Raw genomic sequence first — 143,686 nt, 5'->3', positions numbered from 1 at the left:
CCATCACTGCTATTCACCATGAGTCATCTCTCCCTCCAGCCCTGCTTTCTGCATCAAATGCAAACCCTCTGGGGTAGAATTGCTTCCCCCCTCCATGTTTCTGGACTCTGCTTGCCAACTTATTTTACCAGCCCTGGACAAGTGCCTAACAGCAACTTGAAACTGTTATCCAAGGAAAGGGGTCTTGTTGAATTTCACCAGTCTTACTGAAATTACTGAGTGCTCAGATGCTCCTCCTGAGAAAGAATCTGCAAATTTGCCTTGAAGAAACATTAATTTCAGGCGTAATACAATAGCAGCTCTAGAAGGTTTCCTGTTCACTTTAGGTCCATGGCAAAACAAACAAAGAAAAAAGGATCGGCTGCAAAAAAATTTGCAGGAAGTGCTGCTCTCAGAATCAAAAGCACGGCCAATAAAAAGTTGACAGCTCTGTACCACTGAGCACATGCCTGGTAGTGCCTGTGTTAAATTGTGATAGTGGCCTGAGCTAGAATGAAGGAGAGTAGCAGAAATAAAGCGACTGAATGGTCTGAAACAACTCAAGGGTCGCAGGATAAGGCATTCATGAAATCGGACTTCTCACCTTATCAATGAAGGATGCAAATTTGTTGTTGAGCGTCTTGATCTGCTCCCCCTCCTCTTTGCGGACTCTCTGTATGTTGGGGTCAATCTCCAAGTTGAGAGGTGCCAGCAGCTGCTGATTGATGGTCACTTCTTGGATCCCGCCAGGTGGGCAAACAGGGAAGCCGGGACCGCCTCTCCCACCGCCAAAGCCAGCTCCAACCAGCCCATAGCTGCCACCTGCTCCACCACCAAGCCCAAATCCACTGCCAAGGCCACCACCGTAACCACAACCGTAACCAATGCTGGAAGCACCACCAGCCACTGCGACCCTATTAAATCCACCAAGATTGCAGAGGCTTCGGCTACCAAAGCCGCCGCCGCCACTGACCCTACCAAAACCAGCACCACCAACACCACAGCTTCCACCTCTGGTCACAGTGCGTGAAGTGAAGCTGGTGCGGCCGCAGCCAGGCACGATGGCAGAGGAGTTGCTGAAGCCTCTCCTCTGGATCTTTACTGAAGTTTGGTGAGACATTTTGACTGGCGTGGAGAGAGCAAGAGAGAGCACAGATAGGTGATGAGACGGAGGCGGGTGCACTTGCTTTCTCTGGGACTTAAGGGCTCTTCTTTTTATTTATATTCTGAAGGAAGTGGGATTGGTTGCATGATTTAAGATGGATCATCTTTCTGATTAATGGGGCTGGGCATGCCCTGCGGCTTTCCTGGGTGGTGACATCACCCTGCCATGCCACACACACCCATACACAAAAGGATGAATGGAAGTACAAGAGTCTCAGCAAGGCTTGCTTGTCATTTGAAGATAATAATCACCTTCCCTGGCCTCCGTTGGAGAGTGGCAGTGCTAATGAGTTCAATTTGTACTTGAGCTGGGGAACGAGAAAAAAGCAGGCCGGTGCCATATCTCATGGCAAAACCACTTACTCAATTCTGTGAAGGTGACGGCCTATTCTTCACTGTCCTCCCTAAATTGAAGGCAGGGATGGGCACACCTAAGCGTCAGAAAGTGTGGCCAAGAGCTGGTAACTTTCTCAAGCACCGGCAAATTCTGCAGAGCTTGAATGCATGAATTTGTGCAGGCTGGCAGGGTTAGATAAACTGACCATTGTAAGTTGTTGTTTAGTTGTTTAGTCGTGACTGACTCTTCATGACCCCATGGACCAGAGCATGCCAGGCACTCCTGTCTTCTACTGCCTCCCGCAGTTTGGTCAAACGCATGCTGGTAGCTTCGAGAACACTGTCCCACCATCTTGTCCTCTGTCGTCCCCTTCTCCTTGTGCCCTCCATCTTTCCCAACATCAGGGTCTTTTCCAGGGTCTTTTCTCATCTCATGTGGTGGCCAAAGTACTGGAGCCTCAGCTTCAGGGTCTGTCCTTCCAGTGAGCACTCAGGGCCGGTTTCCTTCAGAATGGATAGGTTTGATCTTCCTGCAGTCCATGGGACTCTCAAGAGTCTCCTCCAGCACCATAATTCAAAAGCATTCATTACTAAAAGAGAACTGGTAAGGAGAGCTGCATCCACAAGACTGATATTATTTCCAGTTGCTCTCCTGGAAACTCAAGATGCTGGTGTTCTGGGGGATGAGTAGTCTCTTAAATGGTAGATGAGGGAAAGCTTTGCTAAAGCCTTATGGACAGCTGTTCCTTGCTCTGTTCTCCACATATACAAAGCTGAGGAATTTACTTCTTCATTTTAAACCTTTTAAATTGCAGCTTTGGGTCCAGGCCCCACAATATCTGTGGCCCCTCAGGTAACTTTCCCCAGAATCAGTCCACAAGCAAAATGTTGTTCGTGGTAATGTTCTGGCAATATGCCAGTTAGCTAAATCCTGAACTGCATCTGGCTGACTTGTGGTGGAGATCGGGCTTGGCCTGAGTCAGGGGGATTCAGTTGCAGGTGGTCTTGGGTTGGTTCTGGCCACCCATAGCAATCTGGGACTGTTGGGGGGCGGGAAGTTAGTTGGGCAGGAAGCTGGAACAAAGGTTGGTTGGGGAAGAAGGGCAGGATGGTCAGGCAGGAAGGAGAAGCTGCGCTGCAGAGATCTGCTTCACAAGGGTCTTCCCTGAAGCTTATGCCATAATAAATGTGAAACTAACTTGGCTTGATCAAGGCCAGGACTGATTTCTTTTTTTTTGCTGGGATTTGTAGACAGCTTAGACTGTTAAATGATAAAGTGGTATATAAATTAATTAAAAAAATAGGTAAAGCAAATACTATAACTTGATAGTTATTAATGATAATGGGGTGGGGTTTTTTTGCGAGAGGGGGAAGGTGGAATCCAACAAGGCATGATTGGCACACCAAATCATGTGCTAGAGTTGGAGTCATTGACAGTGTGTTTCAGCAATGAATCCTGGTACAGAGCAATGGTGGGACCAGCAATCAGGGAGCAGAAGGGACAAGCGATATGAAACGACCTATTCTGCCACAAAACATGCTAGCCATGTACAGCCCTGGTTTGCAGTTACCCACATTTCAATCTCAAGACTCACCAGGAAGATAATTCCTCCCCAGTTTTTTTTAGTGTTTGTTTGTTTAAAGCAGGTTTGATCACAAGTTCCAGCATGCAGTTCCTTAGAACTCTCCAGAATGGAAGAACAATATACAAAAGGAAAAGAAATGACCACAGTGAGAATGTTCAATTATGCAATTCTTATTTGAAAGAAGAAAAGTGTGTGGTAGGGAGGCCCTAGCAGAAGGGTGGGAACCCCAGATCCTCTATGCCTAGGGAAAGCTCATTTCACCACAAAGGCATGCATGTGCAAGAAAGGACTCTAGTTTTTTATGGTATGGAAAAACAACACCGCCATCACTGATCCTTAGAAAGCTCAGAGTGGCTTATATGGAGCACCCAGTGGTTTCTCATCCTCGCCCCAATCAATTCCACACCTAGGTAGTTTCGACAAAGTTATAGCATTCTCTGCTCCCTCACAAGCACAGTTGAGAGACATTTCACGAGACTCATGTCGTCTCAGAACTGGGCCATACACAAAAAAGTGGAAATGGTCCAGTAGAGCCCCAAAGGGCCATTGGACGCTTCATGAAATGAGAGTTTCTGGTTTCCCACTATTCTCTCCACTGTGTGGGGTAAGCACCACTGCAGCAGTGCCAAAATCATGAATATGTCTTCTTATACCATTAATAGGGAAACTGTGCCCTCCTTGTGTTGTTGGACCAAAACGCCTGTCAGTCTCAGCCAGCATGGCTGATGGTCAGAAATGATGAGGACTGCTGTCCAGTGCAGTGCAAAGTCCACTACCATATGATGCCAGTTCAGAACATTGACTTGGCCAGTGCTGTGATCTCTGATTAATGACTCTCTTATATCTTAGGCAAAGGTCTTCCTCCAGTCCTACTCTCTTGAGACCATTTAACTGGAAATGCTGGAGACTGAACTTGTGTTCTTATATATACATACCCTCCAACATTTATCCGATGAAAATAGGGACATCACATTCCATAATGGTAATTTTACTATTTACACCCCAAACATCTTACTGGTTTGCTGCAGCTGCTCTGGGAAGCTTCCAACACATATAAAAGTACAATAAAACATTAAACATTAAAAAAACCTTCCCTATACCTGCCTTCAGACAGCTTGGGGGGGGTCAGATAACGCCATACCCTCCAACATTTCTCCAATGAAAATAGGGACATCCTAAGGAAAAGTGGGACATTCCAGGATCAAATCAGAAACTTGTACAGCTTCTCTAAATCAGGGACATCCCTGGAGAAAAGGGACACTTGGAGGGTCTGCATATATAGCCAAATATGTGTGATACCACTAAGAGTGAAGATCTGGTGGATAGGTAGGATCAGGGTGCTAGGAAACCGCCTTATGGAAGCCTATTGGTCCATCAGTACAGGTTCTGACAATGTGGTGATATTGTTGGACCCCAACTCCCACCAGCGCCAGTCAACATGGCCAATAGTTAGGGAGTTGCAGTTCATCAACATCTGAAGGGCATCACTTTGCCTACTCTTGGTCTGTGATTCATTCACAGCCCCACCTGGAGATGCCAGGGATTCAGGGGCGTCTTACCCATGGACGTTAGTGGCGCAGGGTGCCAGATTTTGGAGGGCACCACAGGCTGAGTGTCTGGGAAGGAGAGTCAGGGCGCGCTCCCTTCCCCGCTCTGGGGCAACCCGCTCCTCTCCTCTCAGCTGCCCATTGGAGTGCACTGTGTCCGGCTCAGAGAAGCTGCTTTGTGTCCCCTCCAGCTGGGGCTGCCTGGGTGCCTGGCAGGTGCAATCGGGGGCGGTTGTGGGGCGGGGCGGGTGTGTCTCTCCCAGTGGCGTAGCGTGGGGGGTGCAGGGGGGCCGGCCGCACCGGGCGCAACATCTGGGGTTAGGGCAAATCCACAGGTTAGGGGGTGCAAATCCACGGGTTAGGGGGCGCAAATTACTTGCCTTGCCCCGGATGCTGACAACCCACGCTACGCCACTGGTCTCTCCCACCCCTCTCTGGCCACGGCGCTGTCTGCGCACCTCCCTACGGAGTCTGAGAGTGGAGCAGGGAAGTGCCCTGTGCAATCCCGGTGCCGAGTGAGGATGGGACAGCAGGCGAGTCACCTGATCTGCTTGCTGGCCCTCTTGTCGCGCGGACTTCCCCAGATGGGAGCAGGTAAGGGGCGCCAGGCGCTTAGAAGGGAGGCTTCGCAGGAGGCCATCTGGGCTGTGATCCGGGCGCTTCTTACTTATGTACAGCGCCGAGTGCGCATCGGACCACGCGATGTAAATGAGCCAGACTGAAGCCCCCCCCCCCTTAGAAAAAGGTTGACAACTCTGGGAAATGGAGAGGGGGCAGCGCCGGAGAGATATTTGCACCACGGCACTGGATATGCTTAAGACGGCCCTGCAGGGGTTGAACCTTTTTTCATGCAAGGCATGTGCTCTTCCACTGAACTCTGATAGGACAAGATACACATGCGCACATCATACAGCCAAATACCGTAAAGGTCTAGTGAATAAGATTGGAACTACCTATTACAGCTACAGTGATGCACGGCACATTCTGAAAGCAGAAGCCACTTATTTTCTCTCACTCTCTATCCTGGTCAGACTAAGTAAGGAACAGTGTGTGACATATCAAAGAAAAGCATCTTTAAAATGCATATGTTAGTGAAAATAGCACACCAAAGTGCATTATACTACTGAAAATTGTGAATGTGTATACCTGGGCTTCTTTGGGCTCATTTCTTTACTGCAAAAAGTCTGGTTATCATTTTTTTAAAAATTGGAATTGTTGTTGTGCCAGGGCACTTTAATCCACTCTTAATTGTGTAAACCTAAATTTTCTGGTTTGTGATCTAATCACTCCCAGAAAATAGAGTCTGGAGGGCACCGAGGTGAATTTATGGTCCTGATCTAGGCGTAACATGAAACTATGGCATGGCATTACATGAGTGCCAAGCCATAGAATGCAGACTCCCCCTTCTCCCTCAGCCCTCGCAAGAGCAATTAAAGTTGCACTGAGTTTGGCCTTGAGATTGCGTACTTTTTATAACTGTTCCCTGAATAACAGTAAGGGAGCATTCTTTTTTTCTTAATTGGCATATTCTCAATCCATTGAAATTTACAGCCAAGTAAGTTTAGCTCTAGTCCTTAGACTCTTTGTCTCTAGGTGCAGGAAATACAAACCGTACATATAACCTCGGTTGCTTGACTTCCTTTTATCCTTAGTCCTTAAAAGGTTTCTACTTTTACATCTGGATTCTAGGCAATCTGGAAACTGAAATACCTAAAGAACAGATAATTCAGGATATATTTAGAGGGTGGGTCTTCTTTTAGCTTGCATCTACCGCTCTACATCTTCCCACCCTATTCAGGGAAGAGGTGATTCATGCCAAAATCTGTTTATACAAGCCGTCTCTCAGACGCATACCACACTGCAATCCCCATTGTTCAAATATCTTAGTGTCTGCAGGTTGCAAGAATGGGATGGCGTAATGTTGAGGGTGATTTCTTATGTTCCTTTGTCTGCTGTTGCCTGAAGACTTTGGCCTAACCCTTTAGCCCTCCCCATCCCCAGCTGAAACAAAGCTTAGGTACCTGTGATTCTGCTCATATCCATCTACCCTTCCCTTGTTACCCTTCCCTCTGCTGCTGTCTCTTAATTGTGAGCTCATCAAGAACCCCTTTTTTTCCTGTACCCAGTGTGTGAAATGAACTTTTTTGGTTTAATCAAGTTTACTGCATTAGTTCAAAAGTCCGAACCACACCTGAAAGCAAGTCCCATAATTGCTGGGTGAACTGAACATGAATCACCGTATTTTTTGCTCTATAAGACTCAATTTTCTCTCCTAAAAAGTAAGGGGAAATGTGTGTGCGTCTTATGGAGCGAATGCAGGCTGTGCAGCTATCACAGAAGCCAGAACAGCAAGAAGGATTGCTGCTTTCACTGCGCAGCGATCCCTCTTGCTGTTCTGGCTTCTGAGATTCAAAATATTCTTTTTCTTGTTTTCCTCCTCCAAAAACTAGGTGCATCTTGTGGTCTGGTGCGTCTTATAGAGCGAAAAATACGGTAAGTTTGTTATGCAGTAGGGACTTTGAACACTTTCTAGTTCATCATCAAGTCCATTCTCTTAAATGTATGTGTGTTGGGGATTCCCTCCCACCATTTTTCTGACAACAGAGCTGAGCTCGAAGAAGCTCAGAATAAGAGCAATTACGTTCAGTACCATTTTTCTAGAAAAAGAGATGCTGGAACAGAGTTCTGGTGAGTTCTGGCTGAAAAAAAGCTCTGCTTATGTTAAAAATTAGCAGACGTTAGCAAAATTAGCAAGCATCATGATAATTGTAATCATACCGAAAGCACGATTGCATAGGAGGAAATTCAACAACTGGTTAATGCAATTCAAGACAAACTCATAGTGACTCAAAATAACTAAGATGGGTGCACCAGCCCTGTATCAGTGGGCATGAACTCTCTGCTAAGGGGCTTCCTCTCTTAGCACAGCACCAGAAGACTCATAGGCAAAAAGATCACCCCCAAGTTGTTTGTCTTGAGAGTTCTTCTGTACCTCAAAGAGGAAAAAAAACGACGATCATTTCTATGTTGCATTTGGAGTGGTGGGGTACAGGTTTAATAGAAGATCCATATTGTCTGTGATGAAAGGGACGCGGGTGGCGCTGTGGGTAAAAGCCTCAGTGCCTAGGGCTTGCCGATCGAAAGGTTGGCGGTTCGAATCCCCGCGGCGGGGTGCGCTCCCGTTGCTCGGTCCCAGCGCCTGCCAACCTAGCAGTTTGAAAGCACCTTCGAGTGCAAGTAGATAAATAGGGACCGCTTACTAGCGGGAAGGTAAACGGCGTTTCCGTGTGCGGCTCTGGCTCGCCAGAGCAGCGATGTCACGCTGGCCACGTGACCCGGAAGTGTCTCCGGACAGCGCTGGCCCCCGGCCTCTTGAGTGAGATGGGCGCACAACCCTAGAGTCTGTCAAGACTGGCCCGTATGGGCAGGGGTACCTTTACCTTTATTGTCTGTGACATCTTTTCTCCACGTGGATACGATAATTCCTTTTCATGGTCCCTTTGCGGGAGTGCAATGGCCTCTTTCTCTCTCTGTGTGTGCAGAGACATGAACCCCAGAACAAGACTCCTGGAGCTTTTGCCCTTTGGCTCATGCCTCTGGCAAGGCATGAGATTTTGAAGCTACCTGGAAGGAAGGAGAACATACAGCCCCCCAGGTACTTTACAGCCCCCCAGGTGAAAACACACCTCTGCAAGCCCCCAACAATCTCCTTTGTAATTGTTGAAGAAAAGAATCTACATTCCACTCTGTGTGTGCTTCAATACTTTCTTAAGTGTATTTCATACTTCAGCACAGCAGCTTGTAACATTCAGAATTTGGTTAGGGGTATTGTTGAGGATCGTTCGGATGAATTGTGAAGTAGGGTTGGCTCAAGACATTTTGCTACCTGAGGTGAAGGACAAGATGGTGCCCTCGCCCAAGGAACACACAGAAGCCAACTGGATTGGTAGCTGAATCTTACTCCACTTCTGGTGAAAGGACAATGTCTTCCACAGCACTTGAGGGCAGCAGGCTAATGTAAGGGGCACAGAGAAGTCCACATGGTACTCATAGCTCTGCTGCTTGAGGCAGCTGCCTCATCCTGCCTCATTGCAGGGCTGGCCCTGCTGTGAACTGAGCTCATTCATTTTGTAAAGGGATAGATGCAATGCAAAATAAGTTCCTTTGAGGACATGTTGAACATAAACTAGTTTCCCTTTAAAATGTACTTTCCAAGTTCTGGAATGTAGTGGAATACCCTGGCAGAGACTGACTGACTGGCACTGGATTGGAACATCTGACAGTGTACATTTTTGCCACAGGGGCCATTTGTCAATGCACTATTGCAAAAATCTCCCGTTCACACCAAAATTGTCTGGCCTCATTACTCAAAAGTATCACTTGGCTCAATAATAAGGGAGTAAAATTTCAGAAACTACAGAAACTGATTCTAAAAAATATTATAGGATTAAAAAACCACAACCCAGGAACTCTCAAAAATGGACTTTTTATATTATGTGCAGGTTAGACATTTTTATCATAAGCATGAAATATTGAATATGTATGTGTGTGTGTGTGTGTGTGTATTTCTGCAAGCTATAAATGTGATAATGAAGAAACTATAGTGAAGAATTTGTTTTTGAAGAAAGAAAGCAGACTCTTCATTCAGCACTTCACGGAGGGCGGGCAGGCGGGCATGGAGCAGGTCTTATTCATCAGAAAGGAAAATGTAATGACACAAGGCAAAACTATGCATAAGGAGATGTACTTACAGGTTTGGGAGTGACTGATGATGAGAGCAGAGCTCCCACCCTCAATTTCCTTTTAGAGACAATTGAGTTCTTAACACTATGCCCTTTTCCTATATAAACACAGGTGTGTGTGTGTGTGTGTGTGTGTGTGTGTGTGTGTTTGGGTGGTCAGATTCACTAGGCACTATAAGCAGTGATCAACATCTCCTGGTACCCTCACAGCTCCTCAGCAGTTTTGCATTTAATACTGAAAAGAGAACACAATTCAACTCCTTTACGTTCTGCCATTGTGCATGGTATTTGTGACTAATGCTTCGCCTAGTGGTTTAGGCTAGTATTTGCAGTTGATGGACTCAGAATTTTACACCCACATACTCATCGAAGTCTCTCTCATCCTAACCTGCCCTGTCACAATTCCCTCATGAACTTCCTAGGATTTGGAAGTTTCTGATGGCTGCTGGGACTTCCGAAGAGCTTACCTGAGTAACTTTTGAATCATAATGAAACCATGCAGGTAAGGCTGCACTTAGCAGTTCTGCAGAGGTCAGAGTGTTGGAGAAACTTGGGTTCAAATCCCCCAATCAGCCACGAGACTTATGGGGACGGTAGCTGCCACCTCTCAGCCTAACCTACCCCTGTCAGGAAATCAGCCCTGAGTGCTCACTGGAAGGACAGTACTGAAGCTGAGGCTCCAATACTTTGGCCACCTCATGAGAAGAGAAGACTCCCTGGAAAAGACCCTGATGTTGGGAAAGATGGAGGGCACAAGGAGAAGGGGACGACAGAGGACGAGATGGTTGGATAGTGTTCTGGAAGCTACCAGCATGAGTTTGACCAAACTGCGGGAGGCAGTGGAAGGCAGGAGTGCCTGGCGTGCTCTGGTCCATGGGGTCACGAAGAGTCGGACACGACTAAATGACTAAACAACAACAACAAGGGCCATATAACTTTCATCTCATGAAATAGCCCATCACTGATAACCAAGCTCAGTGTGTCACAATAAACCAAGCTAATGTCTTTTATGTTCCCACAACGTTGCTCATGTTCTGCTGCTCCTCTGCAAAAATGTCCCTCTCTGACACATTTCCTATTGCTTTCCCAGGACCTGGGCGGTGAAGAAGATCTTGTTAGCCTGGGGGCCTGTCAGTCAGTGTCACACACACACACACACACACACACACACACACACACACACACACAGCGCTTTGAACTGAAGGCGAGACTAGCTTTGAACCATGGGGCACTTTAGGAGTTCTTTCTGCTCTGCCAGGTAAACACACTTCTCCTGAATGCATATTGTATACTGCTCTATGTGGAATCACAGATGTCTCCCTGGGCTGCTCAGAAAACAACCACAGGCAGCTCTGCTGTCAGTCTCAACTGTCTGCACTGACAGCTGCCCTTTGTGGCACTTGTAATTTTTAAATCTTGTTTCATTATCACATTACTTCCACCACCACCAAGTCAACTCTTCCTTTGAACTCGTGAAGGAGTGGCCCTAATGCTCTCATTAAGCTTTCCATGTCAGATTAAACTGTCTGGTTCCCTTAAGGCTGTGAAATGCAAATGGGATGCCATTCTGTGTCTCAAGAGATTTCAGTAACATTTCAGTGCCTGCAACTGAAGCTCCAGGTCCCTCTGCAAAAAGATACGTCACTCCTTTCAGGCAGCTACAAGTTTATCAAGGTTATTATGGGGGTTCCTGGACCCAAAACCTCTTTCAGAGTGAGTTCTTTGACTTGTTCCAAGAAAGACAGCTATAAGGTTATCTTGTTTTAAAGTTGTATTTATTCAACTTGTTTTTATTATTGGTTGTTAGCCTCCCTGAGCCCGGCCTATAATATTATATTATTATTACAGTGGTGCCTCGCAAGACGAAATTAATTCGTTCTGCGAGTTTTGTCGTCTTGCGATTTTTTTCGTCTTGCGAAGCACGGTGTCGGGAAAGTTTTGGAAAAGCTTCAAAAATCACCAAAGTCTTTAAAAACCTCAAAAAGGGCTACCACACCGTGTTCTATGAGTTGCTCCTCGAAGTCAAGTCGCAACTGTATTAACGGTGTTAAGAAAAAGGAAACAAACTTGCAAGACGTTTCTGTCTTGCGAAGCAAGCCCATAGGGAAAATCGTCTTGCGAAGCAGCTCAAAAAAACAAAAAACCCTTTCGTCTAGCGAGTTTTTTGTCTTGCGAGGCATTCGTCTTGCGAGGTACCACTGTATTATTAAGGTTCTGACTAGTTCCTTTATTTTCAGGTGTCCAGCCATAACATGCTACGACAGAAGCATGCAAGGAAGGGGGAACGATATAAACTGAGAACTCAGGAAGGCCCCCATAAACATTAATCCATTATTTCCTTTTTCTTCTCAATAGTGGTTATTGAATAAAGACTGCTGCTGCATATTCCAACAGGGGAGGGTTGTTGCACTGAGGTTCTGCTTGTTGGTTTCTCACAGGCATCGGGTTGGCCACTGATATTATCTTACAATATCACAAATTATTAGGGCTGTATGCAATGAGTTATATGTGGTTATACTAGGTGTGAGGAACCTTTGGCCATCCAGTTGTTGCTGAACTACAACTCCCATCACCCCCAGCAAGCATGGTCCTGTCAGGCTTCGGGGAAGTGGCTTGTTCCCTCCCTTTGGCCATGGATAAGCAGAACAAAGATAAAAGAGTGTCTTACCATTTAAAGAGATTTTAATCATCACTGCAGCAGAACAAAGAGTCCATCCTCAGAGTAAAGGTGCTCCCAATTAAGGCTTCCACCCACTTCCCCCCGAATCACCCTTGTCACTTCCTTGTCTTGCAACCTGATCTTGCAACCACTGGCCTTCTGTGCAGCCACCTTATCTAATCACCTTGACTTTGGACTGAGCAGCTGGACACTTTCCAGAGAAAAGGAGTTTGTTAACTCTCTCTCTCTCTCTCTCTCTCTCTCTCTCTCTCTCTCTCTCTCTCTCTTGGTTCTTCTTCTCCTAGCTGTTCCCCACTCAACTCTACCCAGCTTTTGTCTTCCGAACTATGTCCCTCTGCAAACCACTGCTCCAAATCTATACTGCTCCACTGCTCCTGGGAAGCTTCAGGATCCAGGTCTGGAGCAGGGGGAGAGGGAGAGGGAGGCTCTCACCATTCCTCATCAGAGCAGCACTCCTCAGCCTGTTCTCTGACAGGTCCAGATTTTCCTTATTCAAATTCTCCCCTCATGTTCTAAGCATCATATGGACAATGGAGAAGTAACAGAGATACAGGAAGCTTAAACAATGGAACCTTCAGCATTCTGTGTGCACTATTCCATGTTCCCAAAAGTGCTGAGGTATGAGTAACAAGCTTTGTGATTAGGTACGTTTTGTTAAAAAAAAGATACCCTCTCCCAAAACTGTGCCACTAACCAGCACCCGTGCCACTCTCCTTTTTAACCACCGAACAATGAGTAAATTTCTGTTTATAGAAAAAAACATTACAGGGGTATAATGCTACCTAAATACTGTTTTTAAAACAGATAAAGTTCAACTTTTCCACTGTCTTGGGACTATTTTGGGAATATGTCCCACCTTCTCTGCAAATGCTGTCACCTATATACCATAGAACCAATGTGCAGCAATTGTTGTAGCCCCGTGCTGCTCAGCCATGGCAGAGTTGAGTGACAGGCAAGGCCAGCTAAGTCTCAGGGGGGTACTTGCCTGGGGGCAGAGTCCAAATGCAAGGCTCAGTCCAGGAGTCAAGAAAGCCGAGACGAAGGTCACGGAAAGCAAGAAGCAGCAAGGTATGGCCAGGAACGACAAATGTTCCAGCAACTGACTGAGGCTGGAACCCCTGCATAAGAAAGCTGGAGGCAGCTGGTTCTTGTCAGGAGAAAGAAGGCTGATCAGCAGCAGAATGGAGTCACTTCTCCTTCTGGTCCTCCAGGCTGCTGCTCAGCAGGTGAAGCTGACTCCTGACTCCACTCCCATCGTTCTGCCTGGAAACTGAGGTCCAGCGCTGAGGGCCTTATGGTGGTTCCCTCACTGCGAGAAGCCAAGTTACAGGGTACCAGGCAGAGGGCCTTCTCGGTAGCGGCACCCGCCCTTTGGAACGCCCTCCTACCAGATGTCAAAGAGAACAACTACTATCAGACTTTTAGAAGACATCTGAAGGCCTTATGGCCGTCCCTGTTTAGGGAAGCTTTTAATGTTTAACAGACCACTGTATTTTAATACTTTGTTGGAAGCCGCCCAGAGTGGCTGGGGAAACCCAGCCAGATGGGTGGGGTATAAATAAATTATTATTATTATTATTATTATTATTATTATTATTATTATTATTACAGTGGCAGACCTTGGGGTCCCAAGTTTCAGCGGTGCTCTGTGTGATGGCAAAATTCAGCACGCTCCCACCTCTTGCCTTGCATTCTGCATTATAGTTGTGGCACCCCCTGCAGCGCCCCCGAGGCTCGACAATTTAATTTAACAATTTAACAGAGTTGCACTCCCCTTAATCCGCCTCTGCAATGTGCTTGAACAGGTGTGTACTTCTGCACCTGTACGGTTTTGCAAAGCAGGTTAATTTCTCAAATGCTCAAGATGTCTTTTCAGTCACACTGCTATGAAAATAGTTTTCTTCCTTCTTCATAAAATCCAACACTTTGGCCTCCAAAGGTTTCTTGGTTTGTTTTCCTTGTTACTGAGCAGTCAGATTGGCTTTCATATTTTTACCCTCACCTTTTCTCGAAGCTTATCCGAATAATCTGGGCCCTCATAGTGTCAAGCAGGATGTACATGTGGGAGTGAGAGAGATGATGGGAGAGGTCTATAAACTCTGCTCTTTAGCCACGCTTTTGTGGTTCAGCTCCATTTGTTCTGTAAAGTCTGTCATCGTTTGGTAAAATTGGGCAGTTTTTATGCCTGTATCACAGGTGTGGGCCTGAGACAGGGAGTGAACAGTAGCCATCTAGTGGAGTTCATGGGATGTAACTTAATCATTAAAATCCTCTTCATGATTCTCTTGTTTCACCCCAAGGTACAAAGTATATGCTTATATGACCTAGCCACTGTGATCCATGCGACGGTCACCTCCAGACTGGATTATTGTAACTCACTCTATGTGGGGCTGTCCTTGAGACTGACCCAGAAACTCCAGCGGGTGCAGAATGCCACGGCGAGACTCGTTATGGGGTCTTCACTGCAGGATCACATTCACCCAGTGCTATACCAGCTGCACTGGCTCCCAGTGGAGTACGGGGTCAGGTTTAAGGTGCTGATTTTAACCTTTAAAGCCCTATATGGCATAGGACCCTCATACCTACGGGACCGCCTCTCCTGGTATGTCCCACGGAGGACCTTACAGTCTTCAAACAAAAACATCTTGGAGGTCCCGGGCCACAGAGAGGTTAGGCTGGCCTCAACCAGAGCCAGGGCTTTTTTCGGCCGTGTTCCCGATCTGGTGGAACGCTCTCTCACAAGAGACTAGGGCCCTGCAGGACCTGACATCTTTCCGCAGGGCCTGCAAGACAGAGCTGTTCCACCAAGCCTTTGGCCAGGGCACAGTCTGACCCCCTCCTTTGGTAATTCTTCACAGAACTCTAGCCCAATGGTTGCCATCAATTTGATTTGAACTGATTTTATAATGAATTGATTTTAGAATGCTGTATTATTTTATTGTTGTTAGCCGCTCTGAGCCCGGCTTCGGCTGGGGAGGGCGGGATATAAATAAAATTTTATTATTATCATTATTACAAACAACAACTGTTTTGCCTGAAGTTGTGGAATGGCTTTGAGGAGAGCAGAGTCTTGGCTCTTTATGAAGCCATGGTTTGACTAGTCTGCATGTTCAGACTAAGGTATTAAAATGTGGTGACAGTGTTACCTTGGTGTAAAAACACAAATTGAATTGATAGTATCCAAGGAAGTTTTACTCAGAGTGCAGCCTTTGGGATCACTGTTAGTCCTGTCCATTAATTTCAATGGGTCTATTCTGAGTATTGGATATGACCCAAGCTCTCTGAAATCCTACATTACAAACAAGGTGGAAATGAAGGGTCTTTTCAGTAGTGGTGCCCTCCGTGTGGAACGCCCTCCCATCAGATGTCAAGGAAATAAACAACGATCTGACTTTTAGGAGACATCTGAAGGCAGCCCTGTTTAGGGAAGTTTTTAATGGCTGAAGTTTTATTTTGTTTTTAGTGTTCTGTTGGGAGCCGCCCAGAGTGGCTGGGGAAACCTAGCCAATGGGCGGGGTATAAATAATAAAATTATTATTAATATTATTAATATTATTATTATTATCAGATCCCTCTCTGTGTGTTGGCAAAGTGGGAGGAGGTAACCAAATGGGAGAAGGAAACAAAGATTTCCAGGAGAGGTGATGTGGCTACAATTTTATACCTCAGAATAACTAAAGCAAGGTCATCAACTTGGTGCAGTTACCCTTCTAAAAACCAAATCCAAGAGTGTTTGCATTTTGCTATGAACACCTCATATGTAAGTTCCATTATGCTCTACAGTGATGCATATGGCAATGTGCATTGGTGCTTTCAGAAACAAATTACAGTGGTACCTCGGGTTAAGAACTTAATTCGTTCTGGAGGTCTGTTCTTAACCAGAATGACCACTCCCCGCATAAATGGGGGGTGCCCTTTGCATGGACGCGCGCAGCCCCTGGATCTGGAGCGGCTCCATCGACACAGGCTTGGCTTCGCCTTCCCCCAGGAGGTCTCCGCCTACCTCAGTCAGTTGTCTAATCCCACCTGGGGGAAGCGTTGCCAAGGAGACCAGGCCAGGTAGGGGAGGGATTAACTGACCACACAATAGAGGGAGGATCTTACCTGGGAATCCTCACTTGGCTCCAGAGCTTCTCCCACCCTACCCACCCTCAGTTAAGTCTTATTTTGCAGGTTAACTTTTCTTCACAGGTATGCGGGTGCTGCTGCATCAAGGTTGCTGTTAAAGGGCCGGAAAGGAATTCCCCTGCATTGGCAGGTTTTCGCTTTCCCATAGCAAAACGTCACAACTTTGGCGGTATCAGGCCTTGGGCGGAATCCTTAGTCTATCTTCCTCTTTGCAGCGGCGATACCAGGGTTCCCCGTTAAAGGGGTTTCTGAAGGGAGGCTTTGACCGTACGCCGAAAGGTCGTCATTGCTCTCCCCTGCGGCGGTGGCGTAACGGGGGCGGCTATCTCTGCTTGAACATATGTTCTCCAGAGCCGGCCCATCCCCCCCCCACACACTGGATAACCCTGATGCTCCCTAGGTCCCCGGCTGGGGACTGGGAGGGATAACGCCCAATGCCTGAGCCAAGGTCTACCCACATCTGAAATATAATAAAGTTGTGGCCAATTTAATCCCATAGCCCGTTGTCTTGAGTCGTTATTCCACATGATGGGGGGGGGGGGCGCCCGGGATCTGAGGGACTCCACCTGTCCACGCAAGCGCCACTTTAGCTAATGGGGCCTCCTGATGCCACTGTGCTGCCGGCGTGCGATTTCTGTTCTCATCCTGAAGCAAAGTTCTTAACCCAAGGTAATATTTCTGGGTTAGCAGAGTCTGTAACCTGAAGCATATGTAATCCAAGGTGGTCTGAAGTCACTTTTTTTTAAAGAGCATGGCTTTCCCCAAGTAGTCTTGGAGAGTGTAGTTTAGCCTCTACACAGTTACAACTCCCAGCACCCTTAATAAACTACAGTTCCCATGATTTTGGGGGGAAAGCTGTGTGCCTTAAATATGCACTGAATGCACTTTAAATGTATGGTGTGGTCCTGAGACATGAAGGCGAGAGGTGAGATGCTCCCTTTGCTACTCTTAAATTATACCTGTGGCTCCATGACTGAGCATCTCAGATTAAACCCACAATCATGTAGGGAGCACGGAGCACATGCTTTTCATGCAGAAGGCCTTAGGTTCATTCACTGGCATTTCCAACTAGAAGCCACCTGCTTCTCAAGACTCCAGAGAGCTGCTGCCAGCCAGAGCCGACAAAGCGTGTTCTCCATTAAATGAGAGCACGGGTTGCGGTGTGGGCCGCCGGGCCAGCCTTGTGTTGCCAGGCAGGTTAATGGCTATTTGCCTGGTGCATCGATTGGCTGACCAGGTTGCTAGGGCAAATTGCATGTAGCAAATTGGTGGGTGGGACCATAGTCTTTAAATATTGGGGCACTCTGGCTTTTGCTTTCTCTTTTGCAGACTGCATCGGATCACCCGCCCGCCCGCCCTGTGTTCCGGTTGACCTTGCTTTGCCTGTCATGGGGTCGTCTGCCTTGGCGCAGGGGCCTAGTAGGAATTTTGCCATTTGGCTGATTGGCTGGTGCCATTTGGTTTTTGCCTACTACTTAGCAATTTGTCACAACTTGTAAGGTTGCGGTTAGGCATTGGTTATAATATGCTAGTGGTGGAGGGGTCAGGATAGGCTGTGCCTGCCCCCCCCCAATGGTGCTGAAGGGAATTCCGTTAAAGGAATCCTGGGGCTTGCCACGATTTCGTCCAATCCCTGAAATGGGACCAGGGCCGGCAAGCTTTGGGGAGCTGGTTGGGTGAGCGGTGAGGGACTGACGCTCAGCTCAACTGATCCCCAACATTGACTTTCCCTTCAACTGCTTCCGATTGGAGCTTGAAATGTCAGTTCTGTCCCAGGCCGGGGGGACAGATAGTCATAACCAATGTCTAAACAACCACTCACAGATTTTGTATTTTAATAAAGTTGTGGCCAAAATAGTGCCCAAAAACCTAAAACTAAAATTACGTGTGATGTGTGGATTATTTTGAGGGGTGGCTTGGGGACCTACACACGCAATACTACGCTGGATGCTCCAATGGTCTAATTAAGAACAAGGCAAGTTCATATGATCATGCCCTCATCCAGCCTGGGGACTAGTGACATGACTCAAAAAGACTGAAAAAGGATGCCTGAATTCCAGGAAAAGACCAGTGTGAATTGTGGAAACAGTTTTAGCAGATTGGCAATGCACATAAAACCTGGGGGGGGGGGGGGGAGAGAGAGAGGTTGGAGGAAAAGAAGACAAGGAGAACAGCAGGCTTAAAAATGACAGTTGCTCTTTATTTGTCACGCAGCCTTGCATGGGTCCATAGCCATTAGAATCAAGCGTTAGAATTCAGTGTTACAGTTCATAAAACAGCAGCAGCAGAATAAGCAATCACCTTTTCCAATTTTTGCTTTCACTTCAAAGAAGCAATCAAATACGATTTTGCTGTTAAAAAATAAGCGCCGTGCATGTTACAACAGAAGGGTGAGAGCAAGATCTTATCACTGGTGTCTCAAAACTATTTCCTTTTGGCAAGATCTGATGACTTTACGGGTCTACAGCTTTACACTGTCTCCATTTGAAATTACAAAGAACATGCTTGAACAGGAGAGAGATTTCAGAAAGTGTGTGTGCAGGCGGATTTGTGCTGCCTGTCTACCTGGAAGTTCCCATAAGCTTTGATGTTAGCTGTCTATTAAGCATAGCACTGAAAGCTGTTAATTCAACCAAGAACTTAACTTTAAGTGCAAGCTTAAATCTGATTGCTGTCCAAAGGACCTAAGGGTGTATTTAAGGTTAACCATCTACTACATGAACTTTTCTAAAATGGGACCCCCTTTTTACCACACACCTAGGAGCAATCATGCAATCACTGAACAGTGAGACCCTGTAGCTTAGTAGATAATTTTGAGACCTTTGTTTAAAGAGCTCTATGGATGGCTCACGATTTGTCAGCACAGGAGCTCACTGCGCACTGGCTGCAGCTGATCCCAGCGCAAAAACCTGCGATCCGAGTCAGCAGTGCTGGATCAGGGTGCAAAGGTCTGGATCCATATTGCAGGCAAACTCAAATGGAAAAGGTGACAGTATCAGAGGGGAAGAGCTTTGCTGAGCTATTTACACAGTGGGCTGAAGAGCTTCGATTTGCAGGTGGCAACGCTCATTGCTATTTCAGAAGTGGTGGTGGTAGTGGCAAGTTAACCCTTTCTAATAGACACTTTTCTTGCTCGAAGTGGTTTTTGATACAATTTTCACACTGGAGCTTCCTCCTCCTCCACTTGAGGAGACACGGCCCCCGCCAGAACTGTAACTGCTACCACCTCCCATACTGACTCCGCCGCCGTAGCCACTGCCGCCGCCGAATCCACTGCCGCCGCCGAAGCCGCTGCCACCGCCGAAGCCGCTTCCACCTCCAACCGCATAGCCGCCGCCGCCTCCTCCGAGTCCGAAACCTCCTCCCATGCCGCCACCATGTCCTCCTCCTAACGCAAGGCCACTTCCGCCACCGTAGCCAGAGGTGGTGGTGCTGCTGACCACAGCTGGAAAATATTAACAATGGAAAGTTAAGTTCCTTGTGTCTCTTGGGAAGAGCCATGATTTCAACAGAATCTCTGTTGGAGCCAGTGTGGTGTAGTGGTTAGGAGCGGTGGACTCGTAATCTGGAGAACCGGGTTCGCATCTCCGCTCCTCCACATGCAGCTGCTGGGTGACCTTGGGCCAGTCACACTTCTCTGAAGTCTCTCAGCCCCACTCACCTCACAGAGTGTTTGTTGTGGGGGAGGAGGGGAAAGGAGAATGTTAGCCGCTTTGAGACTCCTTCGGGTAGTGATAAAGCGGGATATCAAATCCAAACTCCTTTGAACCAATGTTTCTCAAACTTGGGTCCCCATCATCCCTAGTGGTCAGGGATGATGGGAGTTGTAGTCCAACAATGGCTGGGGACCCAAGTTTGAGAAACACTGCCTTAAGCAAACAAAAACCAGCAGCTCACTTTTATTTTCAGAAAGGTAACCAATTTATACTAGCTGCTATTCAAATTTTTCAAGCTAAAGTGTCGTCCCAGCTACTTTTTGGGATCCCAATATGGATACAAGCATATAATAGTGATTTAGATAAGTTTCTTGAGACGTATCCTGTTTAGGGAAGTTAAATGACTGAAGTTTTAATGTATTTTTAATATTTTGTTGGAAGCCGCCCAGAGTGGCTGGGGAAACCCAGCCAGATAGGTGGGGTATAAATAATAAATTAATCATCATCATCATCCTGGGGCTCCCAAGTTCAATCAAGTATGAGACAATGTGTGCAGCACTAAGTATACACATGATGGAATATTGGTTGTGGGCTAGCACTATAAAATACTGGCTGCATTGCTGTCGCCAACCTTTGAGTCTGCTTTCTGACTTATTTAAGAACTCTTAGAAATCCAGATGGTTCCAACTCTTACACAGCAAAATCAGATCTATTGGTATTGACTTGGAACTCTTGTGTAATTCAAGTGAGCAATGTATTTATCGCAATATTCAAATCAGATTAAGGGACATCAGAAAACAAAACATCAAGTCAGCTGTAAATAAAATTTGCTCCCCCAAGTTCTATGGTTTAAATACAACAGATAACAGGGTCACTTATATTTCAAAATTAAGAATTCCAGTCCAATGCAGGGCCTTTATGTTAGCCCAACTGAACTGTTTCCCCCTCAGCTTTTGTCAAGGGCAGATATTTAAACATCCCCAGAAATGACAGACGTTGCAGATGTTCTTTGAACATGCCAAATAGAACACAGTTTTTTCTACTGTCCATTGTACAACCAGCTATGCAAACGTGTGCTATTTTGGGTGTCTAACATCACGGCACAAGGAAAATATCAGATTCTATCTTTCTGATATTAACTGGAAGAAACTGCAAGGGTGGCTTAGTTTTTATCAATAGTATCTCATAGAGTGGTGAATGGCACTATTTTGCAGAAAGAATCTCCAATGAAAATCCTCATTGTTACATATTTTTAAAGTTCAAGTATATAAATAGGTACCGCTCCGGCAGGAAGGTAAACGGCATTTCCGTGCGCTGCTCTGGTTTCGCCAGAAGCGGCTTAGTCATGCTGACCACATGACCCGGAAATACTGTCTGCGGACAAACGCCGGCTCCCTCGGTCAGTAAATCGAGATGAGCGCCGCAACCCCAGAGTCATCCACAACTGGACCTAACCGTCAGGAGTCATTTGCCTTTTTTTACATGGCTGTTTATTTGTATATATTTTAAAATTTTATATATGGATGTTTTATGATGGCCTATATTTGTAATGCCTAATAAAGGTTTGGCGAAGTAAGTAAGCAAACAAAAACGGAAAGCAAATCCAGAAACAGAGATGGTACTTACAGTAGCTCACATTTCCAGGGCCTTCTGACAACCTAGGAAGATGAAAGAAGAACATAATTGGTATAATTAATTCAGTGGATGCCTCAGTTTGTAGTAAATTACCGTAGGTCCCACATTTTAATCTAATCAAGGAGCTATTGTGAAGGTAGAACTCTTGAGGAGTCATCTGTTCCTTAGCCAAGTAAAAGTTGCATATTCACACAACATTTTTTTATAAAAAAAAAAAACCTGCAAAGAAAAGTCAGATCATTCTCCTTTTTTGGTCATAATGTTGCTAATTGCTTTAGGAATGCATATGTGCATGATTCTGTATGTTTAATTGATTGATTGATTATGCAGTTATTTGCTTTTCCTCTATTTAAGCAGCTAAAGACAGGTAATTTAAAGCAAGCAATTATCAGTTTTGTATGTGTGTGTGTAACAATAAAATAGGCAACAGGAGTGTAATCCCCACAAAATTCACAGTAAGAGAAAGTCACCCGCCAACATTCTCAAAAGACCTTTCCAAAGAGCTACAGTTAAACCAAACAGTGGTTATTGCATATATAATGATAGGACCAGATGGAAAAGGCAAAGGGAATCTGTAGCTCTTCAGATGTTACTGAACTCCAATTCCCACCCTCCCCAGTTAGCATGATGAATGATCAGGGGTGATGAGAACTACAGTCCAAAAACTTCCAAAGGACCATAGGCTGTTATACTTCCTTGCTATACTGTAGAAGTATTCTTTTCCCCTCACATTTCAACGAATGCTGAGGGTAGCCCCATACCTTGGCATCTGCCTAAACCCATCTGCACAAGAACATGATATTGTGGTTGGATTACCAGGAACCTTACTGGCACCTCAGGCACATCCATCAATACCTTCTATTAGCTTCAAGGTGTGATTTTTGCCTGGATTTAAGGTGAGTTTGGAATGTTCTCTTTGGGGGAAATTTAAAAGGAATGTTGACGGTATCTATTTAAAGGGGAGATGACCGATTGGTTTAGTAAACCACCAAGGGCATTTTTGCTAGAGTATGGTTGCTGCTGCCAGCCGACCTGATTTCCTCTCCTTCTAGCAGCTTCCTGTAGGTGGCGATTTCAATGTCCAGGGCCAGTTTGACGTTCATCAGCTCCTGGTACTCCTTGAGCTGGCGAGCCAGGTCCTGCTTCGTTCTTTGCAAGGCTTCCTCCAACTCATTCAGCTTGTGCCTGGCATCCTTGAGGGCAAGCTCTCCACGGTCCTCAGCCTCAGCAATGGCAGCTTGTAGATTGGCACACTGCACACAAGGAGATTTATTTATTAATGGTACTAATAAGAAGTGCAATATCTGGACAGTTTTTGGGACCATCACCAATAAATAATAACTGTGATTTCTGGACATTTTTTTGGGGGGGGGGGTTATTACTATGGTCCAATCTTCCCCCTTCCCTACACCAGAAAAAACCCAGTTAGCGTCTAAAGTTTTTGTTTCTCCTGCATCAATCAGGACAAAGCAGAAACAGTGGCTCCAGATATTCCAGCCAATAGCCAACATTGTCCGAGGATTAAAGCAGAGGATTGGTGCTCTCAAAGATCTGGATGTTTTCTTTCACCAAATCTGCCAATGGCATTAATGGAATCCATGGAGTGCTTTTCAAATAAAGTTTGATTGCAACTCCTGGAGAGCACTTTTGGAATGGTTGCTGTGGTGGGATGGGACTTCTGCATGAAAACTGTTACAATGGGGAAAATTAGGGGAAATGCTCCTTCCATCCTTTAATGATTCATGAGTAATCCCAGGAAAGTCCAATGGACAATGAATTCTGATGCAAGCCCTGAAATGGCCATGCTCACATGCAGCAAGATGCTGTGTACAGCTTGTGCTATCTGCAGAGGTGACCCAAGAGGTATGGACACTGCATGCACAATTCATCTCCTACCAAGATACTGGTAAGAAGGTGTAGATATAAAACCATAATAATAACTAGATTGACTCATTGTAGATACATGCTAGGGGTGCATTATCATGCACCAGAGCATGTGTGTGGGTTGTTCATTTTGCCCATTTTCTGCAGTGCTGGAAATAACCTACATTTGATGAGGGCAGATCTGTCCCCAAGCAGTGAGGCTGAGTGCAACTTTTTGCATGTAAAAAATATTATGCTTCAGCAGGGCCTCCACTGTACACTGCATTAATTCCCTGCTCCCCACAGGTATGCCTCCATGTGCATACCTGCGGTGATTCCAAAAGCAATGCTCAGATTGTAAGCATTTTCCAGTGTCTATACCCCATGTCTTCTGTGCATTTATATATACAGTATTTACATATGGGTTTTTTTTGTTTTTGTTTTTTGCTTTGCGGTGCCCATTCCCTAAGAGTGGGTTAAAAGGCAAATGATCAATATGAATAAGAATTAGGTTTGCTTTGCTTTTCTTGGCAATAAGGGAAAGATATCAGCACACTCCTATTGTGAACTTTGTAGGGTGTGGACTCTTTCAGTACACTGTCTACCTGTGTGGTACCTAGGGAAATGTGGAGGAGGAGATTCCTCCTCGCCTTTGCAATGCCTGGGAGATACTGTAAAACAACTAATTTATGGTTTGTTCAACTCTCTTGCATAGACACCCTGTAGCACTTGTGCAATGAGAGCTGTATTATTATCCGTGATATTTATCAGCACCGTGAAACAGACTGATAGTGATGATTAAACTTTGTTACTAACAGCATCAACCATAGCAACCAACACCATTTCTAAAGCCAGTTTCAGAGGAGGAGGAGAAAGAGCCGGGCAAATTAGTACTCCCAAACCCTATTTCCATGCATCTCCTACTGCTTCTGTACCCACTTTGCTTGCCTTTCTCGTTTTGCCACTGCTAGTGCAGCAGAAGCATCCCTCCCCATCCTTCCCCTCTCAACTGCACTCTGAGGAAGGGAAGGAGCGTCTTTCTCAGAGCAAGGCATTCTGGGAGAGGTGGCCTGGGACAGTGCCTGCACTGCCACATTGGGCTGACCTTGGCTAGTGCCCTGTCTTGTGCTTGCCCTGGTATGACCTTGTTGAGGGCGACTTGGTTTGCCGAAAGTGAGTTAGCAGCCACACAATTACTATTCTATGAAACAGAAGCTGCCACTGGTCTGCCCTGCATGCCAAACATAAAAAGATTGTACCTGTTTCTTCACGGCATCAATTTCACTTCGCAGCCTCTGGATTATCCGGTTAAGCTCAGAAATTTCTGTCTTGGTGTTGCGAAGGTCATCACCGTGGCGTCCGGCAGAGACCTGTAGCTCTTCATACTAATATTCAGAGGAAAAGGAGGAAGGATTAGAATCTGATCCATTATATATGGTTGTCACCCCCACAACAGAGCTGGGAAATCAGGTGGGAGTGAGAACTAAATGTAGCCCCAAAGGAGCACCAGATTGAGGGAGGCTGGGACACTGACTTTCAGATGATAGATAAATAAGTGTTGTAAGGTTTCAGTGTGATCAATTGTCATTGCATATGTCTTTTGCTGGGATGTGGGTGGCACTATGGTCTAAACCACAGAGCCTAAGGCTTGCCGATCAGAAGGTCAGCAGTTCGAATCCCTGCGACAGAGTGAGCTCCCGTTGCTCGGTCCCAGCTCCTGCCCACCTAGCAGTTTGAAAGCACACAGTGCAAGTGCATAAATAGGTACCACTCCAGCGGGAAGGTAAATGGCATTTCTGTGTGCTGCTCTGGTTCGCCAGAAGTGGCTTAGTCATGCTGGCCACATGACCCAGAAGCTGTCTGCAGACAAATGCTGGCTCCCTTGGCCAGTAAAGCAAGATGAGTGCTGCAACCCCAGAGTCGTCCATAACTGGACCTAACGGTCAAGGGTCCCTTTCCCTTTCCCTATGACTTTTGCTAACACTTTGAGGCAGCCACAACTGAGACAGGGAATTAGCTAGCAATCTCAGGGTGTTCCATACATCTCTGTCTTGCATCGAATGACACGGTTTTGAAAAGCAAATCTGAGAAGTGAGGGCTCAGCTATTGCTGGAGGCCTGCAGGATCACTAGGCCAGATGTATCTGTCAAGCATTATTTCTGGATGAAGCTACACCTATGATGGGGCTGATGGGTGAACTTCAGCCTGCTCTCTCCAAACAGGAGATCTGCTTGCCATCCAGGACCAGGGCTGGCCGGAGATATTTTGGATCCTGAAGTGGAAAATCTAAATGGTTCTTCTCCTCTTCCAGTTTTTTAAAAAAAAGTTATAATAAAAGAAGTTACTTGCTCCACTTCAATGACACTAAGAATCTGCTGCCTGAGGCAGCTGCCTACTTAATAGCAGGGCCAGCTCAACCACAGAGGAAGAAAGCTGCCAAGATGGTACGGGCGAGGATTTGCTAAGTTTTATTTGCTAAGCCACTCTTCATTCAGGTCCTCTTTCCATTAATACTTTAGGAATTGAATCTCATTGCCACACCTTTTAGTTTGCTCTGCCTAGACAGTCAAGATCAATTCAAGTTCCTGTTTGCTTTCCGTATCTGTGTTGCCGCAGTTTATAATTCCAGCTATTTATTTCTAGAATGGCTTGCTGAGCAGCAGGACACCAAAGGGGGCACATTTCCACCCCAATCTCAGCCGTTTCACTCTCTTAACTTTTCACACTTTTCTTAAGTGTTGTGAATACAATCCTTATACACTACACATGTTGCAAATCTTTTGAAGTTCCTTAGAGAGTCTGGCTGATGTATCTCCTGAGGAAGACCCTTCATATTTGCTTCAAATTTGACGTTAAGTTGAACCCAAGAGTATCTCTGAGTATTTCCAGTTTGCCTTGTCTACACACATCAATGAGTTAGGAGGTAAAATCTGGCTGAGGTAGCAGACCAAGGGTCACCAGTGTGGTGTCCTCTAGATGTTGTGGTCTCCAACTCCCACCATCCCTGATCATTGACCATGCCACTGAGGCTGATGAGAGCCCAACAACAGCAACATTGACTATCCCTGTACTGCTTTAGGTTGCAGGTGGAGGATGCCATTTTGGAATGTTCCCTTATCAAAAACTTTCTTAGCTTAGAGGTAACTCCTAGGCCTTGAGCTGCCACTCACCTTGCTTTGATACCAGCTTTCAGCCTCGGTTCGGCTCCTGTTGGCGATGTCTTCGTACTGCGCCTTGACTTCAGCAATGATGCTGTTCAGGTCCAGGCTTCTGTTGTTGTCCATTGACAACACAACAGAGGTATCTGATACCTGCTGCTGCATGTTAGCCAGTTCCTGCAAAGATAAAAAAAAATGTGTCTGATTGTATGAAGCAATGGAACATGGCAGTTTTGAATGTAGAAAATAACAACCTTCTGTAAATTCTCCAAACCTGAATTTATTTATTTATTTATTTATTTATTTATTTATTTATTTATTTTTGAAACATGTTCATTTATATTCTGATTTGGCTTCTACTTTTCACCCTTCACTGTTCCCTATGATGGATTTTGTTGCATTCTGGAATGCATTGAAAGAAGGCAGTATAAATGTATTTAGGGAGTTGCTTACTTAACATGGTTGTTATCTAGGTAATTGTACTGACTGAGCAAGGAGATCCCCACGTGGAACCCATTTTTTTTTATGTGAATAGCCAGTGCAGAGATATATATGCATCACATTGTGATGCTCATCAGAGCCCAATGAACTAACTGCTTTTTGATTGGCATCCCCAGCTGGTACCACCACTGCTTAAACATAACAAATTGTCTGTGATTCAAACTGCATCAGGGCCAAAACATTTTCACATTCTTTCAGATTCGGGTGCAAACTGAACAGGACAATGTGCCAGTTCTACTAACACAGTATTATGAAAACAGTCAGGATTCTTCGGTTTTGGCCTCCAAAAAGGAAGCTGTTGATTTGACGATGACCAAAGTGCACAAGAAAAACTGGAAACTCTGGAGGATTATTTTTCCCAATGGCATAGTCAGCGCAGGGACAGATATCTGGGGTCCCACTCATCAGAATGTGCAGGAGGATCCCAAACACAGCAAGACTATCTTACACATCACTATCTAGAAGACTCACTCCCAATAACACCATTCAGTCCAGAAAGTCTAAAATTACCAAACTGCATCACTGCCCGCACTTTGCTTGAGTTTTGACACTTTGCAGCATGAATGAAATAACTGCGCAGTTAACAAATCTTCCCCTTTTGAGACATGAACCTTACATATATGTTTTGAAAATTGTAGTCTGATCCTCAGCTCAGCTATACATTGACACACACAGAATAGGCAAGATAAGCCAGAGTACTATTTTTGTTTGCTCTTTCTAAAGGCTAAGAACAAAAGAAGAGCCCTGCTGGATCAGGCCCAATTTAAAGGCCCACTTAGTCCAGCATCCTGTTTTCACAGTGGCCAACCAGATGTGTGTAGGAAGCCTGCAAAAAGCCCCTGAGTACAACATCACACTTAACCACCCATAATTCCCAGAAACTAGTAATAAATAATAATAATGGGGACAGGGGCATTGCTTTTGTTTGTCACTGTGCTGTGTATTTCTGCGTTTTTATATTGTAAACTGTGATCCTGAGATGAAGGGCAGTATGGAAATTTAATAAAGAAGAATATAAAGAATGCTCTCCAGAGGAATGCAACTTCTGACAATGGAGGTTAAACGGGGGTAGAAAAAACTTGTGGTTTTGTATCACCACTGCTGAATTCTAATGTGTGGCTTCACTTATTAGTTTATTATAACCGCCCATTATCATTCTCATCTTTCTTCCCAACTGCCGGGAGCTAAACTCAAATTGCATTGAATAAGCTTCAGTTACCAAAAAAAAAAAAAAAAAAAAAGTTTCCTAATCAAAGTGATTAATATGACTTGGATCCTGAGCCAAGAGCGGAGGTGGATTTTCCAAGGCTTGCAAGCATCAAGCCCGGACTAGACACTTTCCCCAAGGGAGAAGTGTTATTCAAATACAGCTCCCTGTCTTCTTCCAGTAATAGCTGGAGGAAAGTATTCATACATTGCACAAGATGTGATAATTGATGCCAGTAAGTCTCTGCTCGCTTTAAAATCTATTCAAATGCATCAGCAAAGGTAGGTGGGGACAGAAATAATAATCCCCAAAACCTCCTTGAGAAATGTAACGTTCCCAGCGGAAAACACAACATGAAATTTTCCACAGTGGAGTATCTAAATGAGTGATGCATTTATACATGCTTCAACAAACCCATGTGATTTGCATGTCTCAGGAGCTCCTCCCATACCCTCCTTTGCATTTCCATTAGCATTTTGCTTTTTAGATGGCCCTCTTTATGTTGTGTAAAGAGGTAATGTTAACTTAGAATGGTTTTGTTGCTGTTGTTGAAAGGGAAATGTATTTTCAAGATGAAGGTCCAAATCGGAATTCATTTTCCCTCTAAAATGTTCTGCTGCCACTAGTGGAACAGCTTTCCTAGCCCTATGATCATATCTATATCTATATATCTATATCTATATCTATATCTATATCATCTATATCTATATCTATATCTATATCTATATCTATATCTATATCTATATCTATATCTATATCTATATCTATATCTATATCTATACCTTCGTTTGCCTGAACTACAATAAAACATGCCTACACACACACACACACAGTTTGAAAATGTGTATGTTTCCAGAGAACTTTTATGTAATTCCAGCTTTCCAATATAGTTCCTGCCTACTTGAGGATGCATACAAATTAGAGAAGCCAGGATTCTGCTTTAAGTTCCCAGCACCTACTGGGCTCAGTGCTTCTATGTTTTCTGGAGGGAGGATAGCACATGTCTTGCATGCAGAAGGTCCCCAGTTCAGTTCTTGGTATCTCCAACTGGCAGGGCTTGGAAAGGCACCTGGCAGAGATAATGCCAGTTGGAGTAGCAAGTATTGGACAAGATGCTGCAATGGCTTGGACTGGCTAGGATGTTCATTTCAATTCTAAAGTGAAATTTTCAGGTGCCTAAGGGAGGACGCTTACCATTTCAAACAGGTTTTTCAGGAACAGAATTTCATCATTCAGAGAATCTGCTTTGCTACCGAGCTCAATCTTGTTCATATAGGCACCATCAACATCCTGCAAAAAACATGAGAAACGTCAGTAAATTTTGAGGGGTGGGGAGAATTAGAGCTATTTAGAAGGACCATCTTTTGAAACAATGCAGCAAATCAGGCAGGTTTTGTTTAATCTCAAAAGAATCCAATATTGCAGACATTGAATGTCGCCCCTCCATTTAAAAAAAACCCTTAAGGACAACATGGGCATTGAGCAGTTGTTAAAGGCCACAGCAGAATAGCATTATTAAATGTAGAAACTGTCCAAGGTCTGTCACTATCAACCTCTGCAGCTGAAGACTCTTTGGTACTATGCTATATCAAAGATCTGTCAACCAAGCCTGGTAGTTGTGTGCTAGAAGAGAACCAGCACAGAGCAGCTGGTCATTGTTCAGGACCAGGGATGGTGAACTTGTGGCCCTCCAGATGTTGTTGGAACCCAACTCCCTCCAGTTCCAGCCAATGGCCAAGGATGTTGACTACAACATTTGGAGAACCATAGGTTTCCTGTCCTTGCACCATGTTACTTAAGATATTGTAATGATAAAATAAAATGTACCTTCTTCAGCACCACGAATTCATTCTCTGCACCGGTACGCTTGTTGATTTCATCTTCATATCTGTTGGGGCAACAGAGAGCAAAGGTAGCACCAGTACTTTTCAGGATGAGAACTTAGCATAGCTACCAGAAAGAAAGCATGAGGAGGTCAAGAGCAGCCCATTCTATTCAGAATTCACACTTCGCCAAGGCATTTGGTTCAAAGTGATTGGCTGCAAAATTATCTCCTTGAAGCTCAACACAACCAGGTTATTAACCCTTGCAGAAGCACTATCTGCACAGTGCATGGGCTTCTCCTTGGAGGACTTCCAGAGCATGTTGATAGATTACCAGGATCATGCTTTTAATGGCCAGCTGCAATTGTCTCCTGATGGCCTCTCTCATGCTTTTCTTATTGTGCTCTTATCTACACCACTGCAGAGAGCTAGTGGAAGAAATGTGTGTCTGCAATGGATGTGTTACATTCAGGCTGTCAGAATCCACCCTCCTGCTTTAACTGCTAAATACACATTGACCCTTCTTGCTGGATGGATTAGCAACAGCGTTTAAATGTCAAGCCAGATATGAAAACAGAAAATTCTGCATGCATTTTAAGGGAAAGCATGCGCTATAGATTTAAGTTGGTTTAGCAATCCTCCCACAGGGAAACCCGGGAACTGTAGTTCAATGTGCAGGAGGAGACAAGTATGACAGTACTCAATTCTCTGAGCAATTTCAACCCACAATATTATACGGGAGAAGCCATTATTGGTAGACAAGCATGAAATAGATGTTCTTGCAGCATAGGTAAGCTGTCTTGCTACTTGCCCCACCCAGTTACACAGAGGGGTGGGTGAATTAGTCAAATTCTGTTCTAAAGGTTTCTCATTTTTCCAATCTTAAATACAGTATTCCATATCTTCTACAGCAATTTGCATTAAAAATAACCGTCATGAAAATTTGTATGCACTTTAAAGCACATTTTAATGAACACATTTTTGTATTCGGTTTTAACGTACACGTTTTAGCCAGCAACTTTCCAGAATGCAATGCATCTTTGTATGCTATTTTCGTGAATACTTCTGTCATTATGCACATTAATTCCTAATATATGCACAATTTGGTAGAAAACTGCATTGTGAAATTCAGAGAAGTGCAAAATTTGACAGACGGCTGGGTACAGTTTGCATGTTGGTTCTAGAAATGTGAATTAAGTAGGTTTCCCATGCAAATGCAAGAATGTCTCAACCCTCCCGAGTTTTGGCTTGGCTAGACTACTTAGGAGATACAAAGCGATTTGTTCTACAAATGCTTTTCTGAGGAGGCACATATTCCCTCCTTAAGCAATACTGAAAGGCTGTTTCATGCACCTTACATGTTTTTGGCATACATCTAATTTTCCCCTTTAGAAATGCTTTTAAAAATTGCAATATGTGAATAAAACAGCCACATGTCTGGAAACACGTGTCTCATATCACTGAGAGCCAGGGATTGGCTGGTGACCCCAGCTGAGCATATATACCGACTAGTTCCCATTAAATTTGTAAAATGGCTCTGAAAGGCAGTAGATGCCCGTGCTGTAAGAAATGACCTCTGTGCCATGGCATCAATGATGTAATGCTAATTCACTGTACAGTTTAATGGAATCTCTGATTGCTTAACTAGGTGTGGCAAGAGGAACTGTGGTTGTGTGTTAGAGGCATCCCTTTTATGAAACTTCATGACTTAGGGCCAAGTGAACCCTTTTGCTGGGCAGGGTGGAGCTGACTTCAACAAGAGAAAGGCAGGAAGGATTTGCATCTCGCAGGTTCATCCTTAGAAAGCTCTGCTGACAGATCTTTGGTAATTTAGTTTGCCTTCCAGCAAAAGGATTTCAAAAAGGGGGATTTTTTTTGGTATAGATAGAGAAATTATTCTTACCACCATTTCATCTATCTCCTTTTTGCCTCGTCAGTCATTTTGAGCAATTTGATGGAGAGGCACTGCCAACAGAGTATTAGGCAGCAATCCTAGCCAAGTTTACTCAGAAGTAATTCCTACTGAATTCAGTGGACTTATGGCTAGGTAAATGGGAGTTGGGAATGCAGCCTTAGCTTCACCCATGAATTCTGCGAAGCCTTAGCCAACAAAAGCTTATATAGATTCAAGAACAGTTGTTTCGTTAAACAAAAGGAAGCATGTGAAAATAACTTACAGAGCCATATAATACTCAGTCAACCTGAATAAACATGTTCATGATATACAGTAAGCGCGCCCTGGCACTTCTGTTTGGATCCTTTCAAGGAAGGTAAAGTTTAGTTCTCCAAGACTCCCAGAAAGAAAAAGAGTGACTTTGTTTGCCACAAAACAGGTTACTCCAGATCAAAGGACACAGTGGACGTGCACAGGGATTTTCACCAGTGTATACCGTTAGATATTTTGGGACCAATAGAAGGTGCTAGCCTATAAGAGCATTCAGATTCTTACCATATCTAAGGCTGCAGCCCTATCCACACTTACTTGAGAGTTAGACCCATTGAACTTAATGGGATCAACTTCAGGGTTAACATATGCACATGCCTGGGCCAAACCCCTAGCAGTAAATGTTACCCTTATCTCTCTGTATGGAGGTTAGACGGAGTATTCCTATTTATGTGAATTGGAACAGACAGGTTCTTACTTGTTCTTGTAGTCTTCGACCATGTCTTGCATGTTCCTCAGTTCTGAGTCCAGTCTTCCCCGTTCATTCAAAATAGAATCAAGCTGCCTCCTGAGGTTGTTGATGTAAGTCTCAAACATGGGTTCAATTCTGTTTTGTCGGACAGTTGTCCCTTGCTGTTGTAAGAGGTCCCATTTGGTTTCAAGGACTTTATTTTGCTGTTCCAGGAATCGGACCTGCAAGGTGGAATGGTAAAGGCATTGGTGGTGCTGTATACAGGCAATCCACAAATCTGCTGGACAGAAAAGGATGAGCTGTCCAGTGAGACAGATTGAGATAATAAGTGAAGAGCCACACTTGCTCAATGAAGATGTTGCCTTAACCCCTTAGTCCTTGTCCCCCAGCTGAAACGGAACCTAAATGCATCTTCTCACATCTGTCTCTCCTCTCCTCATTTGTCTCTTTCACCTCAGTGTTTAGATGGTAAGCTCCTTTGGCCAGGGAGCTATCTTTTGCTTATATTACTCCCTAATGTGCCAGAATGGTACAACAGAGAACAGAAGGAATTATGAGGGATAAAAAAGGAGAAAGAGCAAGGAGAGGAAAAGGGGTCAAGAAAATCAGGTAAGAATGATGAAAACTGGCAGGAATGACTGGCAGCCTCTGCTTAGACACTTTGCTACTACTACCAGATTCTCAGCAAGTGCACACTAATATCAACCAACCAAACAAGAGTCACTCCAAAGATTATAGACCTAGAATCATAAGGGAGGAGTTGATGCTCTGAGTAAAGTTAAAAATCATGTACTTTTTATATGCATATTTATTGGCATGCCTTTAAATACTACTACTACTACTACTACTACTAATAATAATAATAATAATAGGGTGTTAGATTTCCTTTATCACATTTAGATCTTGTTATACACCCGAGAAACTCTGACCAGCTGCACTCTTGCAAAAGAGATTTGTCACTTTGTTCTAAGTATTAACAGAACCATACATGGAGATCATGCTCAGCTCCAACAACTGAGGAGCTGACTGTGAAACGGATGCCAAAAGCGAGCCTCTGTGACAGAGGGTTCAGAAGCAATCAAAGGCTTCCAGAGTTAGACTACTTCACTCATGCTGCATTTTCCCTCTACTGGTTTTGGAGACTAGAGATGCCCAGCTTCTCCATGACTGGGGACCTCTCTATTTTCCTTGGAGAGGGTTTTTTTTTTCACTCAGCCAGCCTCCGCACAGACAGTATGCCAGGAAATGACGTGGCCATCCCAGCCATTAACAATGAATCTACTCAACAATTGCATGCACACAATGTCTCTGGAAATTGGAATGCTTAATCACTCTTAAACATACTCCTACTTATAACACGGCCTCATGCAACAGCAAACTTTCTTTTCTTTCTCTTTTTCAGGTTTTAGATCTGAGCCAAGGAATCAGTGGCCCTTCGTTTTGCTGTTAGACTGCCACTTCCATCAACCCTGACCATTGGCCATTCTGGCTGAGGCTGATGGGATTTGGAGTCCAACAAAGCCTAGAGGCTAACACATTGACTACCCTGGTCTAGACCATCTTAAAGAGCCGTTGTGGTGTTGGCCTGATTTGGTGACAAGTCACCTGCAACTTAGTGCCTTAGTGGTTAAGAATGATCACAAAGGTATTAATTCTGGTACTTACCTTGTCAATAAAGGAGGCAAACTTGTTGTTGAGTGTCTTGATCTGTTCCCTCTCATGTGTGCGGACTCTTTGGATCTCTGGGTCAATCTCAAGGTTGAGGGGTTGTAGGAGGTGCTGGTTGACGGTCACCTCTTGGATGCCACCGGGTGGGCAAACTGGAAACCCTGGGCCACCTCTTCCACCAAACCCTGGAGAACCTACCATAAAGCCACCGGCACCTCCCATCCCAGGCCCGCCAAAACCAAAGCCACCACCGCCACCGGCACCAAGACCATAACCAAACCCAGCTCCTCCACCAGCGCCATATCCAGCACTAACGAAACCGGGTTGGAAGCCCCCCATGCCGGCACCGTAAGAGATGCGTTTGCTTCCACCCATGTTGTACAGACTTCGGCTGCCGAATCCACCGACTCCAATGCCGCCGCCACCTCCTCCAGCTCTTGCTCCTCCAACCCGAGCAACGGAATAGGAGCTGAAACTCGATCTTCCACCACCGCCACCACCACCGCCACCAACTATTGCGGAGCCAGAGCTGAAGCCTCTTCTTGCCCCTCCGGAGGATGATCGAAAGGATGTGAAACTCATGGTGGTTTCTTTCAGAGAGAAAATGTGAGGAAAGGGTTTTGACTAGAAGCGGAGCTGCAGGGAAAGAGCAGAGGATGGAGAAGACGGAACCCCTCTGATATAGAGGAGCCAGAGACCTCCCCTTTTATCTGCTTGGGAAATAACCTGGCACGGGATCTCAGGCAACCTGATCTACTCATCATCTTGATATGCCTTGCAGCAACTTGTCTCATTAAAACACACCTACTTGAGGCGGTAGTATGGAATTGGGAGGAGGCATTTGTTTGCAATGAAGCGATAGACGTTTCCCCCTTTTTATTTTTAGTTAGGCGTCTCGTTAAAAGAAAAGAGAAAAGAAGAGGGAAATAGGAATAATTGTGGAAATTACTAACCACAATTGCCACCCGCCTCCTTCTCCAACAGAGCCTGTTTACAGAAGGGCAGATAAAGACCATGCTGTAAGATACAGATCTCCACAAAGTGTAGCCATCGTGAATTTCATGACACCATCAGGAGTCGTCTTATGGTTTCCAGTGAGATGGGAGCAAACTTTAAGCAACTGTCTGCCTGCAAAGGTGGTCTCCTGTTCCCTCTTCTGGCTTTTTTTGGAGGTGGAGGTGTTGATGTGCATAAATGATTTGTCATTTCCAACAACATTGTACTGACAACAGAGCTTTGATGTTCCTATGTAGTTTTTCTGCACCGTGAACTCTGTGAAGTAGATTGCAGCTGTCTGACAGTTGAATTACAGCTGTGGTTTGTTTAGCCCAATCCTGACTTCTCTGACTGGCACCCTCTCTCTGGAGTCTTCCCCAACCCTGTCAAATGAGATCCTTTCCTAGAGATCCAAGGACTAAACTGGAGATGTCCTGCAGGCAATGCATAAGCCCTGCCAGTGAGCTTTGCTCCTTAGACAAAGATAAACTACCCAAACGCCAAGACTAAACAGATGCTTGAATGAGGCTATCCTTTCTCTGAAGCCATCTCTGATTGCCCCTTGTTTAACAGTGCAATTCTATGCATGGTCACATAGAAGTAAGACCCTTGTGAGTATATTTAGGATTGCAGCCTTAAAGCCTCAACCGTCGGACTCTAACGGCAGAGGAACTTTCACATGCGGCTATAGATCTTTGCATTATAATTCAAAAACGTTTGCAAGCTGACCAGCTCCTTATCGCTGGTCTGGAAGATTTCTGGAGAGCAGAAGACCAAGAGGGTCAAGTGAATTCTAACATTGCTTTTTGCTCAGGAATACAGCATTTTAAGACAGGAAGGGGACTTAAGAGCAGAGTCAGTGGAAACCATTTGTGTAAGACTGGATTGTCTACAGAGCATGGCATTAGACTACCACCGAGACAACACCCCATCACTGGAGGCAGCAACCAAGATATGCTGATACAAATGGATCCTACTATTCTGTCTTTCCTCTTGTTAAAGCATCAGTTCTTCACTGACTTTAGGTAGGGAAACAAGCAGAGAGGGAGGGGAAGAATTAAAAGCAAAATGAGACCACCAACATCTGCTTTCCCAAAGTGCCTTACTTTATGTCATTATGGTTTCTTGTATTTTGTAACATTTCTATATCTTATTTTTCCTCCAAGGAGCTTAAGGTGGCATATGTAGCTCTCACAGATTCTCCATTTCATCCCCACCACACTTGTCTCTAGGTTAGGCAGAGAAACAGTGAGTTGCCCAAAGTCATGCAGTGAGCTTCGCAGCTGTGTGGCGATTTGAAACCTGGTTCCCCAGGTCCTAATCCAACACTCTAACCACCATCCAACACTGTCTCTTATTTTTTAGAAGAAAGGCAGCTCTTATTAACAACAACAACAACAAAACGACCTGCACAAAAACGTTCAGTTTGAAATCTCCCACCGCCAATTTCAGGTCAACGCATTAAATACAGTTGTATTTGTTATTCCATTTTCTTGCATTTTAGAAATGATGGTTCCAAAATATTTGTAACGGTCTGAGATCAGTGGAAAATCTTAATTTTATTTTTAAGTATGTTTTCAGAATTAAGCATCAGAGCAAATGGCAGGGTTGGGTTCTTAAATCTATACATGCAATTCTTAAACCAATTACTCCAAAGTCGCCTTAGCGGCAAGGTTTCAGAATCAGTGGTTAGGAAATTGCAGTGTAGAGGTCACTAAGTGCAAGCTATGAACTGTGAGAAAGCACTTCATGTGCATCCTTGCTCAAGGGGAATTTTTGACTTTGGCTTTCTCATCCTTTAAGAGAGTAGAATACCGTATTTTTCGCTCTATAGGACGCACCAGACCACAAGACGCACCTAGTTTTTGGAGGAGGAAAACAAGAAAAAAAAATCCTGAATCTCAGAAGCCAGAACAGCAAGAGGGATCGCTGCTCAGTGAAAGCAGCAATCCCTCTTGCTGTTCTGGCTTCTGTGATAGCTGCGCAGCCTGCATTCGCTCCATAAGAGGCACACACATTTCCCCTTACTTTTTAGGAGGGAAAAACTGAGTCTTATAGAGCAAAAAATACGGTATTTGAAAGTGGGGGAAATCCACCTATGGATGTATACCAATAACCGAGCGACCTGACAGCTTGATCCTGTGTTAGCTGAACTTAATGCTTCCTTTTTTATTCTGTTCAGCCGGGCTTCATTGTGGTTTATGTGGCCACAAGAATGCTAAGCAAGTCTCTACCTGGTCAGTATCTGGATGGGGAACCACCATGGAGTCCAATGGAAGCAATTCTGCTCTATGCAAGAGGCAGAGGAGCTTGTAACTCACAGGATCAGCATGTTTCTCTCAAGCAGGCAATCCTTGCTCTCACTGTCGCTACATACAGAGCTGACGACTGCACAGCATGACTAGAATTGGCAAAGTCACAGCATGAGAGTAGGAGTTTGCACAGTCAGACCTGTAAGGTACAAGCCCAGAGATCGTATCCAGACTGAATGGCTGAAGGGCACCAAGCATTGTCCCATTGCTGGAAATCTTTCCAAGATGAGGGTGGTGTTTTCGGTTCAGCTCCTCCCCGCCTCCTTTTCTTTTTTCCAGACTATCAAGAGACTTGATGGAACCTGAATCAAGGGCCAATTCCATTTTGCACAGCAATCAGAAAAATCTGATGTTTGCACAATTCGTTCTGTTTCCAGGCATTCCTGTCCCTGAACACCACCAATAACGTGAGTCATTCACACCCGAGGCTCATTGAAGGAGGATATGATTGCTGTTTGTATTATTTAGCATAAATCTGTTTCAGCTGCATGGGCAAGCCTGTACTGTAATCCTGGAAGTGTACAAGTTTGGGAGAGCATTACTCCTTGGGTGATCCTGGCAAACTCCCACCCCTCTGAGCCATTCCTTAGTCCTTGTGGAAGATGTCAACGCAAAAGTTGTAAACATTATTTAAAGTTGGATTTGTTTTGGACCCATGCATGCATTCACTGTACATTTGAATCTGCTTTTTTTAAAATAAAAAAACTACATTTTGGCACGTCCTCCCCACTACCCTGAAAGAGAGAGAAAATACATTGATATTTGATAAGTTGTTTTATTGTTTCCAAGTGTTATTCCTGTTTCTGATTTTCATGGCATCAGAATAGGTTTAGACGAATCCCTTTGCAAATTTGATACATTGCCATAGCTGAAAACTTCATGCACATACATTCATTTGCATTCACGAGGACCCAGACATGTACAGTGTTTGTTACAGTGCAAGTTCCCTAACATTAGACAGTTTTTCAAATACACACATCTGACCTTTTAAACAACATTCTGCATTTTTATTCTTCTTATATAACAGTTTAGCTCAAAATGGAACTTCTGGGCGAGTTTGTGTGAGTTGGGGTGCTGGTGGATCAGATTCAGGGCTGCTCTTTTAGAACAATTCATTCATGGTGATTGGTGAGACTTACACCAATTCTGGCAGGAAAAGGGGGGAAGTACAGTGGTACCTTGGTTTGCAACTGTCTTGGATTACAACCGTTTTGGATTACAACCGTTTTGGATTACAACCGTTTTGGATTACAACCGTTTTGGATTACAACCATGTCAAACCCATCAAAAACCCCTTTTTTGGATTACAACCCAATTTTGGGGGGGGAGGCCCCATTGGCGAAAGCGCGCCTTGGCTTACAACCTGTTTTGGTTTACAACTGGACCTCTAGAACGGATTATGGTTGCAAACCAAGGTACCACTGTATGTGTTCATTTTCTTGTCTTGCTCAGGTTGTTGGGGATTCTTTAGCCTTTAGCTCTTGATGCTCTTTTGACTGGTGGAAGTTTTAGATATAATTTTCACACCAGAGCTGCTTCCTCCCCCAGTGCCTTTTCCACTCCCAGAGCTGAAATTGCCCCCTCCTGAGCTAAACCCGCCACCTCCTCCTCCAAAGCTAAGACCACCAAATCCCCCTCCTCCTCCTCCAAGACCAAGACCAAGACCACCAAATCCGCCGCCTCCTCCTCCTCCAAAACCAAGACCACCAAATCCGCCTCCTCCAAGACCAAGACCGCCAAATCCGCCTCCTCCTCCTCCAAGACCAAGACCGCCAAATCCTCCTCCAAGGCCGCCACCTCCTCCACCGCCGCCACCGCCTGCACTGGAGCTGACAACAGCTGTGGGGGAAAAGGGGAAAGTTTATTAGGTCCCATGGGGTTGACAAACTAGACAATTCCATCTCCCCGCCCCAGTTATTCATGTTTCTAATATTAAGTTCAATTTCTATAGCAGTTTGCATATACAGTCGTACCTCGGAAGTCAAACAGAATCCGTTCCGGAAGCCCATTCGACTTCCAAAACGTTTGGAAACCAAGGCGCGGCTTCCTAATGTCTGCAGGAAGCTCCTGCAGCCAATCAGAAGCCACAATGGACATTCGGATTCCAAAGAAGGTTTGCAAACCAGAACAATCACTTCTGGGTTTGCGGCATTCGGGAGCCAAAACATTCGACTCGCAAGGCATTCGACCTCCGAGGTACGACTATTTTTAAAAGTTCTGAAAATTCACCAGCATTTTAGTGCACGTTATACACATTTTTGCAAACAGTTTCCATATGCATTTTGGTATATAATTCTCCCTCATTGCATTTAAATGGAAGTTTCCCCCTAACATACGTAATTGCACACATTGCTTTTGGAGAACTTAGTTCCAAAATTCAGTGTGAATTTTGAAGGATGGCTGTGTTTCAAGCTTGCACATTGTTTCAGGAAATTATATTGGTTCCCATCAAATTGAGAACTGAAGCAACTTTCTTCTCCATTCCTAGGTATCAGGTACAATCATCAACTCATAGTCTGGGGTGGGGTGGGGGGAGAGAATTGCCAAAATTTACTGTTTTTCTTTTGCTATTTTAGCCCCACTGGTCTTCACCTCTGATGGATGCAACTATGGATCAGTGAAGGAGGACATGTAAAAAATAAGGTAAAGGACCCCTGGATGGTTAAGTCCATTCAAAGGTGTCTATGGGGTTGAAGTGCTCATCTCGCTTTCAGGCCAAGGGAGCCAGCATTTGTCCACAGACTGGTCATGTGGCCAGCATGACTAAACTACTTCTGGTGCAACGGGACACCGTGATGGAAGCCAGAGTGCATGGAAATGGAGTATGTATGGGTAGACAGCAGGAGTTGAGCACATGATCCAATGGTGGGTAGGAGTGAATGGGGAATTCCCACAGCAACAGTGCTCATCACTCTCATGAGCTACCTGACTGGGATTTTGATCTGGACATCTCACCATAGGTGGAAGGCCAGAAGAGGGGAAAGATACTCCATCCTATTTGAAAGCAAGAAGAGAGCTGGTTTGCTGGTGATAAAAGGAGAGGGCACGGCTGAGGAAGAAGCCCCTTGGAGGAGACTGGTAGAAGGAGGAGGAGGAAGACTGGGCTGAAGCAGCGGGCTTTCCTCCTGTGTTATGGGACTTGGGGGGGCAGTGGTGTAGCGTGGGGGTGCAGGGGGGGCCAGCCGCACCGGGCGCAACATCTGGGGTTAGGGCAAATCCACGGGTTAGGGGGCGCAAATCCACGGGTTAGGGGCGCAAATTACTTGCCTTGCCCCGGGTGCTGACAACCCACGCTACGCCACTGGGGGGGGGGAACGGTGCAGTCCTGTGATCCTCAGCAGAGTGGATGTCCACTGGACAAACCAACTTGCTGCTTTCATGCCACCCCTCCTGGTCCAAGGCAGTCAATGGGAACTTGCCACTAAGAGCCTTGCTTGCTTACAACACTGTGCAGCTCCCTTCCCATGGTGACTGTGGGAATCTCCCTGGGAAAAAGGGACAAGCCTTTTCCTTGGAACAGCCCCAGCTGTGTGCCATTGTTCCCAGCTGGTAGCGCTGGAAGAAGCTGCTGCCTGGAATGCAATACCAAGGAAGGAATCCGATCAGGTGCCTAGCTGGGATGGCAGCCCTTCAAGATCTTCTCCAGGGTTTCCAAAACATTTGGCAGCTGGGGCATAGCCTCTCCCCAGATTAAAACTGCAAGCTCCTTCCACTCTCACACACCAAGAGATGCGTCTCCCGCCTTGCAACTCTGGGACAGCCTGTTTAATCTTGTCTCCTGGCATCCCTCTCTCCTGTCCGTTTGCCCAGTCATTTGGGCCCCAGGGATGGGATGCTGCTTTCTGAATTATAGGGACTCCCCCACACCTATGCCTATAATCTGTAGTGCAGGAATTCCCTGTGCATCATTACTCCTTTGTAATGATGCCAGTGTCCAAATATTGGCAGAGGGAGAGAGAGAGAAAGAGCAATGATGAATGCTGCATGGAAAGAGTCGTGGAAATGTCTAACATGGCAGCTTAGTTCATCAAGGCACACCAGCTGGGGCCGGAGATCTGAAATATTCAGTTTCTCCCAGCTTCTAAATTTTCCAGTGTTAAGTTCAGTCCACATTAGTTTGGGTGGAATTCAACATGGTGTTAAGTGGGGTGTGCATGTGTTGAATGAGGTCTAATTGCAGAGCAGGGCTGTCCTCTCTCCTCCCCCTCTGTACCCCATGTGCCCCCTAGAACTGTTCTGGGGATTTAGGGGGTACAGGGGCACGGGGGGTGGGTGAAAGGGGCAAAGTACCATTGCATGAGCAGACCTCATTCCATGCATGCAACAACTTAGCTAAATCTGCCCTTTGCTGTTGTCATTCTGCATGGAAATATGTATGCATTTGTGCATGCTTATTCTAATATAAGCATTTTTATTTGCAAATGTTCTCTTTTGCATGTAATTTTTATATTGTAATATATTATATTTGCTAATATTTCATGCATATTTCCCTCTAATAATGGACTTTTTATATCCAGCTCTTGGCTGGATATATAACTGCTTTGAAAAATTTGGAGGTGCAAATTTGGAAGTATAGTTGTGCTTCAGTAGGCGTATCAGTTTTAATGGATGCACTGGTTCAAGAAGCGTAAATTGCTGAATGAATTTCTTCACCATTCCTAACACTTGCCCTTCTTGTGGTGCACAGTGTACTCCATGCACCATTTGGGAATAAATAAACTAATAATCATCACATTATTAATAACTTATTCTGGACCAGGCAAATAAAATAAAATGTTCATGATACTTACAGATGCTTACAGGATTGACTCCTTCTCCAGTTAGCCTGTTGAAGAAGAAATAGCAAAATGAAAAATGGCTCATCTATTACAATGAATATGGTCTGTTGTATATATAAGGGACAATGTTATCTGTTAAATAGAGTTTCCAACAGCTACAACAATATATTTCCCTATTTGGCTTCCTGTGTGATATATACAGTATCAACAAAAAATCTACTGAAGATGCACTTAAGATCTGCAAGAATTTGGAAAAATAATTGATGCACAGTGGAAGCAAATATATTGATGCTTAAGATCTGAGCTGTAAACTTAGAGCAATACCTCAAAGACTCTCAAAGTCCATGCCACCACAAGGAGCACTGCTTTTCCTACTGCAACAAACACTCCATCACAATTCACAAGATTAGCGAAATGATTTGTGTACTAAAACATTTTATTTTGTGTTTGAAGAAGATAATCAAATGTTCTATTACTTATTCTTGCAATTTATAATAATAATAATTTGATTATTTATACCCTGCCCATCTGGCTGGGTTTCCCCAGTCACTCTGGGCAGTTTACAACATATCTAAAAACATAATAAAACATAAATCCTTAAAAAACTTCCCTAAACAGTGCTGCCCTCAGATGTCTTCTGAAAGTCAGATAGCTGTTTATTTCCTTGACATCTGATGGGAGGACGTTCCACAAGGAAGGCACCACTACTGAGAAGGCCCTCTGCCTGGTTCCATGTAACCTCACTTCTCACAGTGAGATAACCACCAGAAGGCCCTTGGAGCTGGACCTCAGCTGAGCGACGGGGGTAGAGACTTCAGGTATACTGGGCCGAGGCCGTTTAGAGCTTTAAAGGTCAGCACCAACACTTTGAATTGTGCTCGGAAACGTACTGGGAGCCAGACAAAGCAAACTTAACAGGCATCCGTTGATAGAGTTGTGCCATTGTAGATATTGTTTCATCTCCACATAGAGTCCCCTGCAAAAATAAACTGAAGCAGCTCGTAAAGTTATGATCATTTATCCAGCTCACCTGTTCTCCTCCCCTTCCAGCAGCTTCCTGTAGGTGGCAATTTCAATATCCAGTGCCAGTTTGACATTCATGAGCTCCTGGTACTCCCGCAGTAGGCGGGTCATTTCTTCCTTAGCTTTCTGTAGAGCATCTTCCAAGTCAATGAGCTTGGCTCTGGCATCTTTGAGAGCTAATTCACCTCGCTCCTCAGAATCTGCAATAGCTGTCTGCAGATTTGCACACTGTAAGAAGGAAGGTGTTATTAAATTCCCTGTCCTCTTTAGTCATTTGTATTTGTACATTCATTATTATTGCTATTATTGCAATCATGATTATTACTGTAAATATTCCTGCTATCATCATGCATTCATTTATTTCTTAGTCTTTGAATAAATGAGGCTGCAATTCTATTTTGTAAGGCGTGAACTTGCTTTTAGGTCAATGTACACAGGGCTGCTCATTTTGGGACATAAATTTTATTTCCGCCCTTCCCAGATTCTATTGTCAGTTTTCATTTTGATGAATTCCCACACTTTACAAAGTTCCAGCCAAAAACAGGACTTCCTCTCCCTGCTACCCCACAAAGTATTGGCAAGGCTATCCAATGCAGATTGCCTCTGTCATGTGACCCTTAACCAACCCTTGCCTTTTAAAGCATTGCTACGTTACCTACTGAGAGAGAACATTGCATCAATTGCAGATTTTCTTACCTGGTTCCTGGCGTTTTCAATTTCTGACCGTATCCTTTGAATCATCCGGTTGAGCTCTGAAATTTCTCCTTTAGTATTACGCAGATCATCGCCATGCTTCCCTGCACTGGCTTGGAGCTCCTCAAACTATTACAGTAGGGAAGGGAAGGGAAGGGAAGGCAGAGATGCGTTGAAGGAAAGACACAATTACACAGCCCTGGTCAGCAATGAATGCCCCCGATCTGAGAAAGCCTGTTTTCAAAGATTCTGCTCATCCACACTCCTCATTTCTGGCATTCACTGTTGGGAGGTCCAAATGGCATCACCAAGAGGACTGGATTAAAGAAGCTAAGAAGAGCTCTGCTGGATCTAGCTAGCATCCTGTTTTCCCAGTGTGGCCAACTAGATACTTATGGAGGAAACCTACAGGCAAATCCAGCAAAAAAAATAAATCACTGTTTTTCCTCACTGACTGGTATTAAAAAGTACCGTATTTTTTGTTCTATAAGACTCACTTTTTCCCTCCTAAAAAGTAAGGGGAAATGTGTGTGCATCTTATGGAGCGAATGCAGGCTGCGCAGCTATCGCTGAAGCCAGAACAGCAAGAAGGATTGCTGCTTTCACTGCGCAGCGATCCCTCTTGCTGTTCTGGCTTCTGAGATTCAGAATATTTTTTTTCTTGTTTTCCTCCTCCAAAAACTATAATAATAATAATAATAATAATAATAATAATAATAATAATAATAATAATTTATTATTTATACCCCGCCCATCTGGCTGGGCCTCCCCAGCCACTCTGGGCGGCTTCCATAAAAACCAAAAATACAGTAAAATATCACACGTTAAAAACTTCCCTGAACAGGGCTGCCTTAAGATGTCTTCTGAATGTCAGGTAGTTGTTTATCGCTTTGACATCTGCTGGAAGGGCGTTCCACAGGGTGGGCGCCACTACCGAGAAGGCCCTCTGCCTGGTTCCCTGTAGCTTTGCTTCTCGCAATGAGGGAACCGCCAGAAGGCCCTCGGCGTTGGAATGATGGGGGTGGAGACGCTCCTTCAGGTATACTGGACCGAGGCCGTTTAGGGCTTTAAAGGTCAGCACCAACACTTTGAATTGTGCTCGGAAACGTACTGGGAGCCAATGTAGGTCTTTCAAGAACTAGGTGCGTCTTGTGGTCTGGTGCGTCTTATAGAGCGAAAAATACGGTAATGGTGCCTCTCATCCTTCAGGCAGCTAACTGGTTAATGACCAGTTAATTTAGGGACTGCCAATTGCTGGCACCTAACACTCAATTCAGTCACATCTCAGCTGAAAGGCCATGCCACATGGCTGAACTTTGCAAATTTGATATCTGAATTAGTCTCTCATGTTTCGAATGTGTTTTGGCTCAAGATATTAGACTACTTAGAAAGTTAGAGTAGCCCATGTGGACTTTCTCTATTTCTCATCAGGAAGCAGGATTCAAACTGTTGTGCAAGTGGATTTCTGGGACTATCCTGGCCACAATCCAATATGGAGATAAGATTTATAACAGGAATCTTGAGACTAGATTGTGACATCTTGTAGACCAAACTAGATGTGACATGTTAAATGCACCCTTGCATTTTGTAGACACATTCTTTAAAATGGAAATAGCAGCCACAGTGGCAGAGGAGAGATTGATAATTACTGGGATCACAGCAGTTGGGGAACTGGCATTTAATTCTTTCCTTCCCTGCTTAGCTATGACAGCCCCCCCCAATTGCTTCATATTTACTCCATTTCAACCTCCCCACCAAGGTTAAAAGATCTTAAGCATCTCCAGACCCATGTTTTATCAGAAGTGTCCCTTGGGCGTACCAGGGCCCAAGGCCACCTTCCATGCTAGAACTGCTCACCTTAGTTTGGTACCATGCCTCGGCTTCAGCTCGGCTCCTGTTGGCAATGTCTTCATATTGTGCTTTCACCTCAGAAACAATGCCATTCAGGTCCAAGTCTCGATTGTTATCCATCGAGAGGATGACAGCAGTATCAGACATGGAGGCCTGCAACTGAGCTAGCTCCTGAAAACACAGAAGACAAAATTTGGTTAGAAAACATTTCATGTTTTGGAGGTTATTGGGGTGGGACAGGATCAGATCGGTAGGTGACACACTTCTGTAAAATGGTCAGCTTTCTAGGGAGCAGGGTCACACGGGGGAGACCTTGACATTCATAACAAACAACAACAATAATAATAACAACTGAAGATTCCGAATCTTCAGTGGCAGATGAATTTTGGATCTCTACTATGAAACATCAAATCTTTCTTCTATACATCATTAATAGCATCTAAAATTAGGACCATTGTTTGTGAGAAATCACATTAGGACAATGTAAATCCAAATATTTAGGAGGGAATGCAAAATGTAAAAGAAAGGATGGTATTTAGAAATGTCATGCTTATTCACATTGGCGCCTTAACATTTATCATCCTGACTTTTAGGTCTATGTTTTGAAGGTAAGAGGAAGACTGAATACCGATTCATAGAGGGCCCTCAGGAAGTTGAGTTCATCGGTCAGGGAATCCACCTTGGCCTCCAGCTCCACCTTGTTCATGTAGGCAGCATCTACATCCTAAAAAGACAGTAAGAAACCAATTTTTTGTGGTTTTATATTTTGATTTTGTTCCGTGAACTTCCCTGAGACCTTTGGGTATATGGCAGTATATCAATTCAATACATAAATAAACTTTGCTTAGATTTCATTCGAGAGAAAACAGTGAATGGGCACAATAAAAAAAGATGTAAATGTCCACTCTTAAGGAGATTCATTATGGAGTTATAAAGGCAGTGTTCTTTAGAAGCTTTTGTTATTATTTTTCGCTCCCTTTTTATCTCAGAAAGAGCACAGACACTATTTTGTCAGCACAGACACTATTTTGCTCAGCAACTAGTCTTCCTGAAGGGTGATTTGTGGAATAGTGGATGGTGCCTTGGTCCAGAAAATGGCCTAAGAGCAAATTAAGGGTTTTAGGGAATAGTATTAGGAACAGAAATGGGAGTAGAAGTAGACACAATTTGCATACTCACCTGAGGTCAGGAACCCAAACCACACAAGCAGATGTAAGTAGTATCCACTATACTTCCTTTTTTTAAATCCACAAATGTTATATTAACAGTTACATTATTTTCTGCATTTTTAAAAATGTTTCCCTTCCATTGAAATGTATGGAAGTTAATTATGTAATTAATTACATATTTAATTGCATTAGTTTTGGCCATAGTGGATAGCAAGATGAATAATGTAGGTCATAGCAGAAGTTGAAGTGCAGTGGAATAGAAGCAGGAATGATTGTGATGAACACAGGATAGGATGGAAATCACTGCCTCCTGACACTCATAAAACAAGTTCACCTCCTCCTGACACCAGTTTCTCAACTCTTTTGCCCCTAAGTTTGTAAGTGGGAGGCTAGTAGAAGATTTAGCTCCAGATGCTGACCCTTTGCTTACTTCAAAAGTCACTCAGAATATAGAACCAGTGAGATGCTTGCTACAGATGGTCCTGGAGAATAATCACATGTGGAGAGGGAGAGCTGCCACCTTCCTTAAATAGTGCCCCTGCATATTCTCTTTTAAAGCTGGCTCAGAATTCATGCCTTATGTGCACATTTCCCTCCAGCTTAGTACAAAATGCACCAAGAGAAGTCACACCAAGCCAACAAGTCCTTTTCTTGATGCATGAAACATAATTTGGTCAGATATAATATTGGGTCCCTCTTAATTAACCCAGCTGGTCATCAACCTTCGGAGCACGAAGCCTCACCTTCTTGAGCATGACAAACTCATTTTCGGCAGATGTGCGCCGGTTGATTTCCTCTTCGTATCTATCAGTACAAGAAGCAAAAAGTTTCAGTTTGTAACTATTTCATCTATTCAATGTGCCTTTAGGCATTTCAAAATGAACCACAATGATATTGCCGTACATAGCACATACTGCACTTATTGCCATAAATCACCTCTGAAAACTTATCTACTTCCAGTGTGTTCCCAGTGTGTAGATATGATGTTGGGATAAGGGCCCTGATTGCAGAGCCTTTGACATTGAACTCTGCTCATCCTATATATCTGCAGAAAAATACCCCCCAAATTAGGGTGTTTTTAAGAGTGTGCCTGCAGAACATGTACCCCAGATTTTTTTTTTGTATGTGCCCTGAGTGTTTCTGATTGGTACATGAATTCAGGAGGAAATGAATGGGTGAGTTTGTGATTTGATTTACTCACTAAGCTATTGATTTGTAGGAATAACTTAAGGTGGTTTTATATAGTGATGTTTTTGGTATAATGGATGGGGTTAATTGAAAGGGAATCTGATTTGGTATGGAGTGGTATCTTTGAGATATCAACTGAAGTACAAATTAATTTAAGAGTTTATCTGGGATCATTTGGATGGAAAATTAGTTGGCTCAGCTTCTGTGACATTTAAATTCAACAGTCGCACCCGTATATCAAAGTAGCATATGAAAATATTATGCAAACATACGTCTGTGAGCCTTTGGCCTGAATTTCCTCCAAATTTCAAAAACATTCTCAAAATATTCAATTGCCATTGAAGCTGCCATTAGTCAACTGGTTAGTACCCCTTATAGCCATTTCCTTTAGGGATGGAGGCAATCTCTGTGCTGGATGGGGGTGATCTCATAGGACCTAGCTGTACAGTCCACAGGTGATCATTAGATATCAGCAGATCATTAGACATTAGAAAACAAAACAAAACCTGAGAAATTTTATCTTTGGCAATTTGCTTCCCAAATTCTTTGGATGCATCACTCAAGGTGTATCCATATTCCCCACCCCCGACCCCGAGGCATCCTTTGGTTTCAGTTGCAAGGACCACCAGCTCTCACAGGAATCTGTCTGTCAAAAGTCCTTCTTAGGGAGCCTTCATCATGAAGGTGCATGGCAACTTGGAAAAGGGACTTTCCTGTGTTGGCACCCCAACTCAAAAATGCTTTCCTCCAACCTGCTCACTTTGCTTGCTGAGTTTTATGCAGCAGGCTATGACTTTTTTTCCTTTTCAGGCTTCTAATGTTTCATTATAGGGACGCGGGTGGCGCTGTGAGTTAAACCACAGAGCCTAGGACTTGCTGATCAGAAGGTCGGCGGTTCGAATCCCCACGACGGGGTGAGCTCCCATTGCTCAGTCCCTGCTCCTCCCAACCTAGCAGTTCGAGAGCATGTCAAAGTGCAAGTAGATAAATAGGTACCACTCCAGCGGGAAGGTAAACGGCGTTTCCGTGCGCTGCTCTGGTTCGCCAGAAGCGGCTTAGTCATGCTAGCCACATGACCCGGAAGCTGTACGCCAGCTCCTTCGGCCAATAAAGCGAGATGAGCGCCGCAACCCCAAGAGTCGGTCACGACTGGACCTAATGGTCAGGGGTCCCTTTACCTTTACCTTTAATGTTTCATTGAGTTGTGCTGTTTTACATGCCTTTATTGCTGCTTTGTATTTAATGGGTGTGCTTTTGGAATTGCTATTTTAATAGTTTTGTTTTTAAACTCTGGAAGCCACCTCAATTAAAATAATCACAATGACCAAACAAGTAAACTATTGGGTGTCAGTTTTGCCTTTCAGGAGTTAAGAAAGCATGTAAAGCTGAAGCCAAAGGTTCCAACTTCCATCTGTTAACCTTAATAGTCAAGGAAGATGCTGTGGGACTTGGCTGGAGAGGTTGTGGCACTCCTTTCACCCACTGTGACAGGGTCCATTGGTTTTCAGGCTTGGAGCTGAATGACAGCCTTGGTAATTGAATTTGGGCTCTAGAGGTATTCCTCTTTCTCTTGATTTCTCTGCTCCAGAACAAATGGCTGCTTAATCTTGGGGGGGGGGGGGGGCTGCTTGAGGCATTGTACATGCCAATGAAAAATAAAGTCATACCAGAAATAATGTTCATGTTAGTAGCATAGCTGCCAACTTTTCCCTTTTCTTGCGAGGAATCCTATCCAGAATAAGGGAATTTCTCTTAAAAAAAGGGAAACGTTGACAGCTATGTAGCATAGCACAAAACCAGTAGCCCATACCTAGCAGCCTGCACATTGCAGAGGTGCATAGAAGCACAGATGCGCTTGCAAAGCAAATTCCCTCCATGGATGACTCAAGCAGGTGAGGCAATCCACAAGCTCCAGACGAAAGCAATTAAATCCCCAATTCTCATTAGCCAATCTGATCTGGAGGCAAACTCTCACATTAATTCCACCTTTGACTGACAGGTCTCATTGTGTCATCGTGGTGTGGTCTGAGATAGTAGCCCTCATTGTGTCATCTGGGTTTTGGGAGTTTCCCCTGCGCAAACTGGTTTCGTGCCAATTGAAACCTTTACGAGTTACTTTATCTTTGCACTAGCTATGAGAACCAGGACTGGCCCTACCATTAAGCAGTGAGGCCACCTGCCTCAAGGAGGGATGGGGGAGAAATCTAGTTTTATTTGCATCTTGATGAGAAACCAGCTAATTCACACTTGTCAAACCAATACGCAAACCAAAATTGTCCTTGAAAGTTCTCTGAAATTTGATGCAGTTCTCCAGCCAGTGTGCTAAAATATGCATATGTTAAGTGTGCAACAGAATGCATACAGCCGTAAAAGTAACATGCAAGATAATAGGTTATACAGTCACAGAATGCATTATATTAGGTGAAATTGCTTGCAGAAATCAGTTTATTAGTAAAACTGCATCCAAAATAAGTGTATTAGGAGAAATTCAAATTAAATTCTGTTTTTTAAAAAAATCAAATTGCTATGGAAATGTGGAGAACTGAATTTAATATTTAAAAAAATGAGAAAGTGAGAGAGACCAAAATTGACAGATTTGACCACTCCTAACCTCTGCTGACAGATTTCGACACACACATGCACACCCCATTTTTCTAAAGCATTAAACCCTTCCGTTCAGATCATTTCAGTCCCCAGGGTAGCTCCAACTGTTAAAGAGTAATAATCATAGTAACATCAAGAGGGTAATCAAAGTGGGCATATCTGGCCTGCGTAGTTCAACCAAGTCTTGGTGGTACATTGCCAATTAGTACCCTAATCCAGGCCATTGTTTGAGTATGCACCAACTTGGCACTCAACCTCAATGCCTTAACACCCAATAGGAACCAGCAAAGCTTCTTCATGGCTGAGGCAAATTCCATAACACGCTTAACCCAGGTGTGAGGGACAGTTGACTTGTCATCAGTCCCATCCTTCATGGCCAATTGCTGGGGATGATGAGGATTCAAAAACATCAGGAGGGCCAAAGGCTCCTCACACTTGGCCTAACCCTTCGTTTCCTCTACTTGGCCTGCCCCTCTCCCTTCACCACTTGTGGCCATGCCTATCCTACATGCAAATCCCCTTCCTTAAGCTCTATGGGACAAACAAAAGAAAAAACAAAGAAATCAAATATATCTGAACCAAGAAAAGAACCGTCAAGCAAAGTAGTCCTCAAAGCCTAACTACTGGCTCACTTCAATTGTCAGGACTAGCAGATGTTAAGGTAAAGGTAAAGGATCCCTGACAGTTAAGTCCAGTCGCGAACGACTCTGGGGTTGAGGCGCTCATCTCGCTTTATTGGCTGAGGGAGCCAACGTTTGTCCGCAGACAGTTTTTCTGGGTCATGTGACCAGCATGACTAAGCCGCTTCTGGCGAAACCAGAGCAGCGCACAGGAAATGCTGTTTACCTTCCTGCCAGAGAGGTACCTATTTATCTACTTGCACTTTGACGTGCTTTCGAACTGCTAGGTTGGCAGGAGCAGGGACCGAGTAACGGGAGCTCACCCCGTCGCGGGGATTCAAACCACCAACCTTCCAATCGGCAAGCCCAAGGCTCAGTGGTTTACACCACAGTGCCACCCGCGTCCCTTTAGCAGATGTTACAATCCCCCTAAATTGGATCTTCTCTCCCTCTCACTGAGGCCTAGTCAGTGTACTTAATTTGTCTCATATGGTAGGTTTGCCCTGGCCTTGCTCTTGCAAGCGGAGCAACAAAACAAAGTCCCAGTGATACAGAGAAGACCGGCTACCCGAGAGTAATGCTCCTGTCTTTATTCCGCAGGGTGTAACCTGCCTTGGAGTATTTTGGAAGTAATAGTGCCACTGTATTCTGCTCTGGTCAGACCTCACCTGGAGTACTGTGTCCAGTTCTGGGCACCACAGTTCAAGAAGGGTTCTGACAAACTGGAACGTGTCCAGAGGAGGGCAACCAAAATGGTCAAAGGCCTGGAAACGATGCCTTATGAGGAACGGCTAAGGGAGCTGGGCATGTTTAGCCTGGAGAAAAGGAGGTTAAGGGGTGATATGATAGCCATGTTCAAATATATAAAAGGATGTCATATAGAGGAGGGAGAAAGGTTGTTTTCTGCTGCTCCAGAGAAGCGGACACGGAGCAATGGATCCAAACTACAAGAAAGAAGATTCCACCTAAACATTAGGAAGAACTTCCTGACAGTAAGAGCTGTTCGACAGTGGAATTTGCTGCCAAGGAGTGTGGTGGAGTCTCCTTCTTTGGAGGTCTTTAAGCAGAGGCTTGACAGCCATATGTCAGGAGTGCTCTGATGGTGTTTCCTGCTTGGCAGGGGGTTGGACTCGATGGCCCTTGTGGTCTATTCCAACTCTATGATTCTATGATTCTATGATTCTATCTCTGGTGTTTAGGTGGAGCTGCTGCACAGATATGTGTGATCATGGCAGACCAAGAGAAGCATCTCTAAGTGAAGGCGGTCTGGCTGGACACAGCTTCTATGTGTTCATATGTGTGTCCCACAAGCAGCTTTTGTATGTCCCACAAGCAGCTTTTCCATATTAATGTCTTCCCAGTTACTTGAAAAGTTGGCTTTCTCAGCCAGTAGCTTAAAGAGGGCTGAACCAAGCCTCGAGGCAAAATGTCCAGATTCTGATTCACCATATCCTGGTTTGACTCACTTTGAAATGATTTGCCACTCTGCAGTCTGAGCTATTGTTGTGGCATTTGCAAAGTTGGCCCAACATGCCAAGAAGCTCCGAAAAGGCCCATTTCTCTTGATTTCAACCACATCAAAAATGAATGACTGAATGATTCAGTCTTGAGTCAGTAGCCAGTTTCCACTGCTCCCTGGTATTATTAGTAATTGCTTCTATAAAATGTTTTATCAGCATACGCTGATATTAGTCAGGTTGCCTTTGACATTTATTTATTTGCCATGTTGCTGCAGTTATGGTAAGAGAGTGGCTTATTTTCATATATTGGAGATATTCAAGAAAGGTCCTATTTATATAACTTGTCTGAGACAATATAACTCTACATTTGGAGCAAGAGAAAAGCGTTGATGTATCACGACTGCAAAGTTATTTTTCAGAAATGCCAGTATGAATCCAATATACACAACAGGAATAATTTTATACCACTAATATACTCTTTTAACATCTAGGGAATTGTGATTAATACAATGTATATGACACAGTGCAATATAAACAAAATATTTCCGTTTCACTTTTATCAGGGAGTTTTAAATGTTTGACATTAAGTTTAAGTTGTTAAGTTTGATGGTTTATTATGTTTTTATGTGCTGGAAGCTGCCCAGAGTGGCTGGAGGAACCCAGCCGGGTGGGCAGGGTATAAATAATGAAATTATTTATGACAAAATGTATTATGTGTATACAGGAGTACATAGTGCATATAGGAATGGGTGCTTGCATATGTCTATGACAATTGCATTTGACACTGTATAAAGCATGCACCCCATTGTATGTAGAGTCTACACACCAGAGGGAATCTGAAGAGCCTCTGTGTTTAGCCAACTAGGGTACATTAAAGAGGGCATTATCACAGCTACTCAGCCACTTTCTATCTCTGCCTAGGAAGATGGTTCGAAAGCCTCAGCCAGTACAGAATTCAGCAGCCAGGTTAATCACCAGGGCAAGATGATTTGAGCATATTACACTGACCCTGGCCCAACAATAGAGGCCACCAGTTAGTTTCCAGGACCAATTCAAAGTGCTGGTTTTGACCTATAAAGTCTTAAACGTTTCAGGACCACAATACCTCAAGGACCATCTCTCTCCATATGATCCTGGCTAGACCATGAGATCATCCTGAGGCCCTTCTTTATGTGTCTCCTCCATATGAGGTCCAGAGTGTGTCAACACAAGAATGGGCCTTTTCTGCAGGGGCTCCCTGTTTGTGAGATGCCTCAGGGAGGCTCACCTGACGCCTTCATTATACACCTTTATGTACCAGGTAAAAATGTTTCTCTTCTCCCAAGCCTTTGGCTGATTAACATTCTATGTCCATTTAAATGTGTTTTGTGGGATGGTGAAGCTATTGGTGGCTTTTGTTTTTATCTTGGTTGTTTTATTATTTTGTGACCCACCCTGAGATCTAGGTAAGGTAAAGGACCACTGAATGGTTAAGTCCATTCAAAGGCCACTATGGGGTTGCAGCACTCGTTTCGCTTTCAGGCCAAGGGAGCCGGCATTTGTCCACAGACAGCTTTCCAGGTCATGTGGCCAGCATGACTAAACCACTTCTGGCACAACGGGACACCTTGATAGAAACCAGAGCACATGGAAATGCCGCTTACTTTCCCGCTGCAGCGGTACCTATTTATCTACGCGCACTGGTGTGCTTTCAAACTGCTAGGTTGGCAGGAGCTGGGACAGAGCGATGGGAGCTCACCCTGTCGCGGGGATTCGAACCACCGACCTTCTGATCGGCAAGCCCAAGAAGCTCAGTGGTTTAGACCACAGCACCACCCGCATCCCCTTAACCCTGAGATCTACGGATGAAGGGCGGGATACATAATAATAATAATAATAATAATAATAATAATAATAATAATAATAATACTTTCTAACTCTGCACTCTCAAGTCTGCTGGAATAGCAGATAAATATCTGCCCCCCCCAATCAGATATTCACTTACTTGGTCTTGAAGTCTTCAACAAGATCCTGCATGCTCTTCAGCTCCCCATCCAGCCGCCCCCTCTCATTCATCAGGCTGCCCAGCTGTTTCCTTAGGTTATTAATGTAAGCCTCAAAGAATGGATCAAGGTTGCTCTTGCTGGCACCAGATTTCAAGCCTTGATCCTGCAAGAGGGTCCACTTGGTCTCCAGAACCTTGTTCTGTTGCTCCAGAAAACGGACCTGAAACAAAGGAACACATGAAGCTCTTTCTACTGAATCAGAATCCCACTTCAACTAGCCCAGTATTAAGAAGAGACCCTTTGGATCAGGCCTAAAGCCCAGAATCTTCTTCTCACAGTGGCCAACCTGTGGGAAGTTCGAAAGCAGGACCTGAATGCAACAACACTCTCGCCACCTGTGATTCACAGCAACTGGTATTCAAAAGCATGCCACCTCCAACAGAAAATTGTTTTCATGGCTAGTAGCCATTGATCTTTCTCAACATTGCTATAATAATAATAATAATAATAATAATAATAATAATAATAATAATAATAATTTTATTTATACCCCACCCTCCCCAGCCAAGACCGGGCTCAGGGCGGCTAACAACCAATAATAAAAACAAGTTGATTAAAATACAATTTAAAAGATTAAGATACAACAGTAAAACAATTAGGGAGCAATCTCATCATAGGAGGAGAAAGGAAAAAGAAAAAGGGGGAGGGAATCAAACTGATTCTGAGCCAAAGGCCAGGTGGAACAACTCTGCCTTACAGGCCCTGCGGAAAGAAATCAGATCCCGCAGGGCCCTGGTCTCATGAGACAGAGCGCTCCACCAGGCCAGAGCCAGTGTTGAGAAGGCCCTGGCTCTGGTTGAGGCTAATCTAACTTCCTTAGGGCCCGGGACCTCTAGGGTGTTGCTATATATGGATCTTAAGGTCCTCCATGGGGCATACCAGGAGAGGCGATCCCGTAGGTACGAGGGTCCTAGGCCGTGAAGGGCTTTAAAAGTCAAAACCAGCACCTTAAATCTGACCCTGTACTCCACCGGGAGCCAATGCAGCTTGAAAAGCACTGGGTGAATATGCTCCCATGGCAGAGACCCCGTGAGGAGCCTCGCTGCAGCATTCTGCACCCGCTGGAGTTTCTGGGACAGCTTCAAGGGCAGCCCCGCGTAGAGCGAATTACAGTAGTCAAGCCTGGAGGTGACCATCGCATGGATCACTGTGGCCAGGTCGGGGCCACATATGAGAGCCTCTTAACTGGAGGTGCCAGAGGTAGACCTACTGCAGGTTGACTACCACTGAGCTACGGCCCCTTCACAGTTGAAACAGCTTGTGTGGGTTTCTTTTTCCAGGCAACCCTCGTGAAAAATGTTGATAACTTGATTTACAATAACATGTGGCTTTGACATTGGTATGGTGATCCCATCCCAGCTTAGCCTCGCTATTTTATATGGTTCTTACTGTGTGGTTTTATGTATTTTGCTGTAAACCGCTTTGATATTTTAAAATGAAATAGCAGTATATAAACATTTTTATAAATAAAAGCAGTAAACGGGGCAGTGTGATTGCCTCATCGCATCTTCAAACTGAAACGCATCAGACCCTGAAGAAAATCTTGGAAATGTGCAAGCAGGGATTTGGGGAGTTGTGGTCTGGAGAGAGGCATGTTGGAGCAGACCTCACAAGGAGCAGAACACAGGGAGCCGTCTTAAACCTGATCAGGGTATTTGTAAATTTAACCTAATATTGGTTACTCTGACTGGCAGTATCCAGGGACTCAGGGAGAGCGTTGCCATCACCTGAAATCCTTTTAGATGCAGATGCCAGAAACTAAAACTGAGGGCTTCATTAGGCAGAACATGCTAAGGTAAAGGTAAAGGGACCCCTGACCATTAGGTCCAGTCGTAGCCGACTCTGGGGTTGCGGCGCTCATCTCACTTTATTGGCTGAGGGAGCTGGTGTACAGCTTTCGGGTCATGTGGCCAGCATGACTGAGCCATTTCTGGCAAACCAGAGCAGCGCACGGAAATGCTGTTTACCTTCCCGCTGGAGAGGTACCTATTTATCTGCTTGCACTTGATGTGCTTTTGAACTGCTAGGTTGGCAGGAGCAGGGACCGAGCAATGGGAGTTCACCCCGTTACGGGGATTTGAACCGCCGACCTTCTGATCGGCAAGTCCTAGGCTCTGTGGTTTAACCCACAGTGCCACCCACGTCCCATAGAACATGCTAAGCTAAGTAGTAAAGGGCGTAGAAATTGTGCAATTATTCAGTTAAATGGTAGCTCCTTGAAAAATAGTCTAAATCCTCCTTTTCCTTTCCCAGATAAAAGGAACAGAGCCAAAATGAATTTTGAGTGAACAGAAAGCTCAACCAAATCCTCCCCTAGTTTAAATTTGCTCACAAAAATGTTGAATTTATATTCTCCCACTTGAGTCCTTCCTCCACAATATTTCCAGTTATGGTTGGTGGGTTTTAGTTTAGAATGAAGAAACAAGACTTTTAACTATTCAGTTAGAGTACTTATTGGGGGAGGAAATATCCTAACTCTTGAACTTAGAAAGTGAAATTCAAATTCACATTCTGATGATTTGACAAACACTCTGAATGGGTTTTTTTGTGTATCTCTAGTAAGATTGTTATAACACACGTACACCTGAATTCATAAGCCAGCCAGCCACCCAAACTCAACTTGTCTGTATGCTTACATGTTAAGACATATGCCTTTGTCTTGAGTCTACCTCCTTATCCTCACATAAAGCATAAACATGGTTTTCTTCTCTTCCTGTACTATCCTACCACAGCTGAACGAAGTCTCACCTTGTCAATGAAAGAAGCAAACTTGTTGTTCAGAGTCTTGATCTGCTCCTTCTCCTCTTTCCGCACCTCTTGGATGGAAGGGTCAATTTCCAAATTGAGCGGCGCCAGGAGACTTTGGTTAATGGTTACTTCTTGGATGGTGCCACCAGCTCCAGGTCCACCGCCACCAAAGCCCAAGGAACTTTTGGGTCCGCCAAGTCCGCCACCAAAACCAAATCCACCACCACCACCACCCAAACCAAAACCACCACCTCCAGCTCCCCCGCCAAAGCCATACCCACCACCAGATCCACCACCCAAACCAAATCCACTGCCGGACCCTCCAGCAAAGCCTAGTCCGCCACCGCCACCAAATCCACTGCGGAGGTTGCTTGCTCTGCTGCTGGAAATTCTCCTATTGCCACCAAGATTATAAAGACTCCTGCTGCCAAAGCCACCGCCACCTCCACCGCCACCAATACTGATCCTTCCAAAACTGCTGCCGCCACCGCCACCACCGAAGCCAACTCCGCCAGCTCTGGCAAGAGAAAGTGAGCTGAAACCAGATCTATTGCTACTTGGGACAATGGCAGAGGTGGCGGTGAAAGCCCTGCCACCACCGCCGCCTCCTCCTCCAGCCCTGATACTATAGGACTGCCGGTTCATCTTTGTGGATTGCCTCTGAGAGACGTTGCTACGGAGGAGGAAGCCTAAAGAGTGGTGCTCTGGTGGGAGAGCCCTTGAACATGGCTTCTTTTATCCTCCGGGGGCCCTGGGTTTGGCCGCTTTGGAAGTCAGGAGATCAATTTAGCGCATTCATGATTTTGACACACCTGGAACGCAGGTGTCCAATTGGACTTGTTCAATGCTAATTGAAGAGAACACACACACACCCCTATGTAGTGATAGGTGTTGCATCGCCTGAGGCCTTATGATCAAATTACCAATTATTCAGAAACCAACCATGTGTTAAGGGTTAATCTAGCCAGAAGTTGTCAAATATTTAAAGGAAGTTCTGCCTGCTTGCTTGCTTGCCTTCTTTTTGAAGAAAATGCTGCACAGCATCATAAATTATATGCAACTGAAACACTGAGTTTGAAAGGGGAGCGATCAGCTTTGGCTGTCACCATTAATTTGTGTGCATTATGTTTTGTCATTTCATAATGCATGATCTTGTAGTGTAACTTTGTGTGCCTTGCTGAGATTATGCTAATACAGGCACATCTCGTTTTATTGCACTTTGCGCTTCACAGGTATTGCTCTTTGTGAGGAGGAAGGTGCAGCTGCAGGCAGCCTGGCCACTTTCAGGGGACGGAAGACCCTGCCCCCCTCCCTTCAGGCCCTGGAAGTGGAGCTGGCTAGGGCTGGAGATGGTTTTTTGCCTTCCTGCCCTGGCAGTGGCGGTGGGGGTTGCGGAGCAGAGCAGACTTAATAGACTGCAGTGTAGTGTAAGCATAATTTTTTTTTTTAAAAAAAGATATTTATTAAAGTTTTCAAATTTAATACAAAAAGAAAAAAGCAAAAAAGTTTAAAAACACATAAAGTTCACAATATCCATTTTTCAATAACATATTTCACTGACTTCCTCATACCTCCCCTTCTTGTATTCCAATTCAAGTTGTTAATTCAGCAAATCCTTAAATTTAACCTATTTCCATACCCTATATTTTTTCCCCTTATCACATTACAGCTATGAACCCCTTAATTTCTATCCAACATCATTCAACACTCATTAATTTTGCAATATTTCCGTAAATAGTCCTTAAATTTCTCCCAATCTTCTTCCACCGACTCTTCTCCCTGGTCTCGGATCCTGCCAGTCATTTCTACTAGTCCCATACAGTCGATCATCTTCATCTGCCAAGCATAATTTTTATGTGCACTGGGAAACAACATAAATGGTGTGGCTTGCTTATTGCAATATTCACTTTATTGCAGTGGTCCGGAACCGAACATGCAATACAGTGGTACCTCGGGTTACAGACACTTCAGGTTACAGATACTTCAGGTTACAGACTCTGCTAACCCAGAAATAGTACCTTGGGTTAAGAACTTTGCTTCAGGATGAGAACAGAAATCGTGCTCCGGCGGCGCGGCAGCAGCAGGAGGCCCCATTAGCTAAAGTGGTGCTTCAGGTTAAGAACAGTTTCAGGTTAAGAACGGACCTCCAGAACGAATTAAGTTCTTAACCCAAGGTACCACTGTATCTCTGAGGTTTGCCTGTACATCCATATTACAGAGCTGCAAAATGTATAGAAAAAGGCACTCCCACATTGTTGGGTTACCAGGCACATACCACACATACCATTTAATCATAACTGAATCATAGACCTGGAAAAGCCACTACTTTTAAGCATGCTTTCTTTAAAGTTAATTCCCTTACCATCAATAGGAGTTCGAAGAAGTATGCTTAAGGTGGGAGTGTTGAAATAGAATGTTACCCCCTCCCGTCAGGTATGTACTTTGATCATTCTGTGCTAATCCCTCCCCTTTTTTCTTTCTAGTGCCACCATTGCAACTGAGATGTTCAGGAGTTGGATACCTTTCTCTATCAGCATGGACTAAAATGTTTGAGATGTTTGAGATTGTAAGTAGTGGTGGGGACCATGATTAAGGAGTGAGCATGCTAGAGGTTCATAAAATTATGAATTATGAACTGTGGGAGATGGATACAGAGTAAATTACATAAATAGGAAGACTTCAGGTTGCCATTTTAGCTAATTTGTGGGAGGTTCAAGAGACAAACACTCGCAAAAGTTTGACACTTCTTGTCCTCTCTCTTCATACATTTCTGACCACATCAAATGCCAAAATATTAACAAGTGTCTTAATCTTTTGATCTTGAGGCCCTTGACAAATGTCCTTTCTTCCTGCCGCCACCCTCAATTGGCCCTGCAGGTGATTGATAATACAGTATTATGCTGTTTTTTCCTCATGCTCTTACGTTTTAGTTAATTAGTCTTGTGATATGTATCGCACATTATGTGACGTGTTGCTTTTTTCTTTCTAACCTTGGCCTTTGGGAGATGTAATTATTCAACAAATCTAAAATCTAATTCGCCCATTCCACAATTGCTTAGATTTGCTGTTGCTTCAGTAAGAAAAGAAAGTTGTTGTCGTCAATACTATTTGTTCCAGGGAAGTCCTCAAGCTACACAGTTTAAATGCACAATTTAAACACCGAAATAAATCACTAATTACCGGTATGCTAGCCATAGACAAGGTTCTACTCATTTCCATTCATTTTATTCCAGAACAGTAGGCATGCATGATTCATTATACACATCAGTTAGTGGCTATGAATGGCAATGTATATTTCTTAATAAAAATATTCCATGGTCCAGACAAGCATCAGAATGCAGGTGAAACCTACATATGTATCCACTCAACAGCTGCAAAGGAAATGTTTTGAGTATTCAGATCTCCCTTCCTGGATGTTTGTGTGTGTGTGTGTGTGTGTGTGTGTGTGCCAAACTGGGGGATATCAGAATTTTCAGTTGCAAATAAATACTTGTAAATAAATAGACTGCAGGAAAGTAACTGTTGGTTAAATAAATTCCAGAAGTGCATTAATAAGCAGCTGTTTGAAAAGAGAAGGGTGGCTGCACATTGGTTTGACTTGACTTCATGTAATCAGATCCGTTTAGGAGCAAAAGAGCTGGAAGGCAGAGCATGTCAGCTTCCAAGTTTTGATGGTTGATTTCTCAACCCTCTCTTGTAGTGCAGAGGAGGAGCCATTTCAAGTCCATCAAACTTCCTGTGCACTGAGGGGAAACCTTCTTGGGCCTACTGAAAGGTCTAGTTGTGTTTTGAGGGGAAGGTGATACAAGCTAGAGGAGGAGTAAATGGAGGTGAGTTTTGCAGGAATTTTGTAGGAAACGTGGTATGTTTGAATTCTTAGCTAAATGTTTTAAAATTGTGTTGGTTTTCATAGTATTTAGTTGACATTTACATTATTTTTAATCAGTTTCATAAGCTTCCTCAGATATCCTGGTGCCCTCCAAATATTCTCCCTGATTCCCATTAGCCCTAACGAGCATGGCCAGTGGTCAAACGTCATAGGAGATGCAGTCCAACAGCATATGGAGGGCACCAAACTGGGGAAGGTTACTCTTGTGCTATTGGACTCATCTAAATAGTAAGCATCAACCAGGCAGAGGGCCTTCTCGGTAGTGGTGCCCGCCTGTGGAATGCCCTCCCATCAGATGTCAAGGAAATAAACAACTATCCGACTTTGAGAAGACATCTGAAGGCAGCCCTATTTAGGGAAGTTTTTAATGTTTGATGTTTTGTCACATTTTTAACATTCTGTTGGGAGCCGCCCAGAGTGACTGGGGAAACCCAGCCAGATGGGTGGGGTATAATAATAATAATAATAATAATAATAATAATAATAATAATATCATCATCATCATCATCAGAGGGCATTCATTGGCTTAGCTCTACATCACATGTATACCCTCCAACATTCTTTCTGAGTCTTTCTGAGTAAAGTAACAAAAGGTTTACTCACATTTCAGTTCACGATTTGGTCCCTACGATTTTAACTACTAAGTAAAGGCAGGCTTTGCTTAGTAGTTACACAAAGAAAGAGTGAGTTCATCTCATATGGAGACTGAACTCATGTGCTGCCGGCTGAGGGCCAGCAGACAGCAAAATTACATTTAGACAACAAAATCGCTGCAGGAGAGCAGCATGGCAGCAAGAGAGAGAACAAGACAACAGAAAGACCAAACAGGCTGAGAAAATGGCTACATGACTCGGCTCTTTTGTGGAGTCAGCCAGGGCCATGCTCATCTCCCAGGTCACATGCAGGGGGAGAAGCTCCAGACCAGTGGAAGAGGAAATTACACTGACTGAATGTCCCCCTGCCTGTGCCTACTCTAGGGAAACAAGGAATGTTGCATTTGACTGCACCAATGGATCACACCCAACATACAGTGTGTTGTCGTTAATTGCATTTATTTCTGACCTTTTCCTCCAAGGAGCTCAAAGGTGGCATACATGGCTCTCCACCCCATTTAGTCCCCCCACATTCTCCCCTGTGAGATAAGTTAGGTCGAGAGGGAGTGAGCCATAGCTGAGTGGGCATTTGAACTCTGACCTCCCACGTCCTAGCCTGGCACTCTGAACACTACACCACACTGGTACATCTGGCATTGCCCTTAGGAGTGACATTGTGTTCTGCATGCAGCTCTAGCTAAATAATGGAGCGCAAGCTTTGCGGATCCAGGTTAAGTTGTTGGCCTCTGTTTTTAAAAGGATTTCCGGTTTCAGAGCTGGGGGAAACCTTCGGTCAGAGAGACTTCACAAGTCTTTCCTGGAGAGCTGTAGGCTGCGATGGGTGAGACGGATCAGTTTTCAAACACTTCCTAACCTCCCAGGAAAGAGAAAATATTGCAGAGTGGATGTATGTGATCTCACTGCATCTCAAACATGACGAAGATAATGAGATTAAGGGTGTGTCAGGGTCCAACAAAACAGTGGAAATTCTGCCTTCAGGCTTTCAAACTGCAGCTCACTGCGTGTAAGGTATGTGTGCAATGTGAAGGATAGAAAGCTTGAACAATTTCCTCAGCTGACTCTCTTCCAGGGCTGGCTCAGCCTCAGTTGTGGGAAGCAAGATTATGGCTCATTTTTAGAACAACAAAGACTGCAGTTAAGCTCAGGGTTTAAGTCGATGCAGGTCTCAGCTAGAATGGCATGGGGCAGGTTTGGATGTGGAAAACCCTGGATCAAATCCCCGCTCAGCCTTGAAGCTCCCTGTCTGGTTTTGGGTTAGTCTCTCTCTCTCTCTCTCTACCCTGCTGCACTACTAAAAGATGAGATGAGATGGTCCTTAGTGTAATGGTTAGAGTGTTGGACTAGGATCTGGGAGACCAGGATTCAATTCCTTGCTCAGCTATGAAGCCACAAAGACTGACTTTGGGCCAGTCACTGGTGGAATCTAGACACATATAAAAAACGTTGTGAAAATACTTTTTTGAAAAACATTTTGAAAAATATATAGAATTTGCCATAGCTCACCATCGCCATCTAGTGACACGTTTGTATAATGCACTGTTAAAAAGTGAAAGTAAAGGACCCCTGACAGTTAAGTACAGTCGCGAACGACTCTGAGGTTGCGGCGCTCATCTGGCTTTACTGGCCGAGGGAGCTGACGTTTGTCTGCAGACAGTTTTTCCAGGTCATGTGGCCAGCATGACTAAGCCGCTTCTGGCGAAATCAGAGCAGCGCACGGAAGCACCGTTTACCTTCCTGCTGGAGCAGTACCTATTTATCTACTTGTACTTTGACGTGCTTTCGAACTGCTAGGTTGACAGGAGCAGGGACCGAGCAACAGGAACTCACCCCGTCGCAGGGATTCGAACCGCCGACCTTCCGATCAGCAAGCTGTACGCTGGCTCCCTCGCCCAATAAAGCGAGATGAGTGCCGCAACTCCAGACTCGGTCACGACTGGACCTAATGGTCAGGGGTCCCTTTACCTTTACCTTTATAGGATTTTTAAAAAATAAATAAAATAAAAATGCAAACTACTCTGGAGTGAAGGATAGCATAAACAGGTTGTGTGCACGCACACACATTCATTTATCCATGAACACACATACACACTGACAATGATGATGATCCTTTAAAAGTGGTTTAAACCAATTCATGGAATTGTGGTCTATTGGTGGCTACTAGCCATGATGGCTTTGCTCTGCCTCCACAGCTGGGGGGCAGTTGAATATGAGTTCCTAGAAACCAAGGGGGAAAGTGCCCTTGTGCCAGATCCTGCCTGAGGACCAGCATGCATCCTGCTGATCACAGTGAGAACAGGATGCTGGTTTGCATGGGCCATTGGACTCATCCAGCAGGCTCTCCTCATGTTCTTATGATGACGAGAAATATAATAATAACTATATTAAGTAATGCTGTTTGCACCATTTCTGAGGAGGCAGAGTGAGGCACAAATGTATTAAATAAAAATAAGGTAAAGGTAAAGGTACCCCTGCCCGTACGGGCCAGTCTTGACAGACTCTAGGGTTGTGCGCCCATCTCACTCTATAGGCCGGGGGCCAGCGCTGTCCGCAGACACTTCCGGGTCACGTGGCCAGCGTGACAAGCTGCATCTGGCGAGCCAGCGCAGCACATGGAACGCCGTTTACCTTCCCGCCAGTAAGCGGTCCCTATTTATCTACTTGCACCCGGGGGTGCTTTCGAACTGCTAGGTTGGCAGGCGCTGGGACCGAGCAGCGGGAGCGCACCCCGCCGCGGGGATTCAAACTGCCGACCTTTCGATCGGCAAGCCCTAGGCACTGAGGCTTTTACCCACAGCGCCACCCGTGTCATTAAATAAAAATAAAGTACAACAAAATGTGCTTTTCCCCCGTGACAGTTTATTGGCTATAATACAGAAAACTACAGCGATGAGCAAAGTAAGAAAGCATACAGGTACATACACAGAATCTTTTACAGAAAACAGTACTAGTGCTTGAACTTTCCAATCCCTTGTTGCCGTTCAAATTACACACATTCAACATTCTATTACACCAGCCTTCCTCCCAGAAGTTTGGAACTATGGCTCCCATCAGCCCAGATGGACCTGGTGGGAGTTGTAGTTCAAAGCATCTGGTGGGCAATGGGCTGGTGAAGCCTGTATTACGCACACTGACTCAGGCCCAACAGAGAACACACAGAGGGAAAAAGCAGAGCTGTGTACACTCATTCCGCTAAACAAAGCTGTCATCTCACTAACCAGATTTCTGTTGGATAAAGGAAGGATGGGAGACTGAATCCAGGCTCTCCAGCTCCACCTTTCAACAGCTGATTGTGAGATTCTATCTTTGATTACTGGGCTATCTGTGTGCAGTCCCAGCTGTGGTGCATGTGATTCTCTATCCAGCTGCTACCTGGACCAGGGTAACTGTCTACTACATCACAATGCCCTAAAAAAGCTACTTTTATGAGGTAGTGGCATATATTCCTCCTCTACAGAGCCGATTCAGATATTGTGGCTTGGAGGATTTGGTTTTCATAAGCTACTAATTGTTGTGTTGGTTTATTTTAATGCACCAAACTTAATCTGGGTTGTACCTGTTTGGCAGCCATTGGTTTCCCCACACCTTATCAGCAAAAGCACCCTCCTTTCTATTACACTCTGAGGATAAACACATTAACTTGGAAACAGAAACAGGCAATACTACATTGTTCTGCTCTGGAGAAAACTCTGGAGACGCATTTCTCAACCACCCACCCCACCCCACCCCGACCACCACATAATGTTCCAGAATCTCTCTGGGACTCTAGAAACCTAGTTTCAGTGGATGAATGTCCACTGTCCACTTTCTGTAGTTCTGTTCAGGGGAATCAATTACATGTTCTACCCGAGTGTGAATTGGGGAGTAGGGCTGCACCGACAAGATCTGCCCTCAACATGGCGCCCTCACACCTCGCACAGATATCTGTATGGAGGGAGTCTTCATGGGTACAGCTGTATACATGAAGATTTCCTCATTGCAGCTTTCCAGGCTCTATGTGTGGATGCCCAGGGGTGGAGTAAATCAGAGGACATGATCCCGGGGGCAAGATGAGCCATTTTGATCCTAATTCTCTGCTAATGGGGAAGCAGTGGGTCTCACTGCTCATGTGCAGGGATTGGGCCACATTGTTATCAACCTTAGCACATGGGTGGCATGATGCCCTCATTGGCAGAGGAGGTCTCTGTGCATGCATAGTGGGGTTCATTGCATGCCTGGAACCCTTCAGACATGTGACTAGGGAAAGAAGGATCTATCAATTTTAGTTCTCTCAGTTTCATATTTTTACAATCTTGAGTTCAGTTCTCCACATTTCTGCAGCAATTTGTGAATGTTTTAATCATACTCAAAATTTCAGGATTTTATGATGAATTTCTCTCTCCCCCCACACTTTTGTATGCAGTTTTGACCAACATTTACATTTTTGCAAGCAATTACTTCTAATAATACATTTATATGCACAGTTTTTTTCCTAATATATGCATTTTTGTACACTGGTTGGGAAACTGCATTGCAAAATTCAGATAAGTGGGAATTTTGAAGTATGGCTGGGTTTCAGTTCTCATATTACTTTGGAAAATCCGAATTTGATAGATTCAGCCATAAATAAGAACTGAATCAAAATTCCCCCCCATACCTTACACGTGACAGACAGTTCTGACTCTCTTTCATGCCAGTGTGCCCCCACTATGATGTGAGTTACTCTGCCAGAGGCAGAACGGCCAAATTCTGTGTTTTCTTGGAATCCAGTAGCTTCCCTTGTTATTGCTGCATAATGTGCACAGTGTCCCTGAGTATCTATAGCCCAACCCTTGTTGCTTTAGCCAGCTCAACCCACATCACCAAGAACCTAGATATGTAAGCTTCCCCTACCTGCTATTTGAGAAATGGAGGATGGAATCATTGACGTTAAACCTGACCATATTCTTAGCGAAATCTTACATAGCCTTAGTTCTGCTTGACCTTTGGTAGCCAGTGGAGTGTCTTCCCCTTTGACGCCTGTTCTGGTTACTTCTGAAAGCAGACACAGCAACTCTTAAGCTTTCGGATCCACAAGTATCGACCTCCTTTGGACAGCATTCACCTCCTGGTTTTGCAACATTTTGGGAAGAGCATGGGGCATTGGCTACAGCTGGAAAGGAAACACGTGGAATGGTTATTGCCAAAACTTCTTTGGGGCACCAAACATGGATTCTGATCTGCAAAGAACAGGAGGAAAGAACAAGGAAGGCTACTTACATACGCTGACTGAGTTTGCACAGTCTTTGGACATCCTGTGTGGGCAAGGATAAAAGAATATAGTACGTTCTCTTCTGATTACAGTCACATAATCCCCAAATCCCATCTTCAGATGTTTATTGCCTAGATCAAGTTTGGGGGACCGAGCACAATTCAAAGTGTTCGTGCTGACCTTTAAAGGCCTAAACAGCCTTGGCCCAGTATACCTGAAGGAGTGTCTCCACCCCCATCGTTCAACTCAGACATTGAGGTCCAGCTCCGAGGGCCTCCTGGCAGTTCCCTCCCTGTGAGAAGTGAGGTTACAGGAAAGCATGTTCTCCAATAAATGAGAGCACGTGTTGCGGTGTGGGCCACCAGGCCAGGCCTCTTGTTGCCAGGCAGGTTAATAGTTGTTGCCTGGCATCATGATTGGGTAACCGGGTTGCTGGGACAAATTGTATGTTGCAAATTGGGTGGGTGGGACCATAGTCTTTAAATATTGGTGCACTCTGGTTTCTCTTTCTCTTTGCAGAGTGCATCGGATCACCCGCCCGCCCACCCTCTTTCCGGTTGACCTTGCTTTGCCTGTCATGGGGTCGTCTGCTTTGGAGCAGGGGCCTAGTAGGAATTTGCCATTTGGTGATTGGCTGTGCCATTTGGTTTTGCCTACTACTCAGCAATTCGTCACAACTTGTAAGGTTGCGGTTAGGCATTGGTTATAATATGCTGGTGGTGGAGGGGTCAGGCTGGGCCTGCCCCTTCTATTGCGCTGAAGGGAATTCCGTTAAAGGAATCCTGGGGCTTGCCATGATTTCGTCCAATCCCTGTTATGGGACCAGGGCCACCCAATCCCTGTTATGGGAATCCTTGTTATAGGACCGGGCAGGCAAGCTTTCGGGGAGCTGCTGGGGTGAGCGGCGTGGGTCCAACGCTTAGCTCAAGTGACCCCCCAGTTTGACTTTCTCTTCTACTGGCTACCGATCGGACCTCGGGATGTCAGTTCTGTCCCAGGCGGGGGGGGACAGATAGTCATAACCAATGTCTAAACAACCACTCACTGATTTTGTATTTTAATAAAGTTGTGGCCAAAATAGTGCCCAAAAACCAAAACTAAAATTACGTGTTATGTGTGAAGTTATTTGAGGGGTGGCCTGGGGACCTACACACGCAAACCAGGCAGAGGACCTTCTCAGTAGTGGCCTGCCCTGTGGAATACCCTCCCATCAAATGTTGAAGAAATAAACTGACATCTGAAGGCAGCCCTGTTTAGGGAAGTTTTTAATGTTTGATGCTTTATTGTGTTTTTAATAGCCTGTTGGAAGCCACCCAGAGTGGCTGCAGAGGCCCGGCCAGATGGGCGGGGTCAAAGTAATAAATTATTATTATTATTATTATTATTATTATTATTATTATTATTATTATTAGTCCAAAGGGTACATTCCCCTTCTGGAGGTGGGGTGTATACCAGTGGTGGGTTGTGCCAGATGGAAAAGTGGACAGAGTAATTCAGTAAAGTAAGTTACATTCCAGCCATGCAGACGTCTGCGCATGCGGTTTCTGTGCACACACACACACCCCTCCATTCAGGTATGGAAGAGGCATTATCATGCTTCAAGGACACATCTCAGCACTCAGAGAGGGTGGGACCTCTGGGAGGTCATGGCCTGGGGAGAGTCCCGAGAACCAGTTTGAGGGCCCTCATTTTATGAACTCCATTTGCAGCCAAGATTCTCTGGATGCAACCAAAACTCTGTACTCCGAATGACTCCAAATATTACACCCATTTACTGCTTTGAGATCCCTAAGTGCAAATTAACCTTTAGTTAAAGGTAAAGGTAAAGGGACCCCTGACCATTAGGTCCAGTTGCAGACGACTCTGGGGTTGCGGCACTCATCTCACTTTACTGGCCGAGGGAGCCGGCATTTGTCCGCAGACAGCTTCCAGGTCATGTGGCCAGCATGACTAAGCAACGGGAGCTCACCCCTAGCGGAGATTTGAGCCACCGACCTTCTGATCGGCAAGCCCTAGGCTTTGTAGTTTAGACCACAGCGCCACCTGCATTAACGCTTAGTTAACTTTCTGTTAACATAACTTTTCATCGTGATTCCACTGCCATTGCTCTCCCAACAGTTTGCAGGCTCACCTCTCCTCTTCCCCTTCCAGCAGGCTTTTGTAGGCTGCAATCTCAATATCCAGGGCAAGCTTTGTGTTCAGTAGCTCCTGGTAGTCACACACCAGGCATGCCAGTTCGTCCTTGCCATTCCGAAGGGCCTCCACCAACTCAGCATATTTCTCCTGAGCATCTTTCAGGGCACAGTCGCCACCGTCCGTCCCATCACAGATGGCCTTCTGCAGCTCATCATTCTGCAGCGATTACAGAAGTTGGTCAGGTTAGCCTCCATTTCCTTGTGCCAGATAACCAGATCAAAAAACCTTCAGTGTACAGATTTGATGTGGTTGTGCAGTGGCTTAATTTTCCCATCAGAAGTTTGGACTGGTCCCTGCTTGGGATGGTGGAGAAATTTGATTCATTTCTCATTTTGAATTATATTGTTATTCATGTTTTTATACTGTATTTAATCTGCTTTTACAATTAAGTGTTTTAAATTTGTTGTTAGCCGCCCTGAGCCCGGTTTTTGAACTGGGAAGGGCGGGGTAGAGATAAAAATATATTATTATTATTATTAAAGGCAAAACTACCCAATGGGCACTTCCTGAAAGAATATGCAGGCTGAAACACAGCCATCCTTCAAAAATGTGTGCAAAAATGTGTATATTCAGGGAAGGTGTGGATAAAAGAGCACATCCTATTGAAAATAACAGAGAGAAGTACATTAAATTAGTCAAAACTGCATGCAACAATGTGTCTATAAGGAGAAATGCAAACTAAGAACCAAGAAATTTATGGCTGTTTGCTCAAAGAGAAAAGATTCCAGTTGGAGGAAGTGGTCTTGTTGTGATCTTTGCTTGGTCTAACTCTCAGTCTGCCTATATTCACCAAGCTACTCACAGCTACTACTCTCACCCTCTCATGCCTTTGCCTTTCCAGCATCCTTGTCCAAAAATTCAGATTGTACAATATACACAATTAAGAAATAATAAACTACTTTATGCAAAATTGTATTGCATGTGTGGTCTTATGTGGATTCGTTGTTGTTGCAGAATTTGGATTTTTTGAAATCTGGTTGCCTGACCTGTCCACCACCAAACTTACCTCCTTTTGCACACTCTGAATTTCACACTGAAGCTTCTCGATCCTCCTTGTAAGTTCTGAAATCTGCTGCTTGTATTTCTTCAGGTCTCCCTTGAAGCAGCATCTCTTGCTTTGAGCCTCTTCGTACTAAGGGTATAAACAAGGGTATGGTGGCTATTTAGCAAGGGCAGCTATAATGAGAGAGATCAGATGCAAAGAGCATAGGACCAGGTCAGGCAAAGTGATACAGCCACCTCATGCAGCAGATTCTGGGATGGTGGCAATGATAGCGCCCCCCCTTTCTTCTGAGTCCCTGCCCCACCTCAGCCACACTCATCCACCTGAACTGATGTCCTGGCAGTTTATATAGCTTTATATGACTACAAGTCAATGGACAAAATAAATAATAAATAACCCCAGTCTTACAATTCTGCAAATTGAGAAGATATCAAAAGCAGCCAGAGAAATATTTGTGAAGAAGAATGAGGGCAACCTGAAATATTTCAGCAAATGAGTACCCCCTATCATGATTGCATAGTACTTGTGTCATTGAGACCTTTTTTCTTAAACAGACCACTTTTTGAATTTGTGACATTTTGTTTAAGCTCCAACGCCCACCTTGTTTCAGCACCTACCTTGTTTTGGTAGAAGGCATCTGCCTCAGCTTTGCTCCTCTGGACAATTTCTTTGTACTCTTCCCTGAGAATGGCAATAATGCTGTCCATGTCTAAACATCTGCTGTTGTCCATTTTCACAACCACATCCAAATCTCCGGTGTGATGGTCCAGTTGAGCTTCCTCCTAAGGATATTGACCCAAATGCATCATCATTCGTTCTTTACCCCTTATCTCAAATACTTCTTCTCTCTGCCAACTTTGCTAGAGTTGTAATAAGGCAAATCTGTAATGCAGGTACAAATGCTAACAGCTGGTGCACATGGGCAAACACATTGCTTGAACTACCATTACTTCCTTGCTCAGTTCTTTGTGGTGACTCTTAGCTGAACATGTGAATTGGCATCAGTGCAAAGCATTGCATTTGAGTTGGAGTTTGGGTTAATTAATCTGTAGTTACTCATTCACACATGTGTGGATGAACTTAAAAATGGAAAGTGTAATGCTGGTGGTCAACAAAAGAGGTTTAAAGACTGACAACTGGGAAACACTGGCCTGCAAGCGCTCCAATTGGAGAACAGCCTTTGCCAAAGGTGTCATGGGCTTTGAAGACACTCAAACTCAGGACGCAAGGGAGAAACATGCTAAGAGGAAGACAGGCTTGGCAAATCCACACCGTCATCAACTCCTGCCCAGAAACCAATGTCCCCACTGTGGAAGGATGTGTGGATCCAGAATTGGCCTCCACAGTCACTTACGGACTCATTGTTAAAACCGTGTTTATGGAAGACAATCTTACTCGCCAAGAGGGATCGCCAAAGAAAGAAAAAGAAGAATGCCGTAAGTCACTGGGAGACTTTTTTTGCTTAGCAAGAGACTTAACAATTTTAATATCCCATAATAACATTGCTCAGAAATCTTCATTGTAACCTAAAAGTAGGCCTAATTCACTTGCAAATCCAGGCTAGTTAGACAAAGATGCCCACTACATGTAAACCAACCACTGGAATTTACAGAGCTGGCCCTATCATTAGGCAGAATGAGGCAGCAACCTCAGGCAAATAATTTTGGGTGTCATTATGGCAATAAGTTATTAGTGATCTAAATGATGATGACTCACTGCCAACGAGGGAGGGAGGTACTTAAGGGTTTTATTTTATTTTTTCATTAAGTTAAACGATGACTAGACTTGGATACTCTTCGCCTTTACTTGTGAGGGTGGGGACAACTGTTTACAGCTCTGCTCCATTCAGACCAGCTTTAAGAATTGCTAATCAGATTCAGGAAGCTTTCCCCCCCATGTCCATTTCTTCTTCTGTACTTACTAGGATTTGAATGGCACCTCGAGATGTATAGGCTAAGTGGAGATAATATGGAGTGTCTCCTTACTTACCTTCAGATATATGCATCTCAGGAACTCAATCTCTTGGGAGAGGAGACTGACTTGTCTCTCCAGCTCTGCATTGTTCAAAGCGACACAGTCTCTATCCTGCAAGGATGACATTTCCCTGTTATTTATATTCTACTGTTTACATATGGTTTCAAAGGAATGGGGGCAAAAACGTCTAGAGTTTGCTTACATGAACAGACTTATGAGACATTTTATAGATTGCAAACCCATTTCATAGAATCATAAGACTGTAGAGTTGGAAAGGACCACAAGAATCATCTAGCCCAACCCTCTGCAATGCAGGAAACTTATGCTCAACATGAGGCTTGAACCCACAGCCTTGAGATTGAGTCTCATGCTCTACTGACTGAGCTATTTCTACTGTCCAGAATTAACAATCTTACATAGGTCCTTGGTCTAATTTCACAACTCCTTTTAATTTACTTAGTGCATTTGTGTCTGACCTTTTTCTCCAAGGAGCTCAAGAACTGTAGCCAACACTGTTTTACTCAGAGTAGACCTATTTAAATTAATGGACTTAAGTTAGTCGTGCCCATTAATTTCAATGAGTCTATTCTCAGTATGGCTAACATGGAAAGCGTGACAGCACAGAAATGCATGGACAGAGTCTTTGAGGCCCAGGGCTGCCACATTATTGCTGTCCAAATGGGTTACAATGTAATAAAAGATGGAATTAAAGCAGAATGTTTGCATTCTAAAAAGTTATGGGATTTTGCCAAGCGATTTCAGGGTATGTATTGATCGGAAATGAAACAGTTTGACTACCCCAAAACCCTTGCAGGTACAAAGAGTATTTTGCAAACACAATCACAGATGACTGTCCCAATAGCATCACTACTACAGTAGTACCTCGGGTTACATATGCTTCAGGTTAAATACGCTTCAGGTTACAGACTCCGCTAACCCAGAAATAGTACCTCAGGTTAAGAACTTTGCTTCAGGATGAGAACAGAAATCGTGCTCTGGTGGCGCAGCGGCAGCAGGAGGCCCCATTAGCTAAAGTGGTGCTTCAGGTTAAGAACAGTTTCAGGTTAAGAACGGACCTCCGGAACAAATTAAGTTCTTAACCCGAGGTACCACTGTATTCAGTAGGAAAAGCCCGAGTGCCTGGAGTATCATAAACCAGCTGTTAGGGCAGAGATGGGAAACCTCACTGCCAGATTAAACCCTAGGGGTGGAGGCCCTTAGGCAGTCAAAATCTCAGGGAGTCCCTCGGAAATTATCTTCTAATAAGTTTTTGATTTTACCAACCAACAATTTCAATAAACAAATTTGATTACACAATATATATTGATCTGCAGGCCCCCTAAAAGGCATGGAGCCCACAGGCTGGTGCTTACACTGCCTATTTGGTAATCTGGCACTGGGAAATCTATGGCCTTCCAGATGTTGCTTATAGGGGCATATTAATATTTTGTTGGAAGCCGCCCAGAGTGGCTGGGGAAAACCAGCCAGATGTGGGCAGGGTATAAATAAATTATTATTATTATTATTATTATTATTATTATTATTATTATTATACCAATGACTTCTTCCTCTTACCTTCTTCAGTTCTGCAAATTTGTTCTCTGCAGCACAACGTTGGTTCACTTTCTCTTCATACCTGTAAGGTAGGAATTAAAATGAAACTACAAAGGGGTGGTGATCAGTTCAGTATTTCACTCACTACTAAGAACAGAAGAACATATTATGAGCCCGGATATATTAGGGCAAAGGCCCAGCGAGTCCAAAATCCAGTTCCCACAGCAGCCAACCAGATGACTCTAGACTCCCACAAGTAGGATATGAGCACAATAGCATTCCGCCACTGCTGCTACCCAGCAACCACTGCTCAGAGTCATATGCCACGCTGACAATCTGATGTTTCCACTGCTGCATCTGCCACTGCACTGAGCTCACCACTGCCTGGCCCCTTCCTATTGGTAGCTGGCAGTGATATGGCATTAAGAAGCCAGGTGACCAATGCCCACCACACCAGCCACTACTGGGTACCAACTACAGAGGATTTCCCCATTTATCAGGGATAAGTGGATTTCCTGGTCTGGATGGTGTTTCCATTGTAATCCAATGACATCTGAAAGCACCACATTATTTACCGCTGTGGTGGGCAACAAGTATTGGACTAACTCTATATAAGAACACTCTGAATGTGGCATATTTCCTCCTTCAGATATGCTGTGCTTCAAGGATGTCTATGACTCAATTCACCTGTTTGTTCAGTCTCACAGTGGACACTTAATAAAAATTGACTGTGTGTCGCAATTCATTCATTGGAGTTTGCAAAGTGGAACATGCTGTCTATGTCAGGGGTAGGCAACCTAAGGTCCGTGGGCCACAAGCAGCCCACGGGGGTCATTTAACTGGCCCACGAGCTGCCCCTGAACCAAGCCGCCCGCTTGGCAAGTCCCCGCCCACTGCACTAAACTGGCACAGCGACTCGCTTCCTCTGGGCTGAAAATTGCATCTGCGCAGACGCAGGTGTCGAAAATCGTGTCTGCGCAGGTGCAGATGCCAGAAATCACAGTCGTGCGTGCGATCCGGCCCACAGAGGGATCTCCGCTGGAGTGAACTGGCTCAAGCGAGGTAAGCCTTTCCGACCCCTGGTCTATGTGAATGATCCTGGATCCTGGATGTGAATGGCTCCCCTAGAGAGTCTTGATTCATTTCAAAAACTGGAGAGAAGTGTGCAGGGGAGAAGCACAATTCTGTTAAGGCTCCATTTATGAAGGACAAAAGCCAATTTAAGGAGAAAAGACGGAAAACCCTTTCCATTCTTAGAGCCATCATTTCCTTTCTTTGCACAATTCCAGAACAGCTGATTCCATGAACCGGTCAACTCACCTGCACTTGCAGTCCTCAGCCTCCTCTTTTGAACACTCACAATCAGTCTCCAGTTTTCCCTTCTCACACAGCAAATGATCCAGCTGCTTCTTCAGGTTGCAAATGAACTGCTCGAAAATAGATTTCAGACATTTTGTGGGTGGTTTGGCTTGTTTCTGTAGAAAGGACCATTTGGTTGAAAGCAGCTGGTTCTTCTGTTCCAAGCACTGCACCTGAAATCCAACATAAAGCAAATGAATAGATATGAAGAAGATTTTGAGATATTGCCTAGCAATGCTTACTGCTCATACTGCTTCACAGGATACATCTATATTACAACATGGCTGTAAATTTAGTGGTTTAGTGAAGGTGCAAAATGGATTGGTGCAACTAGCTAAGAAAAGAAAGGCCTTTGTGAGAATATTGGAAGCAAAGAGATCAAAACAAGGATTAATCTATATATTAGAAAAGGTTTGCTTAGGGCATAGAAAAGATTAAGGCCAACTGTTTTCCAAGTCTTAAAATCAACCTTGCAAATAAGTCCACCCAAGTTACTAGCTCATAACAAATGTACTCAGCTAATTAATCACTTTTTGTTCAGCTTTGGTAAAACTTTCACATGGAAATAATTGCTATTTGATTCAGATGATAGATCTTTTACTAGTACGCTTTAAGGAGTGTCAGGAAGAAGAGGTCTATCAATGATCTATCCCACCTATAGATGCTACAGCACAAGACTGGAAGAGATCCTGCAACTCATGGACTCCAGCACCTCAGTGGTCACCATATTGATGGCAGATGGCAGCCATCAGTGTTGAAAGAGCGATGGTGCTGCATGCTGGGGTGGGGCCTGAGATTTGTTCCAGGAATAAGGGGTATGGCACCAGTTTCACCATTGTACAAGGACAAGGAGTCTTAACCCAACAGCTGCACCTATTGCAGATACCAGAACCAGGCTAAAGATTACTTGAATGCTTCCCAGCAGCACTGGCTATGGCAACAGTCTGGTGGTGCAACGAAAGCCTCCCATTCTGATCTCACCTTATCAATGAAATCGGCAAATTGGCTGTTAAGGTTCTTCATCTGCTCCATCTCTTGTTGTCTCACTTTCTGGATCTCAGGGCAGATGTCCACATGGAAAGGCTCCAGCAGATGCGGGTCAACCTGTACCCCATGGATGCTGTATCTTCTATGCACGCTTGGACCACCAGCTCCACAAGTGCCACTCTTGTAGTCTCCACACAGGAATGTTGTTCTTCCACTAATCCTAGACATACTTCTGCTTCTGTAGCTGCCAGGATGAAACCGGGAGACTGAGTTACTTGTGGAGAGTTTGGTGAAGGGGCTTCTAGCACGTTGTCTGCCTACTAAGAGCTGACGGCTCATGTTGCCTTATTGTTGTGGACGCGACTACAGAGGAGGACGTAGAGATGGAGACCCAGCAGCTGTGATGGAAGACCTTGGAGCTGGCCTCTCTTTTATATGTTGGAGGAACTGGGCTTGGTTGCATGGGTAACATCAGGACTCATGTGGTTGGTATGCCCGCCAGCAAAACACAGTGCTAGGCACAGAAGAGAACTCAAAAATAAATTACAAAACAAAACAAAAAAATGCATGGCTTGCAAGATTGTCATGAGAGGATATTGTTTAATTAATCTGCCTCCTAACTCTAATTACACTTTAGTTAAAAATGTTATCCCAAAAGGGATCTTCATGGTCTGACATCAATATCTCTGGCTCTTTTTACTTTATTATGGGAGAGAACACCTTTGTATACATTACTGTTATATCAAAAGTGCTGTATTCAAAAGAATACAGGGACAAAAATAGGGCAAAGCATAGTTCCGTGTCAAAATAATAATTATCTTAGGTGACAAGAATCAGATATAGTTGTGGATTGTTTCTAATTTTGACCTGGGCAGAAGTCACTGGCCCAACCAATATGACCAATGAAGATAGCCATGGGATCATCTGCAGTTTGGTGGAAGAATAGTATCACGTGTTGTGGATCAAAATGCTACTGCTTAAGTTCCTGGTATCTTTCATTAAAAAAATATCTGCTTGCACAGCTGAAAAAGACCATTTGAGGCCTTGGAGAACCACTGGGGTACATGAGACACATGGTTCTGGGGTACATGGACCCAAAATAGTGGCTCATAATCTCCCCCCCACACACATATCCCACAATTTCCAGCATCCTTAACACACTACAATTACCAGCATTCTATGGGGCAAAGCCTGTGCTTTCAATGTGCTTTCAGTGTGTGTTGTGGATGTGACCATGGCATATATATGTTCATGCATGTTTTCTGTTTGTTTATCACTGGTTATTAGTGTGTGTGTTAGATTAATTATGGCTGCAGCCCTACACACACTGATTTGAGAGTAAGCTCTGCTGGACACACTGAGACATACTTTGGCATCATCATGTATAGAAGGTGTGAGGAACCTTTGGCATTCCAGAGATTTCAGAACTGCCACTCCCATAGGAGTCAATTGCTAGGGGTCAAGGAGTCTTCGCCCCCCCAATAAAATATTTGAGGGGGCCACCCCCAAAAGTTGATGGGCATTGTCATTCGAATGGTGTGTGTGCACTGAGTCAAATGATTGATTATGTGAGGCAGGGCTTTCCTGCCCCCTCCAATATTTCATTCAAGTTGGCACCCCCTGGCCACTCCCATCATCCCTGGGAATTGGCTGTGCTTGCTAGGAATGATGGGAGCTGTATTTCAGAGGCAGATTTAGGGGAGTGCGATCGGTTCGGTCACATTGGGGGCAGACTCACAGGGACACCGTAACTATGACGTAGCATGGAAGGTGAGAGACAAGGACGCCAAATTTTGGCATTGCACAGGTTACCACTGACTTTTGAGACCCCAAGGTCTGCCATTGTATAATTCAGCAACTTCATGGGGAGAGGTGGGGAGGAATGATTCCCTGCTCCCCCTAATGTATAGAATTTGCTGCACACTGCCTACCATCACAAACATTTTTCTATAGAGAGAAACTGAAGATGTATTGCACAACCCAATGTGCATGATTACTCAGAAGTATGTCAAATGTTATTGGATCCATCTGTCAGGTAAATAATGACTCGAGTTAATTTGACTTTTTATAAACAGCTATTGTTACCTGCTGTTTTATTATGCCCTTTGATCTTATATGTTGTATTGATCTACTGTCAATTATGCCAGTTACGTTTTTATGCTACTTCTTAGAACTATAATAAAGCCTGGAGTGAGACATCTAAGCTCATGGTAATTACCAACAAACTCGGATGATGAATTCTTTATGTTAATTATACTTCATTGTGAAGGGAAAGTCGTAACATTCTATACGCTAATTATAATTCTTTCATCAGTCCCAGATCAACTGCTGAGCAATTCCATTCGGTGACTTTGAGGCCTGGAATTGTGTGTGAGAGAGGCAAAAGTCTAGTTCAGCGCTGACCAGTAAGGTGCCCTCCATATTTTGTGGGACTCCAGCTCCCATCATCCACTGCTAGCATGGCTCATGATCAGGTATGATGAGGGTTGTGGTCCAACACTTTCTGTACGGCACCATACCCTGGATCTAGTCAATTTCACGGCCAGCCACACACCTTTTCCTTCATCATATAGATGGATTTTTGTCCTGTGATGTGAATGTGCAAAGGCAGAACCCGCCCAATGCCCCCTATTCCCCTTCCAGAGCTACAATCCCCTATGAAGAACTAACAACTCTCAGCACACTTAACAACCTACAGCTCCCAAGACTCTTGAAGGGAAGCCATGACTGCTTAAGTGCTTTAAATGGGTCGTGTGAATGTGGCCCAGAAAAGCTTGTGCCATATTAACATTTGATGGTCATCTGATGGTCGGTAAGGTTCCACAAGAGTTTTGGTTGTTTAGCTGCATTGGACTAACAGAGCAGTCCACTCTCCTAATCTAGAGCTGGGAAGAAACAGAGCTAGGCTGGTCAAAGAGCTATGCTGAATCCATCTCCGCCAAGCTAAGCAGTTGGCTCCTTACCTCTCTTGCCCTGACCTAGCCACAGTGATCCACGCAACGGTCACCTCCAGACTGGATTATTGTAACTCGCTCTACGTGGGACTGCCCTTGAGACTGACCCAGAAACTCCAGCAGGTGCAGAATGCTCCTTATGAGGTCTTCACTGCGAGATCACATTCACCCGGTGCTATACCAGCTGCACTGGCTCCCGGTGGAGTACAGGATCAGGTTTAAGGTGCTGGTTTTAACCTTTAAAGCCCTATATGGCCTAGGACCCTCATACCTACAGGACCGCCTCTCCTGGTATGCCCCACAGAGAAACTTACGGTCTTCAAATAAAAACATCTTGAAGGTCCCAGGCCACAGAGAAGTTAGGCTGGCCTCAACTAGAGCCAGGGCTTTTTTGGCTGTGGCTCCGATCTGGTGGAACGCTCTGTCACAAGAGACCAGGGCCCTGCGGGACTTGACATCTTTCCGCAGGGCCTGGAAGACAGAGCTGTTCCACCAGGCCTTTGGCCAGGGCACAGCCTGACTCCCTCCCTCGGCAATCTTCGCGGAGCTCTGGCCCAATGGTTGTCAGTGGCTTGAATTAATTAATTTTATAATGAATGATTTTACAGTGTTGTTTATGCTGTACTTTTGTACTGTTTTATTGTTGTTAGCCGCCCTGAGCCCGGCTCCAGCTGGGGAGGGCGGGATATAAATAAAATTATTTATTATTATTATTATTATTATTATTATTATTATTATTATTATTATTATTATTATTAAACTGGTCCAACTATCAGCAATAGCGGATATAGCAGACTCATCCTTAACAAACTACAGCTCCCATGACTGCTCAAAGTGGTATAACAGTGCTTTAAATTTGTGAATGTGTCCTGTGAGGGGCAATGATTAGATACTTCTTGGCAGGACTGTCTATAGGACAAAATAGCAAGAGGGTGGGTTGGTCACAGGAGTTGCCAGAAGAGTCGGTGGAACAAAAGGTCTGTTTGGTCCATGCAGTGCTTTTCCTGATGGGCCTTCTCTTTGTGTGCAGTGCTCCAAAATGGTACTTGTGAGTGACAGAAGGCGTATTGAACTGCTGACATTTGGAATGCCAGGAGACTGACAGTGGTGGCTGTGCCAGCGGGTCTGATGGAATGGGGAGCACTCTGGTTGTGTATGTGGTCACAGAGGTGTATGTCCCTTTTGTTGTGGATTCATTGCCTGCCTTGGGGGGGGGGTCATTGTCACCAGTACTACTTCCGATTGGTGGGCACACTAGCAGAGTTCCCAGATACGCTAGTGGGATTTCTCCCCATCACTCAAAAATGTTCTAGCTGTACATGTTTTTACATACTATAATTGTACAGTGGTACCTCGGGTTAAGTACTTAATTCGTTCTGGAGGTCCGTTCTTAACCTGGAACTGTTCTTAACCTGAAGCACCACTTTAGCTAATGGGGCCTCCCACTGCCTCCGCGCCGCCGGAGCACAATTTCTGTTCTCGTCCTGAAGCAAAGTTCTTAACCCGAGGTACTATTTCTGGGTTAGCGGAGTCTGTAACCTGAAGTGTATGTAACCTGAAGCGTATGTAACCCGAGGTACCACTATACAAGTATTCACATTTCCTCTCCAGTCTGCTTCTTTCTCCTTCCTGGCTTAGCCACATCATTAATCCTTCCTGGATTCTGCACACAACAGCAAAATGGCATTACCTTTAGGGCATTGTGGTCACTGCACCATCCTTTGCTTTGTACATTCGTTGACATTTGGACCAGTGGCAAAGCACATGTGTTTCCAGTTCCAGAGATCATGGCCATCAACTAAAAGGACCCACACTCAATAAGGACTAGCATTTCTAATAATAATATAATATAATAATAATAATTTATTATTTATACCCCGCCCATCTGGCTGGGCCTCTCCAGCCACTCTGGGCGGCTTCCAGAAGAATATTAAAATACTGTGATACATCAAACATTAAAAGCTTCCCTAAACAGGGCTGCCTTCAGATGTCTTCTAAAAGTCTGGTAGTTGTTGTTCTCTTTGACATCTGGTGGGAGGGCGTTCCACTACTGAGAAGGCCCTCTGCCTGGTTCCCTGTAACTTGGCTTCTCGCAGTGAGGGAACCGCCAGAAGGCCCTCAGCGCTGGAGACCTCAGTGTCCGGGTAGAACGATGGGGGTGGAGACGCTCCTTCAGGTATACTGGACCGAGGCCATTTAGGGCTTTAAAGGTCAGCACCAACACTTTGAATTGTGCTCGGAAACGTACTGGGAGCCAATGTAGGTCTTTCAAGACCGGTGTTATATGGTCTCGGCGGCCGCTCCCAGTCACCAGTCTGGCTGCTGTGTTCTGGATTAGTTGTAGTTTCCAGGTCACCTTCAAAGGTAGCCCCACGTAGAGCGCATTGCAGTAGTCCAAGCGGGAGATAACCAGAGCATGCACCACTCTGGCGAGGCAGTCCGCAGGCAGATAGGGTCTCAGCCTGCGTACCAGATGGAGCTGGTACACAGCTGCCCTGGACACGGATTTAACCTGTGCCTCCATGGACAGCTGTGAGTCCAGGAAGTGTAACAGACAGTGCCGGATTTACGTATAAGCTAAACAAGCTATAGCTTAGGGCCTTACTCTCTTGGGGGCCCCAAAAAAATTAAAGAAAAAAACTAGATGTACATTTCTAAAATATAAGATAACCCCCCCCCACCGACATACAGCAACAATGTTTTGTAGGCACTGTGGTCTAAACCACTGAGCCTTGGGCTTGCCGATTGGAAGGTCGGCGGTTCGAATCCCCACGATGGGGTGAGCTCCCATTATTTGGTCTCAGCTCCTGCCAACCTAGCAGTTTGAAAGCACATCAAATTGCAAGTAGATAAATAGGTACCACTCCGACGGGAAGGTAAATGGCATTTCCGTGCACTGCTCTGGTTTCGTCAGAAGTGGCTTAGTCATGCTGGCCACATGACCCGGAAAAACTGTCTGCAGACAAACGTCAAATCCCTTGACCAGTAAAGCGAGATGAGCGCTGCAACCCCAGTCGTTCGTGACTGGACTTAACTTTCAGGGGTCCTTTACCTTTACCTTTTAGGCACCTATGATGTAAGTAATGGGCCCCGCCTGCTAGCCTAACATATCACTGGTTTACTCATTTCTATATATAGGGTGCCTACATTCTGCATGGACTGGTTACATGGCAACATGTGCAAATGGCTTTAGATACCTATTAGGTCTATAAATTACCACATAGCATATATTCAACACAAAAAAACAGCGACAATTTGTTGTTGACAAAGGACAGCTGGACATATAAAGGGCCCCATTACCTTCAGTAGCCTAGGGCCTCATCAGACCTAAATCTGGCCCTGGTAACAGATCAGGATACTGATACCATTTGGGCATTTATTCTTTTTTAGTTACAAGAGACAGGCTGCAAGAAGCAGCTGTTACTAGACTAGAACTCAGAGACCCTCACTGCTTCCTTAGCATTGAATGCAACTTAGTGATCTCAGATTTTGCCATCTCCTGACAGAAGATTTTATTTACTTTTATTTTTTTACAATAGCCTTGGCTGTACAGTGGTACCTCTGGTTACAGACGCTTCAGGTTACAGACGCCACTAACCCAGAAATAGTACCTCGGGTTAAGAACTTTGCTTCAGGATGAGAACAGAAGTCATGCAGCAGCAGCGGGAGGCCCCATTAGCTAAAATGGTACCTCAGGTTAAGAACAGTTTCAGGTTAAGAACGGACCTCCGGAACGAATTAAGTTCTTAACCCGAGGTGCCACTGTATTCAGTAGGAAAAACCCGAGTGCCTGGAGTATCATAAACCAGCTGTTAGGGCAGAGATGGGAAACTTCACTGCCAGATTAAACCCTAGGGGTGGAGGCCCTTAGGCAGTCAAAATCTCAGGGAGTCCCTCAGAAATTATCTTCTAATAAGTTTTTGATTTTACTAACCAACAATTTCAATAAACAAATTTGATTACACAATATATATTGATCTGCTATTGCAGGGCCCCTAAAAGGCATGGAGCCCATAGGCTGGTGCTTACACTGCCTATTTGGTAATCTGGTACTGGGAAATCTATGGCCTTCCAGATGTTGCTTATAGGGGCTGATGGAAGTTGGAGGTGAAAACCATTTGGGGGCTACAGGGTCCCCATCCCTGAATTGGGAGAAGAGAGTAGCTGGCCCCTTTGTAATGGAGGCAAACTGACACACAGAGACACATGATTTTAAAAGAGAGGATTATATTTAACTCAGACAACTCTACAGTATATTCTTAAGTCCACATTTCTCTAACTTGCATATATATTATGGTGCAATAAATTCTATTCCAATCCCCCCTCCCTCAATTCCATTTTTTTCTCCTGCTTAGCCAGTGGGAAACTTGCACTCATTTAAACAAAGCCAAGATTTCATTTTGTCTTTGGGAATTAAATAACATGTAAGTCATCAGAGGACAGAAGAGCTTGGCATGTATGCAATCTCTGCCAGACCAGAATGAGATGCATTGAGGTTTATATCTCTTCCTTAATTTGTTTAATCTGCTTAAGCAGATCTAAGATACAGATGCCGGGCATGTTAATGTGATTGTGGAAATGGGTGCATATGTACATATCCTGAAAATGTCTGCATGATCCTTTCCTCCACATATTTGAAAGCCAGAAATCACCTAAACCAGCCCATGCGTGGCTGGCTGGTCATGTGGTAGCCCAGCTCACAATGAAGGCTACCTGTGTGTGTGTCTTTCCCCAGCCATGCTATTTCGCAGTGCCTGCATCCACACACCAGCTGAATATGTGAAAAGGAGCTTAGAGTCACTTCGTCTATTATAGGAGGAAGCAGGCATCAAAGATGCAGAATGGCTAAATCAGCCTCCTGTCACATTTATATATCTTCATTTCTACATGTGACCCCACTGTGACTACAGCTTTGGGAATCTCCCTATTTATTTTTTTTAATAGTAATTATTTTTACAGTGGTGCCTCGCAAGACGAAATTAATCCGTTCCGCGAGTCTCTTCGTCTTGCGGTTTTTTCGTCTTGCGAAGCACGGCTATTAGCGGCTTAGCGGCTTAGCGGCTATTAGCGGCTTAGCGGCTATTAACGGCTTAGCGGCTATTAGCGGCTTAGCGGCTATTAACGGCTTAGCGGCTTAGCGGCTATTAGCGGCTATTAGCGGCTTAGTGGCTTAGCGGCTATTAACGACTTAGCGGCTTAGCGGCTATTAACGGCTTAGCGGCTTTAAGAAAAAGGAAACAAACTCGCAAGAACTCGCAAGACGTTTCGTCTTGCGAAGCAAGCCCATAGGGAAATTCGTCTTGCGGAACGACTCAAAAAACGGAAAACCCTTTCGTCTAGCGAGTTTTTCGTCTTGCGAGGCATTCGTCTTGCGGGGCACCACTGTACAATGTTTTCAACTACAACTGCTTTTAATTAATTTAAATTGTTTTTTAGACTCTTTCAATTTGTTTTATAATGTTGTTTTTGCTTTTATGTTTTAAATCTGCCACTCTGGGCTCCTTGGGGTGGACAGTCAGGAGATAAATTCAATCATTATTAATCACCATCATAGTCATAATTTTCAATTCACCACAGGCCCAAGCTTAAAAGTGTGGTTAATCTCAACTAGTTAGTGTAAACAAGCGGGTTTCATAAACTATGGCTTGACATTAACTTGTTTCAAACTAACTGTAGCTAAGATCACGCACACTTTGTTGGGTTTGGATGATACTATTAATGCACAGTTAATAACAAGAGAAGTAAAGGCTAGGCTAGACTTGTTTTCATCATGGTTTATCATAACACAGCCATTATCTCCTGTGATTAATTTTATGGCAAAAACCCAATTCATTTCTGCTTTAATCTGCACACGTACTGTTGAAAGACAAAACATCCCTAGAAATCACGTGGGTTATATGTAGATTTTCTTTTGAAGTTTCATTGCCAATCCTGCAAACAACAGCACACTAAAATTCCCTAAGTGCATCCAGTGTTTGCTTCCATTTCAGTCTACTTTTTCACACCGTGTACTGAGTTGTGGACTGCAAAAGAAGTGCTCATCACAGCTGCAAGAGAATGATATATTCAGTGAATAAGTTTTACAGCATGTCACAGACATCAGAGGCTGTCAATGTAGTGAACGAAATCTTACAGACTACAGAAGAAAGTAAGAATCCTTGGGGTCCTTACCCAGACTCACAGGTGCTCCAGAACATATTCTTTTAGAGACGGGCCGGGCGGCGGGGGGAAGAAAAATAATACAGGTTGGTTATTATTTATTAAACTGAACAGAAGAGTGTTTATTATGAGATGGGTGCTTTTTTTTTTTGCATCTGTGAAAAATGTTATCACCAAAATGCCAACCCCTGCCCAACATAATCCAATCTGAATTTATGCTTTCCAGGGGAAATCCCATCGTTTTTAAAGGAAAATCTGTTGCCAATGACCCATTTGCAATGTTTCAATGACTTGTTTATTATTACTACAGTCATACCTCTTGTTATGTTCGGTTCAGGTTACCGTATTTTTCATCCCATAGGACGCTCCGTCCCATAGGACGCACCTAGTTTTTTTGGGGGGGGGAAATAAAGGATTCCCCCCCTTTATTTCCCCCCAAAAAGCAGGTCGGGGAAACCGAACCAGGTCGAGGAACAGCGGGATGGTGGCGCTGCGCCTCCCTGCTGTCCCCCGAGCTTGTGGGGCTGGCCGATGTATGCCCGGCGCGAGGGGCGCCCTGCTTCAGGGCGCCCCGCCCGCCGGGCGGCAGGCTGCTATCCGCAGCGTGGGGAGCCCTGCGGGGAACTCCTGCAGGGCTCTCCACGCTGCGGATGTATGCCCGGCGCGAGGGGCGCTCTGCTTCAGGGTGCTCCGCCCGCCGGGTGGCAGGCTGCTATCCGCAGCCTAGACAGCCCTGCGGGACCTCCCACAGGGCTGCCCACGCTGCGGATGTGTTCCCGAAGCACTGGGCGCTCTGCTTTCAGGGCGCCCGACACTCCGGGAAGCAGGCTGCTATCCGCAGCCTAGACAGCCCTGCGGGACCTCCCACAGGGCTGCCTAGGCTGCAGATGTGTTCCCGAAGCGCCGGGCGCTCTGCTTTCAGGGCGCCTGATGCTCTGGGAAGCAGGCTGCTATCCGCAGCCTAGACAGCCCTGCGGGACATCCCGCAGGGCTGCCTAGGCTGTGGATGTCTTCCTGAAGCCTGGAGAGCGAGAGGGGTTGGTGCACACCGACCCCTCTCACTCTCCAAGCTTCAGCGAAAGCCTGCATTCGCCCCATAGGACGCACCCAGATTTCCCCTTCATTTTTGGAGGGGAAAAAGTGCGTCCTATAGGGCGAAAAACACGGTACGTCTTTTCAGGTTGCGTCCCGCGGCAACCCGGAAGTACCGGAAAGGGTTACTTCCGGGTTTCGCTCCTCGCGCATGCGCAGACGCGCAAAATGACATCACGCACATGCGCGGAAGCGGTGAATCGCAACCCACACGTACGCAGACGTACAGACGCAGGTTGCATTCCTTTTAGGTTGTGAATGGGGCTCCGGAAGGGATCCCGTTCGCAACCAGAGGTACCACTGTATTTGGTAAATTTGTATAGTACCCTTTATCTGTAGATCTCAGTGCTGCTCACAGCTGTAGCTATTTGCTACTAGGCGGGTGGCGCTGTGGGTTAAACCACAGAGCCTAGGACTTGCCGATCAGAAGGTCGGCAGTTCGATTTCCTGCAACGGGGTGAGCTCCCATTGCTTGGTCCCTGCTCCTGCCAACCTAGCAGTTTGAAAGCACATCAATGTGCAAGTAGATAAATAGGTACCGCTCCAGCGGGCAGGTAAACGGTGTTTCCGTGTGCTGCTCTGGTTTGCCAGAAGCGGCTTAGTCATGCTGGCCACATGACCTGGAAGTTGTACACCGGCTCCCTTGGCCAATAAAGCGAGATGAGCGCTGCAACCCCAGAGTCGGCCACGACTGGACCTAATGGTCAGGGGTCCCTTTACCTTTACTAAATTATTAATAAGAGAACTTGGTATTTATATACTTAGTATGCAGTGCAATTTCACGATGCGATTTTCCCCCAAGAAAGGACTTTTTTGGACAGTGGTCTTGTGCAGTGCCCCCAAATGGATGTTTTTGGGTGCCATGCCTGGAAAAAAATGCTTTGGGGGGGGGGGGGACACACGCAATATCATGGCAACCAAAATTGCTGCCCTGCTCTCGCGATAAAAACCAGGAATATGGTGCCCTGGATTTTGGCTTGAAAATGTTGGAGGGTATGGCATGTGTAGGTGAATTGCTCCAATCCAGGCTCCAAAACTTGGAAATACAAACAGAATCCTTACTATCTAGAGATGCCGTATATTGCATTCACCTGTTCTCTTCTCCTTCCAGTAATGTCTTGTATGCAGCAATCTCAATATCAAGGGCCAGTTTGGTATTCATGAGTTCATGATAATCCTTCAAGAGGCCAGCCAATTTGTCCTTGGAATCCTGCAGGCGATTCTGGAGCTCTTGTTCCTTTTCCTGGGCATCTTTAAGAGAATGGTCACCTTGTTTTTCAGTATCACCAATGGCTGCCTGGAGAGAAGCAACCTGCAAAATATGGGAGAACATTGTCCAAATGTAACATCAATATTACTCCATATTGGAGTCAGTCCCTTTCCGCCTTCCCACTCCAACAGCAATTCTGGGCAACCAGGAATTTCCTAGGATCTTATCACAGGCTCTTCAACAGCAAGATCACTAAGGGAGGAGAGCTTCCCCAGAAAGATAACCTGCCTGCCCCAGTTGTTGAACTCCCTAGAGAGGAGTGTTGGGTAGGATGCACCTTCAGGTCATGCAAAGTGATGCAAAAATCACCTGATAGGTGAGTCCTTTTAATGGGGACAAAAGTGACTCCTAATAATCATCTCTGGTTGTTTCAGCTCAGGGACTAACTGAATTAGTGATAGAAATGTTCTCCCGGTCTCATTTGGTTTGGCTTGAAACAAGCTAAGTGATTTCTGCCCGAAACTGGAAACTGGGAAATATCCTAGCTCCCTAACCCAACGCCCTTCAGATATGTTGGATTACAAACTCCCATTAGCCTCAACCAGCACTGCCAGTGGTCAGGTGGAGCTAATCTGAATTAATAAGGACCCCACTAAGACTCTGATCAGGGATTTCTGCATTCCTGTGAGTTTTGAAGCTGCTGCTCACCCACCATAACTCTTCTTCCCACTCACCCACCTACCCACCTATAGACTTCCAAACCTCCTTTCTCTCTCCTTTCACCTGCTTACCTGGCTGCTGAATCGGGTAGCAAAGGCAGCAGCAAAGGTCTTCTCCCTATTCCCCTGCCTAGAGTTGCTTCTTGGAAGACTATGCATGTCAGACAGGGGTTAGGGGCTGGGTGCATGGAGTGGGAAAGGAGTTGAATTCTTTTTTTTTTTTTAATATAATTTTTATTAGATTTTCACATTTTTTACCAACAAAGATACATCAAAAATCACATTTCTTTAACCTTGTTCCCTGGACTCCCCCCCACCCCCCTTCATACATCCCTACTTCCATAATTGGCTCAGCAAGTTCAAATTCCTCCTCCTTAAATTAACATATATATTTTTTTTAATGTAACTCCTCCTAGTTTGCCCCATTTCTCCTAATCCCATTTCTTATAAACATTTAGATTCTTTCCTAAGGTCGGCCCAATTTCCCTTCCACAGATTCCCCATTTTTATATTAAGTAAAGACCTCATTATCACAACCCAAAGGTCGTAAACATTCCTACCATTCTGCTTCCCCCTCCCCCCGCCCCAGTTCTGGTCCTTTTCCAAATAAAAGTCAACATTGATATTTAGCCTGGGTTTCTGACGTCCGAGGCCTTTAAGTCCCTTTCCGTTCCTCTGCGTCGATTTTGTTGGAAATCTCTTTTATTGGTCATCAGATCTCGAATCAGTCCAGTCTCCATCACTCCAATTTTTCTTCCCACCAGGATACTTGGTAACCACTGCTGCCACAAACCAACCAGTCTTTCATATTCAAAGGAGGTGCCCCAATCATATTTCTTGTTTCTTATTAGTTCCTGTATTCCAAGTGTTTCAGGGGCCCCCTCCTTCCTCTTTAACATCTTTTGCAGAGTTGTAATCCATATATCCCAGCAATCTTCTTCTTTGTGTTTCGGCATTGTAGACTTTTGCTTGGTATTTCCCATCTGTGATTTGTCCTCTATTTGCTCACTTTCCTCCAATTCTTGAGATGTTCCTTCTGTTTCAGCTGCAGATTCCTTTCCTGTTAGGTCATTCATGCATTCAGCAGAGTTGCTTATTCCAGAAGTCAAGGTCATAAGTTGTTTGTTCATAGTCGAACTCTGCTTCTGCAATATTCCCACGAGAAAAAACATCCTGTCTATCTCTGCCAGTAATTTTCCCTCTGCAGCCATTGTAATGACTCAAGAATCCCCCTAGAGGGATTCTGGTTACTTTGTATACTTTTCCACCAGTCCAAATCTTTTTTTTTTTGTTTCTTTCTTTCGGATTTCCAATACTTTGTTACAGTTTCTGATACTTTAATTTCAGAAAGATATCATGCACTTTTAATTTGGTCTGTCCCTTTGACAGCTCTTTTGACAGCTGTCAAACTCCTTTTTCCTCTCCAACAGGCTCAAATTCGGGACTCCCCCTGGTCAGGGGGGGGGATTTCACAGAAAAATTCCCCAACTTTCAAACTCCTCTCCAGCACAACACTTCTTTTAATAAATCGCGGAAGTTAGATTCTTTCGTAAAAATAAAAATACCTCTCCGCCTTAGTTCTCCAGTCCTTGCTTAAAATTATCTGTAATTAGAGGGGGTGCGGACTCCCTTTTAGCACCCCCCCCGGTCGTCTCAAATTCAAAGAAATCTTTTCTTAAAGCCGAATTCCATTTTACTCACGGGTTCTTCTTTTTCAGTCCAAATTTCAGGGTAGAAAGTCAGCGCTCTCTGGTCATGGCTCGCGGCTTCGCTCCACCGAGGTGTCGATCGACTCTCAGCACCACGCCACCCTCCGTACCCTTTTTGTGGGTCGGGGGGGCGCTTAAGGTGCCCACCGAGTCCTCCCGTCCGCAGGCTTCAGCGCCTGCGGTTTCTGAGGGTCCCCGCGTCGCCGGCGCGGCAAGACCCGTCCTGAGTGGAGCCGATTCCCCCCGGAGCTCGGAGGGAATCCGCCATTTCCAGATCGCGCCAACCCGGAAGTCCGGAAAGGAGTTGAATTCTTCTCCAGCTCAGATTAAAACCTGAGCCAGAGAAGAATTTATGGGACTGTAATACATCTCTCACATTTGTAATGAGCGTTATGAATGTGTCCCATGTTTCTTTTTCAGGAAATACAAATTTCAAAAACACCTTTAAATAGCATATGGTTACAAACCATTAGTGGTACCATAGAAAAGCCAGTAAGTTGTGTCCTTCAGTTTGTGAAGGCAGGCCTTAAGGTCTGACACTCCCACCAAACCAGGACTGACTTGGACCAGGGAACACAAGAGCTTCCTCACCTTCTTCTTCTCATTATCTGTCTGGATCTGCATTATCTGTATCACCCGTTTTAGCTCAGTAATTTCATTGTTGTTTTTTTCCAGGTTTGCATGGAACTTGTATCGTTTGTTCTGGAGATCCTCAATCTAATATTCAGAGAGAAGAAAGAAGAGCAGAGGTACAACTTCATGCTTAAATATTGGGAGAGAGACAGTGATGGCTCCCCCCTCATTGGCTATGTCGGAGGGGGGGACCCTTGTTAGGCAGAGGGTCACAGTCCTTTTTGGATAATCTCCCAGAGGCCAGAGGCAAAAATGGGCGGAGCAATGCCTATGACAATTAACTTTGTAAATAGGTGACATTACAATCAACTTACCTCTCTATCCTCCATCCATGCAAACAAAATGCACTGTCATGATTCAAAGATGCCTCTGTCTGGACATAAGCACTTGAGGAGGCAGTGAAGCAGGGTCAATGTGAGGCATGGATTGGGGAGAGGGCTAAACAGAGGGGCTTGGAGAGCCACATTGGACACCCAGGCCTGAGGTGCCCCTGGCCCCCAGGGAGTATATAAAAACTATGCCACAATCTTCAGCTACCAGACTAGGACCACCTTCCTCAACAGAGTTCCTGTGAATACTGAGTTCTTTGAAAGAAATGCCCACATAATGGGCTGAAATTAAAATAAAACAAAAAATGTGCTTCAACCATGCATACCTAGGAAAGTTTCTAAACAGCTAAGAGGTGTTCCAACTCTGAGAAATTTTCATTTCATTTTGTTCTGGTTTTGATCCTTCACCTCGCTGGTGAATGTGTTGATTGTAATGTGAAACTTCGTGGCTGCCTCGTGAGAGAGGAATGCTAGGAATGTATTCTGATAAGCAAGGACTGTGTGGATCTCAAAGAAAGCACTAAATATGGTGAAAATATTGAAAAACACCCCATTGACTGTTGGTGTCATGCAGCAACTATTGAATGAACGATGAAAAGAGCTCAAAGCAAAGGAGTGGACCCTGTGTGAGAGGAAGAATGAAAGGGAAGCTGCCAGGTGAGAGCTGAGAGAGTTCACCTCTTTCTGTGTGAGACAAGAGTTAAGATCTACATGTGAGAGAGGACTTTGCATTCTTTTTCTTCCTTTGCTTTTGTTTTGTTTAGATCAGTTTGCTTTTTATTGTAGTATGAAAAGTCTTAATAAAATCTTATGGAAAAGGGAAAAAGGAAAAATGTACACAGATTCAATATGAGGGATTGACTGAGATACAACATTAAGTTCCCCCAAACAAATTTTTGAGATCTTTGCTAGGCCTAGGAGTGCATCCGGGAGTGCCTGTAGCAGAATGAGCATTTATGCTTGTTAAAATGAGGATGGTTAAAACAATATTATAATCTTTTAAGTTTGAGGAGGGCAGATTGCTTTAGAACAACAATAAAACTGAAAAACAAGATAGTTGGTTGCATCTGAGGCAAAAGCTGTTCATATCCAATGATATATTAGAAACTATTCAGAAGGAACCTGATGGAGATTCAGACTTCAAGATCTTGTGCCTCCACTTATCAATTCACCAAGCAATTCACCTGGCAAAGTAACATTCTGTTGGGCCTTTCTGGTTCTAAGCTTGCAAACTATGCCAAAACAGTTCTTTGAGGGGTCTGGTTTCTGCAAAGGTTATATATATTGGCCATGCATACCAAAGATATGATACCCTTGGAGGTGTAGCTGACAGTCAATGCAACCTTTGGGCTGAAAAGGGTTAGCTATCCATGTTTTAACCTTACATCTTGTATATGTTTCCATGGGAAATCCAAGGAAAGTCTAGATTACAATTTTTTTAAAAAAATTGAGTGTTGGTGTTCATTGTATTTTTATGATTTTCTCTGTTAAATCACCCTGGTCATAACACATAAATATATGAAGCTCTATGTATGGTGAATAACCACAGAGATATTTAGCTGGATGGGTGTCATATATCCAACTAATTTAAGATGAAATATCTTTGTGTGGTACAAGTTGTGTTATGTTATATTTAGAGTAATGTCATTGGCAGTGGCAGTGACACAGTGAAGGTTTGTTTGGAGAAAAAGTGGTGGATTTGTAAAGCTGACTTCCAAAGGAGAAACTGGTTTCATTTTGGTTAATTTTATTATGTTATTATGCTCCTAAGACTTGCTTGGGGAAACAATAAATCTGATTAACTGAAGAGTAATCTATGGCTTTAAATGATCAGAATGGGGACCTGGCAGTCATTTCATTGCACTGATTTTAACAAACGGATAGAACAGCAGAGCTTTTATATTTATTGAGAAATCTGACAGCTAGAAGTTGGCAAGCAAGGATGTGAAAATCGAATTGCTGAAAATCTAGGGTCTGGTTTCCTATATTTTCTGATTATCTAGATTCCTTTAAAAAGAAGAAGAGTGATGTTGAGATTCTGAAATAACATCACCTGGCTGTGAGGGGTGAAGGCTGCTCCCCGCAAGGCCCTTTCCACCTGGCTTAGGGGGCTGGGCCCACACTCACCAGCCCTACAAAAGAGGCTCCTCATGAGGCCAGAGGAACATTGCCCATCTATTGTTTTATTGATTTAATATGCTGTACACCACTTTGAAGGGGACGCGGGTGGCGCTGTGGGTTAAAGCCTCAGCGCCTAGGACTTGCCGATCGAAAGGTCGGCGGTTCGAATCCCCGCAGCGGGGTGCGCTCCCATTGCTCGGTCCCAGCGCCTGCCAACCTAGCAGTTCGAAAGCACCCCCGGGTGCAAGTAGATAAATAGGGACCGCTTACTAGCGGGAAGGTAAACGGCGTTCCGTGTGCTGTGCTGGCTCGCCAGATGCAGCTTGTCACGCTGGCCACGTGACCCGGAAGTGTCTGCAGACAGCGCTGGCCCCCGGCCTCTTGAGTGAGATGGGCGCACAACCCTAGAGTCTGGCAACACTGGCCCGTACGGGCAGGGGTACCTTTACCTTTTACACCACTTTGAGGTTTTTATTAAAAATCTGAAGCGGTATAGAAGTTGAATAAATAAATAAATATCTCAACCCATTCCATGTCTCTTGGTCATACCTGGCTCTTGTAAAAGATATTAGCTTCTTCTTTGCTTCTTAGTGCGATGTTCTGATACCATCTTTCAATGTGCTGGATCAGGGCATCCATGTCTAGGCCTCTGCTGTTGTCTATGCTGACAACCACAGATGTATCATAAAGTTGACAGTCCAGCACAGTGCGTTCCTGCAGGTTACACAGAATTTGAGTGACATCTTAGTGCCCAGCAGTAGAGAAAGCATCAGCAAACTAATAATAAGAATATAATAATAATTTTATTATTTATACCCCGCCCATCTGGCTGGGTTTCCCCAGCCACTCTGGGCTGCTTACAGCTAACTTATGTGTCTTGTGTGGAGCAATTGATGAGATTCACATATCATTTTGTTGAACACTACACATTTAAAACACCTCCCAAAAACATGTGGAAACTATAGTTTTTTAAGGGTGCTGGGAATTGTAGCTCTGTGGGGGGGGGGGTAAACTCCTGCACCCAGTATTCCATCTGAAACGATAGTCACACAGATCTAAACATTGTGATCCAAAGCATAAATTGCTTAGAACAAAAATCAACGGAACCAGTAGGACTCCTGTGTTGAAATGAATAGCATTGCCTATAGAAGGAAACGATCAAGATCCATAGCTCGATGATAGGGCCACTATTGGGCATGCAAAAGGTCCATGGTTCAGTTCTTGGCATCTGTCCAAGTAAGGCTGGGAAAGACTATCCAAAGGAGCTACTGCCAATCAGCGTAGGCAGAGCAAAGTGGACCAAGGTTCTGGCTAAGTATAAGGCAGTTTTCCATTGCTACACAAGAGTCAAGTCTGTTTCAGCTGGCACTGAAAATAATGGCAGTGGCGTTACATTCCAGGGCTGAGGGGTACCTGATTTCCCAAAGATGCACAATTAAAATATCTGAATTGAGGGGTAACAACAGCTTTTTATGCTGTGACTTATCTTAACAGACCTCTGCAAAGAAAGCTCTCAGGAATTCTACAGTCTCTTTCAGCAGCTCCTTCTTCATTTCCAGTTCCTTCTGATGTTCATATCCAGCATCAACTTTCTAGGGGAGAAAACCGGAGATTTAATTCTTGTGCCATTCCAAAGCCAACACTATTTATTTATTGTATAGCATTTATACACCAATTAATATTTAAGACTTTCCCACACACACTGAAATATATGTTTGTAACATGCATCCATCCATACAAGTTTATATGCTTAGGCTGAGTTCCCTGCAATTTCAGAGTTCCAGATTGCAATGGAGCCCTTTCACCATGTTTTTCAACAATACCATACAATTTATGATTATATGGAGATATCTGATGGTTCCTTAATGGAGTGATATAGCCAGAAAGAGGTTATCCAGGTATGTACTTTACTAGGACATCTGTGTTTATCAAATGCCTTTTCTTCCAATGAAATGAGGCTGGCTGCTTGTTACATGTATCTCCATCTCTTGAAGACATCAGCTGCAAGTGGCAATGAGAAATCAAGTGATGAACATTTTTTCGGCCCTCCATTTCTCCACGCTGATACATTTTTGAAGTTCAATAGGAATGTTCGGTCTTCGGTATCAACATTGTGTTCATGCTGAATTATGGCAGGCTATATCATTCCCATCTCTCCTACTACCTCTCCCAGCAATTTGGAACAAGAAACAACTGCCCCCAAAGCATCCTATAGTACAGGGTGGAGAACCTGTGTACTATAGCTGTAGAACTACAGTTTCCATAATCCCTGACCATTGACTGGCTGTGACTGATGGAAGCTAGAGTCCAAGAAAAAACGGAGGACTGCAGTGGCTTTAAGAATTGCTCCTTAGGACCTCTCCCCACATTTATGTTTTTAAAATGCTGATAATAATGTTCTTTTAAATGTGTGCACCTAAAAAATGGAAAGTGTGAATGTAACAGGGGGCTCATCCACACCAATTTTCCTCTGCACTTTCTAGGCACAGGTCTGTGGTTTTCTGGACCACGTCTGAATGCTTCTCTCCCCCCCCCCCCCAATTTGTGGGAAACCCAAATTGCCATTTTTTATTCTGATTCAAGATTAAAGAACAGGTTTTCCTGGGGAAAGTGGACTTGGATCAGGAAAGTGTAGCTCTGTACCTAGAAAGCATGGGACAAAAGGTAAGTGTGACTGAGCCTAGAGATGTTCATCACAACCTGGACTTGACTGCAGTTCCTTGCTGATGTTCAATGCCCCCAGTTGCCTTTATTATGTAAATTAAAATTAAAATGTGTAAATCTAGAAATCCCCACTGTATTCCTCATTCTGTGCTGGCATGCACATTTTACTGTGCAGGCCTACCTATATCACTCACCTGCTTGAGCAAGACAAACTCATTTTCTGTATTTGTTCGTCTGTTCAGCTCTTCTTCATATCTTGCAGGATTTGAGAGGGAGAGAGAGAAAGTGGAGGAAAGAGAAACACTTTATCCAAACACAATAAGCAAGCATGGATTACACTTAACCACATGTACAAAGTCCCAATGGTCATTTGATGTAAAGAAAAGCAGTTCAGGATGGGGGAATTTTGAGCCAAGAAACAGCAGGGACAGCAAAAGGGGGAGTTCATCGAATCCCATTATTTGCTGGCCTCTTTTATCTTCCACATCCCCTTTCCCGAAGCTGCTTTTACTAACTCCACAGTGTTTTATTAGCCCTACAGTGTAAAAATGTCTGTAACCCTGCATGGGGGGGGGGGAGCTTGGGGATGTCATTTTTAGTGGCTGGACTGGCATGAAAAGGGTTAAGCACTTTTGACCTCTTATTCTGCCAATCCTCCAGTCAAAATTGCCCCCTCCTGAAACAATTTGACATCAGACCAAAACAAAGCCTAACAACCAGTCACGCAGTCTTTATGACATGCATTTTCATGCAACACATAATTAAAATGTGACAGGAACCATTAATCCTGTGCTGTAGAAACCAGGATGAAAAGAAGAAGAAACTGGGAACAGAACAAATTATATCACTTTCTAAGTAGCATACATCTCAACTTATTTGGGTATGCATGAATCTAGACAACAAATCTTTTCCAAGATTGTACTTGACGGTTTTGAAGGTTAGTGTTTCAGGGGAAAAGAACATACATACATTTAAGTTTAGTTAAAACGCCACAGGACTAGTAGAATTATTTGGTCAATGACAGGTTTGAGGATTGCACTCTCTTGCGAAAGTACAAATGCCCGAGGTGGCACTATGGAGAGGGAATGTTGAAGCCATGGTAGGTTTCAGCCTGGTTTTTGACATGCTTTAGATGTTAAATGACAGGTTAAGGGCTGCTGCCCAAGCTGAAAATGCCACATCCCATTCTCTCCCCTGCTTTCCAGCAACGCTTAAGCCCCCTTCACCTGTTAACAACATGAAGGTAGTGCTATCCATTGAAGGGCTATGCCAGTGTCCCAGCTCTGAGACCTCATCCTCACTTCCTTTTGTGCCACAGGTCTGGGCTTTCCAGGTCTGTGTCAGACCTTGTCCCAACGGTTTCCCCCAGGAAAGACCCACATTTTACCACTGAATCAGAGCAAATATCAAGCAAGTTTTCCACAGAGCCAGGTGATATAAGAAACTAAGCTAAACTAAAAAATTCCTTCCAGTAGCACCTTAAAGACCAACTAAGATACACATGTGTATCTGAAGAAGTGTGCATGCACACGAAAGCTCATACCAAGAACTAACTTATTTGGTCTTTAAGGTGCTACTGGAAGGAATTTTTTTGTTTTGACTATGGCAGACCAACACGGCTACCTATCTGTAAGCTAAACTAAATATTGATCTCACTGTTCCTTCAATATTTGAAGCCCACTTCACATTCCATGCCGTGTTGGGAAAAAATGGCATGATGTTATCATGTGGCAAATTCATAGGAAGCAGCCATTGGATTGTAATGGGGAGTGGGAGGTAATCACAAGATCCTCGTGTCACATGTTTAATTTCATGTGACTGGAGGGAGACAGATAAGAGATGCAGGGCTGTTGTTTTCAGCCATAACATCTAGTTCTGGCTAGGAATGGGCAGAAAGCAGCATTCTACTTATGTTGTTTTATTGCATTCATGTCCCACTATTTCTCCAAGTAGCTCAGAGTTCTCCCTCTCATTTAATCCCCTTAAAGGTAAAGGTACTCCTGACCGTTAGGTCCAGTCACGAACGACTCTGGGGTTGGCGCTCATCTCACTCTATAGGCCGAGGGAGCCAGCTTTTGTCCGCAGACAGCTTCCAGGTCATGTGGCCAGTATGACTGAGCCGCTTCTGGCGAACCAGAGCAGCGAATGGAAACACAGTTTACCTTCCCGCCAGAGTGGTATCTATTTATCTACTTGCACTTTGATGTGCTTTCTAACTGCTAGGTTGTTTAATCCCCTTAACAACCCTGAAAAGAAGTGACTGGCCAAGGGCCACCCAGTGAGCTTAATGGCTGAGTGGGGATTTAACCCTCCCTCTCCCCAGCTGGACCATAAAGAAGGCTGATCGCCGAAGAATTGATGCTTTTGAATTATGGTGTTGGAGGAGACTCTTGAGAGTCCCATGGACTGCAAGAAGATCAAACCTCTCCATTCTTAAGGAAATCAGCCCTGAGTGCTCACTGGAAGGACAGATCCTGAAGCTGAGGCTCCAGTACTTTGGCCACCTCATGAGAAGAGAAGACTCCCTGGAAAAGACCCTGATGTTGGGAAAGATGGAGGGCACAAGGAGAAGGGGACGACGGAGGACGAGATGGTTGGATAGTGTTCTTGAAGCTACCAGCATGAGTTTGACCAAACTGTGGGAGGCAGTGGAAGACAGGAGTGCCTGGCTTGTTCTGGTCCAGGGGGTCACGAAGAGGCGGACACGACTAAACAACTAAACAACAACAACAACTCCCCAGTTCATCTGTTTTGGGGTGCACAAATTAGATAGGCTCCCCTTAAAATGCAAAATGAAAGCATTCCCCCCACCACACTCCTAGTTCTATGGAGTTCAGGCCATGTAAGGTCTGCCACCACTCTTGGCTCTCTAAGTGTAAGGAGCTGGCTGTGAGCATGGGCTCCGCCTCGAGAGGTTAACTTACTTGCACCGGTTCTCCTCAACCATGCTGTGCGTTGTTTTTTGCTGGTTTTCGAGCTTCTGCTTCTCGCACAATAAGCAGTCCAGTTTTTTTCTCAACTTACTGAGGAAATTTTCACATAAAGGCTTGAGATCTTTCCGAACGGTGGGAACCGTCTGTTTCTGAAGCAGCTTCCATTTGGTGACCAGCACCTGGTTCTTCTGTTCCAAGGATCTGACCTGAAATCCAAGCAAGAAAAGCAAAGGCCAGTTGCCGTGAAGCTGTTGCAACTTTTGACAGCAAATAAATGCATGAATGAGGCTGCATTTTGCTGCTACGGGATTCGCTGTTAGGTGCTGAATATATGCTTGGTTGTTGTTTATAAATACAAAATATAACCACAAAACCATTATGGAAGTGACTCAAATGATATATCTCACGTATATAATCGAAATCTTACATTATGGTTCTAAGTGTACTCTAATCCATTTTTTCATGAAAACACCTCAGCCACACCCTTCTCCCCAGCTATGGTGTTGTTAAAATTGTATACTGCCCTTCATCTGAGGATCACATGGAAATTTAAAATATGAAAACCCACAAAAAAATTGTAACATAGTAACAAACAAAAACAGTACCCCTGCCCCACTGTTTAAAAGACCATAGATTCTGGGAGAAGAGGAATTATTTGGCCTGGCGCCAAAATAAATGTAACAAAGGTGTCAGGCAAGCCTCCCTGGGGAGAGCATTCCACAAGCGAGGAGCCACCACAAAAAAGGCCTGTATTTTCCTGTGTCCACTGTATATTGAATAAAGTATACTGTCTACCCGTTTCTGCTTCCGCTACAGCCTTGAACCAGATCAGAATTGCCCTCCCAAGCCACAGTTAGCCAGGAAGGGAAAAGCTGTGGGCTTAGAAAAGATACCCATCCTCTTCATGATGGGGTGTGATCATAGAATCACAGAAGTGTAGAGTTGGAAGGGACCCTGAGGGTCACCTAGTCCAACCCCTTGCAATGAGGAATATGCAACTGTCCCACATGGGGATCAAACCTGCAACCTTGGCATTATTAGCCCCATGTTCTAACCAACTGAACACCATGTTCTAACCAGCTGTGAATGGGCTGTCACAGAGGTTGTACTACTACTACTACTACAACTACTAGCATTAAATTTGCATACCACTCTTCATTCAAAGATCACAGGGTGGTTCACAGCATAAAAATACAAAATGAGAACATAAAATACATAATAAAACAAAAACAAACCAGTAACCTCCCTCCCGTATGAGTTTGTAGTGTGGCTATGCTGAAAAATGGCATGGTGCTTACATAATATTTTGTTTTACCAATTTTAGTATATGTGCTGCCGAAGCGAGCACTTGTTTTACCACTGGACAGCTTTGTCCCGAGAAACCTTGGAGCCAAATTTCAAGACTGCTGGGTATGCTGCAATCTAGCAAGCAATAACACAAGCCTTCTATGGAGAGATGTAAACACCATGGACAGAACTCTTAGCACACCATCATCCACAAACGCAGCACATTTCAACTGAGTCAATTCACACATTCTGCTGCCAAGTGTACAGGTGTGAATCAGGCCATATCCTTCAAAGTCTCCAGGTATGATTCAAAATTTGCTCTCTGCAAACATATCACTTAATGTGGCAGCAGAATTAATTAGAACTCTAACTCTGCTTGAAATATCTTATTGTTCAGCCACATGTGTGCAGTCCCTTCGGTCTGGGATCATCCCCATCACTATTAATGGAATCATCATCTCACCTTGTCAATGAAGCAAGCAAACTGATTGTTGAGGTCCTTTAGTTGCTCCTTCTCCAGTGCTTTTACTTGATGGTCATGCGGATCGACTCCCAGGCAGAGAGGTTCCAAGAGATGCTTGTTAATGGAAACCTCGCGGATCCTATCGCTTCTACAGCTGGCAGAAGGACTTGTTGTGCTTCTATGTCCAAAGCCCCTTGCAAGTATGCTGTGGCCCACCACTTGTCCTGCTTCCATATCCTTTCCATAGTTACTTCTCTCCTGGCCCACACAGCAAGAAATCTGAAGTCTTCCACCAAAGTTATGGAAACTTTTGCTGGTGTTTCCCCTTTCTGCCAGGCAGGTGGTGGCAAAAGGTTGGCAGGTGGATGCCTCGCTGATTCTGATCCTTCCGCTGCCTCCACCAGAGGAGGCAGAGGTAAAACATCTTCGAGGAGAAGAGGTGAAGATCTGTTGGCTCATCATGTTGGCTCCGTCTGAGAAGGACTAAAAGGACAAGGGGGTGCACAGAAGGAGAGCAGCAGAAGGAGCTCCTTTGATGCAAGACCTAGAGCTACTCCTTATATGCAGCTGACTAGTCAGGCAGATTTTCTGAAATTTGCAGTGGTAATTTAGGATATTGCGGGGTTTGCCTTGCCTGGCAGCAAGACATTGACCTCCACAGGCTAAAGGATGAAGTTAAAAAGTGCTAGACAAACAGTAAACAGTGTGGCACAGGAAACACTTTTTAAAATGCCCTTTTGGCAAAATTTGATTTGGAAGATGTTTTCCTTTATGAACTGATTGGCTACTCTTTTGTCAGAATTAGCATGATACAAGTGAAATTCCTTGAGGGCGAAGGCACTGCAAGAATCTAAAATGCTTCCTTCTTCCTACCTTGGTTTTGCATGCCAATCTCCAAGTTTCCATCTGTGATGTTGTTCTCGCCATTGTTAAATGGGCGGACTGGACTGTGACAATTGCCAACTGCCATAGAAGCCAACTACTATGCCTCCCATAAAATATTTGAAGGAGGTGCCCCCCCAAAGTTGAAGGGCATTGGCATTCAAATAGTGTGTGTGATCAATTATGTGGGGTGGGGCTTACCTCCCCCCCCCCATATTTATTCAAGCTGGCACCACTGCCACCTGCGCTCGTCATTAATTTGTCTCTGTTGGGTTGATGAACATGTCTCACCTGACATGCTCTTTATGTAGGAGGGGGGACTGGCCCATGTATGACAAGGATTTCAATAGATGAAGGAGGAGCTGTGGAGAGAAAGATGAATGCAGATAGATATGAATGAATGTGTGCTCTGTGACCGATGCTCTGCAAATGCCTTTTTTTAAGTGACACATGTTAATTATTATAATAATATATTTCTTTTGACACTTTGCACCTTCAATATATGAAGTAAATATGAATTAATGTTTACAATGACACTTTGAAGTACTGTAAACCGGTAATTTACCCCCTGCTGAAGAACAGGGGAACAAGGAACGTTAATTAAAATGCTTGGGGGGAACTTGACACTTGACACTGACATACAAATGTTCACGCAAATAGCTTGGCCGCATTCCTCCTCCTTTTCGGGCGATGGTCCCCTTTGAACCACCTGGTGCAAAGGCAAACCTGGGTTTTCCATGGACTGTATACTCCACAAGAAGTTACAGACAGTGGAACCTCCATGGAGAGTGTTTCTGTACAGTCTGCATGTTTGCAAACATGTACAGTGGTACCTCAGGTTACAGACGCTTCAGGTTACATACGCTTCAGGTTACAGACTCCACTAACCCAGAAATAGTACCTTGGGTTAAGAACTTTGCTTCAGGATGAGAACAGAAATTGTGTGGCGGTGGCGCGGTGGCAGCGGGAGGCCCCATTAGCTAAAGTGGTGCTTCAGGTTAAGAACAGTTTCAGGTTAAAAACAGACCTCCAGAACGAATTTAAGTTCTTAACACGAGGTACCACTGTATTTGTTGTAATCACACTTTACATTTTTAGGTATATACTTAAAGAAAGGTGAACACCCATAAAATGTCATTTGTGAAGTGGTCCTTCAAGCGTCAGATTAGACAGTAACTGCTATTGTTCTGCACTGTGATTATAGCTGTTTAAAGAAAAATGACAGTGTACAAACAGTTCCTGACCTTGTCCAGCTGCCAAGACCAGACATGCATGGGCCTGTTCAGCTAATGAGCAAGAGGACAGATAATTTGTTGAAGTGAAGTGTATAGGTGGTACATGACCCCAGTCAAGCTTGCAAAAATCTATCATTTGCCCGATAATAAATGTTGGAAATGTAAGGAAATTGAAGGTACATTCTTTCACTGGGAAATGATATATAATGAATTGAAAAAGGTATTTAAATATACCTTCTTGAAGAAACCAGAGGCCTTTCTACTAGGCATTGTCAGCCGATTGGTGCCAAAGAAGGATAGAACTTTCTTTATGTATGCTACAACAGCAGCAAGAATACTCATTGCTAAGTATTGGAAGACACAAGATCTACCCACTCTGGAAGAATGGCAGTTGAAGGTGATCGACTATATGGAATTGGCTGAAATGACTGGCAGAATCTGAGACCAGGGAGAAGAATTGGTGAAAGAAGACTGGAAGAAATTTAAAGATTATTTAAAGAAATATTGTCAAATTCCTAAATGTTAGAAGGATGTTGGATAGAATTTAAGTGGTTTCCAGCGGTAATATTTTAAGAGACATGAAAAAAGGATTATAAATGGGTAAAAGATTAATGGTAAGGATTTGCTGAATTAACAAATTGAACTGGAATACAAAGAAGGGAAGTATGAGGAGGTCTGAGGAAATAAGGGTATGGAAGTTATGTTATTGAAAATTAATGTGTGTTTTTATAAGTGTTTGTTATTTTTGTATGGTTGTTTTTTGTCTTTATTTGTGTCTTAAAAATTTTCAATAAATATCTTTTTTTTTTTAAAAAAAAAGATAATTTGTTGAAGTGGAGGAGCTGAGTGGTGCAGGTCACCTTTCTGATTTTCCCAGCTCAAATTGCTGACTGGCACGATTGCCAATCAGGCCAGGGGTACCCATGCACAGCAGTTGCTACGGTGCTTGCATGAAGCTGTATCACCAGGGCCAGTGGCTTCATTCTGCATGGTGCACCTCCGGTGAGCACTATGTGTGCAAGGTCTGCTCCATGAGTTGAAGGGTACTCCATGATGAACACAGTGGGGATGCTCTGCTATGTGTGCAGAACATCTGTGAATCTCTCTAATTTATATCCCACCCATTATCTGTGGCGGGACACTATGATTCATAAAATACGCGGGTGGCGCTGTGGTCTAAACCACTGAGCCTCTTGGGCTTGCCCAAGTCAGTGGTTTGAATCTGTGCAATGGAGTGACCTTCCATTGCACTGTCCCAGCTCCTGCCAACCTAGCAGTTCGAAAGCACGCCAGTGCAAGTAGATAGATAGGTACTGCTGTGGCGGGAAGGTAAACAGCATTTCCATGTGCTCTGGTTTCCGTCGTGGTGTTCCCTTGCACCAGAAGTGGTTTAGGCATGCTGGCCACATGACCCAGAAAGCTGTCTGTGGACAAACACCAGCTCCCTCTGCCTGAAAGCGAGATGAGCGCTGCAACCCCAGAGTTGCCTTTGACCGGACTTAACCATCCAGGGGTCCTTTCCTTTACCTTTTTACACACCAACAGAGAGGGGGGGAATCATAATACCAACAAGACGTATAAAGCAATAACACCACCCTATGTTAGGCTTGAGGATTCCCCCCCCCCCCCCGATGGCACCAAGTGGCAAGGAGGAAACAAGAAAGTTCTTATGAATGATTTATTCAGTCATCACGGTAAAACACAAAAAATTCTGGTCATTCCTCCATAATGAAGTTGCTCACTCTGGCTCCCTGCCCCCCCTTTCCTAACAGCACCTGACACTGTGGAGGCCCCCCATGGTTAAATGTCTCTGCATTCGTTGCTCTTGCACCCTTAACTAATGTTGTGTTCTAGCAGACTGCGGATTGTCTATGCTGTCTAATGAAGCGTCCGCTGGCTGGGCTATCTACCCCCGTGCTTCTTCATATATATACCGTATTTTTTGCTCTATAAGACTCACTTTTTCCCCTCCTAAAAAGTAAGGGGAAATTTGTGTGCGTCTTATGGAGCCAATGCAGGCTGTGCAACTATCCCTGAAGCCAGAACAGCAAGAGGGATTGTTGCTTTCGCTGCGCAGCGATCCCTCTTGCTGTTCTGGCTTCTGAGATTCAGAATATATTTTTTCTTGTTTTCTTCCTCCAAAAATCTAGGTGGTATATGTGTGTGTGTGTGTGTGTGTGTGTGTTTAAACATACCATTTTCAATAGTAATTAAACATATTTTTACATCTTATTCAAAAAAATTTGACTTCCATCAGTCCTGTCTGAAAATTTTCCAATCTAATCTTTTAGTATACATTTCTTATTTTCCCTGTTATATTTAAAACTCATAACCAATATCTCTATTCTTTATCTATTTTGTAGCACTTCATATATTCCTCCTTACAAAACTTCTTGTAGTCCTACTAGCGCAATTTGTTGGTTACAATTGCTTTTCAAATAGTTCAATCTTCTGTAAATCTCCAATCTTCCAATCTTCTGTAAATCTCTGGCCCCACAGGTTTCGAATCCTTCCTGTCATTTTGTCCTATTCTGCATAGTCCATTATTTTCATCTGCCATTCTTCTTTCGTCGGAATTTCTTCTTGTTTCCATTTCTGGGCTAACAATACTCTTGCCGCAGTTGTTGCATATAAAAACAATTTAATATCTTGCCTATTAATGTCCTGAACAAGTAAAAATGATTCTGGTTTTTTAAAAAATTGTACATTTCAATGTCTTTTTCATTTCATTATATATCATTTACCAGAAGTTCTTTACTTTTTTACATTCCCACCACATATGATAAAATGTTCCTTCTTTTTCTTTACATTGCCAATATTTATTATTTGTCTTATACATTTTAGCTAATTTCACTGGTCTAATATACCATCTATACATTATTATCATAATATTCTCTTTCAAAGCATTACAGGCTGTAAATTTTATCCTTTTATTCTACAATCTTTCCCATTCTTCAAGCTATATATTATATCCAAAGTCTTTTGCCCAATGTATCATTACCGATTTCACTTCCTCATCTTTCAAATGCCATTCCAATAGTATTTTATACATTTTAGATATTATTTTACATTCATTGTTTAATATTTCTATTTCAGATTTTGATTTTTTTATCATCAAATCCTTTTTCTTTAAAATTTTGTTTATACATTTCATTGAATTGGCGTTAGTACAACCAATCAGTCACATAGTCTTGAACCTCATAAGGTTTCATTTTCCATTTATTTCCCCCCCCCCCCAACAATTTCTCATAGGTAACCCAATTTTTACTCATATTTATCTTTTTCACACTCATTGCTTCCAATGGAGATAACCACCATGGTGTTTTACATTCTAATAAATTTTTGTACCTATCCCATACTTCATAAAGATCTTCGAAATATATGATTACCAAATCCTTTATGGATTTTTGTTTTGTTATACCATAAATATGCGTGCCAACCAAATCTATTATCATGATCTTCTAAATCCAACAAATCTGTATTTTTTAGCAACATCCATTCCTTTAACCAACAGAGGCAAACCGCTTCATAATACAACTTCAAATCTGGCAGGGCAAAGGCCCCTCTTTCCTTAACATCTGTTAACAATTTATATTGCATTCTCGGTACCCCCGTGCTTCTTCTATCACTTTGTAACTTGGTAGCTCGCCAATTTCTGCCTTGTTTTCTCCCTCACAGCTCGGCTGTAGTTCAAACTGGCCTCCCTCCTCCTTGTCAGCTACAGGAGAAGGGGGGAGACAATCTCCACCATTCTTCTTCCTCTTGATTCCAGTTCCTAACACCCTAATATTTTAGGTTAGGGTGAAAAGTAAATATTTCTGTAAATAAGCCTCATTCCATGCCCAGTAAACGCCTTTGCCCGGTGGTGCTGTGATCCATAGTAAAGGGTAAAGGGACCCCTGACCATTAGGTCCAGTCATGGCCGACTCTGGGGTTGCAGTGCTCATCTCACTTTATTGGCCAAGGGAGCCGGCGTACAGCTTCCAGGTCATGTGGCCAGCATGACTAAGCCGTTTCTGGCGAACCAGAGCAGCGCACGGAAACGCCATTTACCTTCCCGCCGGAGCGGTACCTATTTATCTACTTGCACTTTGAGGTGCTTTCGAACTGCTAGGTTGGCAGGAGCAGGGACCGAGCAATGGGAGCTCACCCTGTCGCAGGGATTCAAACCGCCAACCTTATGATCGGCAAGTCCTAGGCTCTGTGGTTTAACCCACAGCGCCACCCGATCCATAAATTGCAGCAAAATACTGGCGAGGTTTTGTATTCTGTGTCGGGGTGCTTTGTACAGACAGCAGAGCTCACAGTACTCAATTTGCTCAGTGGACAAGCATATGCTTTGCATGCAGAAGGTGCCAGCCAGGTTCAATGTCCGAGATCTCCAGGTGGGACTGCTCTCTGAACCCCTGGAGAGTTGCTCCCAGTCCCTGTAGACCAGTGATGGCCAAACTTGGCCCTCCAGCTGTTTTGGGACTACAATTCCCATCATCCCTGACCACTGGTCCTGTTAGCTAGGGATGATGGGAGTTGTAGTGCCAAAACAGCTGGAGGGCCAAGTTTGGCCATCACTGGCAATACTGAGTTAGATGGACCAGTGGTCTGACTCAGTAAAAGGCAGCTTCCTATGTGTAGACTGGAGCACTGCACAGGTTTGGATCATGACTGTGAGCTTCAGAACAATGTCCCTGCAAATATTTTAGCATTAAATGCTAGGATTCCCCACCCAACCCTTTCATCACTCAGCATCTTAAACTTTTAATAGAGGCAATTTTAGAATTTGATTATTTGATCTGATTTCTCAGTCAGACAGATACACATCTGACAGACGCACTCCAGTATCAGGTGCAAATTCAACACACGCTGGCAACTTGTAAATATAATATAAGGAGAATAGCTGCTGTAGCTACCTCATTAATAGTTTCAGAAGCTATTCTCCCTAATTTGTGTTTACAGGTTGATGTAAGTACCTGAGCTGGAGAGTATAAACAAAGTGTGTTAGTCACCGCTGGAAGAAAGTACCGCATTTTTCGCTCTATAAGACGCACCAGACCACAAGATGCACCTAGTTTTTGGAGGAGGAAAACAAGAAAAAAAATATTCTGAATCTCAGACGCCAGAACAGCAAGAGGGATCGCTGCGCAGTGAAAGCAGCAATCCCTCTTGCTGTTCTGGCTTCTGGGATAGCTGTGCAGCCTGCATTCGCTCCATAAGACGCACACACATTTCCCCTTACTTTTTAGGAGGGAAAAGGTAAGTCTTATAGAGCAAAAAATACAGTACATACAATTTGCCTTCCTGGGCCAAATCCCTTCTTGAGTTTAGCCCCACATTCAGGGCTCACTTCAGGGGTGATAGAGTATATGTGCACAACTTCCTTTAATGAAAGGTCACTTCCACCAGCTTGGTTTCCAAAGGAACGGAAGGAAAGCATTTTCACTTGTGGATATTAGTCTCCATCTTTTTAACCTTGTCTGCCATTCTCTATTAGACATACATACACTTTTCTGGACACTAACCAGTGCAAAGGATTCCTTCTGTACTTGGAAATTCCAGGACGCTTTGGCCCATCCCTTTCCAAACACATATAACAAATAGTTAGTGTTAAGTATAGGGCAAATGGCAGGGCCAGCCCAATACATTTTGGCACCTGAGGCAGACCCCAAAATGGTGCCTCCTTCCCCGTCAGGTTAAGAAAGGTGAGGGAAGATCCTCATAAGGAACAAGGCGCATGATAACTTTCCTCATAGCACAACATTTTACAATTCCCATGGCTGGGACTGATGGGAGTTGCAGTCAAAAACATCTGGAGGGCACCAGGTGGGAGGAAACTGATTTAAAATCGGCAGGTGTTTCTGAAGACTTATGGAAAGCTAAGTTGTAATTATAATAGGATAGCAAGTGCTGCTGGGCCCCAGGGGTGTTTCACCACAGATGTTTACAAACCTTCATTAGTACATCAGCTTAGTGGTAAGCTGCGCCCAATACTGGTGCTATGAAGGTCTTAAGGTCATAGAGGCATTTTCACAGGACAATTGTTTACATAGGTTAGCCTTTTTATAAATACAGTGGTACCTCAGGTTAAGTACTTAATTCTTTCCGGAGGTCTGTTCTTAACCTGAAACAGTTCTTAACCTGAAGCACCACTTTAGCTAATGGGGCCTCCTGCTGCTGCCGCGCCGCCGGAGCACGATTTCTGTTCTCAACCTGAAGCAAAGTTCTTAACCTGAAGCACTATTTCTGGGTTAGCGGAGTGTGTAACCTGAAGCGTATGTAACCCGAGGTACCACTGTATCTGCATCTGCACATGTATGCGTGTGAATATAAATGACATGGAGTGGAAGGTTTTTCTTTCTTTCAAGATAAAACGTTGGATTTTTGTTCTCTCTTTACTCTACAATGGTATTAGATTCAGGTAGGTAGCCGTGTTGGCCTGACGCAGTCGAAATAAATAAATAAATAAAATTGTCCAGTAGCACCTTAGAGACCAACTAAGTTTGTTCTAGTGCAAGCTTTCGTGTGCATGCACACTTCTTCAGATACACATGCACACGAAAGCTTATACCCAGAACAAACTTAGTTGGTCTATAAGGTGCTACTGGACAATTTTTTAATTTATTTCGTCTACAATGGTATGAAATTTGTGTTTGTGGAAATTAACCTTTCTCTCTTCACATGAGAGCAACATCATCACACACACAACTACACGTAGTGTGTGTGACATCACACGTGCAGGCGTGTGCATGTGACATCACACATTCATGTAATGGCAGCCAGTGGCAATGGCTCCTCTTCCTCCTCTTTTCCACAGCCAGTGAGGCACACTTTTCTGTGAGAGGCTCAGACTCTGCCTCTGTGTTCAAGCCCCTGTTCTCAAAAAGGGTGCCTTGCTGGAGGGTTGTGGAGGGCGGAACTGAAATGAGAGAGTTATGTTCACACTGAATTGCACCAGTTGGGATATCTTTCTGCTACACTCATGAGTAGTATAAGGGTGCTATTTCCTGTCAAATGCTTATGCCCCACCCCTAGAGTTTGATTGGTCCCCCTATACTACTCTTATGCCTAGAATGTTGGGCAAGTGACATAATTCGTCGTGGAGCTTCCATCTTCCCACCCACTAATTTTCTTGTTTGATGCTATTGTGGTTATTAACAACCCATTTCAGAATGTGAATCAGGGAGCTATTTCCAATGCTATAATTAGGGATGAGTCGAAACTCCTCATGCTGTTCTTTTTGGTTTGTGTTGAAAAGCACACCCCCTGCTTTCAGCAATGCACATCCGGCATTCATGTGGTTTGGATGCCGTTCTTGATATCGTCATTCAGCTTTATTTGATCCCGGGGTGCCATCTGGTCCTCAGGATTGTGGGTGCCCACCGCTGCGGAATGGAGGAGGAAAAGGAGCTACTGCCACTGGCCGCCACAACACGGATGTGGAACATCACACACACAACTACACGTAGTGTGTGTGACATCACATGCACTACGTGCAGGCGGGTGCGTGTGACATCGCACATTCATGTAATGGCGGCCAGTGGCAATGGCTCCTCTTCCTCCTCTTTTCCACAGCCAGTGAGGCACACTTTTCTGTGAGAGGCTCAGTCTCAGTCCCATGTTCTCAAAAAGGGTGCCTTGCTGGAGGGTTGTGGAGGGCGGAGCTGAACTGCTTCTCTCATAGAGGCAGTGCCTGCTGGCTTTTCTCATTGATTTTATGGGTCCCCAGCCCCCACAATTATATTATTGCAGGTGCCCAGGCACCCACAGCCCCCTGAAGTTGGCTCCTGTGTTTGATCCACTGCCATTTAATCCAATTGGATGTGACATTTTTGTCAACGGAGTCACAACTAATGGTCAGGTATGGTGGAAGCTGTAGTTCAAAACATATGGAGGGCACCATGTTGATTACCCCTGTCTTAAAGCATGGCACCTTCCTCTACCTAATTCTTTAGGCGGAAATGACAGGGGCTGAATTTGGAACCTTGGCGTCCAAATAATGTGTTCAGCCACAGAGTGATGGCCCTAACCCATTAGAGGAGGACTTCATAAGTGGCAGTCTACTAAGCCAATCAGCAATGTGGGGCAGGAACCCAGGGACTTTGTAAGTCTGTTTTTGCTATTCTGGACAGCAAAACTAGGGGGGGGGTTCTCAAGCACTTTATTATGGCTAAAGGGCTGTGTATTTGGCTTGGTGGGTTATCAGTAGTATTCTAGTGGCAAGTTGTCCCAGCCAACTTTAGTAGCATGATGGTGATAATAAATTGGAATTGAACAATGTGTACAGGCTTGGGTTGAGAAGGTGGGTATTGTCCAGCTTCAACTGTTGCTCAGCCTTGCTTTGGCCTTTTTATTCTAGGAAAAGCCAGAACCGGACAGGGTGTATGTGCTGGTGGTTGCATTAGAAAGGTTCTACAGATGAAAATCACTAGCCACATTGCAACTGGCATATCTGATGCTTCTTCTACTACAACTGCATATCTAAAAGCCTGGCAAGGAAATCTGCCTGTATATAGCATATAGCTATATAGCATTTCAAAATTGTAACAGTCCATCCAGTCCACCTGGTCTTTTGGGATCCATTTCTGGATGCTTCAAAGAAATACTTCTTCAAAAAATGTTTCTTTTTTTTTTCACATGAAGCCATTTCCAAAGGGGGGAAAGAAAGTTCACCCATCTATTTTCTTGTTGTGGTTACTATTAATCATGATCAACGGCCTCTGTAATTTCATGGGATAAGTACAAGTACCCAAGACAGGAAGCAAAGGATTGCCTTCTAAGCACACCTCATCACAGGACATAGCTAAAAGAAAGTGGCTGTCGGTGGGTTTTCTTTTGGGCCATTTTATGAGATGTCCCCATTTTCTGTTTTACACCTATTGGGTTTTCGTTATGAAGTTTAAGAATATTTCACAGACAAACAGCAAACCCGCTGACAATTCTTTTGGCCAACCTTTTCCTTTATGTATTCAATTTGTATCCCAGTATTTCTCCCAAAGCAGCCTCAGAATTTAGGATCTTTACCTCCATTCCACTAAACTATTGGGTAGGATTTTACCATCTCAAGTCAAGCTAATTCTTCTGTATTTGTAGACCAGGCCTTATCCAAGCAACTATGGACCCCTCCAGACACCCTTTTTATTGTTCATTTTTGATTATTTGAGCTCATGATGCTATTGGGCTGGTCATGGGTGACCCCATTTTTGATATTACTTGCTGCTGCAAAAGTTCTGGAGTGGCCATATTGCTCCATTTCTAATGTGTGCCTATCCCATTACTTCCTGCTGAAATCCTATTCCAGTTTATTTTTTGTCTCCATTTTGTTGCACTGTAAAAAAGGTAAAGGTAAAGGATTCCTGACAGTTAAGTCCAGTAGCAAACGCCTCTGGGGTTGCGGCGCTCATCTCGCTTTACTGGCTGAGGGAGCCGACGTTTGTCTGCAGACAGTTTTCCTGGGTCATGTGGCCAGCATGACTAAGCCGCTTCTGACAAACAAGAGCAGTGCACAGAAACGCCATTTACCTTCACGCCAGAGTGGTACCTATTTATCTACTTGCACACTGAGGTGCTTTCGATCTGCTAGGTTGGCAGGAGCTGGGACCGAGCAACGGGAGCTCACCCCGTCACGGGGATTCAAACCGCTGACCTTCCGATCGGCAAGCCGAAAGCTCAGTGGTTTAGACCACAGTGCCACCCGTGTCCCTGTAGCACTGTAGCTCCTGCAAATAGCAGTTATGTGATAGCACTGGCGAAGCATTGCAATACAGACTAATTGAAGCAGAATAAATCCACCAATGATGAACTATTATTGCATCAATAATGTGTTGCAAAGCACATTGCCGCAAAATACCTGTCTCAAAAGAGGGCCTGTATTAGCATATATAAGTTTAGTTAAATGTTGCTGTTTTCTCAGAGAGAGGGGGGGAATGGAAAACACTTATGTAAGACGGAAGCCAGGTGCATGCATGCAGTTTATTTAAAATGCAGACGAGGTTTTGGAGTTCTTGACAAGAAGCAAAGTGTAGGCAGTGATGTTACAACTGTGTAGATACAGACAGCACAAGATGTTTTGAACCAGTTTTTAAACGAAATAGCAATGCATGCATTGAAGTGTGGGGAAAGCATATAAAAGTGCTTAATTGTTACTAATTTTTATTGCAAGTAGAGCTGAAACAGAATTTCACAGAATAATTCTGAAGATTTCTTGATATATATATATATTGAATTCCATAAACAGCTTTTAGGAAGGTTGAAACGCAATTCTTGTCACCAAAACCAGGGTACTGATGCACAAGTTAACTGCAGGTAAACACACCACACACCGTCACTTCCCCCCAACCCTCAAATTTGGCTTCTAACAATTTTGGATTAATTTGACCTCTAAGCACCCACATCTGTTGCAGGTCTAGTTGCAACAATACTGTAATTTATATCAAAGGGAGTGTTCTGGTATGATGAGAGCATACATGCAAAGCAGGGTCAACAAAAACCAACCGAGTAAAAATTGCATATAGCTAAATGTCATTCCTGTGCAACGCAACTGGAAAGAGAAATGCTACTTTGCAATCTCATATTGGACGGTGAAGCCATTGCTTCCCCTTCTGAAATGCTTTGCTAGAACGAGGAGGGGGAGATTTCTGAATCCAAATGTAGTGAGTCCTAATTTAGCCTGTGCAAGAAAACCCAGGGGGTGAAAAAGGGGGAAAGGAGAAACCATGGAGGGAGATTGCTTGCATAGCCAAAATAATTCCCAAAGATAGCTACCGAGCCATTGAACTCAAGCTACAGCAATCCACAAGAAATCAGAAACTTCTCTGCTAGAGATCGTATGTTGGGCAGGGCTGTTACTTTAGCACATGGCTGCCACTGGCCACAAATTGAATGATTCGTGCAGCTGTCTACAGGTGGGCTTCATCCCTTCCCAACAGCTGGGCTTCAGTGGAGGCATTTTCTGGATGAAGAACTGACGGATGTTACATGCACATTTCTAACACCGGTGGTGCAGTCCCCTCGAGAACCGCCATATATAGCTGATAGCATGCCTCCACCAGACCCGGTGCCATAAGCCCCCCCAGCAGCCAAGTTCTGCACTCCAACCCCATAGCCCCCGCTCCCAGAGGAGCTAATTCCTCCGGCTCCCCCTACTGCGTGGTGGATCCCACCATGGTGGCCACCCCCACAACTCCCTTCTGTAGAAATGCCTGAGCTGTGTCTCCCACCCCCAGAGGTCACCTCATGCTTAGTGGTAGTAATGCTCGAAGCGTAGCCTCCGCTTCTGGAACTGAACCCTCCTGCAGCTCCTACTCCAGCACTATGTCCAATCCCATAACCAACACCGGCCGCTCTGCCTACTGAGCCAGCTGCAGTTCGGGAGCCCATTGTGTGGACACATCCTGCACTTCCAGAGCTGAACCCATCCCCAACGCCGCCGTAGGCACCAACTCCATGTTCTACGCCTCTTCCTACAGCAGCTCCAAAGGCCATTCCAGCTCCAGGTGCACATTCGCCAACCGGGAAGCCGCCACTCACCATAGCTGTGAAGACCAAGAAAGCAGGTTCTGTTATTTTGCTGATAGATTTACAAATCCAAACAAACAAGCAAACAACCCCCCAGTAAGCTGTTGATTTGTTTTGGAATGAGGTGAATGTTGAATATACTCACCAACGCTGACAGGGTTCCCTGTGCATATCCTGTTAGGAACAGAGAAACAAAATGCATTAATTATTTTACAACTGAAGGTGGCTTACATACGGAATTTTTGTACGATTGCCATACAGTGGTGCCCCGCAAGACGAATGCCTCGCAAGACGAAAAACTAGATGAAAGGGTTTTCCATTTTTTGAGTCGTTCCGCAAGACGAATTTCCCTATGGGCTTGCTTCGCAAGACGAAACGTCTTGCGAGTTCTTGCGAGTTTGTTTCCTTTTTCTTAAAGCCGCTAAGCCGCTAATAGCCGCTAAGCCACTAATAGCCGTGCTTCGCAAGATGAAAAAAACGCAAGACGAAGAGACTCGCAGAACGGATTAATTTCGTCTTGCAAGGCACCACTGTATTTTGAAGATGAAAAAGGAGGACGCCGGGAGCGAGTCTTGGTGGTGGGGAATCTAACAGAGGGGCCCCTACCAGTCTATATGCCTTTTCATGCACATTTTACCTCAATATGTGCATTTTTGCACTGATTACTTGGCTGATAAAAAGCCAGTGAAGTGTGAATTTTGCAGGATGGCTGTGATTCCGTACGCACTATGTTTCTGAAAGTGGAAAATTGGCAGATGCAACTTTGAATGTGACCTGAATCAAGCTTTTCCCACATCCCTACTTATGGTCCTCCATATGCTGTGGGTCTGCAACTTCCACCCTCCATAATCATTGCCCATGCTGCCCGGGGCAAATGGTAGCTAGAACCCAAAAAACATATCCATTCAATTATATGCATATATTCAAAATGGCACCCCACCTGTTCTCCTCTCCTTCCAACATTGCTTTATAAGTAGCAATCTCAATATCCAAAGCCAGCTTGGTGTTTAGCAGCTCTTGATAATCACGAAGCAGGCAAGCTAATTTATCTTTGGCCTGCTGGTAGGCTGTCTGCAGTTCAACATGCTTGCTCCGTGCATCTTTTAGGGCAATGTCGCCACGCTGCTCAGCATCGCAGATAGCTGACTGCAGGCTTGCAACCTGGGAATGGGGAAAAGAATAAAAATGAATGGTTTGCCAGGAAGATACTCAAGACAAAGCTAAAAGCAGAAGGAAATGGGATCTCCGTGGCCTCTTGCAGTGCTGATGACTGAGGGCAGGGATAGGGAACCTGCGGCCCTTCAGACATTGTTGGACTCCAAATCCTACCATGCTCAGCCAGTATAGCCAATGGTCAGGGGTGGCAAAGTCAACCACATCAAGAGAGCCACTGTTTCCCTACCCCTGAAGTAGTAAAAGCAAGCACTGGCTTTCCTCTCTGCTGCTGCAACTTGTCTTTTGGGGACCTTGCCAGTGCAAAGAATAGGAAAGGCTATGTGATTATTCTCAAAGGCTCTTCTCATCATCCTTTTCAATGGGTAGTCATGGATATGGTTGAGATGGCTTTCTGAATGCCCCTCAGCAAATATCCTGCAAATATCCCCTGAACACTCATATATCATATTATTAGACAATCTGTAATGATGACACCCAATGATACGTGGTTTACAGTTATACCTTGAAAGTCAAACAGAATCCATTCCGGAAGTCCGTTTGACTTCCAAAACGTTTGGAAACCAAAGCACAGCTTCTGACTTGCTGCAGGAAGCTCCTGAAGCCAATCAGAAGCTGTGTAAGCCCCGCTGAACATTCAGCTTCCAAAAAAAGTTTGAAAACCGGAACACTCACTTCCGGTTTCCGATCGTTCGGGAGGCAAAACGTTCGGCAACTAAGTTGTTCAAGATCCAAGGTACGACTGTATATCTTGGAGATTTAACTTTGAGGTATGATTTCAGTCATTGGAAATTTACAGTATCTGAATGGCTAGCATGTGACGGGGTTTAGATATTTAATAGTTCATTTGCAATGGTCATTTCAGATGTAACCATCTTTGATAGTTGTCATGTGCTAGCATTTAGTAGTTGGCAGTAGCTGATGCCTTATGACCAAAAGATCAAAGCCACCAGAAGAGTCCATTGGACATGCCTTATACCAAGTCAGACTATTGCTCCATCTAGCTCAGTATGGTCTACTGGTGATGGTCAGTGGCAATGCAGACAGGAACATTTTTCAGCCCTGCCTGGATATTCAGGGGATTGAACTTAGGAGCTGCTGCAAGCAAGGCAAATGTTCCACTATTGCTATGCAGCCTCACACCACACAACTTTTTTGAGAGCTGGTCAATCTGCTCCTCCTCTGCATCAGTAATAATCAAATGATCTTATTGTATCCAATACAGAGGCACAGCAAAATCATTCCCAGCAGAGGCAAGTGGAAGGAAGGAAGGAAGGAAGGAAGGAAGGAAGGGCAGAATGTTGCTATATCTGGGTTCTTTCTTGCAGCAAACCCTCCAACCATTCTCACAGTTGGGGAACTACTATATTAGGCCTTTGTCTATGGGTCGCTTGTGATCAGCACCATTGCCGTTACTGGAAGACAAGTTCATCTGCTGAGACAAGTGGCTAAAACAAGACTTGCTCTACCTGCTTCTTTGCATTGTCAGTATCGCTATGCAGCCTCTGGATCACTCTGTTCAGCTCTGTGATCTCATGCTGGTTGCATTTAAGCTCTTCGTTGAATTTGCCCCGGTGGTTCTGCATTTCTGCAATCTAGTGCAAGGAAAACACAGTTACTCCTGGGAATCAGCGCCACTCTTACCACCTGAATAGCTGCTGAAGTGTCAAGGTAAGAAACCAGTGCTTTGCGTGGCAAGTCCCCTCCCCCATGTGAAATGAAGACACAGGAAACATTATTTAAGGTTAATGGGCATAAAAAAGGCCACAACTTTATTGATTACAGGAATAGGAAGGTATTGGCCTTGGGCATTGGCTCCTATCGACTACCCGGCATGGAGACCGGGAAGGGTTATCCACAAGCCGTGGGGGTCCTGTTAAAGTACGCCAACTAGGATCCCACGGGTGTCACCGCTCGGGGGCGTGCCGGAGGCCCTTACCTCCTTAGGTTTCGGACAAGGCAACGCCCCCCGGAGTCCTCTACCAGACTACCCCTTTCATTGGGGGAAGGTGATGGCGCTTCCTTCCCCCTTCATTTGCATAACAATTCCCCCTGCCAATGCCTAACCACCAATACCGAGGAAGTTGTGACATTTGCTACGAGGTAGGCGAAAAAACCAAAAGGCTGGAAATGCGCCAAATTGGAAAAATTCCTACCAGGCCCCTTGCGGCGGTCAACCGGAGTCCATAGCAAGGTCATAGCTAACTAAGCCTAAAGGGTGGGTGGGATGGGAAAACCGGTCAGCTGGAACGGGGCAAAGAGGACCCTGGTCGTGCCTGGCCTTAAATGGGTGAGGCCACGCCTCCCTAGCCCGCCGATTGGCGGGCAGGGCTGCAGGCACGCCCAGGGATTCCCTTGCTCTCACGGGGGCAAAAGGCCAGCCCCTGTGTGTGTGGGAGGGGGTAGCCCACAACCCCCTCTCCTCTCCAGTTCGGAAATGGCTTTATCTCCTATAATGCATTTGCTGAAAAGGGCCCATAACTATGCACTTACTGAAACATGCACATTTTTATTTATATATACACAATGGAGTATCCAGTTAATTACTTCCACCAGTACAAGAATTGCTGCTTGTACAACTGAACTTCCTGTCCCTCTCCCTGCATGCCCTTGCACCCTTGCAAATCTGATCTGGAGGCCTGGGGGAACCTCTTGAGCGGATTTAGTGTGGTGTGGAGCGGGGCACAGGGAGAGGAGATGGAGGGAAGTTCCATTGCACAGCCAAAGGTCCTTGTGCTAGAGAGGGTACTTTGTTGGATACCACCCGCAACGTTGATCTTTAATCCAGGGGATAAAAATGAGTGCAGGTGTTAGCACCCAAATAAATCTGAATTGTGCACTTTGTGTACATGCGGGCAAGTCTTGAATTTGAAATGCTGGATTCTATTGGCACAGCCCGTTATTGGGAATTTATGTACGATGTCTACTATAATGATATTTGCGGTATAACTCTTAAATGATAATGATATAACTTAGCCAAAGTTGAGGCACAGTCCAAAGTGCATTTTTAAGGGAATAAGATGCACTGATTTTTAAGGGCTTTATTAGGATCACACTTTAATTCTAGGCTGCATTATGATACAACTTGTGTGTGTGGCCAAAATGCCTCTAGTTTTGACCTAGAGCAAAGGACCACTATCTAGAGCAGAAGCTGGCAAGCAGTGGCGTAGCGTGGGGGGTGCAGGGGGGGCCGGCCGCACCGGGCGCAACATCTGGGGTTAGGGCAAATCCACAAGTTAGGGGGCGCAAATCCACAGGTTAGGGGGCGCAAATTACTTGCCTTGCCCCGGGTGCTGACAACCCACGCTATGCCACTGCTGGCAAGGCTTATCACTCCCGCAGAGATCCTCCGTGGGCTGGGCCAGCGCAGCGCAATGCTGGAAATCGCATCTGTGCGTGTTCGCAGCTCTGAAAATCGCTTCTGCACATGCCCAGACACTGAAAATTGCGCCTGCACAGAAACAATTTTTGGCATCTGGACATGCGCAGAAGTGATTTCCAGAGCCACGGAAGAGAGTCCCTGTGCTGCACTGCGCCGGTTTAGCGCAGCATGCGGGGACTCACTGAGCTAGCGGCTCGGTTCAGGGGTGACTCGTGGGCCGGTTAAATGGCCTCCGTGGGCTGCTTCCGGCCCATGGGCCTTAGGTTGCCGACCCCTGATCTACAGTGTGCACATAGATCTCTAAACGATCTTCCACAATAGTTTCAGTCACCAACTCAATAACCAACTATTTTAAAAATCAACATATGCTTCAGAGTCAATAGGTTTGCTGCAGGGTGGAGAGATCACTGCTGAACAATCTGCTGCCTGGTACATGAAAGAAGGGTCTCTGCCTTGCTGCCTGAGTGCTGATGTTCAAGTCAAGCACTTGTGTAGCCACATTCCAAGCTGCACATTCCAACATCACAATGGTTCCTTGGGCTGAAATGGCACCGTGACCATACATTATAGTATGAATAAAGGGGCAGCTGTATTCTTGTTGCGCTAAATACTGATCATCTGCAGAGAACCCTAAATGGGGATTAATTCTGGTACTCTGACTCACCTTGTTGTGGTAAAAAGCTTCGGCTTCTTGTTTGCTGGTATGAGCAATATTCTGATACCAGGCTTCTACGTTTTTAAGGATGAGGTCCATGTCCAAGTCTCGCGTGTTGTCCATTTTCAGAACCACCGAGGTGTCACCAATCTGGTGGTCGAACTGAGCCAACTCCTGCAGAACATGATATGGTCTCACTGTAAGATTGCACATGGCTAACCTTGCTCCTAATTTGGTCAGACAAATGAGTTGGACTACTTACTGGGCTTTTCAAATTGCTCTAATTAAGACAAATTCTGTAAAAATGTGCTGGATCGCAATAACAACAGATGCTCCCAAGCTGTCTTCAAAGATACATTTGTAGGGAATAACTTCTACCCAATATTAAAATGTAAACATTTAGGCAAATGGAGACATTCCCATTGAGTATGGTTGGAATAAACTGAATTTGTAGGATGCAACCTCCATCTATCCAAATAAATATGCCCCTTTTCCTGTTTTTGTTTTCATTTGTACCATCTTATCTGCAATGTGGAGGGGACGCGGGTGGCGCTGTGGGTTAAAGCCTCAGCGCCTAGGACTTGCCAATCGAAAGGTCGGCGGTTCGAATCCCCGCGGCGGGGTGCGCTCCCGTTGCTCGGTCCCAGCGCCTGCCAACCTAGCAGTTCGAAAGCACCCCCGGGTGCAAGTAGATAAATAGGGACCGCTACTAGCGGGAAGGTAAACGGCGTTTCCGTGTGCTGCACTGGCTCGCCAGATGCAGCTTGTCACGCTGGCCACGTGACCCGGAAGTGTCTGCGGACGGCGCTGGCCCCCGGCCTCTAGAGTGAGATGGGCGCACAACCCTAGAGTCTGTCAAGACTGGCCCGTACGGGCAGGGGTACCTTTACCTTTACCTTTATCTGCAATGTGGCTCAAGCTCTGATGCATACAGTATACACATAAACAAGAGTTTCCTCTTCCCTTCAGTTGTTCCTTACAAAGCTCCAAACAGGAGATTCCACAGAGGTGAATAATGACATGGGACTTTGTGACTCCCATTTTACAGTTGGGGAAACTGAACTGAGTCTGACATGGTGGCTTGCCTCAGGCACTTTCAGTGAGCCTGTGTAGCAGTTGTGGGGGCGGTGACCAAGCATACCTAAATCCCATTTTGTATCAGATGTCCAAGTAATAAGTTCCTATTTCTTTAGGGACAAGCTTCCCACATGGTTCATATTAAATCGTACCTCTGCAAAGACACATCTCAGGACTTCCAACTCTTGTGCCAACACATCTACTTTGGATTCTAGTTCCTCCTTGGTGAGGAACACGCTGTCAACATCCTGGAGAGAGAAGGAAAACACACAAGAAACATGAAAGGAAAGAAGGAAGGACTGGTAGTATTGAATTTAATAAAGCTAAAATTAATTCTGTTCTTTCTGTCTTGGAATTGGCATTTTCATGATTCCGGAAAGCAGAAACATCTCCAGGAATCACTTCTTGCTGCATGTGTACAGAGTATCTGCTTTAACTGAGGTGCATATAGGGTAGCCTTTATGGGCAAAGTATCATGTGCACAGTTCCAGGTGCTCCATGCTAGTTAGACTGTATGTATGTAATTAATATTTTCCAGGCCACAACTTCTTACCTTTTTGAGCACCACAAATTCATTTTCTGCTGATGTGCGCCTATTGACTTCCTCTTCATATCTGTTTTGAGAGAGTAGGGGAAAAAAACTTAGGGTTTGCTCTTACTGTTGGAAGAATTTAACAAAAAACCTGCTTTGCAAGAACCATTAGTGGGACCCAAGAAAGGAGTGTTTACACTAAGGAAGGGGTCAGCAAGGTTTATCTTGACTGGGACGGATCGGCCCCGCAGAGATCCCTCTGTTGGCCAGATTGCGTGTGCAATTGCAGATGCAATTTTCGGCGCCGCGGAAGCAAGTCCCCGTACCGCGCTGTGCTGGTCTAGCGCAGTGGGCGGGCAGGCAGCTTGGTTCGGGGGCAGCTTGTGGGCTGGTCAAATGACATCCACGGGCCACTTCCGGCCGATGGGCCTTAGGTTGCTGACCTCTGCACTAAGGCAAAAACAAAATTGGGAGTGATTTTCTTTAACAACTTGGGCAGTTCTGGAAGATTCCCCCATTGGCTGATTTTCCAGAGATTGCATGAAAGTGTTTACCACTCCAGAGTGAGGGCAATCCAGTTGCCTAGAATCACCCACATGACTGATATAAAGATACATTGGCCTCACTCTGAATTGGCTTCATTTATCCACACTGATGTCATTGTGTAGTCAAATCTGATTGGCTACCTAATCCCATGAAACAATGATGGGATCATGGGATCAAACAGGGCGGGGAAGCAGTTCTCCAAAGAACAAAATAGCACTAATTGAGCAGCACAGAGGATGGAACAATGGTAGTGAACAGAAACCAGCTGAGTTTTTAAAAATTCAATCTTCTCAATTTATACACTCTTTTTTGTAGGCAACTGTGCATACAACTGTGCATACAACTGCACATACACATTTTTGCAAAACAAACTTCCCTTATATAATGCATTTTGTAGGTTATTTTCACAAATATATGCATTTTATTCACATTTTACCCTAGTACATGCATTTTTGTACACATTGCTTGGTTGGAGAACTGCACTGCATAATTCAGACAGTTTTGAAGGATGGCTGGGTTTCCCTTCATGCACTTTTTCAGAAAGTGCAAATGAGGAAGTTTGCCTTTAATTGTTCTTCCCCGTCTCTAGAGATGGCTACAGATTCAAATGGCAATGTATATGAGCCCTTCAATATCAAACAATCTTATCTTGAAAAGCAGCTCTGCAGATTAATGGGTGATATCAAATCAAATTAATGGGTGATATCATCTGCATAATGCAGATGAAATAAATTAAGTCCATTGATTTCAATGGGGCTACTCTGAGTGTGACTTAGTTGGTTTTCTCCCAATGTGTAGAAGGGGAAATTGGAATAGAAACTTTTTTTTCCAGAAGAAGAAGAAGAAGAAGAAGAAGAAGAAGAAGAAGAAGAGGAATTATTAAAATGGCCCCTCTAGTCCTGGGTGAGGAGTTAGGCAGGCTGCAAAAGTTTCATCTAGTGCAGTGGTTCTCAAACCTTTTTCTCAGGGCCACATTTTCAGAATAAAAAATTGATCGTGCCGCACCAAATTTTATTGATGAGAAACACATTGGAAAACAAAACAAAACAACCCCCAGCAGTGCTTGATTTTGAAAAGATATCTATCCATATTCTGCAAAAAAATAAAAATAAAATAAAATTATACTACATCAGGCACATCCAACGCTTGAGAGACTGTGATCTACTCATAGTATAAGACAACTGGACAACTGACCCATTGTCAGAGTTGTTGAGCTTTTTTTGGGGGGGGGGTACATTGCTGGGGGTCCACGATCGACCAAGAGAGCACTATGATCGGATGATCGGACAGTAGATCACAATCGACCTGTTGGACATGCCTGTACTACACTATACTACACTGAGATGTTTAAATGCTTATTTGATTGTCCTTGAATTTTCCCACCACACTTGCCATTGTCTCCTGCCACACCAGTGCAGCACACCACACCCTAGTGAATGAGGTTACTTACTTTGACCTGTAGTCCTCTACCAGTTCCTGCATGTTCTTCTGTTCATGTTGCAGTTTCTGTCTCTCACTCAAGAGGCATTCTAGCTGCTTCTTAAGTGCGGCCAGGAAATTCTCATAGTATCCTTCAAGGTTCTTCCTTGCAGGTTGGACACACTGGTGCAGAAGCTCCCACTTGGTGGCAAGCACCTTATTCTGCTGCTCCAGGGATCGGACCTGAAAGGAACATGTTGTTATTTAGTCGTTTAGTCATTTAGTATTGTCTGAGAGCCAGTGTGGTGTAGTGGTTAAGAATGGTAGACTCGTAATCTGGTGAACCGGGTTTGCTTCCCTGCTCTTCCACATGCAGCTGCTGGGTGACCTTGGGCTAGTCACACTTCTTTGAAGTCTCTCAGCCCCACTCACCTCACAGAGGGTTTGTTGTGGGGGAGGAAAGGAGGAAGGGAAAGGAGAATGTTAGCCGTTTTGAGACTCCTTCGGGTAGTGATAAAGCGGGATACCAAATCCAAACTCTTCTTCTTCTGACTCTTTCTGACCCCATGGACCAGTGCACACCAGGCACTCCTGTCTTCCACTGCCTCCAGTTATACTTCCCATTCTGGCAGGCCTCCCAACAAGACCTAATTTCTTGCTGTGCATTACATAGCAGAATTCAGAGGTGAGAACACACATTCTTGTTCATGCTTTTCTAGCAACAATCCAAAATGAAACCTCGCCCCTGTGCAGATCAAATTACAAGGCCTAAAATCTTATGGGTAGGCTATAGCTCAGTAGCTTACTGTATGTTATCCCAGTTTGGTTAAATGCCTTCAACCAGGCAACTGAAAGACTTCACTTTTCCTCCGGAAATTCTTTGGTGTATCAAATTGTGTCCCCTATGCTGATTTATGTCCAGAACCCTGGTTCCTAACATATAACTTTTAGCTGTGGCTGCATTACAGATATGGACCTAATATTCTTGCTGCGGCCATGTTAGCTGAATACCAATAATCAGGATAGTTAAGAGGGATGGAGAACAAAATTAAACAGATAGGAATCACACTAGACTCCTTGTACTGCTTATCAGAAAATCCTCTGTTTGAGATAATGAAATGCAGATTGTCAGAATTTCAAGGTTTCAAGAATTTAGTAGCCAAATCAGGAATAGGGTTTGTGCAAGTTTGGGGGTGGTGCGATGCGAGCAGTCAATGGTGACTTATCTCTACCAACTGACCAACCCAAATGAATGAAGGGGCTACATGCTACAAATGCCGCCGCACCACCCATGGTCTGAAGAGGTAACATCCTGCATTCTGTCACCTTGGTCTACTACCTCATTTTGCATTGTGTTTTTTTTTTTAAAAAAAAAACAAAACCCAAAACAAGCAAACCCTCTTTTAATAATACTTCAGTGCAGTTTAGTCATAGACCTCAAAACTAAGTACAAACAAACCTTTCCTGCCAGTTAACTTATGTGTTGAGCAAGATAGCCACCCACTCCCTACTGGGAATTATAGAATCATAGAATGAGAGAATTGCAGAGTTGGAAGGGACCACAGGGGTCATCTAGTCCAACCCCCTGAATTCAGGAATCTTTTGCCCAATGTAGGGCTCAAACCCAAGACCCTGAGATAAAAAGTCTAATGCTGTACTGGCTGAGCTATGAATGAAAGTTAGAAGTTGTAATTGGGCATGGGGAACCTGTGGCCCTCCAGATATTGGTGGACTAAAGCTCCCATCTCCCCTGACCTTTGACATACCCTCCAACATTTATCCAATGAAAACATGGATGTCCCATTCCATAATGATACATTTACTATTTATACCCCACATGTCTTGTTGGGTTGCCCCAGCCACTCTGAGCAGCTTCCAACATATATAAAAACATAGCAAAACATTAAACTGTTTAGGGAAGCTTTTAATGTTTGATGTATCACAGTATTTTAATGTTCTTTTGGAAGCCACCCAGAGTGGCTGGGGAGGCCCAGCCAGATGGGCGGGGTATAAATAAATTATTATTATTATTATTATTATTATTATTATTATTATTATTATTATTATTATCATCATCATCATTAAATAAAAACTTCCCTATACAGGATTGCCTTCAGACAACTTGGGGGTTGGATAACTCCATACCTTCAACATTACTCCAGTGAAAACAGGGACATCCTACCACACCCTCCAACATTTCTCCAATGAAAGTAGGGGCATCCTAAGGAAAATTGGGACCTTCCAGGATCAAATCAGAAACTGGGATGGCATCTCTAAATCGGGGCACCCCTGGAATATAGGGACACTTGGAGGGTCTTTTTTGAACATGCTGTCTGGGGCTGATGGGAGTTGGAATCCAATGACATCTCTGTTCCAGAAGGTTCTTTGATGCTCTTAATTCACTTGGGGGTGGGCACCAAAGATAAGACACTCCCACCTTTTCCAGAGGTTCTCATGGTGTTAGATAAAACAGTTCAGAAACAAACCATAAACTGATTCCCCTAATACAAAGCTCCCTGGTGCTTGTTTGAATGAAGGAACGCTCACAATTAATAGAAGGAACGCTCTTGTGGGTATGGGACTGGTTCTTAAGCACCCTTTTATCCCTAAGTAACAAATGAATTGGAATTCAAATGTTTAGTTTTTCAGGGAACTTATTTTCCATGCAGAAAATAAGAATGCAGCATTCAATGCATTGCATATGGATTGTACTAAACGTATGAGAAGATTTCCAGCAGACAAGAAAAAGAAAAGGGGTGGGAGTTGTTAGCTAAAATAATCTGAAGGATGAAGGAGAAACTAGTAGCTTTATAACTTCCCATTTCTTTTTCTCCTGTGCTGGAACTAGTCTCCTGAATCTAATGCAACCAGTCTGCAAGTCTGTAATATTAAATGCTACGCATTTATTTCCTGGATGGAATATAAGTTCTCTTAAACTACCCTGCAACAAACCTGGTTGCAGTGATTCAGGATATCATTTTACTTGTATGCAATCTGAAGTTTCTTCCACTACCCAGAAGTCTTAGTAACTGTGTGAGTACAGAACCAAAATGAATTTTGTTGCAAGTAGTATTTTTTTCAAACAGGTCTTGCAACTTACGTTTGCATTTTCACTCTACCTTCCAGTCTCGCCCAAGGCAATTTGTGTATGTGTGTTTAAAAATAATAATAACCAGTTGTCTTTCCTCTATGATACTTGCAACATTTTTACAGGAAAATATATGCTACCCAGTTTGTCCAAAATGAGGCCAAATACATTCTCCTGGAAAAACAATGCCATTTCATTTCTTCACTCCATGAGTTGAAACTGGAATGAGAAGCTCCCCGAAGAACCAGAGGTTTTTACAACTGATGTAAGATGGACAAAACAAAGGAGGAGGGAGGGAACCAAATCTGTGTTGGCTTTGACATACAAAGTAGCATGTCAGGAAAACGGAGCAAATGCAAAGCATTGGAGGGCTACTTTAGCGAATTAGGAGGAGAACTTTGAACCCAGAAGCTCATGGCTCAAATGTTGTCTTTTAGGCTGTGTACACACCATACATTTAAAGACTCTCCCCCTGCAACCACCAATAATCCTGGCATTTGTAGTTTACCCATCACATTGTTACAATTCACAGCACCCTGAACAAACTACAGACCCCATGAGACTTCCCAGGGGTGAGGAGAATGCGCTTTTAATGTATGATGTGCATGCAGCCCTAAACAAGCTACTATCTCTTAGCCTCCCTCCCCAACTCCTCTTCTGCAATAGGAGCATAATCTTTATAACAAGTCTGTTGTAAAGTTCCCTGAAATAATGCAGTGGGTCCTTTACACCCTAAAGTGGTTTATATATGCGCTAAATGCATAGTTATGTTTCAGGAAAGGCTTTTAAGAAGTAGATTTCATGGTGGGATTTTAACCGGTGAGTAGGAAATGATAAATAGATGTGATTGGAGCGTACTCCTAGGACTAGGGAGCACCATGGCAGAAACCCAAAAGAGGAGGAAAGGGAAAGGAGCAAAGGCGGAATGAACTACAGCTAAAGGAGGTTGGGGTACTCATGAAGAAGGAAGAGGAGGAGGAGGAGGAGGAGGAGGAGAAGGAGAAGGAGGAGAAGGAGAAGAAGGAGAAGAAGAAGAAGAAGAAGAAGAAGAAGAAGAAGAAGAAGAAGAAGAAGAAGAAGAAGAAGAAGAAGAAGAAGAAGAAGTAGTAGTGGTGGTGTTTGGACTTGATATCCCACCTTTCACTCCCCTTAAGGAATCTCAAAGCGGCTAACAATCTCCTTTCCCTTCCTCCCCTACAACAAACACTCTGTGAGGTGAGTGAGGCTGAGAGACTTCTAAGAAGTGTCACCCAGCAGCTGCATGTGGAGGAGCGGGAAAGCGAACGCGGTTCACCAGATTATGAGTCCACCGCTTCATTTAAAAATTGCCTTGGGGAGAAAGCCCATTGGATGGCCAAGCTCTTACCTTATCGATGAAGCAGGCAAACTGGTTGTTCAAGGTCTTCATCTCCTCTTTCTCATGTGTGCGTGCTTTCTGCTCCTCTGGATCAACTCCAACCGAAAGTGGCTTCAAGAGGCGTTCATCCATCGAGACACCTCGGATCCCTTCGCCTCTGCATGGCATGCCGCCACCCAAACCTCCCATCCTACCATAACCTGCAAAGCCACCCTGACACCCTTGACCACCCATGCCCATGCCTTGACCACCCATGCCCATGCCTTGACCACCCATGGCTATGCCTTGACCACCCATGCCCATGCCTTGACCACCAATACCTATGCCTTGACCACCCATAACCATGCCTTGTCCACCCATGCCCATGCCTTGACCACCTATAACCATGCCTTGTCCACCCATGCCCATGCCTTGTCCACCCATGCCCATGCCTTGACCGCCCATGCCCATACCACCAATACCACCATAGATTTGTCCTCCATAGCCCTGACCACAAGCAATCCTTCGACCTCCACCACCAAAGTTATTAAGGCTCACGCTGGAGTAGCCACCAGCTCCCTGCGTCCTTGCAACTGGCTGGCACATAGGAGCACAGCTGCCTCGACCACCACCCAGGCCACCAGTGACAGAAACAGAGGAGAAGCCCCTTCGTCCACCAAGATATCGAGGACCACCACATATGTTCATGGTAGCTTTCTGAAAAGTGAAGCAAGCTGGTACTATAAGTGAAGCAATGGGACGAAGGGAGAGCAGAGGGCGAAGTACAGAGAATCCCTTTGATATGAAATCAGGAGCTCCGCTCTTATATATGGCTCAAGAGCTGCATGGGGTGCAAAAAATTAAATGAAACAGCATGGGTTTGGTTTGCCTAGCAGCCAGAAAAAGTTCCTTTTAGTGCAGCCTCTGCTCCAGAGCAAACACTTATCATATATGAAATAGTGTGAAATTAAAAAAACTTGCTTTGCTTGCAAGCTTTCTTCTCAGCGGCCTTTGTGCTTTACTTTAATTAATCTGCTTCCTCAATGTGTAATTATCTTTCAGCAAAATACTTCAAGTGGCTTGTTTACAGGTGCGTTTCACTTGCAGCTTCATCCCTTTTCATGTTTAATTATGTCAGGGAACATACCATTATTGTTAATGAGCAATTTTTCCAGGATTACCGTCCTCCATCCAGATAGAAGGACAGACATGGGGGAGATTGCATTCCGAGTTGCTGCCAGCATTTTGCTCAAAGGGGAATCTGAAATGAATTTGAGGGGTACCTCCTTAATCAGAAATCACCAAAGACAGAAAAAGTTCTGTAAGATATGGGATTTCTCCGAGAGGGGGACTTCCAAAAGGCTCTGACTTGCTAGCAGACTTTTGCCTAAAGCAAAGCTGGAAGTGCATTTGGAGGCTCCTATGTTAAGCAAAACGTCTGGCGTATAAGAATGTTGAGAGAATTTTTTTTTGGCCGGGGGCGGGGGGGAGCCAGGGATGTTTTGTACACACCTAGTTGTATCTATCCCATGAAACAAGGAACTTGCTAATAGCAGCAAAGGGATGCTGGCTAAAATAGGCATGACCTAAAATAGAGGTGGGGAGTCTGTTGCCCTCCAGATGTTGTTGGACTCCAACTTCCATCAACCAGCAGGGGCAGTAGTCAGGGATGATGGGAACTGTAGTCAGATTCCTTGTCCATGGATTAAAGAGACAATGGAATGGTTTCAACCTGCAGATAAAATCTCCTGCTTGTGATTGACAGGCACACTGTCCAGTTTCCAGTGCTTCTGAATCAGCGCTCAAGTGTTGAACTGGCGCAGGGGGCGGTGGGAGATGACACTTTCGGTCCTGGAAAAATTGGGAAATGACACTTTTGTTGTTTACTGGTTCACCCCAGTTTGGAGAATGTAATTCTCTTTGAAGACATGCTGGGTTGGGATGAGACATTTACAAGAACCCTTGAGAAATTGGGCAGATCTAACTGAAGCTATGTTGGCTTCACACAGAATCCCTGCAGATGTCTGTCTGAATAGGAGCTCCCCAAAAACCGCTGAGTTTTACTGGCAGTGAAATTAGTCGAGCACACCTCCCCTGCCCATCAGATTATGCTAATAAATGTTTGTTTTAAGCCCTTCAACAATTCCCATAGATCTTTTGCCTGAGCTTCCAAATTCAGCCAATATTTCTCTTCAGACAAAAATTTAGGAAGTTACACAGTGTTTCCAAAGTGAGTCTTCTTGCTTCCCTTTTAATCTTGTCATGGGGCCAGCTGAGTTCCCACATTTTACTAGGTTTTGAGGAAAAGCTAAGTACTGTTTAGTTTAAGGGGGGGTGACGGGGAGCTGAAATTACAGAAGTTTAGAAAAATATTCATGGCATGGTGAGTAGAGAGAACTTTCTCCTCTTCATAATATCCAAACTTGTGGCCACACAAGCGAAACCAACCAAAAGCAGTCTATTAAGGCAGCCAAATACTTTCTCTCACACAATTAGTAATTAGCTTACAGAACTCCTTGTCAAAAGATGTGGTAATGGCCACAAGTTTGAATGGCTTTTAAATTAAATTAAGATGCATTCATGGAAGATGGCTCTATTGTAAGCTATGAAGTCTCCCAGTTCAGAGTCAGCACGCCTCTGAGGACGAGTCTCTGGGAATATCAGGTGGTGCTCTTGTGCTCGAATCCTGCTTGGTGGCTTCTCACAGGCATCTGGGTGGCCAATGGGAGGAAAGGATGCAGGGGCAGATGGACCTTTGGCATGATCCAGCAGAGCTCTTCTTATGTTCTTGTGCTCATTCCTTAAGGGCTTCCCACAGGGACCTGGTTGGCCATAGGAATAGGATGCTGGGCTGGCTAGGTCTTCAGTTTGATCCAGATGGGCCCTTATTCCTTCAGGACAGGGAAAACTTTGCTGCTGTAGATATTGCTGGACTCTAATACACATCAGCCCCCAGCCAGCATGGCCAATGGTTAGAGAAGATGGGCCTTCACTGTGATTCAGTAGCACTCTTTCCTCTTGTTCTTAAATCTACTTGTTTATTTGTCAAACATTGGTCTGAAATCACAGGAATGGAACAAAATGAATATGATTGAGGCTTGTGCCCGGTTCCAGTGAGAAAGTTATTACAGACACAAGTATCCACATCTCAAAATCAAGTTGCTAAAACTTATATATTTTTTATCTTTTGAGTTGTTGGGTTTGGGAGCAACTTTTATATTGCCAGGGACGCGGGTGGCACTGTGGGTAAAACCTCAGCGCCTAGGACTTGCCGATCGTCAGGTCGGCGGTTCGAATCCCCGCAGCGGGGTGCGCTCCCGTTGCTCGGTCCCAGCGCCTGCCAAAAGCACCCCCGGGTGCAAGTAGATAAATAGGGACCGCTTTCTAGCGGGAAGGTAAACGGCGTTTCCGTGTGCTGCGCTGGCTCACCAGATGCAGCTTGTCACGCTGGCCACGTGACCCGGAAGTGTCTTCGGACAGCGCTGGCCCCCGGCCTCTTAAGCGAGATGGGCGCGCAACCCCAGAGTCGGACACGACTGGCCCATATGGGCAGGGGTACCTTTACCTTTACCTTTTATATTGCCAGTAAGACTTCAGGTTTACCTCAGACTGCAAACACTCCTCTGTTCCTGGGCTAAAACTATGCTTCACTTTATCACTCCCTGCCCAGTGGCATCAGCCAGGCACCTTCTCTATAATCTTTTTGGTGCCTGGCCAAAACCCTTTTGGGTTTAGCCAAGCCCATCCACACATACAGACTGTGGACAGATGTTTTAATCTGCTGGTTTTTTCCAAGTTCACCATTGATTTTAATTATCTTTTGAATGTTTTAAATAGTAGCCGTTAACTTTTTTTTACTGATAATTTCATTGATTTATTCTTTTTGTAAACCACCTCAAGGTGGTATATAAATTTCATTAAATGAATAAAATAATATATATCACACGTCACAGATAAAATAACAATGTTATGAACTTTCCAATCGCAGGGTGGCTGATCCACAACACCCCAGTCTGCACTCAGACAGCCCCCATGCCCCCATCTTCTGACTTCCAAACCATCCAGAGGGTGGCACTGGCTGTGGCCTTTGCAGAGGATGGGGACAAAGCTAGAATTAGCCTGCTCTGCCTGCCATTGAAGCAGCTGCCGTCTGGGCTCCTGGCCTCCTGCCCTACCAGTCCCAGAGGCAACCCTGAGGAAGAAGCTGATCTGGATATAAGAAACAAGGCAGGCAGGTGAGGCTGGTGGAGCAGTGACCAACCTCCACTGCCAGCCACCAAGGTAATCCCAAACCTATAAAATATTACTAATTTATCACGTGGAAACATTATTGCATTTGTCAATATTTACGGTATATTGCAGTGATACCTTGGTTTGCAAACAGTCTGGTTTGCATATGTTTTGGATTACAAACACGTCAAACCCGGAAGTGTGTGTCCCACTTTTTTGGGATTACAACCCATTTTGGGGGGGATTACGAACAAAAATTTTCTGGAGGCCCCATTCGCAAAAGCGCACTTTGGGTTACAGCCTATTTTGGTTTACAAATGGACCTCCAGAACGGATTATGGTTGTAAACCAAGGTACCACTGTATATCTATTCTACATGATTTCATTTGAAGGATTCTGTTTCTCTTTTATTTCCAGCATTGCTTGGTTTAAGCAATTCGGGGAGTTTACATGCCTGCTACCCTCTGACGTTTTGCTGGCCATTCTCTTGTTGATGGTGACCTCTTCTTTCATTTCTGTGTAAGGAGCATGTGAGTGGCAACTGTTAAGTTCCATTATCAGCTCTTTATGCTTGACTCGTTCGTCCAAGGTTAGGGCATTTTGTTGCTGGCATCCGTCTGTCTCGGGAGACAATGGAGGAGTGTGTCTTTGTGGGGTTGAAATCAAACTGTTGGAAGCACCTGTTGTGGCTGTAGAGACCAATACGAGAGAGACATGTTTTGTTGCAGCTGGGGCAGATCATAGAATCATAGAATCATAGAGCTGGAATAGACCACAAGGGCCATCGAGTCCAACCCCCTGCCAAGCAGGAAACACCATCAGAGCACTCCTGACATATGGTTGTCAAGCCTCTGCTTAAAGACCTCCAAAGAAGGAGACTCCACCACACTCCTTGGCAGCAAATTCCACTGTCAAACAGCTCTTACTGTCAGGAAGTTCTTCCTAATGTTTAGGTGGAATCTTCTTTCTTGTAGTTTGGATCCATTGCTCCGTGTCCGCTTCTCTGGAGCAGCAGAAAACAACCTTTCTCTATATGACATCCTTTTATATATTTGAACACAGCTATCATATCACCCCTTAACCTGGATGAAGGCATCCAGTTGTGCTGCTGCAGATGCATCATGGCGTTTCTTCTCTCTGCACTCCTACCGGTGGTAATTTCTCCTTTGCTATGGATACACCACTTCACTGTTTGTCTCCATGCGCTGCAGTCACCTGCAGGGCATTCCCACATGGCAGAGTTGATGCTGCCAACCTTCATGCCACATGCAGAGCTGGTCTTCCAATGAGCCTGGCTGACATTTTAGAGGGGATGAATTTGTCGTCATTTTACTTCTTGTTGGGGGTTTTTAGTTAGTCAGTCTGCTTATGGGTCTTAAACTGCTTCCCAGCAAACACTTCCGAGCATTATACAACAGTAAGTTAAAAAACAAAACATTTAAAATTGAATGTGCATAACAAAAGCAACCCTCAAATTACAAAATGTCATCTAGTGCAAAATATGACATGGCTGCTTCATGATGGATGAAGTTTTGCTTTTATTGTACTCCAGTATCTCTGTTATTATTATATACTGTCCTGGGATCTGTTTGGATGATGAGTGGATTAGATTCGAAGAAGAAGAAGAAGAAGAAGAAGAAGAAGAAGAAGAAGAAGAAGAAGGAGAAGGAGAAGGAGAAGGAGGAGAAGAAGGAGAAGAAGAAGAAGAAGAAGAAGAAGAAGAAGAAGAAGAAGAAGAAGAAGAAGAAGAAGAAGAAGGAGGAGGAGGAGGAGGAGGAGGAGGAGGAGGAGAAGAAGGAGGAGAAGAAGAAGAAGAAGAAGAAGAAGAAGAAGAAGAAGAAGAAGAAGAAGAAGAAGAAGAAGAAGAAGAATGAATAATAACAGCTAGCAGTATAAGCTAGATCTGTAATGAACTTGGGAGAAGGAATTCTTAAATGTGGAATATTTCCATTAAATGCACAATACTTGATTTCATATACACATACATATATATGTGCTGGATTTTGGTTTATGTGAAATTTCCTTGCAAGCATATTCCAGTGTCCAGAGAACAGTTGTCTCTGTGGGATTTAACTGAAACTAGTTCACACACACCCTGCAGATCACTCCCTTATTTGACTTCTTTAGCCTTAGCTGAAACCTGTTCCTTGTCATCTAATTGCTTAGAAGTGGGACACACCAATGGCATTTTTCTGTTTTCGAAAGGGCTTTGATCTGTGAATGTTATGCTCAACCACAGCCAGACTAATCATCACCACTTCTGCGGTGTAACTGTCCTAGAGCCATTTCCATAAGCAGGTTTGTCAACTGGCAAGGTGGTAACTCTGGGTGAGGTGTGAAGTTATTCTAGTAAAGGCTTTGTCCAGGCTGGGGTAGGATATACTGCAAGACTGTTATGGGCATGGGGCAAGTAAATTAGGAACAATCCACATGTTCAAAGTGTGCAACAGGGAACCATACTAATTTGTATGGGTTCCAAAATGAGTACAGGGGGTTTCCCTTCTGCAGAGGGGTGCCCCTGAATTCACCATGTCAAGATCCAGCCCAACCCAGATCTCAGGGATACATCCTCTGAGCAAGAGGCATAGGATTTCCACAGAGGCGCCACCACAACTGAGGAACTGGAAGAACTCACAAAAGTCCTAAGATGCCCTGAACAGATTTAGCTCATGTGTGTTTCACCCGAGCCCCACAATAACCTCCATGACAATTACCTGATCCATGCTTTTTCTACCTGAGCTGCAAAAGCAAAGGCAGCAGAGGACCCAGTGGGAAGCCCTGAGTTGGCCTGTTTGGCTATCAGGAAGTTCTAGCACCAGGGTCTTCCTCAGGTGCCAGGGTCTCCTCAATAGGAGGGAGAAGGTGGTTGTGGACAATGACCTAGAAGCTGTGCAGGAAGAGGAGGACTTGTCAACGAGGACAGCTCCCTGTTGAACTCTGTCTTGACTAGTATCTGGGCAATTCCAGGACTCCTTGGCTTAGCCCTGTATCTCACACTAGGTGCTGGTTCCCAGTGTGACAGGGAATAATGTTGGTGAAGTAGCAGCAGCTTACACTCTGCTCCTCCCACCCATGTATTCATTTAAGCCCCTTTGTGAATGTCTAATAGGGTTGTAGAAACTGCACATTGTTAGGGAAAGTATTCTCACCATTGCAGGCAAAAGTGTTCTCACAAACTTCAGTGTTTGTGTATGTATGCTGTTTGTTTTGCAGGCAGCTTTTGACATAAGAAAAGAACCATGCCTTTCATTTTGACATTCTCCAATTCTGGGAGATGATTAAGAGAACTCCTGCGATGTGTTTGGTCTAGAGATATACAGAACTGCTCTTCCCAACCTCACATCCAGGAAATGTCACTAGTTTTCTTGAATATCTTTTGGATTTGCTCCAGGCTGTTGTTCTTAGGGGAGGGGAAATTGGAGGAACAGTCCTCAGTTTCACTTCAGAGGTGGACAATGTATCAAAAGACATTCTCTACACATCAATAATAATTTTATTTGAATTTATATCCTGCCTTTCCTCCCAAAGATGCCCAGAACAGCAAGCACATCTGCAATAAAACCCATTTTTTAAAAAAAGGCATTCTAAAAACAGTTTTAAATTTTTTAAAATAGTCACAGTTTTTAAAAATATATAAGACATTCCACAAACAGTTCAAAACATTCCCTCATCCAGTGATCTCAAGGTCTCAAGGTTACCAGGAACAGTACCCCTCAGTCATCAAATGCCTGGGTAAACAGGAATGTTTTTAAATTCCTCCTGAAATGCAGAATTGACAGAGGCAGATGCATCTCACTAAGGAGAGCATTCCACAGATGGAGATCCACTTCTGAAAAGGCTCCCTCCCGGGTCAACACTATCTGGGCAGTCTAGGCAGATATAGATTTTTCTCTCCACCAATGCTGGGGGAACTATGGCCCTCCAGATGTTGCTGACCCTGGCTGAGATTGACAAGAGTTGGGAGCTGGAGTCTAACAACAACTGGGGGGCAAAATCTTCCCCACCTCTGCACAGTGCTATCAGTTCTACTCTTGTCATAGAATTTCCCACCTTCTCTGCCTTCTCTACAGAGTCTTTTGCAACACATCCTCATTCCTAACATATTAGGTGGCCACCTGTGGCACCAAGCAATTTCCATGTTGTGCTTTTAGACCTGGGAGTGACTGGTGGGTGTATTCAAAACATGATCTTTGAGAAAACACGAACATGTAACTGGGAAATAGCCCTCAGATACATAGGCAGAAGTACCAATTTGGTGGGGTTCCTGCTCAGGAGAGAACTTAATGTTATTCCAGCTTTGAAGATAATGTTGCCAATCACTGTGAAGGAACCACTTGAAAATCAGGACCATCCTTCACTGGGTAGTAATTGCAAAATAAACTAAAGATCTTGACAGTAAATTACAAGGATCAAGTTTTCAAAACCAGTCTAACCAAGTAGTTTACTTTTGACAGGAAGAAGTTGGAAGAGAGCAGGGAAATATATATTTTTAAAAATAGAATGTGCAGAAGGAATCTGGAGAAGAATTTACTCCAGTTTAGTGGAATAATAGGAGATTCATGACAAACAAAAGGAAATAGTTCTTCACACAGTAACTAATTAAATTATGGAACTTGCGACCACAATTTGCAGTGATGGCTACCAACTTGGTGACTTGATTATTATTGAGGGGAAGTGTGTGGAACAGGTCTCTGTGTTTCAATTTCTGGGAATGTAGTTGAGAGACGACCTAACCTGGGGAGAAAACAGCAAAGACCTGGTGAAGAGAGCACAGCAGAGATTATATTTTCTGAGAATCCTCCGGAAAAACAACCTCTCAAAGGACCTGTTGATGGCATTTTACCATTGCACTGTGGAGAGCGTATTAACTTATGGTCTGTGTGTGTGGTTTGGGAGCTGCACGGCCAGGGAAAAAACAATGCTATCCAGGGCTGTAAAGACTGCAGAGAGAATAATTGGGTGCACTCTTCCCACCTTAGATCAAATCTATGCTTCCAGGTGCCATAAGAAAGCGGCAGAGATAGCGCAGGATAGTGCGCACCCCAGAAATGATCTCTTTCAGCTTCTGCCTTCTGGAAGGAGGTATAGGGTTATAAAGACCAAACTAGCCGCCTGAGAAACAGTTTCTACACTAAGGCAATTCTGGTTCTAAACGCAGCATTGTTGTTGTTGTTGTTTAGTCGTTTAGTCGTGTCCGACTCTTCGTGACCCCATGGACCAGAGCACACCAGGCACTTCTGTCTTCCACTGCCTCCCGCAGTTGGGTCAAACTCATGCTGGTAGCTTCAAAGACACTATCCAACCATCTCGTCCTCTGTCATCCCCTTCTCCTTGTGCCCTCCATCTTTCCCAACATCAGGGTCTTTTCCTGGGAGTCTTCTCTTCTCATGAGGTGGCCAAGTATTGAAGCCTCAGCTTCACGATCTGTCCTTCCAGTGAGCACTCAGGGCTGATTTCCTTAAGAATGGAGAGGTTTGATCTTCTTGCAGTCCATGGGACTCTCAAGAGTCTCCTCCAGCACCATAATTCAAAAGCATCAATTTTTCGGCGATCAGCCTTCTTTATGGTCCAGCTCTCACTTCCATACATCACTACTGGGGGGAAAACACAGCATAAGGGGTCTCTATAGTATAGTGTATTTTAAAATGGGGTTTCAGAGTTTTTAGGGGTTTTTGAATGTTGTAGTTTTATGTAGTTTTTATGTAGTTTTATAATTTCATAGTCCTGCATGGGACAATGACAATAAAGATATTGTATATCATATATCGTATAGATGAATTATAGGAGGATAAGACTATCCCTGGCTACTGCACATGATGGCTACATATTACCTCCAGGATCACAGGCAGCATCCCAATGAATACCAGTCACTGGGGAACAGTAATGGCTAGAAGGCAATTGCATTCATGTCTTGGTTGTGGACTTCCCATAGCTTGACCACTTTGAGAAATAGGATGCTGGACTAGGTGGGCCTTTGTTTGAATCCAGCAGGACTCCTCTTAAATGCTTTTGGTGGTGGTGAGGGAGCTGCCAGGGAGAGGAAGGAGCATGGAAGTCATCTCCCACCTACTCCCTTTCACCAGTACTTCTATGGACTGAAGCATTTGAATAGAGCATTTCATACTGATGATTCAAATTTTGGATGTGAAGGCTGAATAATTTGCAGGCAATCCTATACGCATCTTCCCAGATGCAAGTCCCATTCCATTTTACAGGACTGAGAATAAGTGAGTATATGATTTCTGCCATGAGAGTTGCTAACGTTTTTAAAAATTATATTTTGATATTTGGCAGGAGTCAAATATGAAATCTCAGGAGCAGTCAAATATTGTGAAATGTGAAATGCTACTGCATATCACCTCTCAGATACTGTCAAATGTTAGGATGACAAAGAATGCTATCAATACTGAAATACAATCTCAAAGTTAAATATCAGTTCTGAAGATCAGAAAACGATTTTGGGATCAAATTCATTTCAGTTCTGGAGTTCATAAATTAGATCAGGAGCACTGAATAAACAGAACCACCCTTGTTTAACAGGAAAAACATTGTTCTGGATGTAATCTCTAGCAGCCTTCTTAGGTTATCAGATGTTCGCTCAAATGTTTAAAAAGCCTCTCCCTTATTTCAACTGGGAAATGCATTCAGAGTACTTATTATATACCTATTTTCTTTAAGCAGTCAGCGTTTATCGTACTTGAAGTTCTAAGAGTACAGGCTTAGCATTTGATTCCCAAGCTAACAAATATTTCCAGATTCCTATCTGAGTTTTAGGGAGATTGTGGAAAGGAACTCAAGGGATAACCACTTGTGGTTTTAAACTGATGGGTTTTGATTAAAACCTCATGCCAAGCAAAGGATGCAACTACCTCGCCCAAGGACAGGGAGCCATCCTTCAACTCCCATCAGCCTCAATCAGTAAAGGAGGATGAGAGTTGTAGCTCAACAACATCTGGAGGGTATAAGGTTGTACCTGACTAGAATATAGATCCTCATTCCTTCTTTACAAATGAACAGGGCAGGCATATGAATATGTAGCTGCCTCCATCATGTCTTTGTAGGCCCAGAAGTGAGAGCTAGAGAACTCCCAGCTCCCATTTTTTTGTAAACAGTAGGCCTTCTGAGACAAGAGTTTCAGTATTCATTGCAAGCATCTGTTTAGAATGGCTATGCTCAGTCAGCTTTGTGTGGGGCATATGAGTAACGACACACAGCGATTTTGAAGCCACACTGAGAGCATTTCTCTTGCCACTGAAAAACCACAGCTGACTCCTCACATCTCCTACTTCTAGAGATGCTAACAAGTTGCTGTGACTGGCATATTTTTGCAAATGCTGCTCCTGTGAACGGCTCATTCATTGGAACATTAGAAAGTGGCCAGAGAGGGGGATACCCAGGTGACCACAGCTCAGGTGAGCAGCTTTTGGGGTGAATAGGCCAGCTGCAGTAACACCTGCACATAGGGGCCTAGCACATGCTTTTAAAAATATTTGCAATTTGATCCATAGATCCATGAGAAGAGTATTGGTTGTGGATCCTTTCCTCGTTTTTTTCCTTTGCAAACAGATGAGAAGGTGCAGGGTGAAGGGGATGTTGGCATGGTGCAAATGCACCAGCAGGAATGGATCTAGGAGTCTTGGTTGACCACAAACTTGACATGAGCCAACAGTGTGACGTGGCAGCTAAAAAAGCCAATGCAGTTCTGGGCTGCATCAATAGGAGTATAGCATCTAGATCAAGGGAAGTAATAGTGCCACTGTATTCTGCTCTGGTCAGACCTCACCTGGAGTACTGTGTCCAGTTCTGGGCACCACAGTTCAAGAAGGACACTGACAAACTGGAACGTGTCCAGAGGAGGGCAACCAAAATGGTCAAAGGCCTGGAAACGATGCCTTATGAGGAACGGCTAAGGGAGCTGGGCATGTTTAGCCTGGAGAAGAGGAGGTTAAGGGGTGATATGATAGCCATGTTCAAATATATAAAAGGATGTCACATAGAGGAGGGAGAAAGGTTGTTTTCTGCTGCTCCAGAGAAGCGGACACGGAGCAATGGATCCAAACTACAAGAAAGAAGATTCCACCTAAACATTAGGAAGAACTTCCTGACAGTAAGAGCTGTTCGACAGTGGAATTTGCTGCCAAGGAGTGTGGTGGAGTCTCCTTCTTTGGAGGTCTTTAAGCAGAGGCTTGACAACCATATGTCAGGAGTGCTCTGATGGTGTTTCCTGCTTGGCAGGGGGTTGGACTCGATGGCCCTTGTGGTCTCTTCCAACTCTATGATTCTATGATTCTAAATGGCTCCACTAGTGTGCTTGCACCATGCTGACCCTTTTGCCAATTCACCCTTTCTCCTCTCCCTCCTGGAAAGCAACAGTGGCCCGCTTGCCAGGAAGCTAGCCTAGTGGCTCTGTCCCCACCACCCCTGCCCCGCAAGCCACTTCTGCAAAGAGGGTAACCAAAATTTCCAGTGTACAGGCTGGAGTATAATATACAGATTGGCTCTGACTGTAGTTAGTTTTGAGTCACTACACAAATAGGTGGGTCTGGTTTTATTTTGTAATAACTATGGTACGGAATCTGAACACCTTGACTTTCACAACCATAACTTTAATCATGGGCTGTCAGTGGACAAAGCAAATAATTATCCAAAGTTTATGTCCTTTAGACAAAACATCAATGATATTATATATTGCTGTAAACCACACAGAGGATTGTGTTAGGTTTATTTTAACAACCAAGCAGTGTGTATTTTTAAAATAAATCAATAAGGTCAGGAGTTACAACTGCGCTCAGTTGAAGTGAACATTCTGAGACCAAATTTATAAAATCAGCAGACTTTGTGCCCAAATTATAAAGATGACATGAGACGACAGTTATGCATTAGAATAAAGGCCACACTTTTATCACTTAAACTGTGTGATGTGGGATCATTAAAACATCCATTTGGGAACATGCTTATTAGGGGGAAAGTGGGTTAGTGAAAATAGCATACAAAAATGCATTACATAGGGGGAGATTGCAAGCAAAAATAATATTAAATTATTATTATTATTATTATTATTATTATTATTATTATTATTATTAAAGCAGCTTTGGATATGCCATTATCCCACCACAAGCATCTTTAGACATCCCAGAACAGTGATTCTTAAATTTTCCTCCCCTCACAGACCACTTGAACATTGCTGGTGCTGCCAGCAAACCAGTTAATAAACTTTTATGGTACTACAAATCAAATATAGCTCATTACCAGACTATTATACCTGCTTATGAAACCCATGGTACCCAGATCTGGCTTCCCCTGACCCCTCTGCCCTGGTAATCCAGCTCTGGACAAAACCACCTCAATCTCCAGCATAAAAAAATGAAATAAATCAAGTACAGTGGCCAGTACAGGTGGGGTTTTTTTTAAATGCTCTGAAAGTTTTCATGGAATGCCTTAATGGAGCTTGTGGACCACCATTGTTCTATAGACCACAATTTGAGGGCCTCTGTCCTGTATCTCTCTATCCAACCAAGATCATCTTATCTTTTGAGCAGAGGCAACTGCTGCAAAGAAGGAAGGAAAATGAAAAAGTTCTAGCTAAGCACATGTTTTCTTCCAGTATTTGACTCCATGACACGTCATTCGTAAAAGATCACAAGCAACCATTTGGTTATCCATGCATTTTATTGTAGAGAACAACAGAGACATAGGGATTTCTGGCAATGCTGAAAAGCCGAATGCCATGCTGCAACAATTTTACGCACTGAGATGAGAAATAACCACCAACCACAAATATTGTAGGCACAGAACCTGGGAAGAACACTTGGGAAGAACCCCAACCTCAAGTACAGAGCTTCTGTAATCTAATGCATTTTCAATGATGGCAAAAAAATGATACATGAAGAAGGCCTTTTGGTCTTACACAATGACCTTCACTTAAATGGAGTGTTCTTGTGATGTTATGAAACGCAACTTTTGAGGAAAACCCATCATTTGCTATGAATGACCATAATTACTACTTATAGGGCATCTAAACATTTCTGTGGTCACTTGTCATGCCATGTAATACAGAATTAACCTGACAGGGGAAGAATGTGGTGGCACAAATTGAATCTTGAAAATAAACCAAGCCAGGTTTTCCATCTCTTTTTTTGAGGAGCACATCTCTAGTCCTCATGATGATGGGGGAAATTCTCCGATTATGGTTCAGCATTCAAAAGCCCTTAGAATATGTGTGTCTTTGAAGGGGAGGTGGTGTTAGTGCTTTGAGTGGTTGAGATGCTGAGCTTCTTATTCTTGGCTCATCTTTCTTGATGGACACCGATCCCTTTACTCTGTCCTTACATACTATCTCTACTATTGAACTCCAGTTGTCCCTCACCCACTTTCCCTCACCATTGCAGTCTTTCCCAATAAATCCTATTTTCCGCACCCTATCCATTTTGCACTACAAATCAGTTAGAAATAATATATGAATACTTGTAGATTTTGTGCATTTGGATTTCTGAAGCTGTTTTCTGCTTGAAATATTTTTGCTTTGTATTGCAAGAGAGCCTGACAGTGATGTCGTACCGTTTACATTACCAGAGTAAGAGAGGGACATTGTAGTCCAAACATAGGGAGGACACAATGTGCTAGGAGGGGGGAGCTATACATATCCTTGTATTAGTCAGAACGGTACAGAAGTGAAGGTGTGATAAGAGTCATTTAAAGTTGTCTACATCACAAAGAGAGACTTAAAAAATGAACCAATGCACAAAGCCTTTTTAAAGAGGTACAGGTGAAACTCGAAAAATTAGAATATCGTGGAAAAGTTTATTTACTTCAGTAATTCCACTTAAAAGGTGAAACTAATATATGAGATAGACTCATGACATGCAAAGAGAGTACATATGTACTGAGTACATATGCATGCTTCTATTTCTTAGAGGTCCAATATTGCTCCATTTGCAGTCCTTGTTTTGCGGATTTCATTTAATATTCTAATTTTCTGAGATTGTTAATTTGGGGTTTTCATCAGCTGTACTCCATGATCATCACAATTATAACTAATAAAGGCTTGACATATCACACTTTGAATGTCATGAGTCTATCTCATATATTAGTTTCACCTTTTAAGTTGAATTACTGAAATAAATGAACTTTTCCACGATATTCTAATTTTCCGAGTTTCACCTGTACTTTCGAATAAAACAAAAAAATATATGATTGATTTTATTGAGGGTATGTTTCATGAAGATGTCAGTGTCAAAAATAAAAAAGGAAGAAAAGGTGGGGGAAGTATATGTGACGCAGCAGCAGACACCTTACTTTAAGGAAGAAGTGGGTTCATTAGAGTGCAACTACAGAACGGCCCAAGGAAAGGAGGAATGTTGTTTAAAAGATTTCATGTGTCACGAAATCCTATAGCACTGGCAGGGGCCCTGATCACTGCTTCAGGTAGTGCTTGCAGATTGAAAACGACTTGATCCAAAAAATGAGGAGTTTATATGAATCATGTTAAATCGCAGTATTTCTGAAAGGACCTACTGCTCCAGGATAACACACTCCAACGTGGGCACCTACTGGTCCAGGATAACACACACCTACAGGAGCACCTATAGCTCCAGGACAACACACACCTATAGGAGCACCTATGGCTCTGGGAATACACACACCAACAGGGGCACCTACTCCTACACAGGGTTCCCCCCCAAAGCCAAAACCTCCTATAGATGGGCCACCTACTCCAGGCTGGCAACCCACAACCCCCAGGCCACCTGCAAT

The 143,686-nt window shown here is 44.4% G+C and overlaps 5 protein-coding genes across 5 annotated transcripts in view; all 5 read right to left on the bottom strand.

The window, feature by feature from the left end:
• LOC114593001 (keratin, type II cytoskeletal cochleal-like) overlaps positions 1-1,177 on the bottom strand; it is a 13,402-nt gene extending 12,225 nt beyond the window's left edge. The window contains exon 1 of the mRNA XM_028721463.2: positions 584-1,177. Coding sequence (XP_028577296.2) covers positions 584-1,099 — 516 coding nt within the window. The 5' untranslated portion in view covers positions 1,100-1,177. The remainder of the gene's footprint in view (positions 1-583) is intronic.
• Positions 1,178-18,341: 17,164 nt separating this feature from the next.
• Positions 18,342-35,009, bottom strand: LOC114593000 (keratin, type II cytoskeletal cochleal-like). Its single transcript, XM_028721462.2, has 9 exons — positions 34,307-35,009; positions 32,648-32,862; positions 30,010-30,070; positions 29,377-29,472; positions 26,487-26,651; positions 24,576-24,701; positions 22,486-22,706; positions 21,445-21,476; positions 18,342-19,607 (listed from the first exon to the last, which is right to left on the bottom strand). The coding sequence occupies exons 1-9, from the start codon at positions 34,889-34,891 to the stop codon at positions 19,276-19,278; spliced, it is 1,833 nt and encodes a 610-aa protein (XP_028577295.2). The 5' UTR covers positions 34,892-35,009; the 3' UTR covers positions 18,342-19,275.
• Positions 35,010-38,395: 3,386 nt separating this feature from the next.
• On the bottom strand, positions 38,396-58,524 carry LOC114592997 (keratin, type II cytoskeletal cochleal-like). The gene is made up of 9 exons (XM_077923818.1): positions 57,797-58,524; positions 54,988-55,208; positions 47,875-47,935; positions 46,591-46,686; positions 45,969-46,133; positions 44,115-44,240; positions 43,426-43,646; positions 42,408-42,442; positions 38,396-39,456 (listed from the first exon to the last, which is right to left on the bottom strand). Exons 1-9 carry the CDS (start codon positions 58,439-58,441, stop codon positions 39,092-39,094), a joined length of 1,935 nt encoding a protein of 644 aa, XP_077779944.1. The 5' UTR covers positions 58,442-58,524; the 3' UTR covers positions 38,396-39,091.
• Positions 58,525-67,421: 8,897 nt separating this feature from the next.
• LOC114592805 (keratin, type II cytoskeletal 4-like) lies at positions 67,422-101,334 on the bottom strand. The gene is made up of 17 exons (XM_077925302.1): positions 100,873-101,334; positions 99,114-99,328; positions 96,384-96,444; positions 95,022-95,117; positions 94,075-94,239; positions 91,034-91,159; positions 87,896-88,116; positions 85,725-85,753; positions 85,549-85,600; positions 76,594-76,843; positions 75,574-75,785; positions 74,275-74,335; positions 71,343-71,507; positions 70,729-70,854; positions 69,658-69,878; positions 67,539-67,569; positions 67,422-67,427 (listed from the first exon to the last, which is right to left on the bottom strand). Exons 1-17 carry the CDS (start codon positions 101,332-101,334, stop codon positions 67,422-67,424), a joined length of 2,499 nt encoding a protein of 832 aa, XP_077781428.1.
• Positions 101,335-110,273: 8,939 nt separating this feature from the next.
• On the bottom strand, positions 110,274-128,480 carry LOC114592804 (keratin, type II cytoskeletal cochleal-like). Its single transcript, XM_028721073.2, has 10 exons — positions 127,736-128,480; positions 123,313-123,524; positions 121,338-121,398; positions 120,937-121,032; positions 119,717-119,881; positions 117,140-117,265; positions 115,438-115,658; positions 114,643-114,671; positions 114,029-114,514; positions 110,274-110,365 (listed from the first exon to the last, which is right to left on the bottom strand). The coding sequence occupies exons 1-10, from the start codon at positions 128,411-128,413 to the stop codon at positions 110,274-110,276; spliced, it is 2,166 nt and encodes a 721-aa protein (XP_028576906.2). The 5' UTR covers positions 128,414-128,480.
• Positions 128,481-143,686: the final 15,206 nt, after the last annotated feature.

Source organism: Podarcis muralis, chromosome 2, assembly GCF_964188315.1.
Source record: "Podarcis muralis chromosome 2, rPodMur119.hap1.1, whole genome shotgun sequence".
Taxonomy (NCBI): domain Eukaryota; kingdom Metazoa; phylum Chordata; class Lepidosauria; order Squamata; family Lacertidae; genus Podarcis; species Podarcis muralis.
This window is presented reverse-complemented; position numbering and strand designations above follow the sequence as displayed.

What these genes read in the sequence shown, in the direction of transcription:
- LOC114593000 (XM_028721462.2), bottom strand. Translation starts at nt 34,891, where the DNA reads ATGAGTTTCACATCCTTTCGATCATCCTCCGGAGGGGCAAGAAGAGGC. An exon ending in TGAAAAACCTGTTTGAAATG is followed by an intron (nt 26,652 to 29,376) that starts GTAAGCGTCCTC and finishes TTATCTTTGCAG; the next exon opens with GAACTGGCTAACATGCAGCA. An exon ending in TTGATGCCGTGAAGAAACAG is followed by an intron (nt 22,707 to 24,575) that starts GTACAATCTTTT and finishes CCTTGTGTGCAG; the next exon opens with TGTGCCAATCTACAAGCTGC.
- LOC114592997 (XM_077923818.1), bottom strand. Translation starts at nt 58,441, where the DNA reads ATGAACCGGCAGTCCTATAGTATCAGGGCTGGAGGAGGAGGCGGCGGT. An exon ending in AGTTTGTCATGCTCAAGAAG is followed by an intron (nt 46,687 to 47,874) that starts GTGAGGCTTCGT and finishes CTGTCTTTTTAG; the next exon opens with GATGTAGATGCTGCCTACAT. An exon ending in AGGCATGGTACCAAACTAAG is followed by an intron (nt 44,241 to 45,968) that starts GTGAGCAGTTCT and finishes CTACTGTAATAG; the next exon opens with TTTGAGGAGCTCCAAGCCAG.
- LOC114592805 (XM_077925302.1), bottom strand. Translation starts at nt 101,334, where the DNA reads ATGATGAGCCAACAGATCTTCACCTCTTCTCCTCGAAGATGTTTTACC. An exon ending in AGTTTGTCTTGCTCAAGCAG is followed by an intron (nt 95,118 to 96,383) that starts GTGAGTGATATA and finishes TTTCTCCCCTAG; the next exon opens with AAAGTTGATGCTGGATATGA. An exon ending in AATTTGCAGAACTGAAGAAG is followed by an intron (nt 71,508 to 74,274) that starts GTAAGAGGAAGA and finishes CAATATCCTTAG; the next exon opens with GAGGAAGCTCAACTGGACCA.
- LOC114592804 (XM_028721073.2), bottom strand. Translation starts at nt 128,413, where the DNA reads ATGAACATATGTGGTGGTCCTCGATATCTTGGTGGACGAAGGGGCTTC. An exon ending in GTAGAGGACTACAGGTCAAA is followed by an intron (nt 121,399 to 123,312) that starts GTAAGTAACCTC and finishes CTCTCAAAACAG; the next exon opens with ATATGAAGAGGAAGTCAATA. An exon ending in AAGCTTTTTACCACAACAAG is followed by an intron (nt 117,266 to 119,716) that starts GTGAGTCAGAGT and finishes TCCTTGCACTAG; the next exon opens with ATTGCAGAAATGCAGAACCA.